Source organism: Macaca thibetana, chromosome 8, assembly GCF_024542745.1.
Source record: "Macaca thibetana thibetana isolate TM-01 chromosome 8, ASM2454274v1, whole genome shotgun sequence".
Classification (NCBI taxonomy): domain Eukaryota; kingdom Metazoa; phylum Chordata; class Mammalia; order Primates; family Cercopithecidae; genus Macaca; species Macaca thibetana.
In genome coordinates this window covers 71491374-71635552 of record NC_065585.1, presented here as the reverse complement: position 1 = coordinate 71635552, position 144179 = coordinate 71491374, and the positions used below count along the sequence as shown (strand labels likewise).

The 144179-nt window shown below is 41.6% G+C and overlaps 4 protein-coding genes and 2 pseudogenes across 5 annotated transcripts; 2 read left to right on the top strand and 4 right to left on the bottom strand.

Moving 5' to 3' along the window:
• Positions 1 to 8673: 8673 nt before the first annotated feature.
• On the bottom strand, positions 8674 to 9404 carry LOC126960675 (putative heat shock protein HSP 90-beta-3; annotated as a pseudogene).
• An 11203-nt stretch (positions 9405 to 20607) lies between these two features.
• On the top strand, positions 20608 to 21365 carry LOC126961702 (60S ribosomal protein L19-like). Its single transcript, XM_050802316.1, has one exon. It carries the CDS (start codon positions 20636 to 20638, stop codon positions 21224 to 21226), a length of 591 nt encoding a protein of 196 aa, XP_050658273.1. The 5' UTR covers positions 20608 to 20635; the 3' UTR covers positions 21227 to 21365.
• Positions 21366 to 34809: 13444 nt separating this feature from the next.
• C8H8orf89 (chromosome 8 C8orf89 homolog) lies at positions 34810 to 90404 on the bottom strand. Its single transcript, XM_050802321.1, has 5 exons — positions 90079 to 90404; positions 53666 to 53832; positions 51305 to 51458; positions 47446 to 47501; positions 34810 to 35079 (listed from the first exon to the last, which is right to left on the bottom strand). Exons 2-5 carry the CDS (start codon positions 53790 to 53792, stop codon positions 34931 to 34933), a joined length of 486 nt encoding a protein of 161 aa, XP_050658278.1. The 5' UTR covers positions 53793 to 53832; positions 90079 to 90404; the 3' UTR covers positions 34810 to 34930.
• On the bottom strand, positions 80950 to 83145 carry LOC126961700 (peroxiredoxin-like 2A; annotated as a pseudogene). The gene has a single exon (XR_007728393.1). The product of XR_007728393.1 is annotated as a peroxiredoxin-like 2A (transcript).
• A 4381-nt stretch (positions 90405 to 94785) lies between the features above and the next one.
• RPL7 (ribosomal protein L7) lies at positions 94786 to 97936 on the bottom strand. Its single transcript, XM_050802315.1, has 7 exons — positions 97822 to 97936; positions 96872 to 96973; positions 96433 to 96599; positions 95939 to 96076; positions 95718 to 95827; positions 95207 to 95416; positions 94786 to 94851 (listed from the first exon to the last, which is right to left on the bottom strand). Exons 2-6 carry the CDS (start codon positions 96872 to 96874, stop codon positions 95208 to 95210), a joined length of 627 nt encoding a protein of 208 aa, XP_050658272.1. The 5' UTR covers positions 96875 to 96973; positions 97822 to 97936; the 3' UTR covers positions 94786 to 94851; position 95207.
• Positions 97937 to 98805: 869 nt separating this feature from the next.
• RDH10 (retinol dehydrogenase 10) lies at positions 98806 to 129124 on the top strand. The gene is made up of 6 exons (XM_050802311.1): positions 98806 to 99810; positions 101743 to 101978; positions 122957 to 123055; positions 124758 to 124903; positions 126506 to 126637; positions 126739 to 129124. Exons 1-6 carry the CDS (start codon positions 99522 to 99524, stop codon positions 126860 to 126862), a joined length of 1026 nt encoding a protein of 341 aa, XP_050658268.1. The 5' UTR covers positions 98806 to 99521; the 3' UTR covers positions 126863 to 129124.
• The last annotated feature ends 15055 nt before the right edge of the window (positions 129125 to 144179 follow it).

Here is a 144179-nt window from a genome sequence, read left to right as displayed (position 1 = left end):
TTACAGAATAAGGATATAAAGAAAGAAAATATTTTTGTATAGCCATGCAATGTGTTTCAAGCTAACTGTTACAACAAAACAGTCAAAAAGTTTTTAAAAAGTACAGACTCATGCCTGTAATCCCAGCACTTGGGGAGGCCGAGGCAGGTGGATCACTTGAGGTCAGGAGTTTGAGCCAGCCTGGCCAACATGGTGAAACTCGTCTCTACTAAAAATACAAAAAAAGTTAGCTGGGCATGGTGGCAGGAGCCTGTAATCCCAGCTACTTGGGAAGCTGGTACAGGAGAATAGCTTCAACCTGGGAGGCAGAGATTGCAGTGAGCCGAGATCGCACCACTGCACTCTAGCCTGGGTGACAGAGACTCAGTCTCAAAAAAAAAAAAAAAAAATTTATAAAGTAAAAAAGTTACAGTAAGCTAAGGTTAATTTACTACTGAAGAAAAATATTTTAAATAAATTTTGTGTAGCCTAAGTGTACAGTGTCTATAAAGTCTCCAGTAGTTCACGGTAATGGCGTAGACCTTCACAGTCACTCGCCACTTTCTTATTGACACCCAGAGCAACTTCCAGACCTGCAAGCTCCATTCGTGGTAAGTGCCCTACAGGTGTGCCATTTTTTAAAGCCTTTTATACTGTATTTTTACTGGATCTATTCTATGTTTAGATACACACACACTCACTGTTGTGTTACAGTTGCCCACAGTATTCAGTACAGTAACATGCTGTGCAGGCTTGTGGCCTAGGAGCAACAGGCTAGACCATCTAGTCTTGGTGTGTAGTAGGCTCTGCCATCTTGGTTTGTGCAGATGCACCCTATGGTATTTGCACAATGATGAAATTGCCTAACGACACTTTTCCCAGAATGTGTGCCCAATGTTAAGTGATGCATGACTGGATTGAAATCTGTCTGCAACATCTCACAAACCAAATCATTCCCTCATGCCCAGCCTACCCCTGTCCCCAGGCCACCTCCCCTGGAGGTACTACATTAAGTATATTACTTGTGCTTACAGAATAAACTTGCAAGCTTCCACACCACTGACTTTGGTGGAAGTGAATCTAAAACACACTTTGGGAAGTAATTCTATCCATGTGGGTCTTTCCTCTGCGTGACAAAATCATACTGCATGCATTTTCTGTTGGAACAGATTATTGGTGAACAGAAAGTGAAAACAATTTAAGGTACAGCAGCACAATACTATTGCATACATTCTAGTTCATTCTAGACTATAAACAGCTTGAGAAAAAAAAAGCCTTCATTTTCTATAATCCCACAGAGAGTCCCACGTCCTGAAGGTCTACAGAGTTGTTACAAACACAGGCTTTCGGCCGGGGATGGTGGCTTAGGCCTGTAATCCCAGCACTTTGGGAGGCCAAGGTGGGCGTATCACAAAGTCAAAAGATTGAGACCATCCTAGCCAACATGATGAAACCCCGTCTCTATTAATAATACAAAAATTAGCTGGGCATAGTGGTGCGTGCCTATGGTCCCAGCTACTTGGAAGGCTGAGGCAGGAGAATTGCTTGAACCCGGGAGACAGGTTGCAGTAAGCCGAGATATGTCACTGCACTCCAGCCTGGCGACAGAGTGAGACTGCATCTCAAAACAGTACCTGGGCTTGTTGCAAGGAATAAATGAAATGTTTGCTAAATGCGGAGAAATAAGAATGTTTTTACACTGCTGATGAGAGTGTAAACTAGTTCAACCATTGTAGAAGACAGTGTGGTGATTCCTCAAGGATCTAGAACCAGAAATACCACTTGACCCAGCAACCCCTTTACTGGGTATATACCCAAAGCATTATAAATCATTCTACTGTGAAGACACATGCACATGTATGTTTATTGCAGCCCTATTTTCAATAGCAAAGACTTGGAACCAACCCAAAGGCCCATCAATGATAGACTGGATAAAAAAAATGTGGCAGGCCGGGCACGGTGGCTCACGCCTGTAATCCCAACACTTTGGGAGGCCGAGGCAGGAGGATCACAAGGTCAGGAGAATGAGACCATCCTGGCTAACACAGTGAAACCCCGTCTCTACTAAAAATACAAAAAAAAAAAAAAAAAAAAAAGCTGGGCGTGGTAGCGGGCACTTGTAGTCCCAGCTACTCTGGAGGTTGAGGCAGGAGAATGGCATGAATTCCGGAGGCGGAGCTTGCAGTGAGCCGAGATCACACCACTGCACTCCAGCCTGAGCAACAGTGCGAGACTCCATCTCAAAAAAAGAAAGAAAGAAAGAAAGAAAACATGGCATATATACACCATGGAATATTATGCAGCCATAAAAAAGAATGAGTTCATGTCCTTTGCAGGGACATGGTTGAAGCTGGAAGCCATCATTCTCAGCAAACACAGGAACAGAAAACCAAACACCACATGTTCTCACTCATAAGTGGGAATGGAACAACGAGAACACATGGACATAGGGAGGGGAACATCACATACCTGGGCCTGTTGGGGGGTTGGGGTAAAGGGAGGGAGAGCATTAGGACAAATACCTAATGCATGCTAGGCTTAAAACCTAGATGACAGGCAGGTTGATAGGTGCAGCAAACCACCCTGGCCCATGTATACGTATGTAACAAACCTGCACATTCTGCACATGTATCCCTGAACTTAAAGTGAAATTTAAAAACAAATAAATAAATAAAAAGAAATATTTGTTAAATACTTAGTACAGTACCTGACATAGATCAGACAAGTGACAATAGCAGTTACTAATCCGTACATCCTCTAGGTTTTAACTACATTGGACCTATGCTTCTCTCACAGGCCTCAGTGGAGATGTCACACTCCTCAGCTATCTAGCAGCTCTATGGTCTACTGTTCTCAGACTACTCCCTTGACAACTGGGAGGGCCAAGGGGGATGTCAGTGAAAGTTGCCATTTTCAAGATGGAGTCCGAATATAGTAAGTCACTCAAGGCTTGACAGTTTTGAACGCATTACATTTTTATATGTCTTTCCTGCATCATTGTTAACTACTGGGCAATAAGGTTGTGAATGAAGGAAAAAAAACATTGGAAGGAAGGAGAAAGCCATTCTAGAGCTGGCAGAAAGTGGGGTGTGGGAGGTAATCTTAGATTCTGTGTTGTTTTCTTGAACCAAAATAGTACAGAAGTTAGATATTGGTTTTGTTTACTTGCAACATAAAGGGAAAGAATGGGGCCAGTGTAAACACTTATTTAAGAGAATAATATATATGCACATTTTAATTAAACTCTAATATGAACATTTACTTGGTCTCTTTCAAAAACAGAGCTAGGAATATATGGTTTTTCCCTAAGTCAACTCTAAACTGTTACCAGGCAATTGAACAAACCAGAGCTGCCACCCTGGTGGAATAGAGCTCAGGAATGCTCACAGGAGTCTTTCTAAAACACATGTATACCACCACCCCCATTTAAACAGCAGCAATTATTGAAAGAGGACTCAAGTTGAGTTCCTTTTCCCCCTCCTCCATCCCCCCATAGGGAAAGCAAGGTCCTGTTGGCATGCACCAATGTCATCCCTTTACTGCACATTCATTAATCTGGATTCCTCAAGATGATCTGAGAAGCTGCAGACACACAAGGGTGGCCTGTGATAGTCTTTGTTATCAGGAGCCTGTAGGCTTCCTTTCATCTTATTAAAATTATACCCTTTCTGCTAAAGTTGAAAAAAACTAAGAAATTGTAATTGTATCCCCCCATTCAACCTCATCTGAAAGAGGGGAAAGTGGCCCATCAGACCATCTCAAGTTACAATACGATTAATGTGGTATTTCTATTTCCCACACCAGCCCAGGCACTCCAAGGGTTTTGCTCAATCCCTGGGTGGTGGAAACCCCCCTGAAGGGTTTATAAACCTAACATAATTAAGCACCATGTGACAGACACTGTGCTAATGGCTTTACATGCATTCTTTTACTTATGTGTCCCAACAACCCCAGCATTATTATTATTTTGGGTTTTTTACATCTCCATTTTGACACTTGGCAAGGCAAAGAAACCTGACAACAGTTAAACAGCTAGCAATTTCCAGAGTGGGAATCTGTCCCCAGGCAGCATGACATCACAGCCCACATGGTTAACCTCTATTCTTTTTTTTTTTTTTTTTTTTTTTTTTTTTGAGACGGAGTCTCGCTCTCACCCAGGCTGGAGTACAGGGCGGATCACGAGGTTAACCTCTATTCTAACATGAAGTTCAAAACTCCAGCCTGCTGTGCTAGGAACTGAATGTTTGTGAACCTCCAAAATTCATATGTTGATACCTTCTCTTTAATACGATGGTATCAGGAGGTGGGCTAAATTGATTAATTAGTGATTTTCTTAGTGGATTTCCTTATAACTCTATTTCATGAGGGTGGTGCCCTCATAAATTGGATCAGTGCCCTTTTAAAAAGAGGAGGAGACACGAGATTCTCTTTCTCTCAGTCATATGAAGACACAGTAAGAAGGCTGTCTCCAAACAAGGGAGCCAGCCCCCACTAGCTGCCAGGTCTGCTGGCACCTTGATCTCCCACCCTCCAGAACTGTGAGACAGAACTGTTTGCCATTAAAGCCTCCAGTCTATAGGATTGTTACAACAGCCTGAGCCAAGACATGCTTGGTGAAGATGCCCACCATGTTGCTAGAAGACCCATGATATTCCACTCTCCCCGGCTGCTCTGAAAGCAACAGATGTGGCACTCAGCAACCAGTCAGCCAGGTGAGGCTCTAGTCTGGTCCCTAAGGCTATCTCCCTGACCCCTTGGTTGGACTTCAGAGGGAATGGAAATCAACTTGAGCTGTAGCCATATCCTGTTGGCCTTCCCAGGGCATGGACAAGCTGTGATAATCCTGCAAATAAATAAGGTGGGGAAGATGAGTTCAACTGTAGGGTTGGCAAACATTCGCAGGCCACTTAGAAAAGCTGCAGTTTTAACCATGCTGTCTTAGAGAGGTTTCAACATGGCAGAGTGGGCACTGGTGGTGACAATGTTCAGACACTTGGAGAATTATCTTCCTTCCTGCCATTTTTTGCACTGCCCTTCCTTATCCTGTCTACCCAAGCACCATGGGGTTGTGCCTCTCCTTCAGTGATTTTATTAATCAGGAAGCTGCAGTGTCCAAGTGGTCCTGGAAATTCCACCCAAAAAAAGGTGTAAAGTCAAGGGGGGCTGATGCCTCTCCTTGTACTGCATTACTGATGGCTGTCAGTCTCCCCGTCCTGTATGGCAGCCTTGCAAGAACAGGGACCATGATTATTTTTCTTTAGATTTTCAACGACTTAGTCCCTGGTACATGGAAGACCAGTACATATTGAAATAAATTGATTAATTAGTGATTTTCTTAGTGGATTTCCTCATAACTCTATTTCATTTACTGACTTAATATGCCCTCCATACCAGAAATGAAGTCTTAAAGAAAGTCAGTGCTGTGCATTTACATTAGTTCACAACATTTATGCCATCCCATCACACAGGTATCCATGCACCTCTCCACACTATCCTGTAAAATGCCTGAAGGCAAGGACCATGTCTTACCCATCCTTGAATGTCCACTGCAGTTGCCTTCATATGGTAGGCTCAATGGTTTTTCAGCTGATTTGAATAAATCTCTCTGCAAGCTAAAACTGTATGCTGAGATGGAAATCTTCACCCAAGGTCATCTACAACTTCTGCTAAGGAATTCAGGAGTGGATTTCTCTCTAATCTTGCCAAATTATAAGAAAGATTTCTTGAGCTACTGAGACTTTCACAGGTTCACACTGCAGTGTAACAAGGCTGTCTACTCCCTTTTGCTCTCCTGCTTAGGGGCTTTCCATAAGGCAGAGGCTTGCCAAACCTCGACACTGTGTGTTGAGTTTTCATCTCAGTATATGACTAGGACTCCCTGCCTTCAGCCCCACTCTGTCTATGTAAGCAATACCAGAGAACCTCCATACTCTGGCAGCTGGCAAATTTCTCTCTAAGATCAATTTCCATCTATGTTGAAGTTATGATAACTCTATTCTTTCCTAAAACTGTGGGGTTGAGATAGATGGATCCTCTCTGATCTAGCCACTCCTCCTAGGCAGCAGCACAAGCATTTTGTCAATCTCAAGCATCTTAGGCCCTATGCCAACTATCAGACCTGTGTCATGTTGGTGTTCGAGCACCTGCGCCTCAGGATATAGAAACCCCCTTCTCTTTCTTCCAGTCCTTTTCAGATCAGAGTCCTTCAACACTAAACATCTTATTCCTCTCCTCCTCCTCCATAGAACCTGAGGGCCCATCGGTTAGAGTGTGGCAGTGGAAGAGTCCCAAGGCATAAAAAGGTCTATTTAGTCTCCACAGGGTTGAGGACGACCCTGCCATAGAAACAGAAAAGGCTTCCACCTCTTTCTGGGAAGTTGATGTCTTTCCTCCTCCCACTACTGCCCAGCCCTCCAGCCCCACTGCAGACCAGGAGAGGGTCCTTCTGCTACCACAGCAGAAGGCAGGGCACAAGTAAAGGCCCCAGCAACTCACTCCTCCAGTTCCTGAGGAGATAGCCTTCCACAAGTCCTATGGTTCTTTCTACCCTTTTGTACCAAGCTTCAGAATTTTCTGCCTATTTTTTGGAATGGTAAGAGTGAAGTCAAGGAAAAATAATAATAAACTAAGAGAGAAGAAAGGAAGTCAGTCCTAAACAAAACACCAAGAGAACTCGAGACTGTAGATGTGAACATATTTAATACCACTGAATTGTACACTTAAAAATGGTTAGAATGGTAATTTTTGGTTTTTGTTTTTTGAGACATAGTCTCATTCCATTGCCCAGGCTAAAGTGCAGTGGCACATAGCTCACTGCAGACTCAAACTCCTGAACTCAAGAGATCCTCCTGCCTCAGCCTTCTGAGTAGCTGGGATACAGGCATGCAACACCACACCTGGCTAAATTTTTTTATTTTTTGAAGAGATAGGATCTTGCTATGTTGCCCAGGCTGTTCTCAAACTTCTGACCTCAAGCAATCCTCCTGCCTCAGCCTCCCAAAGTGCTGGGATTATAGGCGTGAACCAAAGTGACTGTCAATTTTATGTTTTGTATATTTTATCACAATTAAAAAAAAAAAGATTGTAGAAGCACAACCTGTAGTCAGAAGGATAGGGGATAGTTGTCAGAAATTGTTCCAAGTATATATGCTAGATCTTCTAAAGTGTAAATCAATTTGTGAATATTTAATCTGCTAAAATACTTTTTTTTTTCTTTTTTTCTTTTTTTTTTTGAGACGGAGTTTCGCTTTTGTTGCCCAGGCTGGAGTGCAATGGCACGATCTCGGCTCACCGCAACCTCTGCCTCCCAGGTTCAAGCGATTCTCCTGCCTCAGCCTCCCTAGTAGCTGAGATTACAGGCACGTGCCAACACACCTGGCTTATTTTGTATTTTCAGTAGAGATGGGGTTTCTCCATGTTGGTCAGGCTGGTCTAGAACTCCTGACCTCAGGTGATCCACCTGCCTCAGCCTCCCAAAGTGCTGGGATTACAGGCGTGAGCCACCACGCCCTGCCTAAAATACCTCTATATTAAATGAAATTGTCTTGTTATGAGCCAAAGGCATCTTTTCTTCCATCATTTTTGTTGTCACCAAAACAACACCCTATAAGCTTAGACTCCAAGTCTGTCAGCTATCACAAAAATTATAGGTTCTAGGATAAGGTTCCTGATGGTATTATTGCACCAGGCCCAGTTTGTAGAAGATAGGTTTTTGGTCTCTTCGTGCACACATCACCTCAGATTATACTTAGGCTTGTAGAGCTATAGGAAAATTACAGACTGATGTCTCTTTAGTTTCAGATAAAAACACGGCACAAGCAAACCATTCTCAATAATCAAAAAGCATTCCTCTGTTTACACATCTATTTTGTGTAGATATCAACTTGTATTCCAAGAACTATAAATTGTGCCTGTGACCGTGAACACACACATTTTCTCTGTTTAGCTTAATATTCTGGTGGGATCAGCAGGTACTGATGGCAATTTCTATACTTCTTTAAACATAAGCATCAATCAGGGTACAGACTGTAAGCACTTTGAAAATGCCATACATTAAGAGACAAGAACTGCTTGAGGAATCACAAATATTTATTCTAAAGCAGGTCTTAAATTCAGCTTTCTTCTGACTTGGGCTGTCTGCTGAAATCTGCCCTGCACTCAACACTTTAAGCCCATTCAATTAGAAGCCAGCTTTTCATAATTCCAGGTAGCAGTCCCCCTCATTTTCAAATGCAGAAAACTTCAGACAGAAAAACCAGAGAAATGTTAAGCACTTGAAATTCTATGGCTGGTTATATGAGTCTACAACGGACATAATGGAGGTTTGGAAAGTGTTCCTGACGGCAGCGTGCTGTGGAGAGCTGCCATCTAGAAACCACGTGACACCAAGGGAGCCCCTGGACTTAGGAACACACTTTTGTCTTTATTCACAAAATCACTCATATGTTTTGAGTTTTTTAAAATAAAAACAGCATATTCTTTATTTTGCATACTTTAAATTCAGAACAAAATGAACAAACAATAAAACCACAATATGTAACATCCAATCCTGTTGTCAGAGAAGGGAGGGAATGGGGCTTGAGGCCCTTGTTTCCTGCCTTAGTCACAAGGACAGGAGAGGAAAAAACACTAGACATTAGCAGAGGGAGCCACGTAGGACAAGACACTTGAGGCTGCGTGAGAATCGTGGGGACACTATATGAAGACCCAAGGTATAAACTCTTCATCTTCTTCTATGCGAGACGCATTCTCATTGCCCTCAAAACTGGAGAATCTCATCAGGAACTGCAGCACTGGTTCCTCTGCTGCCACTTCATCCTCGATAGACCTAGCCTGATCCTGTGGTCGATCTAGTCGGAGTGAGTTTGGGGATCCTCAAGGAAGAAGCCAGAAGAGAGCAGCACGGTTTCAAACAGCAGCACCATCAGGTCCTTGACTGCCTTGCTGTTCCTGACAGCCTCAGCCTTCTGCTGCAGCATCTCCACAATGGGGTGGTTGGAGTTGATCTCCAGGTGCTTTTTGGCCATCATGTAGTCCATTGTAGAGTTGTCCCGAAGTGCCTGGGCTTTCATGATCTGCTCCATATTGGCTGTCCAGCCACAGGTGCTGGTCACAGTGCAACAGGGTGAAGACACAAGCCTATTGACGATGGTCACCTTCTCAACCTCTTTATCTAAGATTTTTTTCATGAGCTTGCAGAGGTTCTCAAACTTTGCCTTGTTCTCTTCCATTTTCTTCTCCTCCTTATCCTCAGGTAGCTCCAGACTCTCCTTGGTAATTGAGACCAGGCTCTTCCCATCAAATTCCTTGAGCTGCTGCACACAGTACTCATCAGTGGCCTCAGTCATAGAGACAACTTTGAAGTCCCGCTTCCACACTCAGTCCACAAAAGCAGAGTTGGCCACCTGCTCTTTGCTCTCACCAGAAAATTACCCATATGTTACATCCATGTGTAACTTCATTGTCCAAGGTTGAAATGAAATCATGTGATTTGAATGTTTCCCCTTCAAAATTCAGGTGCTGCCAGTGGGATAGTATTAAGAAGTGGAGCCTTTAAGAGGTGATGAGGCCATGGGGCTCCTCCCTCGTGAGTGAGATTAGGTGCCCTTACAAAAGAGATTGACAGAGGGAGTTCGTCCCTTTTACCCTTCCACCTTCAGCCATGTGGGGAAACAGCACTCCTCCCCTCTGGAGGAGACAAAAATGAGGTGCCATCTTGGAAGCAAAGACCAGGCCCTCAGCAGACACTGAAACTGCCAGCACTCTGATCTTGAACTTCTCAGCCTCCAGAACTGTGTGAAATAAATTCCTGTTTTTTATGAATTAGCCAGTCTCAGGTATTTTGATGTAGTAGCATAAAACAGACTAAGACCATGATGGAAAATGTTTATTAAGCCATAAATAATTGTACAGATGCCAGTAATCACTAATATTTTAAACTACTACTTAGGGTTCTACAATATTTTAACCTATTTTCTGAGATACGGAAGCTAGACTTTTCTTCCTTTAAAACTTGAGGCCCTCAATGGGGTGAGGAAAGGGAATTAGTGACAATCAATTTTGTATCCACAGCACTAATTGAATGCCCAACACAAATAACCCATTAATTATAGGCAAACCTCAGAGATATTGCAGGGTCAGTTCCAGAACACCATGACAAAGTGAGTCACACAATTTTTTTTGGTTTCCCAGTCATATAAAAGTTATGTTTACACTATACTATAGTATATTAAGTGTGTAAGAGCATGTCTTTAAAAGTGACCATACCTGTGATATTATTTGATATGGTTTGGCTCTGGTCCCCGCCCAAATCTCATGTTGAATTGTAATTCCCAGTATTGGGAAGGGACCTGGTGGGAGGTGACTGGATCATGGGGGCAGGTTTCCCCCATGCTGTTCTCGTGATAGTGAATGAGTTCTCATGAGAGCTGATGGTTTAAAAGTGCGTGGCACTTTCCCCCTCGTTCTCTCTCTCTCCTGCCACCATGTGAAGAGGTGCTTGTTTCCCCTTCACCTTCCACCACGATTGAAAGTTTCTGACACTATCTCGAGGTAGATAGTGTCAGAATTAAATTAGAGGACACTCAGTTCGTATCTGCAGCAGAATTGATTGCTTATGTTTTGGTAGGGAGAAATCCCCCACATTTGGTCACAGAAGTTTTTTGTGTTGATTGTTGTTGTGTTTTGAATGAGAAAAGAGGAAAAACATGGTTTGAATTTTTCCCTACCTTAATTTAAAAAATTTTTTTTTGCTAAAAAATGATAATAATCATCTGAGCCTTCAGTGTGTCATCATCTTTTTGCTGGTGGAAGGTCTTGCCTTGATGCTGACGGCTACTGACTGATCAAGGTGGTGTATAAGGTGAGAGTGACTCTGGCAATTTCTTAAAATAAAACCACAATAAAGTTTTCGCATTGATTGACTATTCCTTGACTGAGTTCTCTGTAGCATAAGAATGCTATTTCATAGCATTTTCCCACAGGAGAAATTTTCTTTTTTAAAAAAAAATTGTTTTCGTTTTTTTATGTTCCAAGGTACATGTGCAGAATGTAGGTTTGTTACACAGGTAAATGGGTGCCATGGTGGTTTGCTGCACCTATCAACCCATCACCTAGGTATTAAGCCCAACGTGCATTAGCTCTTTTCCCTAATGCTTTCCCCTTCCCCCACCCTCTCCCAATAGGCCCCAGTGTGTGTTGTTCCCCTCCCGGTGTCCATGTGTTCTCATTGTTCAGTTCCCACTTGTAAGTGAGAACATGCGGTGTTTGGTTTTCTATTTCTGCATTAGTTTGCTGAGGATAATGGCTTCCAGCTTCATCCACGTCTCTGCAAAGGACATGATCTGATTCCTTTTTATGGCTGCATAGTATTCCATGGTGTATCATTGAAGGGCATTTGGGTTGATTCCATGTCTTTACTATTGTGTATAGTGCTGCAATGAACATATGAATGCACGTATCTTTATAATAGAATGATTTATATTCCTTTGGGTATATACCCAGTAATGGGATTGCTGGGTCAAATGGTATTTCCAGTTCTAGATCTTTGAGGAATCACCACACTGTCTTCCACAATGGTTGAACTAATTTGCATTCCCACCAACAGTGTAAAAGCATTCCTGTTTCTCCACAACCTCACCAGCATCTGTTGTTTCTTGACTTTTTAATAATCACCATTCTAATATGAAATGGTATCTCATTGTGGTTTTGATTTGAATTTCTTTAATGATCAGTTATGTTGACCTTTTATTCACATGCTTGTTGGCCACATATATGTCTTTTTGTAAAGTGTGTCTGTTCATATCCTTTGCCCACTTTTTGATGGGGTTGTTAGTTTTTTTCTTATAAATTTGTTTAAGTTTCTTGTAGATTCTGGATATTAGACCTTTGTCAGATGAATAGACTGCAAAAATTTTCTTCTATTCTGTAGGTTGTCTGTTCACTCTGATGATAGTTTCTTTAGCTGTGTAGAAGCTCTTTAGTTTAATTAGATTCCATTTGTCAATTTTTGCTTTTGTTGCAGTTGCCTTTGGCAATTTCATTGTAAAATCTTTGGCCATGTCTATGTCCTGAATGGTATTGCCTAGATTTGCTACTAGGGTTTTTAATGGTTTTGTGTTTTACATTTAAGTGTTTAATCCATCTTGAGTTAATTTTTGTATAAGGTGTAAGGAAGGGATCCAGTTTCAGTTTTATGCATATGGCTAGCCAGTTCTCCCAGCACCATTTATTGAACAGGGAATCCTTTCCCCATTGCTTGTTTTTGTCAAATTCATCAAAGATCAGTTAACTGTAGGTGTGTAGCCTTATTTCTGGGTTCTCTATTCTTTTCCATTGGTCTATGTGTCTGTTTTTGTACCAGTACCATGTTGTTTTGGTTACTGTAGCCTTGTAGTATAGTTTGAAGTTAGATAGCATGATGCCTCCAGCTTTGTTCTTTTTGCTTAGGATTGTCCTGGCTATACGAGCTCTTTTTTGGTTCCATGTGAATTTTTAAATAGTTTTTTCTAGTTATGTGAATAATATAAATGGTAGTTTAATGGGAATAGTATTGAATCTATAAATTGCTTTGGACGGTATGGCCATTTTCACAATATTGATTCTTCCTATCCATAAGCATGGAATGTTTGTCCATCTGCTTGTGTCCTCTCTGATTTTATTGAGCAGTGGTTTGTAGTTCTTCTTGAAAAGGTCCTTAATTTCCCTTGTTAGCTGTATTTCTAGGTATTTTATTCTCTTTGTGGGAATTGTGAATGGGAGTTCATTCATGATTTGGCTCTCTGCTTGTCTGTTGTTGGTGTGTAGGAATGCTTGTGATTTCTGCACATTGATTTTATATCCTTAGACTTTGCTGAGTTGCTTATCAGCTTAAGAAGCTTTTGGGTTGAGTCGATGGGGTTTTCTAGATATAGAATCATGTCCTTTGCAAACAAAAACAATTTGACTTCCTCTCTTCCTATTTGAATATCCTTTATTTATTTCCCTTGCCTGATTGCCCTGACCAGAACTTCCAATACTAAGTTGAGCAAGAGTGGTGAGAGAGGGCATCCTTGTCTTGTGCCAGTTTTCAAAGGGAATGCTTCCAGCTTTTGCCCATTCAGTCTGATATCGGCAGAAGGTTTCTCCTAAATGGCTCTTATTATTTTGAGGTATGTTCCTTCAATATCTAGTTTATTGAGACTTTTTAACATAAAGGATGTTGAATTTTATAAAAGGCCTTTTCTGCATCTATTGAGATAATTATGTGGTTTTTGTCTTTAGATTTGTTTATGTGATGAATTATGTTTATTTATTTGGGTATGTTGAACCAGCCTTGCATCCTGGCGATGAAGCCAACTTGATCATAGTGGATAAGCTTTTTGATGTGCTGCTGGATTCAGTTTGCCAGTATTTTATTGAGGATTTTTGCATCTATGTTCATCAGGGATATTGGCCTGAATTTTTCTTTTTTTGTTGTATCTCTGCCAGGTTTTGGTATCAAGATGATGCTGGCCTCATAAAATGAGCTAGGGAGGAATGCATCCTTTTTAATTGTTTGGAATAGTTTCAGGAGAAATGGTACCAGCTTCTCTTTATACCTCTGGTAAAATTCAGCTATAAATCCATCTGGACCTGGGCTAGGCTATTGGTTGTTAGGCTATTTATTACTGTCTCAATTTCAGAACTTGTTATTGTTATTAGTCTATTCAGGGATTCAACTTCTTCCTGGTTCAGTCTTAGGAGGGTATATGTGTCCAGGAATTTATCCATTTCTTCTAGATTTTCCAGTTTATTTGCACAGAGGTGTTTATAGTATTTTTTGATAGTTGTTCATATTTCTGTGGGATCAGTGGTGGTATCCCTCTTATCATTTCTGATTGTAAGTAATTTGAATCTTCTCTCTTTTCTTCTTTATTAGTCTCATTAGCAGTCTATCTATTTTATTGTGTGTTTCAGAAAACCAGCTCCTGGATTCGTTGATTTTTTGAAGGATTTTTCATTTCTCTATGTCCTTCAGTTTTGCTCTGAGCTTTCTTATTTCTTGTCTTCTGATAGCTCTGGGGTTTGTTTGCTTTTGGTTCCCTAGTTCTTTTAGTTGTGACGTTAGGGTATCAATTTGAGATCTTTTTAGCTTTTTGATGTGGGCATTTAGTGCTACAAAATTTCCATCTTAGTAAGGCTTTAGCTATGTCCCAGAGATTTTGGTATGTTGTCTCTTTGTTAGGATAACTTTTTTCAAAATTTCAGTCAATTTTCTCAAATCTTGCTGCTGCTTTATCAACTAAGTTTATTTAACACTCTAAATTTTTGTCATTTCAACAATGTTCACAGCATTTTTGACAGGTGTAGATTCCATCTCAAGAAACCACTTTCTTTGGTTATCTATAAAAAGCAACTGCTCATCCATTCAAGTTTTGCCATGAGATTGCTGCAATCTCATGACAAGTACCACATCTGCAGTTACTTCCTCCACTGAAGTCTTGAACCCCTCCAAGTTACCCTTGAGAGTGAAAATCAACTTCTTCCAAACTCCTGTTAATGTTGATAGTACGACCTCCTCTTGTGAATCATGGCTGTTCTTAACAGTATCTAGAATGATGACTTTCTAGGAGCTTTCCAATGTACTCTGCCCAGATCCAACAAAGGAATCACAATCTATGGCAACCAAAGCTTTACTAAATATATTTTTTAAATAATAAGACATAACTCAAAATTACTCCTTAATCCATAGGCTGCAGAATGGATGTTGTGTTAGCAGGCATGAAAACAATGCTTATTTCCCCGTACACCTCCATCAGAATTCTTGGGTAACTAGGTGCATGGTCAATGAGCAGTAATATTTTGAAACAAATCTCTTTTTTTTTCTGAGGAGTAGGTCTCAATAGTGGACTTAAAAAATATTCACTAAACCATGCTATAAACACGTGCTGTCATCCAGACTTTGTTGTTCCATTTCTAGAGCACAGGTAGAACAGATTTAGTATAATTCTTAAGGACTGTATAATTTTTAGAATGGGAAGTGAACAATGGCTTCAGGTTAAAGTCACCACTATATCAGTGCCTAATAAGAGAATTAATCTGTGTGTTGAAGCTTTAAAGCCAGACATATTAGGCTGTTCTTGTGTTGCTACAAAAAAATACCTGAGGTGGCTGGGCACGGTGGCTTACACCTGTAATCACAGCACTTTGGGAGGCCAAGGTGGGCAGATCACTTGAGGTCAGGAGTTTGAGAAAAGCCTGGCCAACATGGCAAAACCCCATCTCTACTAAAAATACAAAAATTAGCTGGGTGTGGTGGTGCCCATCTGTAATTCCAGCTACTTGGGAGGCTGAGGCAGGAGAATCACTTGAATCTGGGAGGTGGAGGCTGCAGCAAGCCGAGGTTGCACCACTGCACTCCAGCCTGGGTGACAGAGCAAGACTCCATCTCAAAACAAAAACAAAAACAAAAACTGAGGCTGGGTAGTTTATAAAGAAAGGAGGCCTAATTGGCTTACAGTTCTGCAGGCTTTATAGGAAGCATGGTGCTGGCATCTGCTTGGCTTCTGGGGAGACCTCAGGAAAGTTACAATCATGGCAGAAGGCAAAGCAGGAGAAAGAGAAGGCAGGGGAGGTGCCACACATTTCTAAACAACCAGATCTCGTGAGAAATCCCTCACTATCACAGGGACAGTACCAAGGGTGCCATGCTAAGCCATTCATGAGAAATACACCCCTATGATCCAATCACCTTCCACCAGGCCCCACCTCCAACACTGGGGATTACATTTCAATATGAGATTTGGGTGGGGGCAAATATCTAAACTATTTCACCAGACATCAACTTCTCATTTGTAGCTATGAAAGTCCTAGATGGCATCTTCTCACAACATATGGTTGTTTCATCTACGTCGAAAAATTTGTTGCTTAGTGTAGCCACCTTCATCAATGATCTTAGCTAGATCTTCTGGATAACCTGCTGCCACTTCTCTGTCATCACTTGCTGCTTCACCCTGCACTTTCATGTTACAGGGATGGTTTCTTTTCTTAAATTTCATGAACCAACAACCTCTGCTAGCTTCACACTTTTCTTCTGCAGTTTCCTCACCTCTCTCAGCCCCCACAGCATTGAAGAGAGTTGGGCCTTGCTCTGGCTAGGTTTGGCTTAAGGGAAGGTTGCAGCTTGTTTGATCGTCTATCCAGAAGCTAAAACTTTCTCTATATTAGCAATAAGACTGTTTCACGTTCTTACTGTTTGTGTGTTCACTAGAATAGCACTTTTAATTTCCTTCAAGAACTTTTCCTTTGCATTTACAGCGGGGCTAACTGGTGCAAGACACCTAGCTTTCTACTTATCTTGAGTTCCAACATGCCTTCCTCACTAAGCTTAATCATTTCTAGCTTTTGATGTAAAGTGATAGACATGTGATGCTTCTTTTCAGTTGAACACTTAGAAACTATTGTGGGGTTATTAATTGGCCTAATTTCAATATTGCTGTGTCTCAGGGAATAGGGAGTTTGAGGAGAGGGAGAGAGATGAGGAATGACTGGTCAATGGAGCAGTTGGAACACACACAACTATCAATTAAGTTAACCCTCTTATGTGGGTGCAGTTGATGATGCCCCAAAACAATTACAATAGTAACATCAAAGATCACTGATCACAGATCACTGTAACAGAAATAATAATAAAGAGAAACTTTGAAATATTGCGAGAATCATCAAAATGTGACACAGAGACATGAAGTGAGCATGTGCTGTTGGAAAAATGATGCCAATAGACTTGCCCAATGAAGGGTTGCCACAAACCTTCAGTGTGTAAAAACTGCAGTATCTGCAGGATGCAATAAAGCAAAGTGCCATAAAATGAGGTGTGCCTGTAAATGTTGCTGAGTGAATGAGTATGACTGGGGCAAGCAGAGACGTGCCCATGAGTCAGGACTGCAGAAGAGCACTTTTTGCATGGAGTGTATGCAAGGACATCAGAAATGAAATATTCAAAGAGAACTGCATCATGAAGGAGAAACTTGGATTTGGGATTCAGGCAAGTCCAGGTTCAAATCCTGGCTCTGCAATTTACCAGCTGTGGAAACTTGGGTAAGTTACTAACTGGCAATTTATTTGCCTATAAAATGGGGGAAAAATTCCTTCATCTTACAGTCACTGTGAGGATTAGAAATAATGCATGTGAACATTAGTTTTAAATTCCTAGAGTCACCAAAACCTACAAACATAAACTGGATGGCTTAAAACAACAGGAATTTATTCTCTTGAAGTTCTGGAGGCCAGAAGTGTGAGATCAAGGGGACATGCTCCCTCTGAAGGCCATAGGAAAGAATCACTCCCCTCTTCCAGCTTCTGGTGGTTCAGGAGATCCCTGGCTGGTAGTTGCATTACTTCAGTCTCTTCTCCTGTCTCCACATGGTCTTCTCCTCTTCTCCTGGATCCCTTTATCTGTCTCTTATAAGGACACTATACTTGTCTTTGGATTTAGGGTCGACCCAGATAATCCAGGATGATCTCATTTTGAGATCCTTAACTTAATAACATTTGCTAAGGCCCTTTTTCCAGTAAGTTCACATTCATGGGTTCCAGGGATTAGGATATAAATGTATCTTTTGGGAGGGCCACGATTCAAAGCCACAATAGTACAGGTTGAGTATCCCTCATATTCAACCTGTGGAAATGAGTTGGGACCATACGTGTCTTGGATTTTGACTATTTTCAGATTTTGGAATATTTGCATTACCCTCTGGATATCATGCAGCCTTTTCTGACATTTTCAACAATATCTTTATACCACAGAGCATAAGCCAAAAAACAGTGAGCAATGCACATCAGCCTTAGCCCCACGTGGGGCATCGTGGGGAAGCTGCTGTTGGGGTGTCCGGCCTGCACACATACCATTTTATTACTTTTTGTGGCTGCACTTGCATGGGGAAATTTGAGTCTGCACAGATATATTGCAGCTGAAGCGGACTGGGTCTTTTTTTCCTTGGGGACACCGAATACACTGTGTCACACACCTGTGTGTTGACTCTGATCCATCACATGAGGTCAGGTCTGGGATTTTCCACTTGTGGGGTCACGTCAGTGCTCAAAAAGTTTTGGATTTTGTAGCACTTTCAGTTTTCCGATTAGGGACATTCAACATGCATTTAATATGTACCTGACATACAGTAGCCACAGAATAGATGAACCACTGCTCAATAATAGCCCACTAGAGTCATAATTATTATCACTATTTTTCATGTGGAAGGACAAGGCTTTTCTCCCTCACCACCCCCCGCTGCCCCCCGCCACCACCCTTTTTTGGCTCCTGCCCTCACCCTTGCTTGGAAGGGAGCTTCACTTGAATCATCAAAGAAGTGTGTGGGAGTGGCCTCATTTGCTAGGAGGAAAATGTGTTTGTCTTGTAGGTGTTCCACTGTGAAAAGTCTAAAAAGCCAGGATTACCTCTAAGGAGAAGGACCATTTACAAGCTGCTACCATCCCATCTCCTTGGGAAAAATAACCTCAAGAACTTTGATCTCCCCTGCCAAGGTGGGGGAGCAGGGAAGTTACAGAGGTTTAAAACAAAGGGAGGACACCAGGAAGACAGGATTCCTGGATGCCCAATTCACTCTGACTATATGAGTAAAGTCAAAAGCATTTTCCACTACCATTTGAGCTCCATAAGTGTTGAAGTGTTGATAACCAGATGCCCACAAGACTTTTTTACGGCAACGGGCAGTGACACATGGCCTTTCCATAAGAAGACGTTGCTTCCCATCCAGCCCAACTCCTTACTATAAAGGTTCCCTGCTCTCACCACTCCCTCTCCCTGCATTTCACAGGTTGTTCAGGCTGAAGGGTACATCCAAGTTCACTAGTTCAAGTGCCCCTGGAAGGAAGATCTGGTCCTCCATCTGATCTCTGTGTTAGAGATCTCAGCTAGAACCAAACAAAAACAACAGACTTGATGGGACTGGAGGCAACGTCAAATGGCCTCAGGGTTCTGAGTGGGTTTCATTGAGTTTTTGCTTCGTTGGACATCATATTCTCCTCCATGTCTCTTTTCCCCTCAGTCCCTCCCACCTTCCCACCTGGGAACACTTAGCACGCCTACCACTCAAAATTGCCCTCAATTTCGCATTCAATCCTCACATTAGGGAACCACCCCAGACTCAGTCGCGCCTAGACTCTACTTCAGCCTCAGTCGTAGTTAGTAGAAAAGCCTGGAAGGCAGAGCAGAGTAGCATCTCAGACGCACCCCTGGTCCCTGGTTCTAATCGCTGTATTGCTTTTACCTTGTGATCTCTGCTGATCATTCTCCATCTCCTTACCCACATCCATTCTCTGTTCACCCTGCTCTGTACCCCAAGAAGCTGACTCCTGTGGAATGCAGGACCCGCACTCCATTATCAACAGACTGTGAACTGGGGTTGGCCACAGGAGGCACAGAGGCAGGAGGTGGAAAGGGGGTAGAGAGAGTCAGGAACTTCCCTGCTCCCCATGCAGCACCATATCCGGCATCCCTCATAACCACAGCTCCTACCAGGCAGCGCTTCTTCCGCAGTGCCTGTTCCTACTGACTCACCCTTTGGCCCTTTAGCCCTAAGGATGACAACAGCTTTTCACTGTGTTAGTCTCCAGGTACATCACAATCGTGTCTGCTTCTTTAACCCTGTCCATAAAGAATCTGCATTTCAGCCATTTCCTAGCAGGAGCCCTACCAATACATGGTCAAGCCATCTTCTTCTACTCCTGGGTGCTTATCTTCATTCCTACCTAATACTGTACTTTGGTTTCTCTGGAGAGAGGTGTAGTGCATACCATAGTGTGCCATCCAGATTGCCCCCTGAGAGCTGCAGTACTTGCTCCTCCGTTGCTGAGAGTGTTCACAGGAGAGGCCCTCCTGAGAAATTTCCATCAGCAGAAGAGATCCACCTTGCCTAGGGTCTCAGCCCACGATCCATGATCCCATGATCTTGTGACTGACCAGTGCAGGGAGGAGTGGAGTTTATAAAGGTGAAATCTCCTTGTCTCAGAGCAGGAAAACCCTGAAGGTCTTTTCCAATTCCACAGATCCATGTGGGATTGGAGGAAGCCTTCACTGAAGCTGCACTGCTGTTCAAGTCCTCTGCCCAATCATTTTGCTGGCCCTCCCTCCTCGGAACTGTTACTGAAGGCACACCCAGTAAAATTCTTGCACAAGTATCTCCAACTTGGAGTTCCCTTCCCTGGGAACATGTCCGTAGACAATGAGTTCCTGACTAAAGGCCAGGAAGTGGTCTCTCAACTATATGCTGCTAGTCTTTGAAGACAGGGCCTGCCAGACTAGACTCAATTTCCTTCTTCCATCCGGTCCTACCCTATGTTTGCCACTTAGCTGTCCAGGTCTCCTACCTGTTCTCTACCCTTTGGAAATTCCATCCCATCTCCCTCACCTTACTCAGAGTCCAGCATCTCTGATCTGAACCATCTCATAACCAACTGACATCCTTTCTTGCAAAATAATAAAGACTCTTCTCAGTTCACACGAGGTGCTGGGGGCAGTGCTAGGTACTAGGGACACAGAAATGAATATGAAGTAGTTTCTGCCTTGGAGGAGCTTGAATCCCACATGTGTCAATTTACCAGCTGTACACTTTGTTAAGGAGAATGAGAAGAAGTGGCTTGAAAAGTAAAAGGAGCTTTCGCTGCTGCGGCCGCAGCCATGAGTATGCTCAGGCTTCAGAAGAGGCTCGCCTCTAGTGTCCTCCGCTGTGGCAAGAAGAAGGTCTGGTTAGACCCCAATGAGACCAATGAAATCGCCAATGCCAACTCCCGTCAGCAGATCCGAAAGCTGATCCAAGATGGGCTGATCATCCGCAAGCCTGTGACAGTCCATTCCCGGGCGCGATGCCGGAAAAATACCTTGGCCCGCCGGAAGGGCAGGCACATGGGCATAGGTAAGCGGAAGGGTACAGCCAACGCCCGAATGCCAGAGAAGGTCACGTGGATGAGGAGAATGAGGATTCTGCGCCGGCTGCTTAGAAGATACCGTGAGTCTAAGAAGATTGATCGCCACATGTATCACAGCCTGTACCTGAAGGTGAAGGGGAATGTGTTCAAAAACAAGCATATTCTCATGGAACACATCCACAAGCTGAAGGCAGACAAGGCCCGCAAGAAGCTCCTGGCTGACCAGGCTGAGGCCCGCAGGTCTAAGACCAAGGAAGCACGCAAGCGCCGTGAAGAGCGCCTCCAGGCCAAGAAGGAGGAGATCATCAAGACTTTGTCCAAGGAGGAAGAGACCAAGAAATAAAAGCTCCCCTCTTTGTCTGTACATACTGGCCTCCGTGACTACATAGATCAGCTATTAAAATAAAACAAGCCTTTATCTGCAAAAAAAAAAAAAAAAAAAAAAAAAAAAAAAAAGAAAAGTAAAAGGAGAAAGAAAATAATGCTCTGGAAGCCTCCTCAAGGAAGAGAGATCCATTGTGTCAAAAGGTGCTTGACAGGGCAAATAAGGACTGAGAATTATCACTGGCTTTGGTAACATGGAGGTTACCAGAAAACTTGACAAGAGCTGTTTTAGTGCAGTGGTGACACCAACTGCCTAATTGGAGTGGGCTCGAGAGAACCAGGAGGTTGAGGAAGGAAGACGGAGTACAGGGCACTCTGGAGTTTTGCTGTAAAGGGAAGCAAAGAAATGAAGTAGCGGGTGACAAGGGGGATGCTTGTTCATTTAAGACAGATTTTGTAGCAAGTTTCTATGCTGGTGGAAATGATCAAATTAAGAAGAAAACTGTGATGGTTTGGGGATACATTGCTGCAGCAAGAGGAGATCAAGATATATTTGGTGCACAAGTGAAGAGGTTGCTCTTGGGAACGTGGGTAGTGCATGTCCAAGAACAGAAGCAGGTAAGGTTATAGGTTAGCATTTGTGGTGCTGGAAGTTTTCTGACTCCGTCTATTTAATATTTTCTTAATGAAATAAAGAGATGGGTCATAAGCTCAGAATAGGAGGCTAAGGGAAGGCACTGGTAATTTGAAAAGAAAAAGAGGTGCCTAATAGTCACCCAGGGGAATGGAGTAAGGATGAATTGACGAGGAATTGTAAAGTTGGGTTGCTGGGAAGTTTCAACAAGATAGTAGATAAAAAGCCTTTAGTGCAATGGCCTGTACATAATTCGCCTGCAAAAAAACATTAGTTATTATTAAATCAACCTGGTGATGATCATGCTGCCTGTAAACAAAGTGTTCTGAGAACAGAGAAGAAGCATCCACTTTAGAAGAATTAGGAAACTATCCCCAGAGGCAGTGAATTAAGAGCTGGTCTTGAAAAGAGGGAGGAGGAAGATTACAATTACTTAAAGAACATGATGTGCTAAACATACTACTGCCACTGAGAATGAGCGAGCCAGCGGCTTGTTTTTGTAAATAACATGTTATTGGAACACAGTCATGCCCGTTAATTTACAGATTGTCTATAACCATTTTCATACTACATTGTCAGAGTTAAGTAGCTGCAATAGAGACTGTATGGTTGGCAAAGCCTAAAATATTTACCCTCTAGCCTTTTACCAAAAAAAAAGTTTGCCTATCCCTGGACATAGAATTAAATAAAGAGTGATTGTAGATCTAAGAAAATAAATTGGGGCCGGGCGCGGTGGCTCAAGCCTGTAATCCCAGCACTTTGGGAGGCCGAGGTGGGTGGATCACGAGGTCAGGAGATGGAGAGGCTAACACGTGAAACCCCGTCTCTACTAAAAAAATACAAAAATTAGCCGGGAGCGGTGGCGGGCGCCTGTAGTCCCAGCTAAGGCTGAGGCAGGAGAATGGCGTGAACCCGGGAGGTGGAGCTTGCAGTGAGCTGAGATCCGGCCACTGCACTCCAGCCTGGGGGACAGAGCGAGACTCCGTCTCAAAAAAAAAAAAAAAAAAAAAAAAAAAAAGAAAATAAATTGGACTCACAATATCATTACAGAATTAATAAATTAGAAACAGCAAGGAAGAAGAGTGACAACTAGAAACTGAACTGCTGACTTAGAAGAAATGCTAAGATAATCAACAGTGAATGCACCTGTGGGAGAAAAAAAAAACTCCACAGATTCGAGGAATCAGAAAGAAAATAGAAAATATTGACAAATTCTTATTCTCCAATTCTCTAGATATTTAGAACAGATGAAGATGATCCCAAATAAGGATATTTGGTGTTCCTGAAGTAGAGAACTCAAAAATATGGAACAGAAAGAGTAAGTATTCAAAGATTTAATAAAAGAAAAATTTCCAAAAATGCAGAAAGAATTAACTTCACAGCCTTGAAAGAACACACCATGTTCCAGGACATTTTGAACTGGTACAACCTACAGTGAATCATACTCTATAATTCAGTTTCAAGAATCAAGAAAATCTTCAGGCATCCCCACAGAAACAGCAAATAATATACAAGGGATAAAACATGGTGAAGAATCAGATTTCTCCATGGTAACAATTAATACCAGAAGACAACGGAAAACATCCATACAGCTCTGAAGGGAAGAAAACCGAGACGGAGTTTCATTCTTGTTGCGCAGGCTAGAGTGCAATGGCGCGATCTTGGCTCACTGCAAGCTCCACCTCCCAGGTTCAGGTGATTCTCATGTCTCAGCCTCCTGGGTAGCTGCGATTACAGGCGCCCTCCACTATGCCCAGCTAATTTTTGTATTTTTAGTAGAGGCAGAGTTTTGCCATGTTGGTCAGGCTGGTCGCGAGAAGAGCTTTTAAAAATAACTCCAGTTCAAATGGCCACCCCAATCCAATTAGATCAGAATCTGTGGGGGTAGAACCTGGACAATGGTAATTCGCAGATGTTTGCCAGGTGATTCTGAGTGCAGATAATTCTCAAGCAGGTCTACGGAAAGTGTGGTCTGTGGACAGGCAGCATCAGCATCACCTGGGAGTTTGTGAGAAATGCAAGTTCTCAGACCCCACTCCAGACCTACAAGCATTTGGATTTTAACAAGCTCTCCAGGAGATCTGGAGACATGCTTCAGTTTGAAAAGCCTTACAGAGGAATATTTAAGGAAAGAAGACCTAGCTCTAGGTTTGGAGATAAATCTAAAAATTGATCTAAATATGAATTTATAATATAAATTTTAAAAGTAATAATATTTGAATTTAAGCAAGGTCACATTTTTACTGAAGTTTTTCTTACAGCAGAGTAAAAATTAAGTTGAATAACTTTTAAGTATAGCATACATAGAATCATCCCATTTTAAATGACATCTGATGTTATTTATAAGTGATGAGATCTGAGGTGCTTTTTAGACTTCTTTTTTATACTATTCCACATTGCTGAAATTCCTAAAAACATCTATTATTTTTCAAAATTACTAAAGTGGTTTTTCTCATTAAAAAAAAAAAAAAACCCTCTATATGTTAATCTGATGAGGATGATCATGTTCTGTGTATCAATTCATGCCAACCAAATTCAGAGAGACTGTGAATCAGAATAGCAATTCATTAATTAACATACTCAATCCCAGATCTAAAACATGTCATGAAGAGAAAGCATCTGATTTTTAGTGGACATATGTACTCAAGAGTCTAAATTACACACTAGAAGGCTGCTTGGTAAGCAGAGAATTACAGAAAAGGAAGTGAGTTTTCTTAAGAAATTTCTTTGAAACTATCACTACTAATGATTTGTCTTTCACCAAAGTAATTATTCTTTGTAAAGAACTGTTTTTCAGTCTAAGATCAGGAGTCCATCTTCCCATCCTAAATATTTATCATAAGGTACAGTTTCCCAAGGTTATGATTGATATTGCTTACACTGGAGGAATTTCTAAACCACAAATGCAGAAGAGTCATTGTGTTCCATCCCAAGGATGAACATCCACAGCAACTGCAATATCAGAAGTTGGCATCTCATACTTATCTCTAAATCTTGAGTTTATCTTACTTGAGGGTGATTTGAGCTTTCTGTAAATAAAATATACACTGGTTTTTCGTAAAACTTCATGAGAAATGAAAAGAGTAAATATGAGGTAAGGAAGTAGAGCTTGTGGTTAAAAAAAAATTAATGAAAAACATAAATCCAATCCCAAGGCTAAAAAGGTGATTAATTATTAATGTCATCACATCCTGTTTATTAAAAAAGAAATAAACATTCCATAAACATTCCACTCCTTTCTTGAATTGGTTTCAGTTAACTCTTTCCTAGGGAAGATTAGGGCAGGGAGCAGACATAATTATTCATGTACACGATCCCTGCTTTCCATTCTACCAGTGTAAATGCTCCATGATGATGTGTTCGTGTCAGGAACTCAGCTCAATCTTCAGATTTTTTTTTTTAAAGATAATCTCTCTCTGTCGCCCAGGCTGGAGTGCAGTGGCACAATCTTGGCTCATTGCAACCTCCACCTCCCAGGCTCAAGCAATTCTTGTGCCTCAGCCTCCTGAGTAGTTGGGATTACAGGCATGTGCCTGCATGCCCAGCTAATTTTTATGTATTTTTAGTAGGGAGAGGGTTTCTCCATGTTGGCCAGGCTGGTATCAAACTCCTGGCCTCAAAATGCTGGGATTACAGGCATGAGCCACCACCACCACCACCACCACCACCACCAGTCCCCATGAGAGATATTTTTGTCTGTGGAAGTGAAACTGACCCAACGGTCCCATAGGTAATTTTATTTTGGAAAAACATGGAAATTGATCCTTCTAGTCTTAAAACTTGAAAGTTACATTTATTTTATCTGAATTCCTTTCTCAGGGAAGGACCTTCAGGCATCTCAAAACAGAAAGTATCAAAGAACTGAAACTCATCAGATCACCACATCCAGACAGTTGAGTCTGGATCACTCATTCATAGTGATTGGTTCCATGCTCCTCCCTAGTTCCTAGTTTCTGTTTTCTTACACATTGTTACATTTCTTCCCTGCTATATACACCTCTGGTTTTAGTAGGTCAAGGAGATGGATTTGAGACTGAACTCCCGTCTCCTTTGCTGTAGCACCCTATTAAAGCCTTCTTCCTTCATGATAATCCTTGTCTCAGTGATTGGCTTTCTGTGTGGCGAGTAGCAGGATCTAGACCAAACCCCTGGAGTTTGAGTAACAGAAGTACTATCTTGCCCTAAATTTTAAGTGATTAAACCATTATTACATGCATCAGCTAGGTTTAAGGTTTTAAGAATTATTATTCCATGGAGTTTATTATATGAGCTTTGAATCCTAGTAGATTGAAATCCTAGTTCTCCCACTTTCTGGTTAGAGACCTAGTATAAAACAGAGACTCCAAATTTACCTTATTTATGAAGCAGAAATAGTATCACCTACTTATTTTTAGGGTTTTCATAAGATTTATAAATAATATTAAGAGTACATAGTAGGAGTTCAACATTAAATCCATCTGATAATCAAAGGTGTTTAAGAGTGTTCATCCAAAAAATAGTTAAAATTTTCTTTGAAAATTTTCTCCTGCTTCCCATTTCTTAAATCATTGGCCACACTTGGAAGAGGTGATCAGAAGAGAGAAAAGTAAATCTAAATCATTCTTAACCAAAATTCAGATGTAAGCAGAAACATGTCCATTTAATTATTCTCCTAGGAGCTAATGTATCGTAATGTATACAAACATATATGTATTAATGCATTATGTATAAATTAATATAAAGCATGCAAGGACATAGAATACACTCATTCTCCTATATCTGTGATAGCTGCTGCTGCTTCTCCTTCTCCTTCCTTCTTCTTCTTCCCGTTCCCCCTCCCTCTTCTCCTCCTTTCTTTCTCTTCTGTCTTCTATGTCTTCTACCTTCTTCCTATTTCCTCTCATCCCTCATGAATTTGGACTCCTTCTCTTTCTACATTTTTATCAGGGAAAACTCAGTCTTTGCTGTGCAAATGTTTCTCAGAGTTCTAACTCTAGTCAGTGTCTTTTTTCCATAACTACAGAGCTGCTTTTCAAATACCTGCTTGGCATCTCTATGTGGACATCCTGACGGCACCTTAAACCAAATATGTCTGAAGTTGCATTTATGCTCTTATTCCCCGCCAAATTAGCATATCCTTCTGAGATTCTTATCTCTAAGATTGGAAACCTGAGCTACTTTTGATTCTTCCTGTCTTGATATTCTATGGCTAAACAATTAATCTTAAGTCCTCTCCCTTGATATCCTAATTATCCAGTCCCTCCTTCCCATTCCTGCTTCCCAGTGGTTTCCCAACCTTCAATGTCCCCCCATTACCATCTAGCCTACAAATGATGAACCTTCATCCTTAATCACAGAAGCAATAACTTACTTGCATTCTCAAAATCTCCCACTGGGAAAGATTAAGTATAAATTCATGCTTGGCATCTGAGGCTGTCTACCACAGATGATCAAGTTATCTTTTGGGACCCATTGCCTTCTATTCCTTTGTTCCTGAGGTTGTACATGAATGGCCCCACAAAGGCAGATCTAGCTTGCACATATAATTTGCTTTGGGAAACACAATGGCTTTATAAATTTTGAATTAGTTGCTTATTTCAAATTAGTGGCTAACATTTACACATTGGAAGGTTTCATGTAGAAATCCAGATTCTGGCTTCTGGATCCCAACATGAAAAGCTGGGATGTCTGGCAACTTTGAACCTGCATGGCACAAAGGCAACTAGAGCCCTTTGAAAGGCAGAAACAGGCCCCAGTTCACTACAGCCTTCACCTGACTGGTGTCACTCAATCTGGTGCTGCCTTGGTGCCCGCAGGCACATGGATTTATGACACTTGCTCTAGAATACATAGTGCTCCAGCCAAGTGCAACATTCCCGAATGCATAGCATCTTTACTTCTATTTCCCCCTCTTTCTGAAAATGCCCTCTTTCCTTCTTTCCTGTCTTTACGGCCCATTTCCAACACCATATCTTCCTTGGAGCTTTCTGTGAGCACCCTGCTGGATGTGACTTCCCATTTGTAAACCTCTGTAACACTCTGTGACTCTTATGGCCCAGAGCCCACCCTCCTTGGCATCACAGTCATATCCTTGCTTTCTCCCCGTGTCTCAGAAAGGGATAGAGATGTGCAATTTTCCCCACTCCTCAGGCTTTTTCAAAAAGGGGTTTTCATCTTGACCTAGACTTTCGTTCTCCTCCCCATGGAGATGAAGAGCATTTGTCCCCACCTCCTTTTTCCCCTCAGGGGCCTGCCTGTCTACACAGTGAAGAGGCCTTGTTATGCTTGGCAGTAAAGGAACTGATGTGCAGGTGAAACTGGGGGTGTTCGCACTACCTGTGCGTGTTCATCTGCCCGATTCTGAAGGCCAGTAATGGGAAGCCCCCTTATTGCTACATATCTAAGACAGGGCTTCCTATCCTGCGTTGATCAGCAAACCAAGCTAAATTTTCATCGTCATCTGCTTGAATACTTATCTAGCAACTGTTTCCAAACTCAAGCAGGGAAAAAGAAGAAAGTTTTCTGACCTCAACAGTAAGACCTCACTTTTTAAAAAATTATTATACTTTAAGTTCTAGGGTACATGTGCACAAGGTGCAGGTTTGATACACAGCTATACATGGGTCATGTTGGTTTGTTGCACCCATCAACTCGTCACTTACATTAGGTATTTCTCCTAATGCTATCCCTCTCCCAGCCCTCCATCCCCCAATAGGCTCTGGTGTGTGATGTTCCCTGCCCACTGTGTCCAAGTGTTCTCATTTTTCAATTCTCACCTATGTGTGAGAACACGCAGTGTTTGGTTTTCTGTCTTTGTGATAGTTTGCTGAGAATGATAGTTTCCAGCTTCATCGATGTCTCTGCAAAGGACATAAACTCATCCTTTTTTATGGCTGCATAGTATTCCATGGTGTATATGTGCCACATTTTCTTAATTCAGTCTATCACTGATGGACATTTGGGTTCGTTCCAAGTCTTTGCTACTGTGAATAGTGCCACAATAAACATACTTGTGCATGTGTCTTTATAGTAGCATGATTTATAATCCTTTGGGTATATATCCAGTAATGGGAGTGGTGGGTCAAATGGTATTTCTAGTTCTAGATCCTTGAGGAATTGCCACACTGTCTTCCACAACGGTTGAACTAGTTTACAGGCCCACCAACAGTGTAAAAGTGTTTCTATTTCTCCCTATCCTCTCTAGCATCTGTTGTTTCCTGACTTTTTAATGATCGCCATTCTAACTGGTGTGAGATGGTATCTCATTGTGGTTTTCATTTGCATTTCTCTCATGACCACTGATGATGAGCCTTTTTTCATGTGTCTGTTGGCTGCATAAATGTCTTCTTTTGAGAAGTATCTGTTCATATCCTTTACCCACTTTTTGATAGGATTGTTTGCTTTTTCTTGTAAATTTCTTTGAGTTCTTTGTAGATTCTGGATATTGGCCCTGTGTCAGATGGGTAGATTGCAAAAATTTTCTCCCATTCTGTAGGTTGCCTGTTCACTCTGATGGTAGTTTCTTTTGCTGTGCAGAAGCTCTGTAGTTTAGTTAGATCCTATTTGTCTATTTTGGCTTTTGTTGCCATTGCTTTTGGTGTTTTAGTCATGAAGTCCTTGCCCATGCCTATGTCCTGAATGGTATTGCCTAGGCTTTCTTCTAGGGTTTTTATGGTTTTAGGTCTAACATTTAAGTCTTTAATCCATCTTGAGTTAATTTTTGTATAAGGTGTAAGGAAGGGATCCAGTTTCAGCTTTCTACATATGGCTAGCCAGTTTTCCCAGCACCATTTATTAAATAGGGAATCCTTTCCCCATTGGTTGTTTCTGTCAGGTTTGTCAAAGATCATATGGTTGTAGATGTGTGGTGTTATTTCTGAGGCCTCTGTTCTGTTCTATTGGTCTATATCTCTGTTTTGGTACCAGTACCATACTGTTTTAGTTACTGTAGCCTTTTAGTATAGTTTGAAGTCAGGTAGCATGATGCCTCCAGCTTTGTTCTTTTTGCTTAGGATTGTCTTGGCAATGTGGGCTCTTTTTTGGTTCCATATGAACTTTAAAGTAGTTTTTTCCAATTCTGTGAAAAAAGCCATTGGTAGCTTGATGGTAGCTTGAATCTATAAATTACCTTAGGCAGTATGGCCATTTTCACGATATTGATTCTTCCTATCCATGAGCATGGAATGTTCTTCCATTTGTCTGTGTCTTCTTTAATTTTGTTGAGCAGTGGTTTGTAGTTCTCCTTGAAGAGGCCTTTCCCATCCCTTGTAAGCTGGATTCCTAGGTATTTTGTTATCTTTGTAGCAATTGTGAATGGGAGTTCACTCATGATTTGGCTGTTTGCCCCCTATAGGAATGCTTGTGATTTTTGCACATTGATTTTGTATCCTGAGACTTTGCTGAAGTTGCTTATCAGCTTAAGGAGATTTGGGGCTGACAATGGGGTTTTCTAAATATACAATCATGTAATCTGCAAACAGGGGCAATTTGACTTCTTCTTTTCCTAATTGAATACCATTTATTTCTTTCTCTTGCCTGATTTCCCTGGCCAGAACTTCCAACACTATGTTGAATAGGAGTGGTGAGAGAGGGCATCCTTGTTTTGTGGTGGTTTTCAAAGGGAATGCTTCCAGTTTTTGTCCATTCATTATGATATTCGCTATGGGTTTATAAAAAATAGCTCTTATAACTTTGAGATACGTTCCATCAATACCTAGTTTATTGAGAGTTTTTAGCATGAAAGGCTGTTGAATTTTGTCAAAGGCCTTTTCTGCATCTATTGAGATAATCGTGTGGTTTTTGTCATTGGTTCTGTTTATGTGATGGGTTACATTTATTGATTTGCATATGTTGAACCAGCCTTGCATCCCAGGGATGAAGCCAACTTGATCATGGTGGATAAGCTTTTTGATGTGCTGCTGGATTCGGTTTGCCAGTATTTTATTGAGGATTATCGCATCGATGTTCATCAGGGATATTGGTCTAAAAATTCCTTTTTTTGTTGTGTCTCTGCCAGCATTTGCTATAAGAATGATGCTGGCCTCATAAAATGAGTTAGGGAGGATTCCCTCTTTTTCTATTGATTGGAATAGTTTCAGAAGGAATTGTACCAGCTCCTCTCTATACCTCTGGTAGAATTCAGCTGTGAATCCATCTGGTCCTGGACTCTTTTTGGTTGGTAGCCTATTAATTATTGCCTCAATTTCAGAGCCTGTTATTGTTCTATTCAGAGATTCAACTTCTTCCTACTTTAGTCTTGGGAGAGTGTATGTGTCCAGAAATTTATCAATTTCTTCTAGATTTTCTAGTTTATTTGCATAGAGGTGTTTATAGTATTCTATGATGGTAGTCTGTATATCTGTGGTATCGGTGGTCTATCATTTTTTATTGCATCTATTTGATTCTTCCCTCTTTTCTTCTTCATTAGTCTTCCTAGTGGTCTATCAATTTTGTTGATCTTTTCAAAAAAACAGCTCCTGGATTCATTGATTTTTTGAAGGGTTTTTTGTGTCTCTATCTCTTTCAGTTATGCTCTGATTGTAGTTATTTCTTGACTTCTGCTAGCTTTTGGATTTGTTTGCTCTTGCTTCTCTAGTTCTTTTAATTGTGGTGTTAGGGTGTTGATTTTAGATCTTTCCTGCTTTTTTTGTGGACATTTAGTGCTATAAATTTCCCTCTACACACTGCTTTAAATGCATCCCAGAGATTCTGGTACGTTGTATCTTTGTTCTCATTGGTTTCAAATAACATCTTTATTTCTGCCTTCATTTTGTTCTTTACCCAGTAGTCATTCAGGAGCAGGTTGTTCAATTTCTAAGTAGTTGTGTGGTTTCTTAATCCTGAGTTCTAATTTGATTGCACTGTGGTCTCAGAGACAGTTTTTTTTATTTCTGTTCTTTTACATTTGCTGAGGAGTGCTTACTTCCAATTATGTGGTCAATTTTAGAATAAGTGTGATGTGGTATTGAAAATGTATATCCTGTTGACTGGGGTGGAGAGTTCTGTAGATGTCTATTAGGTCTGCTTGGTGCAGAGTTGAGTTCAAGTCCTGGATATCCTTGTTAACTTTCTGTCTCGTTGATCTGTCTAATATTGACAGTGGGGTGTTAAAGTCTCCCATTATTATTGTGTGGGAATCTAAGTCCCTTTGTAGGTCTCTAAGGACTCGCTTTATGAATCTAGGTGCTCCTGTATTGGGTGCATATATATTTAGGTTAGCTCTTCTTGTTGAATTGATCCCTTTACCATTATGTAATGGCCTTCTTTATCTCTTTTGATCTTTGTCGGTTTAAAGTCTGTTCTATCAGAGACTAGGATTGCAACCCCTGCTTTTTTTTGCTTTCCATTTGCTTGGTAGATCTTCCTCCATTCCCTTTATTTTGAGCCTATGTGTGTCTCTGCACATGAGATGGGTCTCCTGAATACAGCACACTGATGAGTCTTGACTCTTTATCCAATTTGCCAGTCTGTGTCTTTTAATTGGGGCATTTAGCCCATTTACATTTAAGGTTAATATTGTTATGTGTGAATTTGATCCTGTGATTTTGATGTTTGCTGGTTACTTTGCCCATTATTTGATGCAGTTTCTTCATAGCATCGATGGTCTTTACTATTCGGCATGTTTTTGCAGTGGCTGGTACTGGTTGTTTCTCTCCATGTTTAGCGCTTCCTTCAGGAGCTCTTGTAAGGCAGGCCTGGTGGTGACAGAATTTCTCAGCATTTGCTTGTCTGTAAAGGATTTTATTTATCCTTCACTTACGAAACTTAGTTTGGCTGGATATGAACTTCTGGGTTGAAAAAAATTCTTTTCTTTAAGAATGGTGAATATTGGCCCCCACTCTCTTCTGGCTTGTAAGGTTTCCGCCAAGAGATCCACTGTTAGTCTGATGGGCTTCCCTTTGTGGGTAACCCGACCTTTCTCTCTGGCTGCCCTTAACATTTTTTCCTCCATTTCAACCTTGCTGAATCTGACAATTATGTGTCTTGGGGTTGCTCTTCTTGAGGAGTATCTTTGTGGTGTTCTCTGTATTTCCTGAATGTGAATGTTGGCCTCCCTTGCTAGGTTGGGGAAGTTCTCCTGGATAATATCCTGAAGAGTGTTTTCCAACTTGGTTCCATTCTCCCCATCACTTTCAGATACACCAATCAAACCTAGATTTGGTCTTTTCACATAGTCCCATATTTCTTGGAGCTTTTGTTCATTTCTTTTTACTCTTTTTTCTCTAAACTTCTCTTCTCGCTTTATTTCATTAATTTGATCTTCAATCACTGATACCCTTTCTTCCACTTGATCGAATCGGCTATTGAAGCTTGGACATGTGTCATGAAGTTCTCGTGCCATGGTTTTCAGCTCCATCAGGTCATTTAAGGTCTTCTCTACAGTTTATTCTAGTTAGCCGTTTGTCTAACCTTTTTTCAAGGTTTTTAGCTTCCTTGCAATGGGTTTGAACATACTCCTTTAGCTCGGAGAAGTTTGTTATTACCGACCTTCTGAAGCCTACTTCTGTCAACTCATCAAAATCATTCTGCATCCAGCTTTGTCCCATTGCTGGCAAGGAGCTGTGATCCTTTGGAGGAGAAGAGGCACTCTGGTTTTTAGAATTTTCAGCTTTTCTACTCTGGTTTCTCCCCATCTTTGTGGTTTTGTCTACCTTTGGTCTCTGATGTTGGTGACCTACAGATGGGGTTTTGGTGTAGATGTCCTTTTTGTTGATGTTGGTGCTATTCCTTTCTGTTTGTTAGTTTTCCTTCAAATAGTCAGGTCTCTCAGCTGCAGGTCTGTTGGAGTTTGCTGGAGGTCCAATTCAGACCCTGTTTGCCTGGGAGGTCCACTCCAGACCCTGTTCATCAGCAGAGGCTGCAGAACAGCTGCAACAGCTGCAGGTCTGTTGGAGTTGGCTGGAGGTCCATTCCAGACCCTGTTCACCAGTGGAGGCTGCAGAACAGCAAATATTGCAGAACAGCAAATATTGCTGCCTGATCCTTCCTCTGAAAGCTTAGTCCCAGAGGGGCACCTGCCTATACGAGGTGTCTGTTGGCCCTTATTGGGAGATGTCTCCCAGTTAGGTTACACAGGGGTCAGCGACCCACTTGAGAAGGCAGTCTGTCCGTTCTCAGAGCTCAAATGCCATGGTGGGAGAACCACTGCTATCTCCAGAGCTGTCAGACAGGTACATTTAAGTCTGCAGAAACTGTCTGCTGCCTTTTGTTCAGCTATGCCCTGCCCAAGAGGTGGAGTCTCTAGAGGCCTTGCTGAGCTGCAGTGGGCTCCGCTCAGTTTGAGCTTCCAAGCTGCTTTGTTTATCTACTCAAGCCTCAGCAATGGCAGATGCCCCTCCCCTAGCCAGGCTGCCACCTTGCAGTTTCATCTCAGACTGCTAGCAGTAAGCAAGGCTCCATGGGCATAGGACCCACTGAGCCAGGCACAGGAGAGAATCTTCTTGTCTGTCAGTTGCTAAGACCTTGGGAAAGCATGGTATTTGGGCGGGAGTGTCCCGTTTTTCCAGGTACAGTCTGTCATGGCTTCCCTTGGCTAGGAAAGGGAAATCCCCCAACCCCTTGCACTTCCCGGGTGAGGCGATGCCCTGTCCTGCTTCGGTTCACCCTCCTTGGGCTGCATCCACCGTTCAACCAGTCCCAGTGAGATGAACCATGTACCTCAGTTGGAAATGCAGAAATCACTTATCTCCTGCGTTGATCATGCTGGTTGCTGCAGACCAGAGCTGTTCCTATTCAGCCATCTTGTGCTGCCCTCAAGACCTCACTTTATCTTAAATCTTCCCTAGCAGCTAGCCAAGGTCATTGCACAAAATAGACACTCAAGAGTATCAAATTGAATCAAAACACACAATCAATGTATGTAAAACTCATGGAATAAAATTTATCTTATGCTTATTTTCCCATAAACCATAATTTATAGTCCTTCAACATAAATAAGGAAAAAATATAATTTGTCTCTGTAATGTTAACAAAATACAATGACTCATCTATAACATATTTATTTCCTATTTACATTTTCATTTTTATATAAATCATTTTGCATCGTATCACATAAAAAAAGAAAATATAAAGCTTAAAAGTCACTGAAGAAAGCATCACACTGTACATTTCTCAGCAGTCTCGGAGCTCTCGTTTCTTGCCTTTTTTTGATTTTTTGGTTGTTTCCTGACGAATGGTATCATATTCCAATATGGCTATTTTGGAAAGTCTCTCTAAGTATTGAGATGGTGCTCCAGTGAGAGGATCACTGAAGCCAGAACCTGGAGGAGGAGGCGGGGAGTCAGCTATTAAAATGAATTAAGCACACACAAATAATATTCTATTAAATATAATGTGACTGAAATATTTCTTCCACAAATGACTATTACACACTACTAGTTCTTACACTACTGAGGTATATCAACCCAGAAAAAGCATGGTACTGCCATAAAAACAGACACATAGACCAATGGAACAGAATAAACAATGCAGAAACAAATCTATACATCTATAGTGGATTCATTTTCAACAAAAGAGCCAAGAATATACACTAGGGAAAAGACAGTCTCATCAATAAATGGTGCTGGGAAAACTGGATATTATGGATATTATAAAACTGAATATTATGCAGAAAAATGAAACCACACCCCATCCCTCACCGTATAAAAAAAATCAAATCAAAATGGATTAAAGACTTAAATCTAAGATCTCAAACTATGAATACTAGAAGAAAACATTGGGGAAACTCTCCAGGATATTGGAGTGGTCAAAGATTTCCTGAGTAATACCCCAGAAGCACAGGCAAACAAAGCAAAAATGGACAAATGGGATCACATCAAATTATTAATAAAAAGCTTCTGTACAGCAAAGGAAACAACAAAATGAAAAGAACCTACAGAATGGGAGAAAATATTTGCAAACTACCCATCTTACAAGGGATTAACAAACAGAATATATAAGGAGCTTAAACAACGCTATGGGAAAAGTCTAATAATCCCATTTTAAAATAGACAAAAGGGCTAAGCAGGATGGCTCACGTCTATAATCCCAGCACTTTGGGAGGCTGAGGTGAGCAGATCCCTTGAGCTCAGAAGTTCAAGACCAGCCCGGGCAACACAGCAAGACTCTGTCTCATTTAAACTCTCATGTTAATAAAAATTAATTAATTAATTAAGTGGGCAAAATACTTGAATAGACATTTCCAAAAAGAAGACATGCAAACAGCAAACAGGCATATGAAAAGGTGGTCAACATCACTGATTATCAGAGACATCAAAACTACAATGAGATATCATTTAACCCCAATTAAAATGGCTTTTATCTAACAGACAGGAAATAACACATGCTGGCGAGGATGTAGAGAAAAGGGGACCCTCATTCACTGTTAGTGGGAATGTACATTACTACAACCACTGTGAAGAACAGTTTGGAGGTTTCTCAGAAAACCAAAAATGGAGCTACCATATGGTCCAGCAATCCTATTGCTAGGCATATACCCAAAAGAAAGGAAATTGGTGTATCAAAGAGGTATCTGCATTCCTATGTTTACTGCAGCACTCTTCACAATAACCAAGATTTGGAAGCAACTGAAATGTCCATCAACAGATGAATGGATGAAGAAAATGTGGTACATATACACAATGGAGTACTATTCAGCCATAAAAAAGAATGAGATCCTGTCATTTGCAACATTATGGATGGAACCAGAGATCATTATGTTAGGTTAAATAAGCCAGGCACAGAAAGACAAATTTCACATATTCTCACTTATTTGTGGGTGCTAAAAACTAGAATGATTGAACTTATAGAGATAGAGAATAGAAGCATGGTTACCAGAGGCTGGGAAGGATAGTGGAGGAGAGATGGGGGGCGGGGGGAGTGGGGATGGTTAATAGGTACAAAAAATACAAAGAATGAATAAGAACATGTATTTGATAGCACAATAGGGCAATTATAGTCAATAATAATCTACTTGTACATTTAAAAATAACTAAAAGAGTATAATTGGATTGTTTGTAACACAAAGGAGAAATGCCTGAGGAGATAGATACTCCATTCACCTATATGTGATTATTACACATTGTATGCCTGTATCAAAATATCTCAAATACCCCATAAATATATACACCCACTATGTACCCAGAAAATAAAAAAAAACTACTAGTTTTTAATATAACACATATTTTGAATTAGAAATGCCATGTTTACTTTCCTTTTTTTTCTTTTTTTTGAAATGGAGGATGGAGTCTCGCTCTGTCGCCCAGGCTGGAGTGCAGTGGCCCAATCTCGGCTCACTGCAAGCTCCATCTCCCGGGTTCACACCATTCTCCTGGCTCAGCCCCCCAAGTAGCTGGGACTACAGGCGCCTGCCACCACGCCGGCTAATTTTTTGTATTTTTAGTAGAGATGGGGTTTCACAGTGTTAGCCAGCATGGTCTCAATCTCCTGACCTCCTGATCTGCCCGCCTCGGCCTCCCAAAGTGCTGGGATTACAGGCGTGAGCCATTGCGCTCGGCCTGTACAATACTTTTTAAAACATAGGACAACTGTGAGATTTATTTCAAAGCAAAATGCATCATCTCCACAAATAATTAACTCATTTCATATTTTACATGCCTATCAAGTTATTTTCTTCCAATAAAAACATTTATCATAAATGCTAAGTGAAGTAAAATTGTAAAGTAAAATAAACTTGTTCACTTAACTGAAATAGCATTAAGCTTCTATCATAGGGTGGCAGTAATAACAACAGATAGCATTTGTTGAATGATCTTTGTCAAGTATTTTACATCTATTTTATCCATACAACACTACTATGAAGGAGTCATCTGTACTATCTCAAGTTACAGATTTTAAAAAGACAATTTAGGGATGCTAAATAACTTGCCCAAGCACATACTTAGTAACTGTCAAAGTCAGGATTTGAACCCAGATTCATCAAAGTTCAAATCACTACATATTACCCCTAAATACATAAATATGTAGAAATACTTCTATTTAAAAACATATATGGAGCTTTGAAAATAATATACTGACCTATATTACTTTAAAATATTATTATTTAACTTCAGTTTCAAGTGTCAAAAAAAGCACTATCGTCAATTCTCCAATGTAGTTGTTATTTTTCTGTTTGTTTTGTTTGCAGGGGTAATATGAGTGAGGAGTTCAGAGAGAAATAGCTGAGAGTTAAGAATATGATCAGGACTTCTGTTCTTAGCAGTACAATGGACTTGACCCTTTAAAAGGCCCTCTGGCAGCAAAATAACTAGATTGCAGGCATTAGGCAAACCTGAAAAAACTTCAAAGAATCAGTATCATACACACAAATGCAATTAAGTTGGAAGTTGTTAATAATAAGATAAATTTAAAATTCTGAAATATTTAGAAATGTATACATATGTATTAGTCCATTTTTACACTGCTGATAAGGACATAACTGAGACTGGGTAATTTGTAAAGAAAAAGAGGTTTAATGAACTCACAGTTCCACCTGGCTGGGGAAGCCTCACAATCGCCAGAAGGCAAAAGACATGTCTTACATGGCGTTAGATAAGAGAGAATGAGAACCAAGCAAAAGGGGTTTCCTCTCATAAAACCAACGGGCGTGGTGGCTCACGCCTGTAATCCCAGCACTTTGGGAGGCCCAGGCAGGCAGATCATGAGGTCAGGAGATTGAGACCATCCTGGCTAACACAGTGAAACCGCGTCTCTACTAAAAATACAAAAAAACAGCCGGGCGTGGTGGTGGGTGCCTGTAGTCCCAGCTACTTGGGAGGCTGAGGCAGGAGAATGGCGTGAACCCGGGAGGTGGAGCTTACCGTGAGCAGAGATCGCGCCACTGCACTCCAGCCTGGGTGACAGAGCAAGACTCTGTCTCAAAAAAAAAAAAAAAAAAAAAATCGGATCTCCTGAGAATTATTCACTACCACGAGAACGGTATAGGGGAACCACCCCCATGATTCAATTATTTCCCTTTGAGTCCATCCCACAACACATGGGAACTATGGGAACTACAATTCAAGATGAGATTTCAGTGGGGACACAGTCAAACCATATCAACACACTTTCTAAAGTATCAGTAATAAAAAATCATAATAAATATAAAATATTTGTTGCTAAATGATAAATATCACAAAAGTTGTGTAATGGAGCAAAAGAGAGAGGCTTATATCCTAAAATGTCTATGTTAGAAAAGAAGGTTGAAAATTTAAAACATAGGTATTAGATACACATTAGGAAAAGAGTAAACCCAAAGAACATGAAGGAAAAAGATAATATAGGAAAGGGGAGAAATCAATGAAGTAGAAAACCAAGTTACAATAAAAGAGATTTTTTAAAAAGACAAAAGCTCTTCATTGAAAAAAACTAATAAAAAAGGAAAGCCTCTGGTGACATAACTCAAGACAATAAAAGAAGGCACAAATATATAATATTGGGAAAAGAGGAACAGAATTACAGATAAAGCAAAGACTAAACTTAATGCTAATAAATTTTTAAAACTTAGACAAAATACAAAAGTTTCTAGAAAATATAACTTACCAAAACTGATTGAAAAATTAGAATACCTTAAGAGCCCTAAATTTAAAATGATTGAGCCAATATTAAAAGATTCTCCCAAAGAAAACAAGTAACCCAAATGAATTTTACAAATGAATTTCCTCTAACTTTTGAGAGAAAAATCATTCCAATTTTAGGTCGCATCCTTCAGAGAGTAGAAAGAGAAGGAATAGTCCCGAATTCATTCCACAAGGCCATTATAATGTGGACACTGAATCCAGACAAGGACAGAACAAAAAAGAAAATTCATGGCAATCTCACTCTACTTACCAGTATAGGTAAAAAATCCCAAGTGCGATATTAGCAAATTAAATATGGCAGAACATAAACAAATAATAAATCACTTCTAAGTTTGGTGTATTTCAGGAATTCAAGAGAGACTTAACATTACAAAATCTGTAAATGTTATTCTTCACATTAAAATATTAAACAAAAAATATGATCACCTCAATCAGTTCAGGGAAATTATTTAGTAAAATTCAACTTCCATTTAAAAGAAAAAAAACTCTTAGCAAATTAAAGGGAGCTTCTTTAACTTCATTAAGCATATCTGTTCAAAACCCAAAGCAAGCATCATTCTTTTTTTTTTTTTTTTTTTTTTTTTGAGATGGAGTCTCGCTCTGTCACCCAGGCTGGAGTGCAGTGGCTCAATCTCAGCTCACGGCAAGCTCCGCCTCCCGGGTTCACGCCATTCTCCTGCTTCAGCCTCCCGAGTAGCTGGAACTGCAGGTGCCTGCCACCACATCCGGCTAATTTTTTGTATTTTTTAGTAGAGACGGGGTTTCACTGTGTTAGCCAGGATGGTCTCCTTCTCCTGACCTCGTGATCCACTCGCCTCAGCCTCCCAAAGTGCTGGGATTACAGGCGTGAGCCACTGCGCCTGGCGGCAAGCATCATTCTTGATGAACAAACATTAAAGGGATTTTCTTTAAAATTAGAAACAAGCCAAAGATGGCTACTATTCACTTCTACTCAGCGTTGTATTTGTGGTTCTAGCCAGCTTAGTAAAAGAAAGAAAGGCATAGAATTTGGAAAGGAGGAAACAAAATTGACATTATTTATAGATGATTATGATAATCTACATAGACAATTCAAAATAATCTATTTAATAATTATAAGAAATAATGTGTCTTTGGCAAGGTAGATGACTGTAAGACCAAATGGCAAAACTGCATATCAAAACACACATAATAGAAAGTTAGTCATTTTAATTTAAAAAGAATTGTGGCAAACTATTAATCAATCTCTTAAAACTTTTTACCTCTTCTTCCATAACAGAATGTTAACTGGGCACATGGTCATCCAGGTATAGATTACATTTCTCAGCTTGCTTTAGAGCTAATTATAGCCTTGTTACTAAAGATACTAAATTTGCATTGTTTATAAGCTACCCAGTTTACAGTATTTTGTTATAGCAGCACAGACTAAGACACTTGTATTATTTATGGGTCTGCTTCTGTTGTCTGTTTCTCCTCTTATTTTTTGTTATTCTTCTATGCCTGTTAAGTTTTGACTGGATGCTAGACACTGTGTATGAAAACTTATAAGGCTCTGGTTCGTCTTATAGTTCTCCAAGAGAGAATTTCATTTTTTTCTGTCAGGAAGATCAATTTAATCCAGTCAAGACTGGGTTTTAGGTTTTTTTAAAGCTAGTCTATTAAGTCAGGCATGGTGGCTCATGCCTGTAACCCCAGCACTATGGGAGGTCAAGGTGGGCAGATCACTTGAGGTCAGGAGTTTGAGACCAGCCTAGCCGACATGGTAAAACCCCATCTCTACTAAAAATATAAAAATTAGCCTGCACTCCAACCTGGGCAACAGAGTGGGACTCTGCAAAAAAAAAAAAAAAAAAAAGAAAGAAAGAAAAAGGAAAAAGAAAAAAACAAGCTAGTATATTCTTGATGGTATACTTTTATTTATGGTATATAGCCCTATAGGAGTTTTAACTGAGAGCCTGGGGTGTGTACTAAGGACCCTCCATCTTGGCAGGCCTTAAACTCTCACCTCTGTCCTCACAGCAAATGTTAAGTTACTGATATCTCTGTACTCAGTTCTTAAGCCTCCTAGAAGCTGTTTTCTGTTTGATTTCCTGAAATATTGACCCAGTACACAACTACTTGGGAATAGACAAACACTTGGAGGGGAAATTGCTCACAGAATTTGGGACTCACTTCTCTTTGGTTATTCCTCCACATGTTGGCCTCTCAAGTTCTATCTACTGGTAAAGACAGTCTTATAAAAGCTATTTCTTCATAGCCAGAGGAAATTCTCAGGTAATTTTTTTTTTTTTTTAATGACAACTGTTGAAAGAGATGACAGTTGCCATAGTAATCCTTTGAAAACTTCAATCACATTAAAAATCTTCCTTTTTTAAAATCAGTCAATGACTCTTCATTACAATCAGAGGTAAATTAAAAGTCCTCTCTATGACCCTGTACGATCAGATACACCATTATTTTTCTTACCTCATCTTCCACTACTTAGCCATGCTGCAGTCTTGATGTTCTTGCAACAGATCAGGCACCATCCTGCCTTGGGAGCCTTTGCTGGTACCAAAAGAATAACTTAACTCCTTCACTTCTTTCAAGTCTTTGTTCAAAGATTACTCTCTGTTAAACCTTCCCTGACCTCCCTATTTAAAATTGTAAATCACCCTTCTCTGCCCAGATCTCCTGGTTTCCTTTACCCTGCTCTATTTTGTTGTTGTCTCCACTGCACTTACCTTCTGGTATACTACACAATAGACTCCTTTGTTATATTTAGTGTTTGTTGGTTATATTCTTCCATTAGAATGTAAGCTCCACCAGGGCAGGGAACTTTGTTTCATTCAGAGATGTATCCTGAGCCCAGAGCAATGCCTGGCACATAATAGATAATCAATTCATACTTGTTATACTTGTTGAATGAAAATGAATACGTGAACTGCCTTCTTTTTTTTTTTTTTTTTTTTTTTTTTTTTTTTTTTTTTTGAGACAGTGTCTCCCTCTGTCATCCAGGCTGGAGTGCAGTGGTGCCATCTCAGCTCATTGCAACCTCTGCCTCCCAGGCTTAAGCAATCCTCTCACCTCAGCCTCCCAAGTAGTCAGGACTACAAGTGTGAGCCACCACACTTGGATTATTTTTGTACTTTTGTAGAGATGGGGTTTGCCATGTTGCCCAGGCTGGTCTTGAACTCCTGGGCTCAAGAAATCCACCTGCCTCAGCCTCCCAAAGTGCTGGGATTACAGGCATAAGCCACCATGCCTGGCCTATGACCTCCCTTCTTGTACAACTCTGAAGGAAAATAACTTTTAATAAGTATTTACTGAAGACTCACTTTGTTGCAGAAACTAGTGTAGACACTGCAGGGATACGAAGGTGAGTAAATAAGACACCGAAGCCATAATGTTGGAAAAAAGGCTGGCAAATGTTCATTTGGGCCGAGATTCAAAGCAATGTCTTTTGAGTTTTTTGTTGTTTGTTTGTTTTTTTGAGACAAAGTCTTGCTCTGTCGCCCAGGCTAGAGTGCAGTGGCACAATCTCAGCTCACGGCAACCTCCGCCTCCCAGGTTCAAGCGATTCTCCTGCCTCAGCTCCCTGAGTAGCTGAGATTACAGCTGCGTGCCACCATGCCCGGCTAATTTTTGTATTTTTAGGAGAGACGGGGTTTCACCATGTTGGCCAGGCTGGTCTCAAACTCCTGACCTCATGATCTTCCTGCCTCGGCCTCCCAAAGTGCTAGGATTACAAGCATGAGCCACCACGCCCAGCCAGCAATGTCTTTTGTTCTAATTAACATTTATTTATTTACTTTACACTGTCTGTTGATTACAGAAGTTGTTTTAGTATATGGAAATTAAGAGAAAGAAAACATCCAAGGAAAAGTTCATGAACATTTACCCTTATAAACTTCCATAGACTGAGCTTGCAGAGCTACCAATAAGTCAATTCTGATAGCTACCAATAATGTCAATTACTTAGTAATTTTAGTTTTGGTTGTTCATTTGGAGGTGTTCAGTTAACTCCATTATTCCATAAGCCAAAGTCATGGAAGTATGAGTGTATTAGAGGAAGATAGTATGATTATGATAAAAATCTAAAATAAGGTTTTAAAAATATTTAACTTTCTTTTTAACTTTTATTTTAAGTTCAGAGGTACATGTGTACGTTTGTTATATAGGTAAACTTGTGTTGCAGGGATTTGTTGTACAGATTATTTCTTTACCGAAGTACTGAGCCAAGTACCCATTAGTTATTTTTCCTGATCCTCTCCCACCTCCCACCCTCCACATTCAGGTAGGCCCCAGTGTCTGTTGTTCCTCTCTGTGTGTCCATGTGTTCTCATCACTTAGCTACCACTTGTAAGTGAGAACCTGTGGTATTTGGTTTTCTGTTCCTGCATTAGTTTGCTAAGGATAATGGCCTCCAGCTCCATCCATGTTCCTGCAAAGGACATGATCTTGTTCTTTTGTATGGCTGCATAATATTCCATGGTGTATGTGTACCACATTTTCCTTATCCAGTCTACCATTTATAGGCATTTAGGTTGATTCCATGTCTTTGCTATTGTGAATAGTGTTGCAATGAACATACGCATGCATGTGTCTTTATGACAGAAGGATTTATAGTCCTTTGGGTACGTACCCAATAATGGGAATTCTGGGTCGAATGGCATTTCTGTTTTTAGGTCTTTGAGGAATCACCACACTGTTTCCTACAATGGTTAAACTAATTTACATTTCCACCAATAGTGTATAAGTGTTCCTTTTTCTTTATAACCTCTCCAGCATCTGTTATTTTTTGACTTTTTGATAGTAGCCATTCTGACTCATGCAAGATGGTATCTCATTGAAGTTTCGATTTGCATTTCTCTAATGATCAGTGATGTTGAGTTTTTTCATATGCTTGTTTGGCTGCATGTATGCCTTCTTTTGAAAAGTGTCTGTTCATGTACTTTGTCCGCTTTTTAATGAGGTTTTTTTTTTTTTCTTGTAAATTGTTTGAAATTCCTCATAGATACTGGATATTAGACCTTTGTCAGATGCATAGTTTGCAAAATTTTTCTTCCATTCTGTAGGTTATCTGTTTACTCTGTTGATAGTTTATTTTGCTATGCAGAAGCACTTTAGTTTAATTAGATCCTATTTGTCAATTTTTGCTTTTGTTGCAATTGTTTCGGCATCTTCATCATGAAATCGTTGCCTGTTCCTATGTCTAGATTGGTATTCCCTAGGTTGTCTTCCAAGGGTTTTATAGTTTTGGGTTTTACATTTAAGTCTTTAATCTACCTTAAGTTGATTTTTGTATATGGTGTAAGAAAGGGGTCCAGTTTTAATCTTCTGCATATGGCTAGCCAGTTAGCCCAGCATCATTTATTGAATAGGGAGAAATTTCCCCATTGCTTGTTTTTGCCAGCTTTGTTGAAAATCAGATACTTGTAGGTATGTGGTCTTATTTCTGATCTCTCTATTGTGTTCCATTGATCTATGTGTCTGTTTTTGTACCAGTACCATGCTGTTTTTGGTTACCACAGCCCTGTACCATGGTTTGAGGTCGGGTTGTGTGATACCTCCAGCTTTGTTCTTTTTTTTTTCAGGTTTGCCTTGGCTATTTGGGCTCTTTTCTGGTTCCATATGAATTTTAAAATAGTTTTTTCTAGTTCTATGAAGAATGTCATTGGTAGTTTAATAGGAATCACATTGAATCTACAAACTGCTTTGGGTAGCATAGTTATTTTAACTATATTAAGTCTTCCTATCCATGAACATGGAATGTTTTTCCACTTGTTTGTGTCATCTCTGATTTCTTTGAGCAGTGTTTTGTAGTTTTCTTGTAGGGATCTTTCACCTCCCTGGTTAGCTGTATTCCTAGGTACACTATTCTTTTTGTGCCAATTGTGAATGGGATTGTGTTCATGATTTGACTCTTGGCTTGACTGTTGTTGGTGTATAGGAATGCTATCAATTTTTGCACATTGATTTCGTATCCTGAAATTTTGCTGAAGTTATCAGCTTAAGGAGCTTTTGGGCCAAGACTATGGGGTTTTCTGGATATAGGATCATGTCATCTACAAACAGGGATAGTTTGACTATTGAGGGAACCTGCCCCCAATATTTCAACGTAGGTTCTTTCTATTTTCCATAAGTGTCAGCCAACTGAGAAATAAGGAGAGACAGTACAAAGAGAGAGGAATTTTACAGCTGGGCCATCTCATATCAGTAGAACCATGATGCCCACCTGAGCCTCAAACCAGCAAGTTTTTATTAAGGGTTTTAAAAAGGGGAGGGGGCATAAGAACAGGGAGTAGGTACAAAGATCACATGCTTCAAAGGGCAAAAAGCAGAACTACTAATAAGGGTCTAACAAAGATCACATGCTTCTGAGGGAACAGGACAAATTGCAAAAGCAGAACTACTGATAAGGGTTTATGTTCAGCGGTGCACATATTGTCTTGATAAACATCTTAAACAACAGGAAACAGGGTTTGAGAGAACCAGTTTGATTGTTTTGTAATCAATTTGTACAGTTGACACAATTATCACAGTGGTCCTGAGGTGAAGTACATCCTCAGCTTACGAAGATAACAGGATTAAGAGATTAAAGAAAAGATAGGCATAAGAAATAATAAAAGTATTATTTGGGAACTGATAAATGTCCATGAAATCACAATTTATGTTCCTCTGCTGCAGCTCCAGCCAGTCCCTCCATTTGGGGTCCTTGACTTCCCGCAACATTTGACTTTCTCTGTTCTTATTGGAATGCACTTTATTTCTCTCTCTTGACTGATTGCTATGGTCAGAACTTCCAATAATATGTTGAATAAGAGTGGTGAGTGTCTTGTGCTGGTTTTCAGGGGGAATGCGTCTAGCTTTTGCCCATTCAGTATGATGTTGGCTGTGGGTTTGTCATAGATGGCTCTTATTATTTTATGGTATGTCCTTCAATACCTAGTTTATTGAGAATTTTTAACATGAAAGGGTATTGAATTTTATCAAAAGCCTTTCTGCATCTGTTGAGATAATCATGTGGTTTTGTCTTTAGTTCTGTTTATGTGATGAATCCCCTTATTGATTTGGATATGTTGAACCAACCTTGCATTGCAGGGGTCAAGCCTACTTAATTGTGGTGCATAAGCTTTTTGGTGTGCTGCTGGATTCAGCTTGCCAGTATTTTGTTGAGGATTTTTACATTAATGTTCATGAGGGATATTGATCAGAAGTTTTCTTTTTTTGTTGTATCTCTGCATGTTTTGGTATCAGGATGATACTGGTCTCCTAGAATGAGTTACAGAGGAATCCCTCCTCCTCAAATTTTTAGATAGTTTCAGTGTGAATGGTACCCACTCTTCTTTGTACATCTGGTAGAATTCAGCTGTGAATCTGTCTGGTCCTGGCCTTTTCTCTGATGTTAGGCTATTTGTACTGATTCAATAAAAAGCTTAAGCTTTTAAGAAAACATTCGTTGCACATAGGGAAAGGATGAATCATTTGATAGACTGAAGGACAAATGGCAAATAAAATATACCTTAGTACCATAAACTCTTTCAGTCACCATGAACTTAGGAGTAAGTTGACTTAAGAGTAGTTTTTTGGGACCAAAACTGTTGGTAAATAGATAAGTTTCTGTATGAGAAGTCGTAAGTACACAGGATTCACAAAAATAGCAATTAGAAGATAAAGCTAGAAAGGAAAGCTGAGGGAAGATGGCAAAGGGTTCAATGTCAAACTAAAGAGTTCATACTCAGTCTGTGGGTAATGAGGGAGTCACTGTTTTTGAAGAAGAGAGTAATGTGATTAGAAGTCAAAGTTTTAGACTTTTTTGTGGCATTGAAGGATTTCAAAGATCAGACATTCAAAACAAGAAGACCAGTTTGCAGGCACTAAATGGCCCAAGTGAGATATGATGAGGGCCTACCCTAGGGTCCTGAAATTATAAAAGTATGTTTATAATGAACCCAACATCCACTTAGTTTATAAAATAAACAAAGCTTAAAAGAAGTAGTAACAAAACAAAGAAAATTAAATCAATGAAAAGAAAGGAATTTTTTTTTTTAAAAGATAAGGTATATGACACCCAAGACAGGTGGTAGAAAAAAGGATGAGTCAGCTTACCTTTTGATTTCTCCCGAAGTGGTGCCACACTGCATGTCTCCTTAGTCTTCTTTAGCCTGAATATTATACATTATCATAAAATTACTTACATATAAATTCAGGGTACAGTAAAATGCACTTGTTGAATAACATCACATGGACATTAAATAAATGTTAAGGAAAGGAAAGTTTTTCCATTATAACTAATTCCATCAGAAGCAGATATGAGCCAACCCAACATCTTGCTAGCAAATTTTACCAGTGGCTGAGTGCTAGGTCTAACTTCTCCCAGAGACCTTTATCATACCTCTGACAGTCATGACTCAAGCAATGCTAAGTGGGAGGGAATCAAGATAAACAGGCCAGCTGGATATGTTGAATACCAACTATCACTTTTTTGTACTTTTTACCTATCAATCACCTCTATCTGAATTTTGTCGTAATTCTGTTCCCACTGAAATACATCTAGATAATAAGATTATTAGGGAAAATACATCATGATTGAATCTGCTGTGGGTGAAATAATTCATTATAAAAATCTCAAATTTCTTGTAACAATATTCTTTTTGAGATGAGGTCTCACTGTCTCCCAGGCTGGAGTGGCACAATCATATAATTTACTGTAACTCTGAACTCTTAGGCTCAAGCAATTTTCCTGCCTCAGCTTCTTGAGTAGCTGGGATGGTAGGTGCATGTCACCACACAAGCTAATTTAAAAAAAAAAAAAAAGTTTGTAAGGACGGGGTCTCACTATGTTGCCAAAGCTGGTCTCAAACTGCCGGCCTCAAGCAATCCTCCAGCCTCAGCCTCCCAAAGTGCTGGGTTTCCAAGCGTGAGCCACCGCGCCCAGCCTCTTGAAACTATTTTACACTCTAAAAGTCAGCAGCCACTTTTAAGTACTCCATCTCTAGGATTACTATTGTTATTTGTATTACTAGAGCGTGCTTTGAGAATCACTAAAAAATTTTGCTTACCAATAAGGAAATTTGAAAAACTATTACACTTTCAATCAAATATTCACACAAGGAGGGGAAAAAAGAGAGTAAGGGGTTGTACATAAAATGAACAAAAATGAGTATTTCTCTGCTTTGCCAAAACTGCTCCTTCACAGGGCGCTGTGCAATGTGCACAGGAGAATAAAACACTTGCAGGCAATTTGACATGTTCTCACTACAACAGCTAAAATGAAGACACTTGAGTTAAAGGCAGGGAAAAGAACTAACGTTTATGTTTGCCAAGCACTTCATATACATTATGTCACTTAGCCATTACTATTCCACTTTACATATGAAGAACACTTGTCATTACATGAATAAAATATATTCAATTATCTTTCATTGACTTAAGTAAATTCACACTCAAATCAATGTAAAACGTTTAGAAATAATTTCACAGTCAAATCACAAATGAAAAACAGAAACAAACAAACAAAAACCTGAAATAGGGTGGAAACAATAAGAAGCAAAATAAAGACTCCAAATTAAGAGTCAGAAAGGGCTAATTCATGGGTGTTTTCCAGGCTTCCAGTATCTTTAAGATGATCATGTGTATCGAAGGAAGGGTAACAAGACGGGTTCATACTGATACAAAGACCATTGGCACAGGCAGCCCTACACACTCCTGTCCCCTCCCCAAAGGGCGCTGTGACCCTTGATAAAAATGACATAAGTTGAGAGTCAGGGACACAAGTGTCTTGGTTACAATGTAACTGACTGCCCGTAGTAGCTTTATAGTCATGTTTCAAATAGTCCCTCCTCTTTCTGCATCCCCTCCATTTTCCACTTTGACTTAAGTTACCATCTAGTAGCGACTCTCTCTCTCTTCATTTCTAATCCTACCTTATTTTATTCTAACCTTACTTCAGAAAGAACAATTCTGCGTTTTATATTTTTATAGCTTGAAATCTTTCTTCAGATAATATTAAAAATGATGAGAAAAGCTATATGTATGATATTGTTTATTGTGGTGTTACTTACAAAACCAAAAAATCAGAGCATTTAAAAAATCCAACAATAGGAAGTGATTAAGTAAACTGTGGATCCGTCAGTGAAATATAATGTGGTTGGTAAGACTGTTTAAAGAACATATAGTGGCATGATGAAATGCATATACATAACATTTTTAAAAAGGCAGGATAAAAATTTTAAGTACACTAAAATCACCACGAAAATGAAATCCATGAAAAAGAATTTTTTCTTTCTTTTGAAAGAAGGGAATATCCAACAATAAAAATGGATGTTATGATGGATAGATTATCAAATAATTATTTTCCTTTTTTTCTGCAAAGTTCTTATTCTTATTTTCATAGTTTAAATAAAAAGTATCAACTTTTCATTTTAACCTGTTCCAGCTGTCTATCTATATTACCAGAATTTATTTCAAGAGTACTTAAAAAGAACAATAGTATTAGCTGGAAAACTCAATAAACATATTTTGAAACTTCAATCTTGTGTGCTAGGCATGACTGGATGACTTTAAAGTTCATTATAATAGGCAGATAATATAAAAATGTAAATCCTTCCCTAAAGACAGTTGCAACTTAGAATGCTATAAGTGCTTCACCTTCTTAAATACTACCAGAGTGAATAAGAACTAGACATTCGTCCGGGCGCGGTGGCTCACGCCTGTAATCCCAGCATTTTGGGAGGCTGAGGCGGGAGGATCACGAGGTCAGGAGATCGAGACCACCTTGGCTAACATGGTGAAACCCCGTCTCTACTAAAAAAAATACAAAAAATTAGCTGGGCGTGGTGGCGGGTGCCTGTAGTCCCAGCTACTTGGGAGGCTGAGGCGGGAGAATTGCTTGAACCCGGGAGGCGGAGCTTGCAGTGAGCCAAGATCGCACCACTGCACTCCAGCCTGGGCGACAGAGCGAGACTCCGTCTCGAAGAAAAAAAAAACATAACTAGACATTCAACAAATATCTGAAGAACAAATAAATGAACCAAAGCAGAAGCTGAGTGGAATGTGAGACTATCTTACTAACTTAGAGATCCCTTTGGAGAGTTTTAATGGTATGTCAGTCAGTCTGATTTCTAGCAGGAAAAGTATTTGTAATAATGTTTTCAAATGTCAGTGTTCAAAGTCAGGGAGACTTTTCTGGCTGAAAAATTCCTTTCTGATAGTCAATGCAGGATGTTAATTAGGCCAATATCTCATTCAGAATCTTCCTTCACATTACTTCAGTCAGACCAGAAATGAAGTACAAGGTTCTATATACAGGGTACAGAAACTTTTTAATATTGCAGAGAGCTAATTTTTTTTTTTTTTTCCCTAATACTAAAAATTCCAGTGTTCTCATGGGGATGATTTAGGCTAGGGCAATCAAGGTTTTTTAAAATGCCCTTAAATCGGGGCTGGGTGCCGTGGCTCACGCCTGTAATCCCAGCACTTTGGGAAGCCAAGGCGGGTGGATCACGAGGTCAAGAGATAGATACCATCCTGGCCAACTTGGTGATACCCCATCTCTACTAAAAATACAAAACTTAGCCGGGCTTGGCGGCGGGCGCCTGTAATCCCAGCTACTCAGCAGGCTGAGGCAGGAGAACACTGAAATCTGGGAGGCGGAGGTTGCAGTGAGCCAAGATCACACCACTGCACTCCAGCCTGGCTAGAGAGCCAGACTCTGTCCAAAAAGAAAAAGAAAAGAAAAAAGAAGTCTTAAATCTTTTCTGGTAACAACACCCGAAAACAGAAAAGCGCCGAGTTGTCAAACTGAATAAAATGGCTTCGATTTTAAAAATTAAATCCTTTATGTAAAAAAAAAAAAAAAAAACCCGGCAAAAATGAATTCAATTCACTGGCCAGAAAAACCTCTACATTCAGCAGTATTACTACAAATACACATTCAACAAATGATAATTAAATAGCAATGATCTACCTGATTGCAGACACCTCGGCATCAGCACGTGGCAGTCTTTTTGGAACCTCTAGCAGAGTTGAACTTATACTTCTTTGGTTACTTTGTAGTCCTGGTAAATATGGCATTTTGATATATTCTTTGAGCTCTCCTAGACCAAATGCTGTGGTATATTCTGGTTAAAAATATATAAGAATCATCTTGATTAAATGGATACTACTTGTTTTACTACATACTAAAATACATAATAAAATACATAAAATCAGTTATTAAGTAAAGAAAATTAAGTAACTGTAATTTATCTAGCTTCTTTCCCAGGAGAATGGCTTTCATTCTACATCCTGACTATAGGGACTACAGGAAGGAGTCGATTAAGAGGCTAAGAGTGGAATAAGGAAAAAGAACAGCTTCACAGATCTTCCACAGTGGTCATTATCCTCTGCCTTCATTATTTTATTTAGTTAGAATGCCCAGAATATTAGATACCTTCACACTGAAATAAAAGGCACTATCAAGAGTCTGATATTATCTAGCACTTAGAGTCTTTCCATTTTCCTGCTTTTATGTAAATAAGAGGTGTAAACACATGATCATCTGAGCTAGCAATGAGAGTCAAAGAATTCTACTTGAGGCACTGATTTTAATTTTATGTCCACAAAATTCCAGACCAATCTGTAAACCATAACATTGAAGCACCAAGATTGTTTCTTCTACTAGCCTCACATATCCATTGCATAGAGAGATGGTCAAATTATTTTTTTAAATTTTCAAGGCATCAAATGAAAAGAAAAAGGAGATTAAGAGGTTAAAGGTTTGGGTGTTCTTTGAAGTAAACATAGTGAATTTTTTTTTAAAGTATTCTCTACAAAGCAAATGTAGTACAGCAACAAAAATGGTATTCAATGGGACTAAAATTATTATATTGAATGTTCAAAATGTTATTTTGTAACTTTTGATTTTTTCCTCTTTTGGAAAAAATAGTTTCTCTTGGTCAAAAAGCATACAGACTCTCTTTTCGTCTATTAGATTTGGGGAGTAGAAGGGTGGATAAACTGTTGTCTGAGTACCTTTAATGGGAACCTGGTAAGAAAGTTGAAGAAAATATATAGCAACACATTCAAAGCCAAAAAGGGACAAATCATTGAGTAGTTTGCATTTTACTATTTTCAAGAATTACTGGCCGGGCGTGGTGGCCTATAATCCCTATACACCTATAATCCCAGCACTTTGGGAGGCCAAGGTGGGTGGAGCACAAGGTCAGGAGATCAAGACCACCCTGGCCAACATGGTGAAAACCCTTCTCTACTAAAAATACAAAAATGTGCTGGGCATGGCAGCACGTGCCTGTAATCCCTGCTGCTCAGGAGGCTGAGGCAGGAGAATCACCTGAACCGGGGAGGCAGAGGCTGCAGTGAGCCAAGATTGCACCACTGCACTCTAGCCTGGTGACAACGCTAGACTCCATCTCAAGAAAAAAAAAAAAAAAAAATTATTTCTCCATTAATAAAGGTGGAAGCAAATTCAGAATAAACAAGAAAATATGATTAACTTGAAAGTAAGGAGGAATAACTATTAATATATTCATCTACATGTCAAAAGTTCTCAAACTAGTCTTCATTGAGCAACTATAAGATTTAAGATACTCTCCACATAACTCACTCAAAAATACAGTTTTGGTTAGAATTTTTTTTTTTTTTTTTTGAGACAGGGTATCACTTTGTTGCCCAGACTGAAGTATAGTGGCATGATCATGGCTCACTGCAGCCTCACCCTCCGCAGGCTCAGGTGATCCTCCTACCCTCAGTCCTCTGAGTAGCTGGGACCACAGGCGCACACCAACATGCTCAGCTAATTTTTGGGTTTTTTGAAGAGATGGGGTATCACCATGTTGCCCAGGCTGTCCTCTAACTCCTGGGCTCAAGCGATCCACCTGCCTTGGCCTCCCAGAGTGCTCAGATTACAGGCTAAGCCACTGCGCCTGGCTTTGGTTAGAATTACTAATATATAAAAGCATTGTTAAAGATTTGGATGTCTTAAAATATAAAAATCACCTTGAGTTATTTTAAGGAAAATGCCATTTATAAAATGGAGTGCGATTCAACAGAGACAGTACTGCAATGGATATTAAGAAATGCAGTTCTTTCAGACAAATTTGAGTTTAAAAAGAAGAAATGCAGCTCTTTACAATTTGTTTCCATCATGAATCACAGAATTACATTAATTAAATCAATTTTAGTTTGCTTCCATTTTTTTTTTCATCAACTTAAGATATAATTCTTATATAAATGTGACAGAAAATGTCTCTTGCCTGATGAAAAAAATACATGTAAATTCAAGGCACTATTTCTATTTTCTTAAAGAAAATAGTAACAATAAAGTTACCTTTCTCAATCTTTTGTGTTTCTAAAACTGCTTTCTTCCAACTACTCTCAAAAATGAAACAACTGCCAAAGGAACTTCTGGTGACTTTAGAAGTCTCACATTTGATTTCAGGAGATGGCACTGACATGCTGTCTTCTTTCAACAGTGCTGACGAGAGGGAGATGCTGCTGCAGAGACAGGACACAAAATACAAAGAAAACAAGGCACGTCCGAGGCAAGGCAAACAAATGTGTCAGAAAGTTTCTCTTTCAAACTGTGAACATTTTAATGAATTCTTTCAAATTCCAGGTTACAGATATTGGGTAATATTTTAAAAAGTAAAGTCCAATAGCAAGTTATCACCTACAAGAAAACAGAATACTTGGATTCTCTCAAAAACATTATCATTATAAAATGCATTTGTGCCCGGAAAAAAAGAAAAAAAAAAGACAAATTTAATGCTCCATGGAAAATAAACATGTTCTCTAGATAATCATCACCTTTATTCTAAACATGGACACAGAAGGAAAATCATGTACCCTGCTTACTTAATATATTAAACACACATTCAATTCAGTCGTATACATTACCTATCACAAGCAAGGCATGACTACATCCAAAGAGTACAACCATGAGCAACTCTGAGGAGTCCCATGGGAATGATGAGGAGTGACACCACCAGGACAGCTACCATTTATGAAATGCCTATTTTTCCAGGATCCTTGCTGGGCATTTTGCATCCATTTTTTCCAGTGATCACAACAAAGAATTAGAGATAGCCAGAGTCAGCTATGCTTATTCATTCATGCAAAATAAATTATTTACTGAGTGCTGATTTTATGCCAAGAATTACACGAAACCTTAGAGAAATATGCTAATCAAAACAGTCCCTGCCCTTGAGGAGCTTGGAATCTAGTAAAAGAAGCACAGATAAGAAAATGGATAATACGGTTTTAGTAAGTGCTATGATGGGGGGCAAAAAATAAGGGTGCCATGGGAGCACACAGGAGGGATTCCCACCCCAGTCTTGGGCATTAGGGAAGCCTTTCTGGAGGAAGCCAACAAAGCAAGGATGTGGGAGAGCAGGAGGAAGAGATGGCTTCCAGCAGAGGAAGAGCATTGTGATGGTTAATATTGAGTGTCAACTTGATTGGATTGAAGGATGCAAAGTATTTTTCTTGGGTGTGTCTGTGAGGGTGTTGTCAAAGGAGATAAACATTTAAGACAGTGGACTGGGAGATGCAGATCCTCCCTTAATCTGGGTAGGCACCATCTAATCAGTTGCCAGCATAGTTAGAATAAAGCAGGCAGAACTTGGAAGGACTTGACCTGTTGAGTCTTCCGGCCTTCATCTTTCTCCCATGTTGGATGCTTCCTGCCCTTGAACATTAGACTCCAAGTTCTTCAGATTTTGGACTCTTTGACTTACACCCAGTGATTTGTCAGGGGTTCTCGGTACTGTCAGTTTCCCTACTTTTTGTCAGGCCTCTGAGCCCAAGCTAAGCCATCATATCCCCTGTGACCTACACTTATACATCCAGATGGCCAACTGAAGATCCATAAAAGAAGTGAAAATAGCCTTAGCTGATGATATTCCACCATTGTGATTCGTTTCTTCCCCACCCTAACTGATCGATGTACTTTATAATCTCCCCCACCCTTAAGAAGGTTCTTTGTAATTCTCCCCACCCTTGAAAATATACTTTGTGAGGTCCACCCGCTACCTGCAAAACATTGCTCCTAACTCCACTGCCTATCCCAAAACCTATAAGAACTAATGATAATCCCACCACCCTTTGCTGACTCTCTTTTCGGACTAAGCCTACTTACACCCAGGTGAAATAAACAGCCTTGTTACTCACACAAAGCCTGTTTGGTGGTCTCTTCACATGGACGCGTGTGACATTTGGTGCCGAAGACTCGGGTCAGAGGGACTCCTTCGGGAGACCAGCCCCCTGTCCTCACCCTCACTCTGTGAAGAGATCCACCTATGACCTCGGGTCCTTAGACCAACCAGCCCAAGGAACATCTCACCAATTTCAAATCGAGTAAGCGGTCTTTTCACTCTCTTCTCCAGCCTCTCTCGCTACCCTTCTTCTCCCTGTCCTTCCAATTCCCATTCTTTTTCCTCTCTAGTAGAGACAAAGAAGACACATTTTATCCGTGGACCCAAAACTCCGGTGCCGGTCACGGACTCGGGAAGACAGCCTTCCCTTGGTGTTTAATCATTGAGGGGATGCGGGGATGCCTGCCTGATTATTCACCCACACTTCATTGGTGTCTGATCTCCGGGGGGACGCCTGCCTTGGTCATTCACCCACATTCCCTTGGTAGCAAGTCAATTGTGGGGACTCCTGCTTTGGTTCCTCACCCACATTGCAGCTCAGGGCTGCTCCCCACCCACCTTCTTCGTGTCTCTACCCTTCTCTTTAAACTTGCCTCCTTCACTATGGGCAACCTTCCACCCTTCATTCTCCTCCTTCTACCTTAGCCTGTGTTCTCAAGAACTTAAAACCTCTTCAACTCTCGCCTGACCTAAAATCTAAGCATCTTATTTTCTTCTGCAACACCGCTTGGCAACAATACAAACATGACAATGGTTCTAAATGGCCAGAAAACAACACTTTTGATTTCTCCATCCTACAAGACCTAGACAATTTTTGTCGAAAAGTGGGCAGATGGTCTGAGGTGCCTTACGTCCAGACATTTTTCACACTTCGTTCCCTCCCTAGTCTCTGTTTCCAATGCAACTCGTCCCAAATCCTCCTTCTTTCCCTCCCGCCTGTCCCATCAGTCCCAACCCCAAGTGTTGCTGAGTCTTGTGAATCTTCCTTTTCTACTGAACCATCTGACCTCTCACCTCCTCCCCAGACTGCTCCTCCTCAGGTCACTCCCCGCTAGGCTGAATCAGGCTCCAACTCATCTTTAGCCTCTGCTCCCCCACCCTATAACCCTTCTATTACCTCCCCTCCCCACACCCCGTCCAGTTTACAGTTTTGTCCTGCGTCTAGCTCTCCCCAACCTGCCCAACAATTTCCTCTTAGAGAGGTGGCTGGAGCTGAAGGTATAGTCAGGGTTCATGTGTCTTTTTCTCTATCAGACCTTTCCCAAATCAGCCAGCATTTAGGCTCTTTCTCATCAGACCCCACTAAATATATACAGGAATTCCGATATCTAATTCTGTCCTACAATTTAACCTGGAGTGATTTAAATGTCATCCTAACTGCTACCCTCTCCCCAGATGAACAGGAAAGAGTTTTTTCTCTAGCCCAATCTCACACTGATAACCGCCGGCTTCATGAGCCAGACCTCCAGGAAGACATTAGAGCAGCTCCTGAGAAGATCCCCAATGGAACTATCAGGCAGACTCCCCAGGTATAGTTAGGCAAGATTACATGGCTTCCTGCCTAGTTGAAGGGCTTAAAAAGGCAGCTTACAAAGTTGTTAATTATGACAAACTTAAAGAAACTACCCAAGGTAAAGACGAAAACCCAGCCCAGTTCATGGCCCGCTTAGCAGCAACCCTTAGACGCTTTACTGCCCTAGACCCAGAGGTGCCAGAAGGCTGCCTTATTCTTAATATGCATTTTATCACCCAGTCAGCTCCTGACATTAGAAAAAAGCTTCAAAAATTGGAATCCGGCCCTCACACCCCACAACAGGAATTAATCAACCTCGCCTTCAAGGTGCACAATAATAGAGAGGAGGTTGCCAGACAGCAACATATTTCTGAATTACAGCTACTTGCTTCTGCTGTAAGACAACCCACAACCATGTCTCCAGCATACAAAAACTTCAGAACATCCAAGCCACAGCTCCCAGGGGCTCCTTCAAAACATCCTCATGGACCTTTCTTCAAATGCCAAAAGCCTGGCCACTGGGTCTCAGGATGCCCACAGCCCAGGATTCCTCCTAAGCCATGCCCTGTCTGTGTGGGCCTCCACTGGAGGTCGGACTGTCCGATCCACATCGCCGCTGCTCCTAAAGCCCCTGGAGCTCAAACCCAACATTCCTTGGCAGACTGCTTTCCAGATCTCCTCAGCTTAGCAGCTGAAGACTGATGCTGCCTGCTCGTCTCGGAAGCCCCCGGACCATCACTGATGCCAAGCTTCAGATAACTCTTACAGTGGAGGGTAAGTCCATCCCTATTTAATCGACATGGGGGTACCCACTCCACATTACCTTCTTTTCAAGGGCCAGTTTCCCTTGCCCCCATAACTATTGTGGGTATGGATGGCCAAGCTTCAAAACCCCTTAAAACTCCACCACTCTGGTGCCAACTTGGACATTATTTTATGCACTCCTTTTTAGTTATCCCCACCTGCCCAGTTCCCTTATTAGGCTGAGACATTTTAACCAAATTATCTGCTTCCCTGATTATTCCTGGATGACAGCCACATCTCATTACCACCCTTCTTCCCAACCCCAAGCCTCCTTCACGTCTTCCTCTCGTATCCCCCCACCTTAACCCACAAGTATGGGACACCTCCACTGCCTCCCTGGCAATGGATCACACGCTCATTACTATCCCATTAAAACCTAATCACCCTTACCCCGCTCAATGCCAGTATTCCATCCCACAACAGACTTTAAGGGGATTAAAGCCTGTTATCACTCACCTGCTACAGCATGGGCTTCTAAAACCTATAAACTCTCCTTACAATTCTCCCATTTTACCTGTTCAAAAACCGGACAAGTCTTACAGGTTAGTTCAGGATCTGCACCTTATCAACCAAATTGTTTTGTCTATCCACCCTGTGGTGCCCAACCCATAAACTCTTTTGTCCTCAATACCTTCCTCTACAACTCACTATTCCGTTCTTGATCTTAAAGATGCTTTTTTTCACTATTCCCCTACAACCCTCATCCCAGCCTCTCTTTGCTTTTACCTGGACTGACCCTGATACCCATCAGTCCCAGCAGCTGACCTGGGCTATGCTGCCTCAAGGCTTCAGGGACAGCCCTCATTACTTCAGCCAAGCTCTTTCTCATGATTTACTTTCTTTCTACCCCTCCACTTCTCACCTTATTCAATATATTGATGACTTTCTACTTTGTAGCCCCTCCTTTGAATCTTCTCAACAAGACACTCTCCTGCTCCTTCAACGTTTATTCTCCAAGCGATATCGGGTATGCCCCTCCAAAGTTCAAATTTCTTCTCCATCTGTTACCTCCTTGGCATAATTCTTCATAAAAACACACATGCTCTCCCTGCCAATCATGTCCGAATGATCTCTCAAACCCCAATCCCTTCTACAAAACAACAACTCCTTTCCTTCCTGGGCATGGTTGGATACTTTTGCCTTTGGATACCTGGTTTTGTCATCCCAACAAAACCGTTATATAAACTCACAAAAGGAAACCTAGCTGACCCCAAAGATCCTAAATCCTTTCCCCACTCCTCTTTCCATTCCTTGAAGATAGCTTTAGAGACTGCTCCCACACTAGCTCTCCCTGACTCATCCCAACCATTTTCATTACACACAGCTGAAGTGCAGGGCTGTGCAGTTGGAATTCTTACACAAGGACTGGGACCGTGCTCTGTAGCCTTTTTGTCCAAACAACTTGACCTTACTGTTTTAGGCTGGCCATCATGTCTCTGTGCAGTGGCCGCCCCCACCCTAATACTTTTAGAGGCCCTCAAAATCACAAACTATGCTCAACTCACTCTCTACAGTTCTCATAACTTCCAAAATCTATTTTCTTCCTCACACCTGACACATACACTTTCTGCCCCCCAGCTCCTTCAGCTATGCTCACTCTTTGTTGAGTCTCCCACAGTTACCATTGTTCCTAGCCTGGACTTCAATCCAGCCTCCCACATTATCCCTTATACCACACCTGACCCCCATGACTGTATCTCTCTGATACACCTGGCATTCACTCCATTTCCCTGTATTTCCTTCTTTCCTGTTCCTCTCCCTGACCACACCTAGTTTATTGATGGCAGTTCCACCAGACCTAATCGCCACTCACCAGCAAAGGCAGGCTATGCTATAGTATCTTCCACATCTATCATTGAGGCTACCACTGTGCCCCCTTCCACTACCTCTCAGCAAGCTGAACTCATTGCCTTAACTTGAGCCCTCACTCTTGCAAAGGAATTACACATCAATATTTACACTGACTCTAAATATGCCTTCCATATCCTACACCACCATGCTGTTATATGGGCTAAAAGAGGTTTCCTTACTAGGCAAGGGTCCTCCATCATTAATGCCTCTTTAATAAAAATTCTTCTCAAGGCTGCTTTATTTCCAAGGGAAGCTGGAGTCATATATTGCAAGGGCCACCAAAAGGCATCAGATCCCATCGCTCAGGGCAATGCTTATGCTGATAAGGCAGCTAAAGAAGCAGCTACCATTCCAACTTCCGTCCCTTACGGCCAGTTTTTCTCCTTCTCATTGGTCACTCCCACCTACTCTCCCACTGAAACTTCCACCTATCAATCTCTTCCCACACAAGGCAAATGGTTCTTGGACCAAGGAAAATATCTCCTTCCAGCCTCACAGGCCCATTCTATTCTATCGTCATTTCATAACCTCTTCCATGTAGGTTACAAGCCACTAGCCCGCCTCTTAGAACCTCTCATTTCCTTTACATCGTGGAAATCTATCCTCAAGGAAATCACTTCTCAGTGTTCCATGTGCTATTCTACTACTCCTCAGGGATTGTTCAGGCCCCCTCCCTTCCCTACACATCAAGCTCAGGGATTTGTCCCCGCCCAGGACTGTCAAATTGACTTGACTCACATGCCTCAAGTCAGGAAACTAAAATACCTCTTGGTCTGGGTAGACACGTTCACTGGATGGATAGAGGACTTTTACACAGGGTCTGAGAAGGCCACTGCAGTCATTTATTCCCTTCTGTCAGACATAATTCCTCAGTATAGCCTTCCCACCTCTATACAGTCCGATTAACAGACTGGCCTTTATTAGTCAAATCACCCAAGTGGTTTCTCAGGCTTCTTGGTATTCAGTGGAACCTTCATACCCCTTACCACCCTCAATCTTCAGGAAAGGTAGGGCAGACTAATGGTCTTTTAAAGACACACCTCACCAAGCTCAGCCTTCAACTTAAAAAGGACTGGACAGTACTTTTACCTCTTTCCCTTCTCAGAATTAGAGCCTGTCCTTGAGATGCTACATGGTACAGTCCATTTGAACTTTTATATGGATGCACTTTCTTACTCAGCCCCAACCTCATCCCAGACACCAGCCCTCTAGGTGACTATCTTCCAGTCCTCCAGCAGCCTAGACAGGAAATTCACTGGGCTGGTAATCTTCTCCTGCCTACTACAGACTCCTAGCCATATGAAGACACCCTAGCTGGACGATCAGTTCTTGTTAAGAATCTGACCCCTCAAACTACAACCTCAATGGACCAGACCCTACTTAGTCATCTACAGTACCTCAACCACCGTCTGCCTGCAGGACCCTCCCCATTGGGTTAACCATTCCAGAATAAAGTTGTGTCCGTCAGCCAGTCAGCCTGATATCTCCTCTTCCTCCTGGAAGTTGCAAGTACTCTCCCCTACTTCCCTTAAACTCACTGGCATTTCTGAAGAACAATAATAACCCTTATGAGCCTAATACATCCTTCATTCTATTAGGTCTATCCATCCTTAGCCTACTCTTTGCAACAGGGCTTTACACAGTCACCCCCACTACTTGGACTGTGCCCCAAAAATTTGTCATCCCTACTATCTTCTGTCTAGTCATACTCCTATTCACCATTCTCAACAACTCATAAATGACCTGCTCGTTTACACTGCCAGTTTACATTGTTTCTCCAAGACATCACCGCTGATATCTCCTGGGGCTATCCCCAAACCACCACTCTTGACTCCCTCTTGGAGTGGATAGATGATCTTTGCTGACAAGGCACCCTCCAATACTTCCACCCTGATGAAGTTCTATTCTTTACTTTTATACTCACTCTTATTCTCATTCCCATTCTTATGCCACTCTCCTACCTCTCCCTAGTTATCTCCAGCATACTATCAATCTCACCCACTCTCTCCTCACTGCCTCCAATCCTTCTCTAGCAAAGAATTGTTGGCTATGCATTTCCCTTTCTTCCTGCTCTTACACAGCCATCCCCACTCTATTGGCCGACTGGGCTACCTCTCCCGTCTCCCTGAACCTCAGAACCACCTTTAATAGCCCTCATCTTTACCTGCCTAAGGAACTTCTTTACATTCCAGACAGATTTGATGAGAACTCCCCAGACATTTCACACCAACAAGCTGCCACACTTCTCTGCATCTACTTACAGCACCTTTCTCCTTATGTCAGTTCCACCCCCCGCCATATTTGGACCCCTAACCACACAAACAACTATTCCTGTTGCCGTTCCTTTATGCATCTCCCAACAGCAGCCTACTGGAATCCCTTTAGGCAACCTTCCACTGTCCAAATGTTCCTTTACTCTTTATCTCCAGAACCCAGCCATACACATTACCAAACAGATGGGAGCATTCCAACTTTGCATTACTGATAAGACCTCTATCATTACTGACAAACTAAAAAACATTGGCAGTCACTATTGTTTAGGAAGACACCTACCCTGCATCTCACTCCATCCTTGGCTACCCTCCCCCTGCTCGTCTGAATCTCCTCCTAGCCCCTCCTCTTGCTTATTTATACCCAGACCCATGAATAGCAGTGAAAGATTACTTGTAGACACTATGCGCTTTCTCATACACCATGAAAACCAAACCCCTCCCTCTACACAGTTGCACCATCAATCCCCATTACAACCTCTAACGGCTGCTGCCCTTGCTGGATCTCTAGGATTTTGGGTGCAGGACTCCTCTCAGTACGCCCTCTCACCTTTTCACTTTACATTTCCAGTTCTGCCTGACACAAAGTTTCTTCTTTTTATATCGCTCTTCCACCTACATGTACCTTCCTGCCAACTGGACGGGCACATGTACTCTAGTCTTCCTTAACCCCAAAATCCAATTCACAGATGGGAATGAACAACTGCCTGTCCCCCTCATGACACCAACACGACAAAAGAGTCATCCCACTAATCCCTTTACTTGTGAGTCTAGGGCTTTCTGCCTCCACTATTGCACTTGGAACTGGAATAGCAGGCATCTCAACCTCTGTCACAACATTCCACAGCCTCTCTAATGACTTCTCTGCTAGCATTACAGACACATCACAAACTTTATCTGTTCTCCAAGTCCAGGTTGACTCTTTAGCTGCAGGTGTCCTCCAGAATCGCCGAGGCCTCGATTTACTCACTGCTGAAAAAGGAAGACTGTATATTTTTAAATGAAGGGTGTTGTTTTTACGTATATCAATCTGGCCTGGTATATGACAACATGAAAAAACTCAAGAATAGAGCCCAAAAACTTGCCAACCAAGCAAACAATAACGTTGAACCCCCTTGGACACTCTCTAATTGGATGTCCTGGGTACTCCCAATTCTTAGTCCTTTAATACCTATTTTTCTCCTTCTTTTATTCGGACCTTATGTCTTTTGTTTAGTTTCTCAATTCATACAAAACTGCATCCAGGCCATCACCAATAATGCTATATGACAAATGCTCCTTCTAACAACCCCACAATATCACCCCTTACCCCAAAATCTTTCTTCAGTTGAATCTCTCCCACTGTAGGTTCCCATACCACCCCTAATCCCGCTCAAAGCAGCCCTGAGAAACATCACCCATTATCTCTTCATACCACCCCCAAAATCTTCCCCGTTCTAACACTTTACCACTATTTTGTTTTGTTTTTCTTATTAATATAAGAAGACAAGAATGTCAGGCTTCTGAGCCCAAGCTAAGCCATCATATCCCCTGTGACCTGCACTTATACATCCAGATGGCCTGAAGCAACTGAAGATCCACAAAAGAAGTGAAAGCAGCATTAGCTGATGACAGTCCACCATCGTGATTTGTTTCTGCCCCACCCTAACTGATCAATGTACTTTGTAATCTCCCCAACCCTTAAGAAGGTTCTTGGTAATCTCCCCCACCCTTAAGAAAGTTCTTTGTAATTCTCCCCACCCTTGAGAATGTACTTTGTGAGATCCACCCACTGCCTGCAAAACATTACTCCTAACTCCACCGCCTATCCCAAAACCTATAAGAACTAATGTTAATCCCACTACCCTTTGCTGCCTCTTCAAACTCAGCCTGCCTGCACCCAGGTGAAATAAACAGCCTTGCTGCTCACACAAAGCCTGTTTGGTGGTCTCTTCACACAGATGTGTGTGACACATCTATCCGATTATTTCTGTCCCTCTAGAGAACCCTGACTAATACAAGCATATAAAAAGCATGCCTCTCTCAGGTGAGAGACAACAGGGCTCCAGAATGTAGTTTAACACAGCCACAGTGTGTGTGCTGCACACCAGCAGGCAGGGAAGGCAAAAAACAAGAATGTGGCCCAGAACGTGGGGAGAGAGGGCAAATGGTGAGGGCAAAGAGGAGAAGAGAAAGAGGGAAAAGGAGAAAGAGGGAGAAGGGGAGGAAAGAGAGGAGGGGGAGACACAAAGGTAGCCTCAGCAATGGAGGAGTAGGGAGGGGCGAGCCCTCTCCAAGAAGCTGCTCCTAAGGGCCCACTGACTCGGATCCTGGAAAGTTATTTATTACAAAGTGAGAAATTAGCTAAAAATAAATGAGGGAAAGTCTTTAGATTTTGTGATGAGATCTTGGACATGCTTTTTACACTGCTTGAAATGGCAGTGTTGGGAGTTAAAAGTGAGGATGGAGACCAGACAGTAAGGCGCTACAGAGCACAGGTGAAGAGCATTAGGAAATATAGTCAGGGACAGCAAAGGGAAGGGGAGAATCCAGCTCAGCACTGGTTCCAAAGGCCCGTTTTGGCAGCTGCGACCTGACCGGCCAGGTCCTCCGGGCCCAGCCCACGCTCCTTCCCTGCAGCAAGACTCCAGGCTTGTTCTCTAATGCTGCCACCACCCTCTCTATTCTTGGGGTTGATCCTCTTTCCAAGCAACAAAGAAAGAAGAGTGGCTCCTTCTTTCTTTGATGTTCTTACAGACAAGTTCTTTTGATTTCACAGGATTTGTTGCTAAAGACTTGAGAAAACAAGACAATTATAAGGGCAACAATAATAATGAAAATGACAACAAAACTAAACAAAAATATGGAGTAAATTATAATTTCCAGTCTTAAAGAACTCAGAATCACAATCCAGACTCTATTCTAAGAGCTTCTTTCTCATTTTATTTGTAAAGGTGAAGATCGGCCGGGCACGGTGGCTCAAGCCTGTAATCCCAGCACTTTGGGAGGCCGAGACGGGCGGATCACAAGGTCAGGAGATTGAGACCATCCTGGCTAACATGGTGAAACCCTGTCTCTACTAAAAATACAAAAAACTAGCCGGGCGAGGTGGCGGGCGCCTATAGTCCCAGCTACTCGGGAGGCTGAGGCAGGAGAATGGCGTAAACCCAGGAGGCGGAGCTTGCAGTGAGCTGAGATCCGGCCACTGCACTCCAGCCTGGGCAACAGAGCGAGACTCCGTCTCAAAAAAAAAAAAAACAAAAAAAAAAAAAAAAAAAAAAAAAAAAACAAAAGGTGAAGATGACCAGACAACTTTCTTTCAGCTTTAAGTCAGCCTCCTCTCCCTCTTCGAAGCCCCTCTTCTAGGACGGAAGAGGCCATCAGGAACTAACAATAAATGCCTCACACCCTCCAGTGGACTTCTGCATTTCTGAACCTTCCAGACCAAGGTTACACCAAAGAACAACCCTCTTAGGGGCATTTTATTCTATCAGACCAAGATAAAGCTTTCTTAAAACTGGCTTTTTAGTAAAAGTTCACATGATAAACACACATTCATTATACTATTGTTATCTTTACACTTTTGTGTGTATTTGAAACTTTCCAAAATAAAAAAATTATTTTAAGTCACAGCCGGCTGGGCATAATGGCTCACAAATGTAATCCCAGCACTTTGAGAGGCTGAGGCAGGAGGATCACTTGAGGCCAGAAATTTAAGACCAATCCAGGTGACATAGTGAGACCCCCTAATATACAAAAACTTTTAAAACAGCCAAGCATAGTGGCATACGTCTGTAGTCCTAGCTACTGAGAAGGATGAGGCAGTAGGACTGCTTGAGCCCAGGAGTTCTAAGCTGCAGTGAGCCATGGTCATGCCACTGCATTCTAGCTTGGGCAACAGAGTAAGATCCTGGCAAAAAAAAAAAAAAAAAAATTGAAAAAATCAAAATAAAAGAGCCACATCTGCAAGAATATATAACTTAAGGAATATGCTGAAATCATGAAAAACCAAATGTTTTTGATGTGATGTTTCATGTAAACACGGTCTCTACCTAATTCTAGTGGAAAGAGAAAAATTAAGGATACTTTACAGAACTAATAAAAAGGCTATTTAAAACACGCACACACACACATAGGAAGAGATAATAAAAAGAACAAAGTACTTATGTTCTAGGGCAAGCAATTAAAAACTCACTGAAAAAATGCTTTCTCAAATTACCAGTAAAGAGAATTAGTGTCGAGATAAACTAATTGTTTAAAACTAACAGCTGTGAAAAAATTACTGTATTTTAAGGCACCCCCAAATATGAGTGTATTTAAACATTTTTTAAAAATTTCGGCTGGGGATGGTGGCTAACACCTGTAATCCCAACAATTTGGGAGGCTGAGGTAGGTGGATCAGTTGAGGCCAGGAGTTCAAGACCAGTCTGGTCAATATGGCAAAACCTCATCTGTATTAAAAATACAAAAACATTAGCCATGTGTGGTGGTGCACACCTTGTAATCCCAGCTACTCAGAGGCTGAGGCATGAGAATTGCTTGAACCTAAGAGGTAGAGCTTGCAGTAAGCCGAGATCATACAGCTGCACTCCAGCCTGGGTGACAGAGAGAGGCTTCATCTCAAAAAATAAAAATAATAAATAAAATATGTCAGATATTTTTAAATTAAGATTTCCTTTTATCACCTAGCTTAGAACTCAAAGGAAATGGTAAATATTGGCTCACATTTTTATTATTCATCCACCCATTTTTTCACTCACTTAGCAAAATGTATTAAACATCTGTCATGTCAGGCATGGAAGATGTAATAGTGAACCCAAGGACATAAGGTCCCTGCTCTCCTGAAGCTTAGTTGGGGGACTCAGACAATAGGTAAGTAAATGAATGAACCAAGTTTATTTCAGATAAAGTACAATAAAAGTAGGGTTCTATATTGGTGATGATTAATTTCTATAAAATCACTGTGAACACTGAATTAGCAAATACTAAACCATTGTTCCTAGAGGGAATTATAAGGCTAGGTTCCTATGAGCCTCTGGTCCCAACATTTTTATCAACCAATCCATACATCACTTTGTTATATTTGTGTTTCTGTTTAAAGACACCTTATTTAATGTATACATTTTTTATTCATTAATATGAAACTCATGGTCAAAGAAGTTAATCTCACACACGTATTTTCTCCACAAGATACATCACAGTCTTCTTGTGCTGAGGAATACTGAACAGCACTTCAGTGTAACTACACTTGGGGGTTTTTGTAAATAGAAAAATCACCAACAAAAAGGACAGAAATGCAAAGAACATGGTACTAAATAGTGAAAAAGACACTTGTTTACAGTATGGGAGCTAAAACAAGAAGGCAGAGCATTGCCTTGTTCGACTTCAGCTGGGAAAATACACGTCTGGTGAATTTTTTACTGCTCTGCACATGTCCACAGGAGACCAGGAAAGCATCATAAGTATTGACTTCGGGGTTACAAACACATTTTAGTGAGCAGATGAATCTGTAAAGGCAGAATCTGTGAATAATAAGGGTTGACTTGGCAATGTGCTGAGGGGCAGGAAGGACTTCAGACTGGGTGGCTAAGGAAGGTCTCATTGACCAAGTGATCTTTTCTTTTTTTTTTTTTTTTTTTGAGAAGAAGTTTCACTCTTGTCGCCCAAGCTGGAGTGCAGTGGCGCGATCTCAGCTCACTGCAACCTCCGCCTCCCGGGTTCATGTGATTCTCCTGCCTCTGCCTCTTGAGGAGCTGGGATTACAGGTGCCCACTACCACACCTGGCTAATTTTTGTATTTTTAGTAAAGACAGTGTTTCGCCATGTTGACCAGGCTTGTCTCAAACTCCTGACCTCAAGTGATCCACTTACCTCAGCCTCCCAAAGAGCTGGGATTACAGGTACCCACCACCACACCCGGCTAATTTTTGTATTTTTAGTAGAGACAGTGTTTCACTATGTTGGCCAGGCTGGTCTCAAACTCCTGACCTCAAGTGATCCACCTGCCTCAGCCTCCCAAAGTGCTGGGACACAGGCATGAGCCAACGCACCTGGCAATGAGGTGATCTTGAGCTGAGATCTCAATGGATCAGAGTAGCCACAGATATCTGGGGGAGTGTCTAAAACTGAAGAGCACTCTTCACAAAGAGAACAGTGAGTGCAAAGGCTATAAAACCAGAATGAGGTTGGCATGTTCTATAAGCAGACAAGCTCTGTGTATCACAGCTATGGTATCCAATATGGTAGACCCTAGTCATAGGTGGCTACTGAGCACTTAAAGTGTGCTAGTCAGAACTGTGATGTGCTATATGTGTAAAATACACATCTGATTGCAAACACTTCTTGTGGGAAAAAAAAAGGGAATCTAAAATATCTCATTAATAATTTATATGCTGTATTGATTTTATATTGAAATGATACTAGTTTGGATACGTTGGATTAAATAAGTTTATTTACATTAATTTCACCTATCTCCTTTTATGTTTTTAATGTGGCTTTCAAAAATTTTAAAATTATATATGAAGCTAGCAAAGGGGAGAGGAGAATAAAACAAGGTTGGAAAGATAGCAGATATCAGGTATTTTAGGGCTTTATAAGTCATAACAGAGTTTGGATTTTATTCTAAGTGCATCAAAAATCCATCAGAAGGCTTTGAATAGGAAGAAACATCTTAGAGTTGGGTTAAAAGCAAATCTCTGGTTTAAAGGCACATAAAGGACGCTGTGGAACACAAAGAAGGGAGTTGTTAATTCTCAGGAAAGGCTTTAAGGAGTTGACCCGCTAAGCTAAGTCCAGGTTGGAGGAGTGGTCAGACCTCTTTATAGAGTCGTCGCTGGGCAATAACACAGAGATATCAAAAGAACTGCTCTGTTCAAGGAATGCAAGCAGTTAAATATGGCTAGTGTGGTGATCTCTCCCATGCCATTCTTCAAAGAATCCTAAATCTGTATCTTCAGGTGTCTCTTCTGGGCAATCAGCATATAAAAAGAACTGCTTATTAGAGAGCTTTACCTGGATATCTCAAGTGCATCTCAAATTCAAAATGCCCCCAAACTAGCCACGTTTTCCAACTGAAGTATGTTTCCTTCCATATTCCCTAACAGTACCTGAAATCATCATGCTCCAGTAACACAAGCTAGAAACCTGGATGCCAACACGGACACCTCTTTTTCCTCCTAAATCTAGTCATTCAGTAAAAGCTGTTGGTTTTATCTCTTACATATTTCTTAATCTGTCTACTTCTCTCCATCTCCACCCTACTCCAAGCTACCGTCATTTCATGCCTTTGTTGTTACATTAGGATTTAACTGATCTCCTCATATCCAATCACATTCCCACAGTCTAAAATTTGAATTTCAAAACACTAATGAAGGTATCTTAACTTTTAAAAAATGATTCTTACCTTTTCTTGTATCTCCATTTATCTGGAGAACAGAAAAGAAACTGATAGGAGGGAGACAGAAGAGTGAAAAACCTCCGGCCACCGTTGGCTGATTTAGGATGACTGTGGAGCTGGTAGGCAGCCTTCTGGGCTTTTACAGTGAGTGAATGGACCTGCTCATGGTCCCTCACAGAACTCTGAGATGAAGCAATCCATGAAGCCCTTCTATCTTGGGGTAGATTGCTCAAAGCTTCTATCCACTCATTTGAGGTGTCATCATGACATAGGAAATGATGGCTGGAATATGAACGGCTTACACAAGAATATTTCTCCCATATAAAAGCCTGGCCAGATCCCTCAGGGCTGGTGCCAGGGTGTCAGGGAGCCAGACTACTTCTATCTTACTGCTCTACCTCCCTGAACATACAGGATCTACCTTACGGTTTGAGGTGGCTTTTCAGTAAGTGAATGTTTATATGGTGCTGATGGCAACCAAGGTTTCCAGTGTTGCAGAAAAGATAAAGATTTAAGATCAATAAGATTAAGTGAAAACTCCCAAAGTCCTAAACATGAATTGGAAGTATCATTATACTGGCTTTTATTTAAAATAACCATGAAAAAATGTTTCCTAGCACTGTCCACTGAACAGCAGGGGCCCAGAAACAATCACCAAACCAGAAGCATTAAAAACCCCTAATAACCAGGCTGTGATCTCATTCCTGAAAACAAAAACAAACAAACAAACAAAAACAACAACAACAAAAAGAACTAGGGCCCCTGGAAGAAGTACCTGATTCCAGGTCTGTGGTAGGAAATATACAAAACGAACCTGTAATAACTTGTCATTCCAGAAGTCTAGGAATCTACCAAAGACAACTGCAATCATGGCAGTCACCAATTTAAAGCGGTGCCAACTGACCAAAGATAGGACTATAAACCTTAATAAGAATATTAACTTTAATGGATTAAAATATGTTAAGCATGTAGAATACATAAATGTGTAAATATACAGTAATCCCCGCTTATCCCCGGGGAATACAGCTCAAGACTTCCAGAGTGTGCCTGAAACTGTGGATAGTACTGAACCCTATATATACTATGTTTTTTCCTATATATACATACCTATGATAATTTATAAATTAGGCACAGTAAGAGATTAACCCCAATAGCTAATAATAAAATAGAACAATAACAATGTACTATAATAAAAGTTACGTGAATGTGCCCTTTCTCTTTCTCTCAAAATATTTTATTGTACATAATATTTTCTGACCTCAGTTGATGCTGGATAACTGAAATCACAAAAAGTGAAACTGAGGATGAGGGGGAACTGCTGTACAGCACTGAAAAACAAAACAACAACAAAAACAAACGAAAACCTTACTCATCTTTGGAGGATACTAAAGAATCAACTTAATTTGAAACCCAACACATATCAGGAAATAACCAAGCATTTATAGAAATAAATGATGATAGGAAAGTTTCTCACAGTATCTCAACTAATAAATGAAGGAATTAGAATATTATTATAAAATATTACCATTTTGCAAACCTTAATTAATAAATGGAGCTTGGCAATTATGAGGATTAATGTTTTGTTTCAGCTTGGTTAGGCTATATAGTACCTAGTTATCTAATTAAACAGTACGCTAGGTGTTGCTGGGACAGTATTTTGTAGATGTAGTTACCATCTACAGTCAGTTGACTTAAAGTACAGGAGATTTTCCTCAACAATCTGAGTAGGCTTTATCTAATTAGTTGAAAGTCCATGGAGAAAAACTGATGTTTCCTTGAGGAAGGAAATTCTACCTCAACACTGCAGTACTAACTCCTGCTGGAGATGTGTCTCCCGGCAGAACACCACCATCTATATAGTATTCTTGCCGGAAAAAAATCAAACCCAACTCTGATGAAGCCTTTAGATCTAACTCCTGATTTAGAGGAATAGAGAGACAAAACAACATATTAAACGGCATCGCAGGGATACAATCAGCAAAATCAGACTGCAGTTTTGACCTGAGACAAATAAACTGTTTCTTTCCACAAATAAATTACAATTAATCAGTCAATCAATCAGTAGAGGGGGAAGGGATAATCTATAGATTAAAAGAGATTTAAGGAACATAGCAGGCTGGGCGCGGTGCCTCATGCCTGTAATCCCAGCACTTTGGGAGGCCAAGGTAGGCAGATCACGAGGTCAGGAGTTTGAGACCAGCCTAGCCAAAATGGTAAAACCCCGTCTCTACTAAAGATAAAAAAAACTAGCCAGGTGTGGTGACATGTACCTGTAATCCCAGCTACTCAGAAGGCTGGGGCAGAACTGCTTGAACCTGGGAGGCAGAAGTTGCAGTGAGCTGAGATCGCGCCTTTGCACTCCAGCCTGGGTGACAAGGCGAGACTCTGTCTCAAAAAAAAACAAAAAAACAGAAACATAGCAAACAATTGCAGTGTATGAACTTTGCATGAATTGCTTTTTAAAAGATACTCTATGGGACCATCAGGGTAATCTGAGCATTGATAGGATATTTGATAACATTAAAGAATTATGATTTTTTTTTAAGATGTCATAATGGTTTGTGTTTTCAAAAGAACTCTCATCTTTCCAGGTACATATGGAAATATTTATGGATAAAATGATACAATGTTTGTGATTTGCTTCCACATAATGGGCATGGGAGGGAGAGGGTAGTGGTGAGAGTATGAGTTAAACCAGATCAGCCATGAGCTGCTAATTGTTGCAACTGAGTGACTGGTACATTGGGCCTTATTATATAATTCTTTCTACTTTGGGATGTTCTGAGCATATTCCACAATTGAAAATCGAAACAAAACAGTTTGAGCTCCTGCCTACAGGAAGAAGTAAGGGAGAGACATTCTCCTTCCCTTTAAGGTCACTTTCCAGAAGTCATACAGAGTTTTGATTATATCCTATTGATTAGAACTTAGCCATGTGGTCACACCAAGCTGCAAAAGAAGGTGGAAAATGCAAACTTTAATACGGGGATCAAGTATCCAGCAAAAATGTCAGGAATCTTTTTACTAAAAATAAAAAGAAGGAACAGGTACTGTGAGAAAACTTTAGCAATCCCTACTACACTGGCTAGGGCAAAATCTCTATTTAAAAATTAGTCTAAACATGTCATCCTCTCCCTTTATGTCTCGTAATATAATACAGGGAATATTTAATAATGGTCCTGTAGAATTTGAGGAAAAGTGATTTCGAGTATAAAAGATATTTTGTTGTTACGCCACAATCTCCCTAAAAAACTGACAATACGTTTTTGCTCTCTTAAAATGAAAAGATGAAAACCTCTCGGTTAACCACCACTGTCATAAATCACATTGAAACAATAGTCTCTGCTCTAATACAGAATTTTTCCAAACCTAATACAACAGAAAACTTTGAACATTCATTACAGTCTGATCTGCACTGGGTGAGAAGCAAAGGCAGATGCACAGTGTTCTTTTCCATTAGCAGAACCACCAACCCCTACAGGGACTCTGGGCTGCCTCAGGATAAATTCACCCACCCAGCAAACCTTCAAAGCACTTAATATATGCAGGTAGATTTAAGCAATCATCTATTCAGCATTCCTGCAGGCTGTGCACTAAGATACTACTGTCTGCCTCCTCCAATAATACAACACAAACCCCAGCTCCTTAGGGGCTCCCACGACATAATAACTCAATATAGTATGTGAAACAGAGTAAGCTTCGAAAAGCTGTAGCTTTCACTGTTATTGTAAAAATCAGCACTACTCAGCACTTGCCACATATTGTTTCAAAAGCAGAATTCTTAAACAAAAATTTTAAAATGTATTAAAAGGTGACCTCAACGTAGAGATCTGGTTATATTTATCTGTATTTTTGAAGATATTAAGAAGGTTAAGGGGTTCCTGTTTACAGAGATAAAACTCACTGAAGCAACACTAGTATGTTAATGGAAAGTTGTTCCTGTGAATAAAAGAACCTTCATTAAAAACTTATAGTAGCAAGAAAAATCTTTAATTACTTAGTGAAAGAGAATAGAATCATTGAGTGAAATGAAAAACAGCAGGTTTTTTTTTTTCAAATCTTCATTTTTAAAACCTCAGTCATTATAATAAAAATTTATTCTGTGCAAGATTTCTAGAATTAGAATTGCCCATGCACCCCATCCCAATACCAAACATCTAAAAATAAGCAAGGAGATAAGTGAAAGTCATTGAAAATTTAATAGAGTAATAACCAGTTTTTCAAAGTCAGGTCTACATATCTGTATAAAAAGAATATCTAACTCCTGTCTGAATTGAGATCCTTACTTGAAAATTAACAGAATGGTTCAACAGAAATCACTGATTAAGAGACCTGTAAGATATCTAATCCCCTAATTTTTGAGTTAAACAAACTGAGATTTGAGGAGGTTAAATGGTTTGCATCAAATGTTATACAACGGAAAACAAAACAAAACAAAAACTATTACTTTTATCAAATTACCCTTCAGGAAGGAGGGGAGATGGCCGAAGCAACACAACTAAAGAAGAAATGTTAAAATGAAGCTCTAACAAAATTTTAAAAATAGTCCAGATGTGGTGGCTTACACCTGTAATCCCAGCACTTTGGGAGGCCACGGCAAGTGGATCACTTGAGCCCAGGAGTTCGAGCCCAGCCTGAGAAACATAAGGAGACCTGGTCTCTAATCTTATAAATAAATAAATAAAAATTAACAAAATAAGCAGCATTCAGAAAAATTAGGAAAAACACTTGCAAAGTGCTTACCTGAACAAAAGTATTTCCCACTTCCAAAATCTGAAAGCAATTAATTTGCTTATTTGTGTCTAAATATTCAACTTACAGGAAAAGTTACATTTAAGCTTTCCCCAAATAAAGTTCTATGAAATAAAACTTCACAGCCTGTGAATTAAGAAGTGAAGAAATGAATGAATATAGATGCAATGGTGAGTGATATCTACATCCCCATCCATGCCACCTCAAAGCCCTTTGCCAATCCCCCGTTCCTGCCACCCATTCCTGGATAAGGAAGCCACTTATTTTCATGTCAACCTGTCTATGGCTCAGTCTCCCAGTCTTGGTAACTAGCACACTCTGCCTTAGTTTAAAGGTAACTTAAACTTAGTTTAAAGGTAACTTAAGGAAAACACCTGCTGTGGCTTGAATATGGTTTGTTCCCTTCCCAAATCTCATGTTGACTTTTACCCCCAGTGTGGTGGTGGCGGGAGGTGAGGCCTAGCGGGAGGTGTTTGGGTCATGGGAGTGGATCTCTCACGAATGGCTGGGTGCCTCTTCTTCTCCTGGCAGTGAGTGAGTTCTCACTCTCATGAGACTGGATTGATTCTGGGGAAATGGATTACGTCTCAGGAGAGGGAGTTGTGATAAAACCAGGATGCCCCTTGCGTTAGGTCCCTCTTTGCACGTGCCCACTTCCCCTTAGACTTTCTCTGCCATTTTTTGATGCAACACAAAAGCCCTTGCCAGAAGCCAACCAGATGCCAGAGCCACACTTCTTGTACAGCTTGCATAAACATGAATGAAATAAACCACTTTCCTTTATAAATTACCCAACCTCAGGTATTCTTTAATAGCAACACTAAACAAACTAAGACAGCACCTAACTAAATGCCTAGCGTATTAGTCCATTTTCATGCTGCTGATAAAGATATACCCGAAACTGTGCAATTTACAAAAGAAAGAGAATTATTGGGCTTACAATTCCACGTGGCTGGACAGGCCTCACAATCGTGGTGGAAGGTGAAAGGCACATCTCATATGGTGGCAGCAAGAGAGAGAATGAGAACCAAGTGAAACAGCTTTCCCCTTATCAAACCATGAGACCTTGTGAGACTTACTCACAACCATGAGAACAGTATGGGGGAAATCACCTCCATGATTCAATTATCTCCCACCAGGTGCCTCCCACAACATGTGGGAATTATGGGAGAATAATTCAAGATCAGATGTGGATGGGGACACAGAGCCAAACCATATAACCTAGTACACTGCTTTAATTCTCAAGCAAGAATCTTCATTTCAGACCACAGTAAGGGATCCTTCTTATGCACAGAAACAAATGATAGCTGCAATTATCATAATCATCATGACTATTATTAAAGGGCAAGAATCAACTAGTGGCTGGGGTAGGGGAGGTATAGCTTGACTCAATGCCTCTTCTTCTTTCCTTTCAGGGTGAAACTACAAACTTAGATCTCTACCTTTTCCCCCTTTGCCACTGGCAATTCAAATAATTCCTAATGAGAGAAGTATATCTTTCTTGCAGATTCAGAAACATTTTCTAAGTTCCTTTTTCATTTCTCCTCTCTCCCTCCTTTGACCAGTTAACTCAGGAAAATTGTCCATTTCTATGCCCATTTGTGAAAGGACCTAATAGGGCTTAATGTACTTATTATTGTAATCATAATAGAATTAAAACATCTAACATTCCTTGAATACTCACCATACCAAGCACTATGACATGTACAGCCCACTTAATTCTTGTGAAGTATTAATATTGAGCCTACCTTGGAGGCTGGCACTATTATTATTATCATCTCTATTTTACATTGAGAAACCTGGGGTTTAGATAACAAAATCCCATAGCCACTAATTGTTTGAGATGGAAATCTGTAACTCAGGCCATCTTCCCAACTGCAAAGATGAGGCTCTTAATCTCTCTCCTATACAATGCCAAGGAAAAGGGCAAGTAAAATCAGAGAAATTAGGAGCCTCAAAAGTTTTCAGAATTTTGTTCAAAACTTCTGATGGCAGTGGCAACCGGTCTGGAGTGGTCACTGCCATGATGCCAGCTGCAGTGGGGGAGGTGCAGCCAGGGCTGCATGCTCCACAGAGCCAGTGGGAGCCAGGAACAGGCAGAAGCCATGCCCCTTTTTGAGTTGGCGGGGCAGAAGCCCTGTGCTCCTGGGCACAGCTGCATTCGCCCAGCCATGGCTACAGACCTGGGCATCCCTGCACTCTCAGGGCCCTGGAAACCACTTGCCCCTTTAGGCTTGAAAGTGCTTGCTTCCCCTGCCTGGCCTCTCCCAGCTCCCAGTGCCCACTCTGATTTTAGAGCAAAGTTATGGCCGAGGCGGGGCACTGTCATAACCTGGCTGGGCGTGTGCTCGCTCAGGGCAGCACTAACATGCCAGCTGCCTGCCACCTTGGCCCTCTCCAGACTATGGTCACTGATGAGCACAGGAGGGAGGCCTAGGTGGGGCTGAGGGCAGCTCAGTTTGGCACTGCAGGAACCCCTCTGCATGAATAGCCTGGGCACCATAGGCACCATGGACGGCAGGCTGATGGCGGCAGGAGCCAGATAGGCTCCTGGGTGGAAAGGGGTGGTTCCCAGTGAAGCCTGAAGCCTGGGGCCCGGACTGTCAGTTCCATGTTAAGTTCGCACCCAGCGTGAGAACTTGCGGTGCTTTTTCTAGGCCCACCCATGGCCGCCCATGGACCAATCAGCATGCATTTCCACCCCTCTGAAGCCCATAAAAAACCCCTGACTCAGCCAGATTTGGGCAGACAATAGGACAACCTGCTTGCAGAGTGGAGCTATCCATGGTGGGTCTCCTGTCTGCTGAGTACGGTACACTCATCAGGACGATCTGCCTGCCAATAGAAGTTACTGACTCCAGGTCTCCTTCCCACTGAGGGCTGCACAGATATCGGGACAAGCTGCCTGAGAATAGGGGTCACCCACTCCAGGTCTCCTCTCCACTGAGGGCTGCATGGACATTGGGACGACCTGCCTGCAGATAGGAGCTACCCACTCTGGGTCTCCCCTCCATTGAGGTCTGCACAGATATTGGGATGACCCACCTGTGGGAGAAAGCTATCCACTTTGGTTGGGTCTCCTTTCTGCTGAGAGCTGGACACGCCTTGGGATGACCTGCCTGCAGAAAGGAGTGACCCACTTGGGTCTCCTGAGAACTATGCTGCCCCTCAGTGAAGCTCCTCTCCACCTTGCTCACCCTCCAGTTGTTTGCGTACCTCATTCTTCCTGGATACAGGACAAGAACTTGGAATCCGCGGAATGGCTGGACTAGAAGAGCTGTAATAAACAGGGCTGAAACACCCCTCACCCCCTCACCCCCACTTGCCACATTGCAGGCAATGTTGCAGGTGATGAGAAGGAGAGAAGAGTTGTGACCCTTTGGGGAGCCCAGAGCTAGGAGCTCCCCGAGCCAGGGCTGTGACACCCTATTTGGGTGTCTGCAGTTCCTGGCATTTCCAACCTTCCAGGTGCCACCACATTCCCCTTGTCCAGACACAGGTGCCTGCAGCAGAAGCTGCATGCAGTACATCTGGTTCAGCCACAGCCTTGCACAGAGCCAGTGCTGGCCACACTGCAGCAGCCAACATGGCAGCTAGATGCAGTGGCTGGACCCCATGCTCAATCACTCACACACCCCTGGCCACTCCACATCTGGCTCGCACTTGACAGGTGTGGGATCTGGGCTGGTAGCATGAGCCTAGTTGGCTACTTGGCTCATGCTGGGCCGAGTAGGCGGAATGAGCCCAGCAGGCACCAGCAATACTCAGGCAGAAGGTACTGCCAGCCAAAGAGGTTTCTGGCTGACAAAGTGAAATCCTAAGGATTCCATGACATTTTCACTACTGAAAATTTCTTGCTGCAGGGAAAGGACCATGGGTAAAGAAGTGAGTAACATGGGAGCTAAAAGGACTGTTTGAGTGCACTGAGATTCTAGTTGATGTTAGATGGTCTAAAACTTTAGTAAAATCAATGAATGATTATATGTTTAAAATGTCAAATAGTTCCACACGAGGAGTGGGGATTTATTCTGTATGTAGACTTTATTTTAACATGTTGTATTTCTAAATCTTGATAAGCAGAAAGTATGAAATTTCAGGAGCTAGGAGGAAATTGGCAGTTTTCTTGGTGATGTTAGTTTTTTTTTTTTCTGAAAGATACTTCAAACTTCAAAATTTAAATGGGAGATTGATACATAAGATGGTCTTCTTAATATCCAACTATTTATCTTGCTTAACCTTGGTAACTATGTGGAATATATTCTAATTATTTTCTTAGTTAAGTTTATTTTATGACTCTTAAAACTACTGAATAGAACTAAGAAATACCATTAAAAGGTTAAAATGTTATATTTTGTAATGACATGTCATCCAAATTATGCTTTTCTGAAACGTTCATCTAATTTTTTTTACCACCTTGAGATAACTGTTAACTATTTTCTCTTTTATATTATATTGCGTGTCAAGAGGACTTTTTTTCGGTGGGGGGAGAGAGAGGTGCTTGCCTGACACCATAATCTTATTTACTATACAGCAGACCATATTTCATCTTTTTTTTTTTTTTTTTTTTTTTTTTTTTTGAGATGGAATCTTGCTCTGTCGCCCAGGCTGGAGTGAAATGGCGCCATCTCGGCTCACTGTAAGCTCTGCCTCCTGAGTTCACGCCTTTCTCCTGACTCAGCCTCCCTAGTAGCTGGGACTACAGGCACCCACTACCACGCTTGGCTAATTTTTTTATATTTTTAGTAGAGTTGGGGTTTCACCGTGTTAGCCAGGCTGGTCTCAATCTCCTGACCTTTGATCTGCCCACCTCGGCCTCCCCAAGTGTTAGGATTACAGGCGTGAGCCACTGCACCTGGCCATTTCATCTTTTTTAGGTTATCTTTTGCTATGTTTTAAAAAATGCATTAGTACTCTGTAGAAATGTAGTTCTCTCTAGAAATGTAACATTTGTTTCCCTGCCACCCTAATATTATGCTAAATATATGCTAATATTTGCTTAAATATTAGCAAAATTTAAGAATTTGCACGTTTGCTTCCTATATTTTTAATGGAAAGACAGCAAATATTTTTCCATCCCCCTATCATACTCCTTTTCCAGGGACAACCACTCTCATAAATTTGGTGTGAATCCTTGAAGTCTGCTCTTTATACTTTAACTGCATGTAGGTATAGAAGAAAGGATACTGAGTTGTCTGATATTTTATTAGTTTTATGGAAGTAAGTTACACATATCTTCTGCACTTTTTTTCACTTGAGATTGAGTCATTGAGATTGAGTCACATGAGACTGAGATTGAGTGTACATATAGATTTAGTTTATTCATTTTAGCTGCTGTCTATATCATATCGATTATATGAATATGTAATTATCTTCTTACAAGTGGTCAGGTGAATTGTTTAGAATTTTCTAATATTACAAACAATATGACAGTTGATATATTTGTATATGACTCCTAATACACGTGTGTGTTTCTGCAGGGAAATATACCTAAAATTGGATTCACTGGTTTCTAAGATGCACAGATATTTAACTTTACTTACTATTAATAGATTATTCTCCATGTACTAATCTTAATTTATACTGAATAAGTGGTTATATCTACCTGTATTCCTGTAATTTTTGTTTACCCACATTCTTATGTACACTTGTAATTGTTTGTTTGTTTTTGAAACAGAGTTTTGCTCTCATCCAGGCTGGAATGCAGTGGCTTGATCTCAGCTCACTGCAACCTCTGGCTCCCAGGTTCAAGCAATTCTCCTGCCTCAGCCTCCTGAGTAGCTGGAATTACAGGCATGCCTCATCACACCTGGCTAATTTTTTGTATTTTTAGTACAGACGGGTTTTCACCATATTGCCCAGGCTGGTCTCAAACTCCTGACCTCAAGTGATCAACCCACCTCAGCTTCCCTAAGTGCTGGAATTATAGGCATGAGCCACTGTACCTTGCCAATTAAGCTATTTTAATTTTTGCTAATCTTTGGATGTTAAATGGTACCTTGTTAATTTTTACTTCCCCAAAAGTGTTTGCCACTTACGTTTCCTCTTCTGTGAAATGCCTATTTCTATGCTTTGCCCGTTTTTGTACAGGGTTTTGTTTTATTCTTACTTGTAGTGCTTTATATTTTGTGAGTACAAATGCTTTATATGTTATGTATGTTGCAAATATCTCTCCCACTATTAGTTTATTTTTAACCTGTTTATGTCTTTGAGTTTATCAGAAACTTTAAATTTTGATATAGTCAAATTTGTCTATTTCTTTTTCTATAATATCATATTGAAGAAATCCTCTTTCCTACTCTAAGACACAGAGATAAAGCCAAGATCCCCTAATACTTGAGTCTGATTTTGATACTGTTTCTCTGATCTTATTAATTACCTCTGAGCCAATATCACATTCCCTTAATTTCTAAAAATTATGTATGCATTTATGTGTGCATATAAGCTTATTTTTGTTTGGTTTTTGTTTGCTCCCTTGTTTTATGAAGCTTCCTGAGAAAGGGTTCATAGGAAGTAAAATTTTTTATGGTAAATATATTTTTATTATTAGTTTTATCAGAAAAGCTTGTATATACAGGTGACCTCTGATGCTTTTTTTTTTTTTTTTTTTTTTTGAGATGGAGTCTTGCTCTGTCACCCAGGCTGGAGTGCAGTGGTGCAATCTCGGCTTACTGCAACCTCTGCCTCCCAGGTTCAAGCGATTCTCCTGCCTCAGCCTCCCGAGTAGCTGGGATCACAGGTGCATGCCACCACACCCTGCTAATTTTTTGTATTTTTAGTGGAGACGGGGTTTCACCATGATGGCCAGCCTATTCTTGAACTCCTGACCTCAGGTGATCCACCCACCTTGGCCTCCCAAAGTGCTGAGATTACAGGAATGAGCCACCACACCCGGCCTTCTGATGCATACTTTTATTAAAGCCAGAGATGGTTATTTATTCTAGAGAAACAAATCTCTGAGGTTAGAATGGAAGACAGTGAAACAAGATATTTCACTTTATAATTTACCTTTGTCAAACTATCCCAGAGCATGTCAATTCTACTATGAAATTATTACTTTGACATTATATAACAAATTATTAGTAGAAAACACGCAAGCCAAAAAACTTTAAATTCTGTAATCTTCAAGTCAATCATCAATTTTCTTAGATTTCTGAAGACCTGAAAAGAAAAATAATTTCAAACAACAGCACTCAAACACCATATACATTTGTAATGAGGCACAGCAGTCAATTTTTTTTTTTTTTTTGAGATGGAGTCTCAGTCATCCAGGCTGGAGTGCAGTGGCATGATCTTGTCTCACTGCAACCTCCACCTCCCAGGTTCAAGTGATTCTCCTGCCTCAGCCTCCTGAATAGCTGGGACTACAGGTGCATGCCACCATGCTCGGCTGATTTTTGTATTTTTAGTAGAGACAGGGTTTTGCCATGATGCCCAGGCTGGTCTCGAAACTCCTGACCTCGAGTGACCTGCCCATCTCAGACTCCCAAAGTGCTGGGATTACAGGCATGAGCCACCACGCCCAGCCCGGCAGTCAATTTTAAGCCTCAAATCTTCCAAATTTTAGCTTAATAATCCTCATTAGTTTTTTAGATTTTTGTTAGCCTTGTTTTGGGGCTATTTTGCCTTACTAGGCCTAAACAGAATATTAAAATACATTAATAATCCATACTGAGAATAGAGTATAAATGGGTTTCTCACTCCTTAGGGACATAGTGGAAGCAACACATCCCATGAACACAGATGAATGCCCCTGGTTATCCCTGAGCTGGGCAGTTTCACACGATCATTTTTTCTCTGAGGCCAAAGTCTGTGGTTTGATCATCTCAGCAGCTTCCCGAACCAGACAAAGCAGATTTACTTTGTCTCCAAATTATTTTTCTCAGTGCTCGAGAAGAATCCCCTCGTTTCCTGATCCTACCATGAAAACGTCCCTGAGGATGAAGCCTTCTCCTTCCAGGTTTCCAGAGAAGCCTCCATTCCAGGCTCAGAAGAAGTACCACACTCCCAGATGGAGAAATCCCAAAAACATCATCTTCCGCCTTTGTGGACCATAGAACTTTTTCTTTTCATCCAGGAAGATTTCTCCTTTGAAATAAGGCTGGAAATCCTTCACTTCAGTCCTGATGTGCTCCTTTACCCCTGCAAAGAGGGGGACTCCCAGCTCGTCCAACATGGGTTTCAGGGAGGACAGATCCGCAGCTTCCTCTCAACAGAGGAAACAGCCCGGCCTCCGCCCAGCCATAATCATAGCTCTATTCCCCACCCCCACCCCCCCACCCCGCATAGCTCCTTTGCTTTCAAAGTCCTTGGTTCCTTCTCCAGAGTTTTCAGGTCTATATCCTCCAGGTACTCCAGTGTCACTTTCTGGGACTTAGACAGAAACAGGTCTGTGTTGGCCAGCAGCAATGCCAAGGCAGTGGCCCCCGGGGCTCCTGCACCAATGGACCACATGCCCACGGTGAAGAAACTTGGGTCCTGGAGGAAAGACATTTCTGCCTCAGTCTCCAACTCTCAGCTCTGCTCCTTGTGGTGTGTGTCTGCCTGGTTCTGGCCCAGCCCTACTCTCAAATGCCAGATTCAGAAACCTCTGAATACACGCTTACAAAAAGTGCCATAAATATGATGTATAATTCTTTCTCATTTCTAGAACAATGATTACCCTCAAAACGTTATTTGTACACAAAACGGAGAGTTTTCTGATGAATGAGTATGGTAAGGAGTCAGGGTTTGTAGTCAGAATCCCCATTCTTATTCTCCAAGGCTGGGCCCAAGCAGGAGCATTCAAGACTATTCAAGCTGACTCCTTCACAATGCTTTTCAAAATAAATCCTCATTATTTTATTTTTAAAAACCACCACAAGTGCCTCCTTTCTGCTGGCCTTCTCCTACCCTGACACCCGGGCACCGAGGGGCCAAACCACCTGGCCCCAAGGGTCCCAGGGGCAGGCCCCCCGAAGTAAAATTTTTTAAGAAACTGTGTGCCTGAAATTTTTCTACATTTCATTCCCATACTTATTGATAACTTGGGATGAGAACAGAATCTGATTATAAATTATTTTTCCAAAAATGTTGAAGGGACTATTCCATAGTCTACATGTTTTGATTCTTATCGTTGAGAAGCCCAATACTGTTCTGATTCCAACTTCCAAATTTTGTTGATACTATCTCTATTATTCTCTAAGACCTTATAAATCCATGCTATTAAAAAATTTTTTTAAACCATTTCCTATCATTTCAATAGAATTTTAAAAGGAAGTGAGTTAATGAGTATGTTCAGTGACTATCTTTAACTATAGTCATTTTAGTGATACATAACTCCCACTACTTTCTATACTGAGAGTCTCAACCCAAGTATCTTAGGTAGGACAATTCTTTTATTCATTCTTTTTTTCCTCCTTTTTTATTCTCATTTTAGCTACCCTGTTAACTAAAAGGACAATTCTTTGTTGTCCCAAACTGTCCTAAGTATTATAGGACATTTTCCCAGTCCTTCTGCTCTTCTTCATCTGGTCCTATTCTTGTCTTATGGTTTCCATTCCTCCACCTTCTTGAATATGAAAAATTTAATTTTTCTATGCCATTCTATTTAGTTTTAGGGTACAAATCTCCTGTTTGCAGCATCTGCCAAGTCTGCTTCCTTGCAGTTAATTTCCTTACATATTCTGTAATCTTTGCAAACTCATCTATAGAGAAATCAATATCTACAGAAGTCAAGGATTCCTTGAATTATGGAAACTTTGCTATACAGAGAGGTTTTCCATTGATCTTTGCCTGGCCCTGGGTTTTGGAGGTACCAGACCAGCGAAAACATCATTTCTTGGACTGCGGTCCTGACCATGTAGTAATATGAATTCAGACCCCAGACTTGAGCTAGTATGGACCATTAATCTCTAATCTCTAGCAGCTGACCCTTTTCTTACCATAGTCCAAGTGGATGGCAAGCTTCCTTCTAGCCTCCTCAGGTCAATGAGGGGATGTTTTTCTAGTTATCATCTTAAGGTCAAAGGGTTCTTGTGGTAGATTTTATTTTTCAAAGGTAGGTGTACTAATGAATATCCAGTCCCACATGCTCTTCCTTCACTGTGATGTTCCTCCTTTCCTCCATCAAGAGGTGAGATCTGTGTTTCTTTTCCTGAAACCAACTTCCTCAGCCAAAAAAACAAACAGAAAAAAAAAAAAAAAAAAAAAAAAAACAGTAGAAACCACACTATGTGATTTCCAAAGCTAGGTCATAAAAGTGATATGACTTCCACTTGGCTCTCAGGACACTCACCTTTGAAATCCAGCCACCATTTTGTGAGGAAGCCAGGTGACACGGAGAGGCCACATATAAAGATTACAACTGACATCTACAGCTAAGGTCTCAGTCAAGAGCCAGTATCAACCCCCAGACATGTGAGTGAATAAACCTTCAGGAGATTCCAGTCCTGAGCCTTCAAATCTTCCAGCTGAGGCTCCAGACATCCTGAAGCAGAGCCAAGCTGTCCCTGCTGTGCACTGTCCGAATTCCTGACCCACAGAATCCATGAGCACAATAAATGGTTGTTTTATACCACTAAGTTTTGAGAGAAATTTGTTATGAAGTCATAGTAACTGGAACAGTACTTCTTTGTGACTCCCAGCTTTCAGCAGATGGCTCAACGGTGGCTTTCTCTGTGAACATTCCTTCATTTCAGGCACCTGGGGATTTCCTTTTCTTTGTTCCTAGCTTAGCCACATTTCTATAAATTATACGTTACTCAGCATTTGAAATATACTGAAGCAGAATGGGGACCCTTCCATGCCGGCTCAGTCTGCCACATTGCCCAGAATTTCCCAGAATAGTTTTTAAAATAATGACATAAAGAACTGAATAATTTATTTTTTGGTTTTTTTTTTTTTTTTTTTGAAACAGAGTCTCACTCTGTTGCCCAGGCTAGAGTGCAGTGGCACGATCTCGGCTCACTGCAACCTCCGCCTCCCAGGTTCAAGCAGTACTCCTGCCTCAGCCTCCTGAGTAGCTGGGATTACAGGCACATGGCCCCAGGCCCAGCTAAATTTGTTTTGCATGTTTAGTAGAGATGGGGTTTCACCATGTTGGCCAGGCTGGTCTCGAACGCCTGACCTCAGGTAATCCACCCACCTCGGCCTCCCAAAGTGCTGGGGTTACAGGCGTGAGCCACACACCTGGCCAGTAATTTATTTTATATATATACACCTTAAAAAAGAAAAGAAAAATAATCCTATCGAGAGTGCATTTATTAAAGATCAGGTAACTTGTTGCAGAGAAAATACACTCAATAAAAAATTCATTCTCTCTAGTACTCAAATAAAAGGCAGATAATATAATGAACTACTACTTTCACCAATCAAAATGGCAGGGAGTTTTTTCTTTACTATTAATAGAGTAAGATGAAGTGCAAGGAAATAGGCACTCTCATAAGGTTTCAGTGGGAGTATATATTGGTGTAATATTTCCAGCGAATAATCTAGTAATATATATGTCCTTATAATTATATATATTTTTGACCCAGCAATTCTACTTCTGGGAATTTATCCTAAGAAATAATCACTGGCCAGGTATGGTGGCTCACGCCTGTCATCCTAGCAGTTTAGAAGGCAGAGGCAGAAGGATCTCGTGAGCCCAGGAGTTTGAGACCAGCCTGGGCAACATAGTGAGACCCTGTCTCCACAAAAAGAAAAAAAAAAAAAGAAATAATCATTGATACATGAATATCAATTCCTGTATTTCTTATAATAGAAAAGAGAATGAAAATAACTCAAATGTCCAACAGCAGGTGGCAAAATCATCTTTAATTTTATGGTTGTTTGTACCAAAATAATTACCAAGTGAACATAAAGAAAGATGAGTTATAGATTCATTGAGAAAAATATTTATTTATTAATAATGTCATGCATTGTGCTAGGAGTCGTAATACAACGAGGATTAAAGATAAAGCATACTGTCTATGGGAGGGGGTGGGGAGGAGTGATAAGTTCATTATGGTAAAGCTACGGTCAAATTCTATGGCACGACAGAACTTTTGCTGACCTTAACCAGACTGGAGAAGTAGGAGGGTTTTTATTTGTTTGTTTGTTTGCTTGCTTTTTGACAAGTGATGTTCAAGCTAAGTACCAGAGGTTTTCACAAGTAGAAATTAACTATGGGAGAGAAGCTTGGATGTCCACTAAAATCCTGGCTCCTCCTCCAGAGAACAGTGTTTGTTCTAGGAAGTGGCTGCCTCCCTGTGATTGGAATGTGAGTGAATATAATGTGTAACACTGCAAGAAGCTTCTAGGAAGCTAAGCAAGTATGCTTTCTCCATACTTTCTCCTTGCCTTTCTGCTGACTGGATTTAGACAAGAGTGAAATGCTGACGAATGGCAGAGTCTGGGTCCTTCTACCAAGTGAAAGCAAGCCACTTGCTGACCAGGGACGCCTACCTTGAAATTGTTACGTGAGCAAGAAATAACTTTTCTACGTTAAATCAAGAAAATGTTGGGATCTGTTTGTCACTACAGCTAGCAATAGGCTAATACATGTGACTTTTTATTCTCAAATAATGTAGTAACTCACTTAAATATATTCACTAAGCATGTACGATATACACATCAATGTGTCAAGTGCACAAAAAAACACAAAAATACTAAAGAGATTCTGCCTGCACAGAATTTCCAGTCCAGAAGAAAAAACAGTAGCCACTTCTACAACTCTAATACAAAGCAGTGTGTATAAATTAAATCCTTAGGAGATATATATAGTAGTAGAGGATTTAAAAGGAGGGAGATATTACTTTCAGGGGGAGGTTCAAAAAAGACTTTGAAGAAATTAGAAAATGGCATTTAAACAGGATTTAGATGGCAGAAATGTAGGTAGAGGCATTCCAGAAAAAGATATAGATGGGAAAGATGTCACAGAGAATGTAATGTAAGTACTCTGGATTGCCTGGAGGGAGGGGTTCAGATAAAGGCAGTGTGAGAAATAATTAAATGATAAATTGGATGAGATTACAGACAAATCTGAATGCTGGACAAAGTGGTCTGTATTTCCTTGAGTAATGTGGTACCACAGAACAGACGTATGGTATATATTCTGAACAGAGGTATGATTTCTATTCACAGTTATGCTTTAGAAAAATTAATATGGCAGAGACTGGAACCCAAAAGAGAAATTACAAGGCAATCATAATAGTCCAGAGTACTTAAGAGTGGTCATAGTGAGAATGCAAGATTGATTATTGAATTTGGGAGATTCGGCAGCAAAAAAGGAGTCAAAGCTGACTGAGGCTGGGAATTGAGGTAACTGAGAGGATTATGGAACCATGAATTAAATTCAAAGAGGACATGCTAGTCTGGAGGTGGAGGGCAACAAGGAGTTCTGTCTTAGAAAAAAGTGAGTACAGGACATCCAATGGAGATATATAATCTGGATCTATGCAGTAGGAATTGAGGTGCACAGGTCTGAAGATGAAAATGTTAAGAGTTATCTATTTACACGTGAGAAATAAGGCCAGAGACTGTAATAAAGTTGGCAAAGGAGATTTGAGAGAAAGAAGAAAAGCCAGAGATTTCTTTAAAATATATGCAAGGCAGGTAGAACAAAAGGCAGAGAAGGAATGGAGAGGCAGGAAGTTCAGGGGAACTAGCATCATAGGAAGCATTGGATCATGTCCAATTCTACAAGTTATTGGAGAAGGGAATTATTAATAACATTACTGTAACAGCAAATGCACAATCCAATTTAATCCTCAGGTCACCCAATGAAACACAGATTCCAGTCAATGACCAAGCAGGGATTCAGACCCTGCAAAGAACCCAGGCACTCAAGTAAAATGAACTTGGATTCTAATCTTAAATGTGCCCCTCAAAAGCTGCAGAACCACAGGGTCAAGAAAAAAATAATCCTGCCTCTGCCTCTCATAAGGTGAGGATTAAATTTTAAAATGCATGTGAAGTGTTCAGCACAGTACCTGACATTATAAACACTAAGTGGAAGCTATTCTCCTCTTTTGAAGAATAAATACAGATTTTTCTCAATACAGTCTGTTGAAAAAAAGATAAATCATTCAAGATTCTTAAAGGCAAGATTCTATCAACATTTTTAAATGTGCGTACATCTGACTTAGCACTTCTGCTTCAAGGAATTTATCCTGTAGAACTGTTCCCATGTGTAAGAATGTCTACTGTGGCTGGGCGTGATGGCTCATACCTGTAATCCCAGCACTTTGGGAGCCTGAGGCAGGCGGATCACCTGACGTCAGGAGTGAGACTACCCTGTCCAACAGGGTGAAACCCCATCTCTATTAAAAATACAAAAAAAAATTAATTACCCGGGCGTGGTGGCATACGCCTATAATCCCAGCTACTCAGGAGGCTGAGGCAGGAGAACTGCTTGAACCCAGGAGGCGGAGGTTGCAGTGAGCCGGGACTGCACCATTGCACTCCAGCCTGGGCAACAAGAATGAAACTCTGTCTTAAAAAAATAAAAGAAAAAAAAAAAGATTGTCTATTGTTTCATTGTTTGTAACAGGGAAAAACTGAAACCAATCTCAATGAGGAATGGTCACATAAACTGATACATCTGTACTATGAAATACTCAGTGTGGACCTAAGTAAATTGATATGAATGGTATTCTCCATCTTTTTTTTTTTTTTTTTTTTTGAGACAGTGTCTCACTGTCACTCAGGCTGGAGTGCAGTGGCACGGTCTTGGCTCACTGCAATCTCCGCCTCCTGGTTTCAAGCGATTCTTCTGCCTCAGCTTCCTGAGTAGCTTGGATTACAGGTGCACACCACCACGCCCAGCTAATTTTTGTATTTTTAGTGGAGACGGGGTTTCGCCATGTTTGTCAGGCTGGTCTCAAAACTCTGACCTCGTGATCCGCCCGCCTTGGCCTCTCAAAGTGCTGGGATTACAGGCGTGTGCCACCACGCCTGGCCCTCTCCATAAGTGAAAAAAGACATTTCTCGAAATAATTCATATATGATTCCATTATGACCAAAAAAAAAAAAGGAAAAAAGTGGAAGAATGAACACCAAATTAATTCTAACAAGGCTTAAAAAGTAAAGAAAGGCATAGACCTCTCCTTTCCAACTCCATATACTTCTGTACTGTTTCAATAAGTACTAATACATTATAATGTAATTTGAAAAATCTACGGAAGAACTTAAAAAAGGAAATGTCAGAGTATTGCTGAAGAAACACCATTGTAACAAGAGATTAACTCATTAACAATGTACATAACAAGTTAATAAACAGGAGCAAGAATTCTTCTGCTTCAGGGATTATAATACCCTAAAAGTGCTCACAAAATTGTTTGCATTTGTCTGGAGAGAAGTTCCAGTTTTTATGATGTCTATGACCCCAGAAAGGTTGTATGGGAGGGAAAATGACCAGTACAACAGAAAAGACTATCTATGTTACACAAATAATTTCTAGTATTTTTAACTCCTGGTGAGAAAAGTAACGCACACACAAACTATACGTAAATCAGAAATGGTTCAAAGTGAAGCTGGCAACAGAAACAGGGTTGTAACAATCTAACTGGGTTGGTTTCCCATGTCCCACTGCATGGCTGGGTGCAAGTGTGGGAGAAGGGAGACACAGGGGTAGGCAAGGGAAGAAAAGTAAACACATTCCCCCCGCACTCCAGTTTAAGCCTGGGAGGGTCAATCTGTAAGGGTGTGTCCACTTAAGGGATAGATATAGGTACTTACTTACCAGAGTAAGGGGTGCAGAAAGAATACACAGATCCGGCAGGCAGACCCGCTTCCCTCAATCTCATCCCCCGACCCCAGCCTGGTAGCCTTCCTCAGGTCCTCATGCCCAGGCCTTTCTGCCAGCTCCCATCATAAAGTGCATCTAGAGCATCCTCAGAGTGACACACGTGCCTCTCTGAGCCTCAGTGTCCCCTTTGTGGGAGGGAGTGGGACTAGATGACCTGCGGACCCGACCTCCCATTCAGCCCTGACCTGGCAAGTCCCCTGGCCCTCCCGCTCCTTGGCCAGGGCTCGTCCTGAGACGGGCCAGCCGTCCGCACTCACTGTGCCCGCAGCTGCACCGAGGGGAGGGACTTCTTTGCGATCCTGGCCCTTGGGGCCCAGGTCGGAGGCTCCGGCAGCAGGGGTGGCTGGGGAAGCGGGCACAGCGGGCAGTGTGGGAGCCAGCGGCAGGCTGGAGCCCACCCAAGCCCCCGGCCCAGTCCAGCCTTGTCGCGGGGCTGGCCACGGAGGCGGGGCTGGACAGGCGGTGCAGGTGGCCGCGAGCTCCCACGTTCACCGCTCCTGGGGTGAGCATGCCCCGCGGCCAGCAGCCCGGCGACGCTGGGCCCGGCCCGGCCAGCGTCTCCCGAGGCTGCAGCCCTGCCTGCCCGACGCGCACCAGTTGCTAGGCGCCCGGGGACTCAGGCCTCAGTTCCATAGGGCAAGGGGCCTGTTAGGGTTCAGGGCCATGATGGGTGCTTGGACAACTTGGGCAGCGGAAGCCACTGGGACCCCTCGACCAGCACTAGTGCCTCTGCCTTCAGGTCACTGCTGCCGGAGATGGGGGTGAGGTGGGGGAGCGAGCTGAATCAAGACTGGGTGAACACTGGTCAGTGGTGACACAAGGTGAGGCGCCCAATGGCAAACAGCACCAGGCAGCATGTATAGGGCGCGGAGGGGGCAGTTGGGCCAGTTTGGTGTAATTCAATTTTCTGGGTTGTTTGCACATCAGCTTGTGTCAAAGACTTATTTTTCAGGTTCAAAATAACCACGCTTTCCAGAGTACTGATGAGCTGTACCTTTCAAATGTTAGCCAGTTAATAATACCTGACTAGCCCAAATTAGGTAAATGACAATGACGAGTTCCCTCACCAGTCCGCCCAAATTCCATGTTCTGACTCCTTTGTTTTGGTTCCTTTGTAAAAGGCTAGGTGTGTGTGCCCTCTGGCTTGGACATCTAGCACCTTTTGCACAGTGGGTCTTAGCATCTCTACTCTTGCCAGATAAAGTTATCATATAAAGCCTCTACCTTCATGACTTGACTCCCCACTAGAGCTGCAAGCTTATCCCTGGTTAATATGGTTTCAGATCCCACAAAAACTCCTGCAACTGCTCTCAACACACTTTTCTCCATTCTTATTAAGCTCTACACTAACCTTTCGTAGGTCACTTGGTTACTTTTTTAACACTCAAATTAGGCCTGGAATTGTTAACACTGGCCCCACTACTTAGTTATGTGATCCTGGGTGAGGGAAAGTTAACCCACCTAACAAGGTGGGTTATTAAAATCACATGGAGTATGCATATTAAAAATCACATGGAGTACTTAATTAGAAAAAAGTCTAGGGCTCATCCCAAAACCAATTACGAATTCAGTTCTGGGGTTGCAATCAAAGTGGAGAAACACTAACCTAGGATTATGTGGATCAAGTGATACACTGGCACTCAGCAAGTGATCAAATGTTTATTAAACAGTCTCCTCTTTAGTTTTGCTATCACATCTCTACCTGACACTTCAGGTGACCAAATTCTACCTCTTCTGTGAAACTTTCCAATCTTCACAGCATGAAATATCTACTGTACTCTCCTAACATGCTTTTCTAGTATTACAAATTGTTATTCATACAAAATGTAATTTGAGTCCTCCAAAGTAAATTATATATACAGATATATATCCATAAATCCACACTCTACCCCATTCCTCCTTTTGCCATCCCCCATCACCAAATACTCAAGGACTACAATATGCCAGTAATTGAAGTCTCAAGATTTTAAATGGCTATTTTGCTGATGAGGTTAGATTCCCTTAAAAAAGTGAAGTGCCTACAATGCACCAGGTATTGTTCTAAGTGCCAGAAAAGAGAAAGCTAAGACTCAAACCTTACATTGGAGAACGGCTGGCAAAAGCAAGTCAACAGTTTCAGATAGCAATTAATGCTATGAAAAACAGTGATATAGGAAGACGTGTGTCAGAAAAGACCTTTTTCCAGAATGAGAAAGCCAAGTACCCAGACCTGGAGGCTGAAGTCACTTTTGAACAAACAATATAACTGGGGAGCCAGAAATAAAATATCAAATGGGCCTCCCAGTTTCCATGCCCTAATTACAGGGACCTGTAAATATGTTACCTTATGTAGCAACAAAAGGGACTTTGTAGATGTGCTTAAGTTAAGGATTTTGAAAAGGAGAGATTATCCTAAATTATTCAAGTAGCCCAATGTAATCACAAAAGTTTTTATATTAAGAGGGAGGCAGGAGGAAGATCAAAGACGATGTAAGCAGAGATGCCACCAGCCAAGAAATGCAAGGGGCTCCTAGAACTGGAAAAGGCAAACAAGTTTCTCTAGTCTTCAGAAGGAACACAGGCCTGCTGACCCCTTGATTGGGCTGTGAAACCTGTTTTAGATTTCTGACCTCCAGAAAAGTTAAAACAAATTAAGTCAATTAAGTTTATGGTGATTTGTTACAGCAGCAAAAGAAAACTAATACATTCATTTAACAGTGAGTACCTACTACATGTCAGCAAATGGGCAGAAATTAAAAGGCCTGGCCTTAAAGTATACTACCTAACAGAAAGGACGTACACCTATGGAAGGAATGTGTTAGCTCGTTGACACCAGATCTGTAAGGAAAAACAGTGGGAGCAGAAAGCTGTCATTTCACATGGAGGTGGGCCCAAAGATACCAGACACCCGCAGGAGGCTCTATCACATCCTATACATCCCCAAGGCACTCATTTCACTGTATCTGTTGCCTGTCTTCCCACTAGACCCACAACTGAAAGCAGAGGCTATTTTCCGTAATTCACTGTTGTATGCCCACATTAAGTGCTGAAGCTATACTGCACAGCAGCATTGAGCACTTTCGAGCTAGGCACTGCTCTAAGCATTTTACATGACCTGTAACATTTAATCTTCATTAAAATCCTATGAAATTAGGCACAATTATCTCCATTTTGCTGATATGGAAACCGAGACAGAGATTATTTATTGGCCCAAGCTAATAAACAAGTGGAGACTGAATATGAACCCAAGCAGTCTGGCTCCAAAGACAACACTCCTAATCCAGCCAACCACAAATGAACCTTCAAAGAAGTTACTAGGGTAACACTGGTTAAAGGACACTGAGTCCAAGACAACTTTATAAAAAATGAGATAGCTAGGGGACGATCCACTAGAGAAAGCCAGACCTTAGAAGGATAAACAGGAAACAAACATATATGAGGTGAAATCTTGTAGAACCTACTGGGTGCCAAAACCCCTGAGGTTGGTTAGGCCTTCCAGAGGATCCCTTGAAAGTAATGACATTTATAAGAGGTGAGTTTCCCAATCAGGTGAATCTGCTTTTGAATAGGTTCCACCAGCTCATGAACATTTTCATACCTATTACTGTTCCTAACAATCCTCTTATAAAAGCAGATTGGTTATCCCACTTTACTCTCAAGAGTTCTCTATGGGAATCCCGGTTCTCTGCAACCCCTCCCACATTTCCCCATCCTCTCTGGCCCCAGGCCACACAGGCTATACAGTCAATACTTTGCCCACTTCATTTTAGGTATTCTTACACAATCTTAGCCCTCCCTGACCAGCTGAAACAGTTTTAAATACTTTGGGTGATAATGTATCAACGTAGGTTAATTGACTGTAACAAATGTACCACTATGGTGGTGAGGAGTCAACAGGAGGTTGGGCACATGACAACTGGACATGCAGGTTGGGCGACACTGGGCATATGGGAACCTTCTCTACTTTCCAGTTTTACTGTGAAATGAAAACTGCTTTAAAAAATAAAGACCATGAATTTAAAAGAAAAAAAAAAGCTTTGCTAAGTATCACTCTGTATATGAAGTGCTTATTCCTATCCCAAGACTTGCCACATTTCATGCACCCACCCATCTGCACCTAGATTAAGCAATATGCCATCTGTACAACTTCATCCCATCATTAGTCTTAATTCTGACCCTGCAGAGGCCACTGATGAAGAACTCAAAGAAATTCTATTTGTCTAGCAACTTTCGAATATTAAAAAGCAATAAATGACTATGGTGCAGTAGTACCAAAATATTTACTAAGGGAGCTGTTTCACAGTGCATCAGACCTTTGACACAACTAAATGAGGACCACAAAAATTTTTACTTTCATTCTATATACTTCATATTACACTCTACATTGTTCACTAATCTAGGTGAGACAATACATGAAATATAAAGGAGTTATTTATAAAATACCAAAACCCTGAAGTTTTTGCCCATTAATTTCACCAGATGCTCTGAAATAATTTGCATCCCTGGGCACAAATTTCATTTTTTCCTTCATAATACCCACAGTATGTAACAATTATTAGTAACTCACATAAGTATAGCAAAAGATGCAAAACAAGAACACAAAAATGGAAGGCAAAAGAAAAACAACACATTTATATGGTAGTTTATAAACAAGCGAAGGCCCAAGAAATAAATTTTAGAAACTGAATTCAATTTTTTCCATAAACCAAGGTTGGATTACTGTACCTACAAATTATGTACAAATGCTTGTGAAACAGGCTTAGAATAAACCCATTTTGAATCACTCAGCACAGTTAAAAACAAAATCTTTTGTAGAGAAAAGTCTTTTAAAAACCTAAGAGATGTTTTTCACAGACTCGACGCTGATTTTGCACAAAACGGGCAGATGATTTGGCTTAATTTTATCACACACCAGACTTACCACAATAGTTAAGGGAACACAGAGGCAGGCTAACCACCAAAAAAATCACAAATACAACAATGTATTTCATTTTGAGAGCAGGCACTGTTTATTAAACTGACGAGACTCGAAAAATAATCATGGTAGACACCTGAAAGGAAAAAATAAAACCATTAGAAAACACTTTAGCCAGCTAACAATTAACATAACCTAGACAGTTAAAAAGTAACGATTGAGTTTACATTTTTAAGATCTCCCAATTTCCATCTTTAAAGACTCCTCCAAACAGGCTTTTCCTTTCCTCCAGAAAGGTCCTCAAAAGCTAACCAACTGTAATCATTAAGTAAACAAACCAACTGTAATCATTAAGACAGTTGATCCCGCTCCCCACAAAAGCACTGATTAAAATTCAGAACCCCCTCAATATTTAATGGGAAAAGTATTCAAGATTACCAGCACTTGCACTCTAGCGTTAACTCAACCTTTCTCAGGATGAGGTCTCTCACCTTAGTTCATTCTTCTAATAAGCCTGTTGATCTGGTCCTCCCTGTTGCCAGCATCTCCACCTTCTACAAAATGGGTGGTCTTTTTCTTCATTCCACCTCGTGGAGAAGATAACTTGAAAGGCCACAGGAAGTTATTTGCCTCTTTGAAGCGTTTTCCAACAGTATAGATCTCATGAATCAGATCCTCCATGCAGATGATGCCATATTTACCTAAATATTTTAAGGTTAAGATTATTAAAGTTGCAAAAAGTTTTGAATTAATTGATAGACTTTAGGACACCCAACAAGAGCAACTGTAGGCTGTGACATAAAAACACACCAGGAATAAACAAGGTAAATACATGGCTTTATGAAGATAAGGTTCAAGCTAATGAAACCATGCCTTACGTTTTCTTTAAGCTTAACCAAGAATCACAGGGAATATATGAAGATTCACAATAGTGAGAAATGTACAGCCACAAGAGGATAGGAAGTTATCGCATGGTCAAATTTTCCCCCAAACAGAACCTACCAAGAGATCGAGCAATCAAAGCGTTATCTGTCAAAGCAATTCGCTTCTTATTGATTTTGCCATAACCACGCTTGTAGATTAGCTCATTTACTGACTTCAGATTGGGGTACCTGAAGTGAAAAAGCAAACATAAATAAGGTGACCACTGTTAAAACATCTAAAATTCATGTTGACACACAGCCAATTTACCAAACAGAAATCAAAGGAGAAAAGAGACTTACCCCCATGCAATATATGGCTCTACAATCCTCAGCATGTTAATCGAAGCCTTGTTGAGCTTCACAAAGGTTCCATTGAAGATTTGACGAAGGCGCAAAAGCTGCAATACCTTTCGGACCTTTGGGCTCACGCCATTGATACTATGGTGAAAAGGGACCAGAAATGCATTTGCCTTTCATCGAAATTTTTATTAATACTAACCATTATAGTTTGGAATATCGAGTCCTACACCTAAACAGACAGGAATCCTCTCACGTTACACACTGAACTTCTGTATTCGATTAAGAGAAGGGATAGGAGCGTGAGGAACATGGCTTGCAACTAAACCATTAGTGATCACCACCCTCCTTGTTCTAGCTTCCCCTAAAATATTGTTACTCCAGTGTTTCAGAATCAGGGCTCCCAGAAGTAATGTGAAGTTTTTTTGTTTGTTTGTTTGTTTTTTACCGGTGCTAACTCTCCCTTTCAAACCTGAATACAGCAAAACTGAATTTACCCTCTGATCCTGATGACAAACGCCAATTTGGGTTCAGCAGGTACATAGAAGTTGCCAGCTTTTCTTGCCATCCTCGCCATTCGAATTTCAGTTCTGTACATCTGCCTATATTCCTTGTGATAGTGCTTCGCTTTTTCATAGATAAGCTTCCTCCTTGCCTTTCGAAGCTGAAAACCAATCATCAGTTATTCATGATTTTTAGCTCTCAATCACAATTAGCAATGCTAGTTATTAAAAAGAATACGAAAACGCGTTTCCTTTAAATATTTTCTTGCCACAGTATGCAATCACATCCCCCACCACCTTCAGATTGTAACATTAGGAAGCTAAGCAATTACTCGGTACAGTTACGAAGTAAATCTTGCCAAGAACATTCACCTCATTCTCAATCCCAACAAGGCGTCTCCTTATGTGCTAGTGCCTCAAAAAGTTTACTTACCATCTTTTGGGCAAACTTCTTTCTCAGGCGCTTTATCTTCAGCTCTGCGAAATTCCTTCGCTTTTTCTTAAGGGTTTCTGGCACAGCAGGAACCTTCTTCTTCTTCTCTCTAACGTTAACAAGCAAAAACCTTATCAATAGCTCAAAAAGCTCACAGTCCTGTATTACTCCCGTACTGAGCAGTGTTGTTTAACAGAAATGCTGTCACTGACTTTAGTCACTCGTATAACTTTACTTGCTCTGGCATGCTACAGTGTAGGATGCACATTTTAGCTCCATGTCAATAACTTTTAACACCAACCACGTTACCTAAAACCCAATCACAAATATGACACAATAGCAATACGCTTTTACCTATTTCAACCAAGAGGCCCGGCCTCCGACGACTAAATTAAAAAAAACAAAAAACACACCAACAGCCGTATAACAAAATGTTCCTCCCCATAATGTTCCCAGGACGCGCCTCACGGGGACGAACTACAAATCCCAGCTTAAAGACTGCTGCAAGGCACTGATCCCCGGACTTTAAGCGCAAAACTAAAAATAAAAATAAAAGGCAAGCCACCACCACCCTGGTTCAATCAGGATCCACATGTTGAAAGCAAAGGCCTAGCGGCAGGGAGGCCTGAGCCAAGCACCAGCCAAGGACGAACCCAATTCTGAGGTTCTGCGCCTACCCCCAAAAACCCTCTACCGAGGACTGGGCCGTTAGCCAACCAACGGGTTCCACACACATTCCAACTCGACATCTCGTTCCCGAGATCTCCAAAACCTCTGTCCTATAGCCGCCTGCATCCCCATCCTAGCCTCGGGTCCCCACTGGTGTCACAAAGCGTCACAAACAAGCAGGAAGGTGGGCAAAGGTGCAAGCTACAGCCAGAGAGAGAAAAAGTGACTCAAAAAGTATCTGGCTCTGGAGATGGAGAAGGATTCTCGAGAGGACGTCAAACTTACTCCGCACCCTCCATGGTTCCAGCCGGAAAAAGAGGAAGTTGGCGCATGCGCACTGTCCACTTAAAGACTTCAAAAGAGAAGCCCCACGACTCATAGGTGTCTTAGAATAAGCCGGAAAAGAGTCCAGAACTAAAAAGCCTCCTTGCAGACGCAAAATTAACAACTCCCTGATTTAGCCTCTTTCAGCCAACTTTCGGGTAAAACTTGTTTGAAGAAAATATATGCATTTGATTACACTTTTTAATCAATTCAAGAGCAAAGGATGCTGACACCTCGGCAACTCCGGGTCCTAATCTCCAGGCTGCGCTGACAAAATTAGGCTCGGGTTCCTCCCCACAATGTTCCCAGGACGAGCCTCATGGGGATGAACTACAAATCCCAGCATGCACCACTCCTCGCCCGCCCGGCGGGAGGGCAACGCCTGACCCGGACCGCAGGCAAGCACCGCGGCGGCGGTTCCAGCCAGGAAAATGCGAGCCTTTTGGGCCACGTTCCAAACGGCTAGCTGCAATTCGAAGTCACTTTTGGCCGCCCTCCCAGCTCCCTGCCGCGGTAGTAGCAGACTACACCCCTTTCGCCGCGCCGCGAGGTCCTTGTCGTCTCGCCAGCCCACAGGGCTGTCTTCCGCAGCGCCTGATCGCAGGCGGGGCGGTCCGGAGTGCCCTGGTTAACGAAAAGTGGCGAGCCAGGGAGCAGCGGGGACTGGACGGCCGGAGGAAGATGGCCCGGGCTCTGCTGACTGCCGAGATCGGCAGGCGGAGGCCGGGACACCCCACGGGAGGGGGCGTGAGCTGCGAAGGGAGGTGCGAGGAGGGCTGAGGTTGCGGCCACCGCCGTGTGAGAGGGGCTACCCCGCTCGGCTCTGCGGACGCTAGCGGGCGGGGGGCTGGGCCGGGGGCGGGGTGCGCCCGGGGGCGGGGAGGCCGGGCGGAGGGAGGGCCGATGCCGAGGCTGGCGCGGGCTCTTCCCGGTCGCGGGGTTATATAGCGCGGAGCGTGGAGCCCGCTCAGAGCCGGCCCGGAGCGCTCCGACTTGCAAGCGGGCTGTGCTGCGGAGCCCGGTGCCCGAGTGACAGCCGCGGGGAGTTCAGGGCCGGAGGACGCGAGCCCTCAGGGGCAGCTGCAAGGCGTTGGGCAGCGCTCGCCTGCGCCGAGCGAGTCTCCTCTTCCTGGCGCTCCGCCGCCCCGCACCCCACTCTCCCACCCTCTCGCAACTTGGGTCGAGTTGACAACTCCCGCGGCGACCCGCTGGCCCGTGCCGCCTCCGCTGCGCACCCCTCCCCGGGGGTGAGAGAGAGCAGGCTCGCCAGCTCCGAGGACGCTCGGGCGGCAGCTGCTTGGCCATGAGGGCAGCGCGAGTCGTCTAACTCGCGGCTGTCACCGCCACTGCAGCGGAGCCGGCCGGCTGGGCGCTGCGGGACGGGCGGGCGGCTGCCGGCAGGAGGCGCCGAGCCGGGTGACTGCCGCGGCGGGCACAGTCCGGGGCCACAGCGCCGAGCCCGGGCGGGAGTGGCCCCGCGCAGGCGGGGAGCCGCGCCGCGCACTCCAACCCTGCGGGCACATCGGGGGCGGGCGCGGGGCGCAGCCTTCTCGTCCCGGCCTCTGTGACAAGTGCGCCGGGGCCGGGAGCCCGACTGCCGGGCTCAGGGTGGGCGCGGACGCAGGCACTGGGCTCGTGCGGGGCCCCGGGCGTCGCGATGAACATCGTGGTGGAGTTCTTCGTGGTCACTTTCAAAGTGCTCTGGGCGTTCGTGCTGGCCGCGGCGCGCTGGCTGGTGCGGCCCAAGGAGAAGAGCGTGGCGGGCCAGGTGTGCCTCATCACCGGCGCCGGCAGCGGCCTGGGCCGCCTCTTCGCGCTGGAGTTCGCCCGGCGCCGGGCGCTGCTGGTGCTGTGGGACATCAATACGCAGAGCAACGAGGAGACGGCTGGCATGGTGCGCCACATCTACCGCGACCTGGAGGCGGCCGACGCCGCCGCGCTGCAAGGTAACCCGGACCCGCGCGGGAGCATTGTTGGGTCAAGCCTCTTTCCACCCCGCGCCCTACCACGGCAGGCCCCAAACCCCGCTGTGGGGTCAGCCCGGCTGCGGAGGAAAGCAGCACCCCACCGGTCTTTCGGGAGACGAGTGGAATTTGCTCCCTGATAAAGGAACGCGATCACCTCTGTATTACCAGGGAGAAGGTGCCCAGTCCTCGCGGAGGTTCGGTCTCTTTGGGGACCACGGAGGCAGGGGCGGGTTCCTAAGCCCTTTGGGGTAGGGAAGGCGGAGGGAACTTGTTACCACAGGTTTGGATCCCAAAGAAATGTCTCGCTCCGACTTAGAACCGGCGCGATGGGAAACTGAAGTGTCTTTGGGAAGTTCTGACTCGACTGAAGAAGTGTCTGTGTTACTGTGGTCTGAACCCCTTAAACGAGAGCAGTATTGACGATTTACTATAAGTTTAGCCTGAGGAACATAATTACATTGTTTCGCCAGCGATAAGTGCTTTAGTTACATTCCCTGAGCGTGATTGAAAGACGCGTTGCTTCCTAAGAGAAAGCTCTTGGAGAATTTAGGCTTCGTTGTAAATTTCTTGCATGTTTTTGGTCACCCCAGGAAATCTGCATTTCTGGATACTTATTAACTAACCTGAATCTGAGTTTTTTTTTTTTTTTTTTTTTTTAGCCAAAGCAAAGTCCATAACCAACCATAAATATTGGTCCAGGAAATTTGATAATGGCTCTTGCTTTTTAACAAAATTTTTCATTTTTAGGGAAAACATTTACCTGTACGGAGAAAATTGACTTGGGCACTTCTCCCCTGTATTGATAATTTATCACCAAACTTATTGATACCTGCGTTTTTAATTTAAGGGTGAAAAGGTACCATTTTCATTGGTGGTATGGAGGGGTAGCAAATACAGATTTTTGTGCTCCCTGCCAAAACCTAAAAGATAAGGGTATTCATTTTCCAGGATACCGATTTTGGTTTTTAAATTGTCAAGTTCTTATGTGGTAAAATTGCATATTTACCTGTAACTTGATTTGTGAGAGTACTTCTTAGAGGAGTCAGCTAGCCCAGTTAGAACAAGTCAGTGACCCCTACTTCTTCATTAAAAATTGTGGATTCATTTCTTGGCTTTGGATGAATTTAGATTATTAATTGCAGTTTTGATTTGTGAGTCTTGAAGTGAGTTTCTATTTTGAGGGTTCTCTTTTTTTTTTTTTTTTTTTTTGACGGAGTCTTGCTCTGTCACCCAGGCTGGAGTGCAGTGGCCGGATCTCAGCTCACTGCAAGCTCCTCCTCTCGGGTTCACGCCATTCTCCTGCCTCAGCCTCCCGAGTAGCTGGGACTACAGGCACCCGCCACTTCACCCGGCTAGTTTTTTGTATTTTTTAGTAGAGACGGGGTTTCACCGTATTAGCCAGGATGGTCTCGATCTCCTGACCTCATGATCCGCCCGTCTCGGCCCTCCCAAAGTGCTGGGATTACAGGCTTGAGCCACCGCGCCCAGCCTGAGGGTTCTCATACTAAAGACTAAGAGCTGTTTTTCTTGGGCCACTGTTTCCCCAAAAAAGAGGAGTGTGTAGTGTGTGTGTGTTGTTCTCTGAGCTCTGGGCTGAGATCAGTTCTTTGCAGGTGTCTTTAGCTCCAGCAAGCTGATCCCATGTGGTCTACTTGTATTGGGCTTGTCACAATTACATGGCTTTCCCCTAAGCAAAGTTATCCAGTAAATTGCTGTAATTCCCAAAGACTTCATGGGAGGAAGGCAGCTGTAAAGCTCAGTCGTTGGCAAGCCTTGCAGCGTTAGAAATTTGAAGCTCACTGTAGTATTTTTGTTTTGTGTGATCTTTGTCCTACTGATCGCCATGTGACTCACTTTCTGCACTCCCTTCTCTTTTGCATGTTTTCTCCTCATCTGGACTTCTGAGGACAGCTGGGAATGGTGAGGAAGAAATTCTGCCCCACTGTAACTTGCAGGTTTTTACGTACACCTGTGATGTGGGGAAGAGGGAGAATGTCTACCTGACGGCTGAAAGAGTCCGCAAGGAGGTTGGCGAAGTCTCAGTCCTGGTCAATAATGCTGGTGTGGTCTCTGGGCATCACCTTCTGGAATGTCCTGATGAGCTCATTGAGAGAACCATGATGGTCAATTGCCATGCACATTTCTGGGTAAATATAAACATCCTTGTTTTCTTTGCTGGGCCCTCCTCAATGAGAAGGTTGGGAAGGAGAGAGACTTCAGTGCCAGCCTGAAAGGAACCTGTACTCTTTCACCGCGAGATCTCCTTAGCTCTTACCTATGGTAAACTGCAGTGTATGCTGGTTACTATTAGTCGTTTTGTCCCCCCTCCCCCCACCAGCCTCACCCCCCAACTCAGTATTTTTGAGAGGGCAGAGGATTGAACATTTTGAACTAGTTTGAAAGATTGCCATAAAAATAACAAGAGGGAGCGTAAAACCCTGGGTTTGTTTATTTTACTTTCTGTTGAGTTTATAAAACATTGGTTGTTCTTATGAATTCCTAAAGTCAGGATTTAGGCTTCCAAATTACTGCTCAGCCACATTTTGGAAAGTGCCAAAGATTCTGAAATCAACATTTGTGCTCTGTTGGGAGTGGCCAGGCCACCCTGGCAGTCACTTCGCATCCCCTGACCATCCACAGGGTCCAGGGCATCTTCCTGTTGGAGGACACCTCAGGACTCTCTTGGGTTAGACAGTGCCTCGCAAATATCACCCTGATAGGACCCTAGAGAGGGAAGTGAGGTGGTGAAACCTGGTAAGCTGGGGATTTAAACGATGTCCACTTCTCACCATTAAACAATGTCAGGATCTACGGAGCGGGGCAGGGCCTTCTGCTGCTCTAGGGGCAAAGGTAATCCCAGTTTTTCAGTTCAACTTGTCTTCAGTAAAAGTAGGTGTGACTCTCTCCCCTATAACTGCACACTGCTGATCCACTTTGTGCTCTTTTTCCTCACAGTATTTTCCCTTTACTTTTGTAGACAAATAAGATTCAATAAAGAAGGAGTAAAGAAATAGGATTCAATTTTTTTTTTCCATAGGCGGATTAGCCTTCTAATAGAACACAACAAAGAACTGTTTCTCCTAAATAGGTCACGTTAAACCTCATTAATTTTTTAGCAACTGCTTAAAAACTTAATCTGGCTTTAGAGGTACTTATTCAAATGTTGCACCTCAAACATCAAACCTTTTCTCTGCTCTTGGAGAAGCTTATTTTGATGTTTTATTTTTAAACATGAACTTTATTTATTTATTTATTTATTTATTGAGATGGAGTCTCTCTCTGTTGCCCAGGTTAGAGTGCAGTGGCGCGATCTTGGCTCACTGCAACCTCTGCCTCCCAAGTTCAAGCAATTCTCCTGCCTCAGCCTCTCAAGTAGCTGGGACTACAGGCACATGCCGCCACACCTGGCTAATTTTTTGTATTTTAGTAGAGATGGGGTTTCATAGTGTTGCCCAGGCTGGTCGCGAACTCCTGAGCTCAGGCAATCCACCCACCTCAGCCTCCCAAAGTGCTGGGATTACAGGCGTGAGCCACTGCACCCGGCCTATTTATTTATTTTGAGATGGAATTTTGCTCTTGTTGCCCAGGCTGGAGTCCAATGGCGTGATCTCAACTCACTGCAACCTCCACCTCCCGGGTTCAAGCAGTTCTCCTGTCTCAGTCTCCCGAGGAGCTGGGATTGCAGGCATGCGCCACCACGCCTGGCTAATTTTGTATTTTTAGTAGAGATGGGGTTTCACCACATTGATCAGGCTGGTCGTGAACTCCTGAACTCAGGTGATCCACCTCAGCCTTCCAAAGTGCTGGGATTACAGGTGTAAGCCACTGCACCCGGCCAACATGAACTTGATTTAATTCATTTACAAACCTCTAGAAATGAATATATAAATGACCTGAGCTTATATATGTTTTGAACAAGTAAGGAGATCACCAAATACAGTTGGGGGAACTTCAGCTTGCCTGTAGGTGTGTGTTGTGTTCAGTGGGGGTGGGGAACTGAATTAAAGTCCTGGCTGTGGCTGGGTCCCCAGGAACAGGCAACAGGTGTCAAAGGGATGGGTTAGATGAATAAAAGACAGTCCAACCAAATAAACTTGACATAGAATTTATCAAGAATCTTGTGTGTTTATGACTACTCCTGAGTAAAACAACTACCATTTGAAATAAAAGACATACCTAAGTGGGAGGCGGAGTGTCATTTTCCTATTTGAAGAATGATAAAGATGAAGCTGCCATAAAAACTGCAGTTGATTTAAGTCAGCCCTAAACAAGTTATAGCACTATCAGTAGGTTCATTATGAACCACAGACACTGACTGGGATTGTTTTCTCCAATCATCTTTGACTAAGATGATACAAGATTACATAACTGTAAACTTTTACCTACACAAGGTATTCTAAAGTTTAGTCATCTTGCCTACTTTCTCTGCATGATTATTTTGCTTAATTGTAAAATATCAAATGTAATCAGGTTTTTAAGAAACCCCATGCAATCTGCAGTTAAATATTTAAAACAAGAAACCAGCTCCAGGAATACATCCAATAAAGTGAGTGCTAATTTAATGTGTGTAAAGCACGGAAAATTTCATAGCCTTAGCTTTGAAAATGCACACAAATTGATATACCGTCTTTCTAATATTAGGCTACTTTTTAACATAAGGAGGAAGTCAAATCAAATCTCTAAATAGGAAAATTATTCTGGACCTGAATCTGTATACCAAGGAGGAGCATAGCACCTTCCTAGAGTCATCACTGTGCTTTGAGATGTTGCTTAACCACACAATTTAGGGAGTTCTTGGAAGCCTTGATGGTAATGACATCATTTTGTATTAAAGTATGGGAGGCTCCTGAATTCTCCAGCTGTTTTTCCCCTAAGCATCTAAACTTAAGAATTTATTTTCAATATTGAGTCAGAAAATTCATTTTAGAGTTGGAATTTCTGACTTCTTGCTGAAATTTACAAATCTTTTGAGAAGTTCTGATTCAGCAACTAAAATTTAAAGGAAAACTCAGTATAATTTTTACAGTGAATTTTTTAACAGGGGTTAAAGAACGTCGCAAGAGCCACCTGAATTCAGCTTCCCTTCCAGTAGTCCCCTTAGGCGAAGCATTGGTGGCAACTTTTCAAACATGTTGACATTGGCATGTGCTGTCTTCTTTCCAGAAAAAATAATGAGTGTGTCTTTTTACTGTATCTGGGTGCGGAAGTTACCCCATACATTTTTAAAAGTCCATCAGCTTAGAAAAGAACTGTTCAGTCATTTGAACAGACCATCCTGAGCCAGACGTTTAAGTAACAGTTAATATCTGTTTTCATAAATAACAAATAGTATTTTGATCCTGACTCAGAGCAAAAGTGAGTGAAATAGAAAACCATGTGGACTTTCACTGAAAAGCTGTGGGCACTCCCAAACCAGTCCACATACTATTCCCCCTACCTGAAACACCCTCTTCCTCCATTCCACGTGTCTTAAGGTGTAGCTCAAGTCTCAATATAACCTTTCCTCCCCACTGCAGCACTTCTGGCCTTTTCAGATATTAGAGTTGCAAGAATCCAGAGACCTTCTTGTTCAACCCTTTGTTTTCCAGTGAAGCAGGGGTTAAATGACTCATCTAAGGTTTTTCTTTCCTTTCCATTAATCTCTCACAGCATTTGTTATCATTCTCTCAAAGTAGATGGCAAGCTGTCTGAAGGCAGTTTGTTATATACATCTTTCATCTTCCTCTGCCTGGAACAAAACTCTATTCTTAAGTCACTCAATAAATATTTGATAATAATAGGCTTAAATATTTAGAAGATAACCTATTCAGAGAATACTCACATGGATCTATGTTCTGAAGTTTTAAAAGGTAAGCATTATGGGACGGGCACAGTGGCTCACACCTGTAATCCCAGCACTTTAGGAGGCCAAGACAGGCGGATCACTTGATGTCAGGAGTTCGAGACCAGCCTGGTCAACATGGAGAAACCCTGTCTCTACTAAAAATACAAAAAAATTAGCTGGGCGTGGTGGTGTTAGCCTGTAATCCCGGCTACTCAGGAGGCTGAGGCAGGAGAATTGTTTGAACCTGGGAGGCCAAGGTTGCAGTGAGCAGACATGGCGCCACTGCACTCCAGCCTGGGTGACCGAACAATACTCCATCTCAAAAAAAGAAAGGAAAAGGTGAGCACTGTGTTGGACTAAAGCTGTGTGAGACCATTATTGCAAAACAGGGCTGTCTCACCCTTGTTATCACTTACATTTTCTTTTGCTTTCCTACATAACTTTCCATTCTTCCTGTCCCACATGTGTTCTGATTTTTACTATTTTGTGTTAGAACTCTGCTCATTGGTGTGAGGATAGTGACTTGAGAAGGCTGGTGTTGGTATGCCTATTTGAATCAAGCTCACATTGAATGTGTAACAGCCAATGATCAGTCCTCAAAAAGAAGACCCCCATAGCAATTCTTTCCTTCCCTCTTAACCATGTACCATTTCTATACCCTTTGGAAGCCTTTCCTCAGCCTGGCATAATTCTGTACAGCCATCCAGTCTGCTGTGACACTTCATCTTCCAATGTTGTTCCATTACCAGTAGCTCTCCTAGGAACCTTCTCCTGGTCACCAGTCAAGACTTAGTGATAGATTTGGGGTAGGTTCAAGTCAGTATAATCTACTGTGAAACACCCGGTACAAGACCATGGAAAATGAATGCACTATCATGCACTTTAACACTAGCAAAGAAATTATTCATGTGGGCTGTCTGTATCTGGGTGAGATGCAAAAACTTGAAAGATACCTCTCTTGGTCAGGGTGCAGTGACTCAAGCCTGTAATCCCAACACTTTGAAAGGCCAAGGAGGGTGGATTGCTTGAACCCAGGAGTTCAAGACCAGGGTTGGCAACATGGTGAAACCCTGTCTCTACCAAAATACAAAAATTAGCTGGGCGTGGTGGCACGTACCTGTAGTCCCAGCTCCTCAGGAGGCTGAGGTAGGAGGATGGCTTGAGCCCAGGGGTCGTAGACTGCAGTGAGCTGAGATCGCAACACTGCACTCCATCTTGGGTGACGAGAACCAGACTCTGTCTCAAGAAAAGGAAAAGAAAAATACCTCTCTGTACTCTACTTTGAAATATGGAAAGTTGGTCTCCATGCAAACCCGTGTTTCCCTCAAAATACTAACATTGCTTTACTTGTTATTTTTTAAGAGGAACAGAATCTTACCTTGCTATTTCTAAAAGCCAAAGTTTATCTGTAGATCCTTTTTGACCAAAGAGCTGCATTTGGCCTTTATACGTGAGCAGCAAATTGATCCCTGATTAACCAAAAGGGGGAAGCAAAAGCATTTAACTCCAGGCCTTTTATATTCTGAAGAATTTTTGCATGGTAAAGGACTAAATCTGTCAAATAGCTAGTAGGTAATTTACTTCTATTGATATGGTAGTCAGACAAGATAATTGGTAGTTAATTAATAGACCACTTAACTTAAAAGGTTTCACAGTTTTAAAATACTAATTACTGAATTAAGCATTTATCTATATCCAAATGTCTAAAGTCTATTTAGTTAAAATCTATCCAGGAAAAGTAAAAGCCCACCAGCTAGATCTGAGTAATGTAGCACTTAAAGACATTAGTGCTGCGGTTGTACCTAATATCTCATGAATGGTCCCTAATCATTAATGTTTAGGTTCTTATGTGATTTACTGGTTTTTAATCTCACATAGTGCATTCCTCTGTTCTCTAGTTACAGAAACCTAGTTTTGTTTAAGGCTTCCTACATTCATTTCTAAAGTATTCATAAAAATATTTGGCCAGTATTTCTTCTTCCTTACCATAATAGGTGTAAGACTAAATAGTTTATAGAGAGTATTGATTTCCTAACTTAAGATAGCTACTAAACACTTGGAATTCATGGCCTATTTTTAAAAGTCTCCACTAGAACTGGTTTCTGTTATTAAATATATGTCATGTATAAAAATGTTTGAACTTTAGAAGTACTTTCAATGTCTTAAACAGAGTTGTAAATTGACCTGGGGTCAATTTTATCTTATTCTTGTAGTCACAGTTGAAAACCGAATAAAACATCTCTTTTGATAGGAACTGCTTGGTACCTGGGACTGTATACGTGTATACACAAAATAGGATCACATGCTCATTGACCTGGGGTCAATTTTATCTTATTCTTGTAGTCACAGTTGAAAACCGAATAAAACATCTCTTTTGATAGGAACTGCTTGGTACCTGGGACTGTATACGTGTATACACAAAATAGGATCACATGCTCATTGAACTTTGAGTTTTTCTGTATTTGATACATTACATGCTGGGCCCAAATCTGTTGCTACTAGAAATCAGAATCTATGACATGATAAAATATCACTTTATGTAGCTGGTGTGAATAGGGAACCAGACGTTACATCAGATAAAAAGTTCTCCAACATCTTCAATGTGTTCTAATCTGTGTCTGTTTTTCTGTTGTTTAAAAAATACTCCTAAATAACCAATGTCATCATTTCTAACCTAAATGAAAAAAAACAGCAGTGCTCCCCTCATTGCCAAATCCAGTGTGGAGCTTCGTCTTTCTACAGAATGTGACCCTCTTGACCGTCTCCTTGAAACTCAAGTGCTTTAGCTTCCATGATAAGCCCACTTTGTCATGCTTCTCTGTGTGCCTTCTGAATCCTTTTAGCCTCCCCACCTCCAACTTGTAATGACTGTTTAGTATTGTATGCTCAGGCCTCTTCTCAGAACCTCCATCTAGCTGGGTAATCTATTTCAGTGGCTTCAACTGTGATCTCTAGGATAGTTCCCAAGTTCACACAACTACCTTGACTGCACCACAGATTCTCTTAAAGCAGCATGTCCAAAACTGAACAAACTCCTCTTTGCTCTTTCTTGCATTCTCTGGTCACCAGACTTAGAAACATCAGCATTATCTTCACCTCTCCAGCCTGCACACATTCATGGGTCCCTAAATCCTGACCATTCTCTTGGGCCCTTGTGCTTTGATTGATCCCCCCTTTCCTTTCCTACTTCCTCCTGTGTGCCTCCATCACCTCTTGCGTGGACTCTTGAAAGTGCCTCTGATCTTCTTTTCCTGTGTTCGCTTTTGGGTTTCCAACCTAGGGTCATCTAAGCAGCCTTGAGTTTGTTATCTGCCTGCTTAAAACCCTTGTATGACCATATTGCTCACAGTGTGAAGTCCAGGCTCATTAGCATGGCATCCTGGGCCTTCCAAAGCTGATTTCCACCTGCTTTTCCAGGTCAGCACCTATTTTATCCCCTCATCTACTGTAAACTTCAGATGGGCTGGACTCCTCACTGTGCCTGGAGAGAGCCTTGCACACACTTCTGCCGTTTGAGTCCTGTTTTACTTGAAAACGACAGAAGTTAAATAGTTCAGAAAAAAAAAACCTGTCACTATTCCTGAGAAAAACAAATTCAAAATATTTTCATGTTCACTTAATATTTTTATATATTAAGGTGGCAGTCCCTGTAAAATAGTCATGGAATTCTCGGCTCAGGGAATGGCCCTTTCTTGTTTGATCATGGAGTGAGTTGTGCTATTTATCTCAATTCCTGGAAGGAAGCAAAGTTGGTATTTGTTGTTTTCTGCTTCATTATTTCTACATCCCAGGCTTTATCTATTATCTGCCCAAATAAAAGTTAATCTATAGGATATGTCAAAGTGGAAGCATTGTGTAGCCTGTGCTAATGCTAACACTAACACTGACTGAATAGCTTTCTCAAAAAGACTGAATTCAGAATGCCCCGGCAGAGTCCTTAGCCATTCGTTGCAGGATTGGGTCACTACAAACCCTATAGTTTAATACTTAACTGCTCTTACTCTGCTTATTCTCTTCTCTTACATTTGTTTTTACTCTGATCATGCTTCAGATTTTCGAGATCTTTGGCAAATTCTAGTGAATCGATTTTAGTAACTTGAATATATCTAAGCCATGACAATCTGAGAAAATTTAATAGCCTCACTTGAGAGTTAGAAGAATTTTAAGTAGGAAACCCCTTTACATTTAAGTTTTGTCTTGAGTTGAGAAATATTAATAGCAAATTCATCTAAACTTTCTGCTTTAGTTCTTTCAGAAACTAAAATTAAGCCTGTTTCAATTATAATAAGTAGTCTATTTGCATGTGTCTAATTCAGATATCTGCCTATTTGGATGAATGTGCAGATGACATGCTATGTTTGCTTGCTGGCTTGTTTTCGTATGCTCAGTAATAAGTAGAAGACATTATTATGGCGGAGTTACAGCCACTGGACCTGGGAAAGTCCTAAATACCTGGGATGTTTTTGGACCCCCAAAATGTACTATGCTGAAGTTCCACTAGGGGGTGTACTGGCAGGGTGGATTTGTATCTTATTTCCTGCACATGGAACCAGTATTTTCCTGAGAGAAAGGGTCTTTTGTAACTAATCTTTGGAGTATGACAAAATCTAATAGTCCTTAAGAAATAGAGAACTATTTCCTGCCTCAGCTGAATGGGTTAAGTTCAATGTTTTGAGCCTGTAACTCCAGAGATCAGATTAAAATGTGTTAATCTTTCTTATCAGAAGTCAGTATAGTAGTTAGGTATTCAAAGAACTAACACTTCTAGATTCTATCAACTGACCTAGAAGCTCCTTTAGGCTGAGACCCCATATAGACATAATTGGAAAATAACTCAGAAGATGGGGGTTTCTGATTCTTTCTGAAGCATACAGCTGGTCCCCATAATAGGTAGCCTTCGGAAGCTTCCCTGTATTGTGGATTATCGTTCTGTTAAGATACCACTGTTCAGAGCCTAGGCTGGCAGAGCATGGCCTTGGGATTCAGTCACATTTGCCTCGACATACCTGGCTGGCTAGTTTCAGTCACCTGCATCCCTGGGTTTATACAGGTCTATGCCATCCCCACACCGGAGGGGATATGAGGGGAGGCACGCCTTTTCATGTGGTCTGAAGGAATGCTAACATTTTTCACTTGAAGAGCTTCCCCAGTGTATTTCATTCTTGAATTTTTTTTTTTTTTGTCTTTTTTACTTTATTTGTCAATTTTCTTAAAACTGAAGTTCACACCTGTCAGGGACCATTTTCCTAAATGCTCTGAAACTAAAATGAAGTGAGCCACAGGGGGAAAAAAATGAATATCCTCTTATAATCATCGTAAAACTTTCAACACTGCAGCAAATGCTGCTAGAATATTTAACAAGTAAGGGCAATTACTGCCACAACCTTGAGTGCTGTCAAATTAGCCCCTTACAATGACAAGCCATTTACAATGAATTCACATTTGGAAACAAAACATTACTTGGTCTGTGAAACTTTCAAAGATCACACAAAAATGTGTGAAAGTGGCAGTGGTGTTAACATTGTATTTTTTGGTTTGGAAAAAACCACAAGTGTTTCTTATATGCTGCTTGCATAAAATGTGAATTTCTTGCCTTTCCTTCAAATAGGTTAGTACTGGAATTTTTGAATATTAACATGCTGCAGCTTCTTAGTGTTATCCTAAACAATAGGGCTCAAAATAACATAAGTGTTACTTACGTAAACACAGGGGTATTTTGAGGACAAATGAAACTTAAAATTCAAAGCCTGAGTTTTCCCACCTGTAAGTTGTAATTAACATACTGCCCCCTACTGATTTCTTAAGGCTTTTTTACATGGGCTAGTCCTACAGTCTCTTGGGAAAGAGAAGCATAAGGTGTAATGAATTATTTTTAAATGATTTCGTATTGTATCTTTATTATGTTTGCTGGACTGTTAAAGTGTTGCAATTTTTATTTATAACAGTCATTTTTTGCCTATAGTAAAATGGGACTGAATAAGAAGAATTAGAAAGGAGGTGGTGTTGGAAAGTTTTGTTGTTTTCCAGCGTCATCTAGGACTCAGGATGAAAGGGACTAGGCAGCTGAAGCAACTGCTTAGCAATGTTTTTGAGACTTCTTTTCTTAGGTCAGATACTGTGTTTTAACCGAAAGTATGGTCTGGCACTGCGTGGAGGGCAGGGAGGACTGGGAGCCATACATAGTAAGAACCAGGACTTGCAGGAACTTGAGGAAACAGCCTAACCAAAAATAGATAGCACTTATAACAAAAATAATCTGTAAATATATGCTTAATGAGCCTTGTGTACATTTACTGAACTTTTTTTATAGCACTTAAATTTACAAAGCCTTTTCATAAACACTTCTCTCATCTGAGCCTCACAGCAACTCTGAATTAAGTAGAGCCACTATCCTCATGTTTATGGATGAGGAAACAAACCCAGAGAGGTGAAGGGACTTCCCTAAGGTCACTGCCAGGGAAGGAAGAAGCTAGGACCCAAACCCTCAGCCTAGGCTTCCAGGTTAAAGCCTGTACAAATACTTAGCTGTGGGCTACAAGTTCAAAGCTCCTGGTACAGTAGGTAGATTTTCCTATGAGTCACTTATGGGTTTTGCCCTGTGGTATAAGAATTAGTCTTCAAATGTTGATTTTTTATTAGCATGGTTAGTTTAGCAATAACTGATTAACCCTAGCTTAATATCCCCAGAAAGCTTGCTCTGTAGATTAGACAAGCATGTAAAATTCAAGCCTGAAGAACCAATACTGTACTAGAATTTTATTACCAAAGCCCAACTTGCATGTTTTTGGGCCTTTTCTGTACTTTTCCATAGCTTGTATTGGAGAGAGTTATTTCCTTGAGAATAGTGTAGTACATCCTTGGTCACCCAGCTTCCTTCTTTCTCTTCCTAGTTTGCATATCAGTATTGACAAACTGGACACAAAAAAGTCATGAATGGAAAGGGCTCTTCTACAAGGACTGGCTGAACAAAGTTCTATTAATAATTGGTACCAAAATATCAGTTAAGCGTGGTTTTAGTTTAGTTCATTTTGTTAGCTTATCTCCTAACAAAATGTAAAACCTTTATTCTGTTATATAATATTCTTATGGGATCAGAATTCCAGATAGCTTCATAAGCTTTGCCTTTGAAATGTTAATCATGAATTTTCAAAATTGTGCACTTTGGGCCACTGGTAGTGTCCAAACTTATGGTCCAAGCATGTGATCTATAAAGGGGTAATTTTTCCCTAAATGAGGCTTACCAGAGTATAAAAGCCTCTATGGTTCACTTGTCCAAGGTAAAGTTGGAAAGCCAGTGAGGGAAGTGCTGAGGATGATGGAGTCTACAGTCCCTGTCTTGAATGATAAGACTTCAAAGCCTCTGTGGATGTGGTGGGGAAGACTTGAAGTCTTTTAGGTTTCTTCTTTATGAACTTTGTTCTGATGGGATTGGGTGGCTTGCTCATGCTAAAAATGGATCCAAGGCAAACAGACATAGAGTCAGTCCACAAAGTCCCATGGTCATTCATACCAGGGGCTCTTGGAGTTGATATGAACCAGCCTTTACCTGATAAATGCTCAGGCTCACTCTAGAATCTTGTGCTTGGCTTGTGGTCCCAAGCAGCCGCAGCAGCACAACCTAACTACTGAGTCCGAGTCTGCATTTGCTTCAGAGCCCAGGTGATTCCTACGCGCATATGTGTCAAAGTTTGAAGAGGAACTGCTCTTCCCACCTTTTCAATATTTCATCTCCCCCATACCCACACACACACACTATTTTTTTTTTTCCTGAGCTAACCAGCCCTTTAGGAATCTTGTAATTAGCAAGATGTCAGACTGCGTACTCTGGGGCCCACTCTGATCTAGGTTTATTTTTAAAATTTTGATTCAGGTCCAGTGTCTGAAAGGAAGAGTCCAGGTGCCCTTTAGCTCATGCTTCCTCTTGGTTGCTCTGCCCAGGGTGAAGTTTTCACAGCTGCCCTAAGCACCACAGCAGAAAGTCAGGGCCAGCCAGTGAAGAACTGTATGGTGTTGCTGGATAATGGAAGGAATGGTGTCTCGTGTATATTTGTTGTCCTTAAAAGGAAGTTTTCTTTTTTCAGTTCTCATAATTTAGTAATAATATTTTAGGTGGTTTAACCAGAGTTGTGATTGGTAAGTGATTGGTGTGATCTTCTATTACATTTCAATATTGTTCCTCTGTGAGGTAGCTAGAATATATCAGACTTGTTGGATCAGTATTATTGTCCTTAATTTCATGGTGGAGTGGTGGTTTGAAGTACAGAAACTGCAAGTGATTAAGTTTTGAGTCCATATTTAAGTTGTTGGCTTTTTTTTTTTTTTTTCAATTTCCAGCCCCAAATATATTCCCAACCTAGGAAAATGTCATTACAATATGAGAATGAAAACTTAAGGGAAAATCATCACTGGAGTATATGGGACTTCCTTTCCTAATGTACATGTTCTTTCTAGTGAGCAGTTCTCATGTGGGTGATTTTGCCCGCAGGGGACATTGGTAACATCTGGAGACATTTTTCTTGTCAGACTGGTGGAGCTGCTACTGGCATCTAGTGGAGAGAAGTCAGGGATGCTGCTTAAACATCCTTCCATGCATAGGGCAATCCTATGGCTTAAAATTACCCAGGCCCAAATGTAATGGTGCTGAGATTAAGAAACGCTGTTCTAGAGCACTGGTTCCCGAACTCAGCTACAAATGGGAACCACCTGAGGGACGTTGCCTTCTGATGCCTGATTCTCCCATTGGAGATTCTGGTATAATTGGTCTGAGATGTGTCCTGAACACCAGGAGGAAAAGCTGCCTAGGTGATTCTAATGTAGCAAACCACTAATTTATAGGAAAGTTGCCATCTGCAATCTTTAAAATCCTTGAAGAGGTTCACAAATATTTATTTTTGTTTTTTAACAATGCCTATCCCAATGTAGGTACCTCATAGACCCTAATATATGTTGAGTGAATTCTAAGTTCTAGCAGTGCATGTTTAAAAACAGAATAAGTTTTCAGCTGTAATCTCTTGAATATATTTACCCTTCATTTAGGTAAAGATTTTAATTTTTTTAAAGATTTCACAGTAAGCAAACTAGAAAGCAGGGAAGAATTTAAACTATTTACAATTAGAATTACAGGGGTTGATGATCATGGGCACATTGAGAGCCATGCTGCTGGAACAGGGGCTAGGAAGTCTGCCATTGCAGATGGCCTGAGCAGTGGCTAAGCTCACATGCATGTGTTTATGCGTCATGGAAGTAGTTAACTGGTCACTAGAGCAGAACCGAAGCCTCTGCCCTTTGGAAGATCTGTCTTTATTACAATTTCTAAGATGCAATTTGAGTTTGGGGCAAAGCAAAGAGATTAATGACAGCCTGTTGTTTGGCAAGCTATTTGGCTGCAATTTTGTGGGTTATTTTCATTATTCCATAAAGAGTTATTAAATAGGGGGAGGGGCCTGAGGCTTAAGGAGATCATTGAACACTCATTTGATCATCTAGGGCCCGGCAGGGAAAAGATCAGGGAAAACAGCATTTCAGAAACAGTGCTGAGCATTCATTGTTTAACACATTGAGCCTCCATGGACTCAAATAAAACACAGAAAAAGGATGATTGTTTCAAACAAATAATTTGTAATTTTTTTAATAGATAAGAGGCATACATTCAAGTTATGTTAAAAGGCACAGCCGTGACATCATAGAAATACTCAATGAGATTTTTGCTGATCACTCAATGCTGGCCACTGCACTAATAGAGTTGATCCCTTATTGAGTCATTTATGAGAGTCTTAGGCAAATAATACCTCAGCGTGACCTCAGTATTTTGGGTGTGTGGTAGGAGCTGGAAAAATAATTGTTGAATATAAATCATAACATATTTGAGATGAAAAAACTTTGGAGATCTCCTCTTTTGTCTCACAAATGAGTTCAGTCAAGATCCAGAGAGGTCAAGTAACAAAAGGAAGGTTAAGTAATGGGCAGTCAGGACCAAGTGGGTTTCTGGATTCCAAAGGCCAGTGTATTTTACAGACAAATTGAGTTTCAAGTCACCTTATTTCTGGTATTTCTGCATAGTGAGCTCTAAAATGTAAGGGAATGTTGATATCTGAGTTGCTGCCTTGAGGTAAATTCATCCTATCCTTTAACAGTGTGAAGACAAGTTAATGAAGCATTTATTTTTGCTGAATAATTAATGGTGTCATCATCGAGGTGTTCATTTGAAAAGCCTGGCTCTTTTATTAGCTTCTTGGTTGCAGGGCAACTGTAGGAGTATTCTTGTGCATGTGCGTTGAGTACTAACTGCTGATTCTGTTCAAATGTTACGCTAATCCCTGTGGCCTCACAATAATACATGTTTTTAAAAGGATAGATTTAACATTGGCGCAAATTTGACTATTATGACATGTTCTTTAGTCTCTCCTGTATTATCTAAAGAGTGAATGTTTTGTCTCAATGTGATAGAAATTAAGATGAACATTTTGTTAAGTCTGAGACAGTAGTTCCAAGCTTAATATCTTGGGGCTCTGTTGCACAATTGGTCAGGAGACCTTTCTGTCTCTACAAACATACCCAAGTAGGAAAAAGAGGCTGTTACGCAACAACATATGCATGTTAGAATTTCTGTTGTCAGCTGCAGCTAGAATATTTAAAGTTGGTACTGCTAGCAAATACAGATGTAGGTTTTACTTCCTAATTAAAGATATAATTTTGGAATGAAGATTGTTTTTTTCAAATAATACTTTCTACGGTCAAAGTAAAATGTCTAAAGTTTGGTCAGTATATTTAATAAATAGATACCTTTAGAGGTACTTTAGACATATTTTCCCTACCCAGGTGAGCTGGTAGTATGTCACCATTTTACATTTTTGAACACACTAATGATGTATCCTGTTAACTTTAACACAGTTCACTGTATTTTAAGCACCTTCAGGCATGATAGGATGTATGGTCCCCTTTGGAAGTGAATGCCTATTCTTTCTTGGATGTTCAAATAAAAGATAAACACTTCAAAACGATTCTTTTAAAAGATGGCTTTTTTGAATTGATCACAGGACAATGAATAAAACATTGTGAGGCTACAGGGACTAGTGGAACATTTCAGCAACATCAGCAGTTAGTACTTACCACATGCACAAGAATACTCCTACACTTGCCCCGCAAAAGTTTGTGTTTTTGAATCATTTTCCAGGCACAGTGACTGAGTTCTCAGAGAAGAGTGCCACCAGATGTCATTTTAGCCTTGTAAATAAGCGGGAGAGTGTTCCTTTGTGATTCTGATAAAGATAAGTTAACTCTGGCAGCTGCACAGGCAGAAGGGGTGGAACAGTAGAGGAAAGTTGCCCAGCCATGTGATGGGTGCCGTAAGCATTTCCAGTCAGACGTTCTTTGTTCAGTGGAGTCTTGATGGTGTTCTTTTTTATTCAAAGTTTATATCATGCTAACATTTGGAAATTCTGAAAAACCTTAAGCATACGTGAGAAAACTATACTGTGCTGGTGGTGGTGACCTTTCTCCCAGCGTTATATGATTTATGGTCCTCTCTGGAAATGAATGTCTACTCTCTTTCTTAGATTTCAAATAAGAGATAAACATTTCAAAACCATTCTTTTAAAAGATACCTTCTCTTGAATTGATCACAGGACAGTCGTGTATGTGCACAAAAATAATGAGGCCTTCTCCTATGGTGAGAAATTAACTTTGCTTTTCTCTTAGTGCTCAGGAACCTAGAATTGCTTACAAATATGGAAAACACATTCTGTTGTACCTACACCTTTAAAATGTCATCAATCTCAGAATTTCAAAAGTCAGACTTTGCCGGATACCACATTTCTTCACATTGACTTTTGTTCCACTTTAGGCTAATTTGTCCTGACACTGCAGCTGCAGGCTCTGGGCTGCAGTCTGTCATTAAGAGTACCAGTAATGGTCTGGAGAGTCGGAGCTGTTGGAAGTTAATTTGGCGTAAACTTTACTTTAAAAGATTTCTCGAGCTATGACATGTCATGTCTATGTGCAGTTACTTACACGTCTGTTTAAGAAGTTCTTGCTTATATCACAAATGTGACCTTTACAGTTATCTTTCAACGTGCCCAGTGCTTTGAAGAGGAGCCCTGAGGAGCTAAGGAGATATTAGACTTGTTAAGCATGTTTCGTAGGAATGTCAGTGTCCATTTGAATGTCCTTCCTTTTTTTTTTTTTTTTTATTTTAAATCACACAGCAACCCCGTCAGCTGGTAGCAGATTATGATATTGGAATCTTGTGATCAAATTAATCATGGTAATCAAAGTTCTAGCTCCACACTTAATAGACAAAGTCAGTTATTAAAAGTTTTCTCTTTTGCAGATAAGAAAATCCCTAGGCCCCTTCCAACTCCAAATTCTGTAAACTTCTTGGTTCACATATTGGTTACTGACTTCGAGACCCCCCCCTAGATCAAGAGTCAACCATATTTTCCTGCGGAAGAACTTGATGTCTTCTTCTGTTTTTTAGACAGGCAAGAGGACACTGCAATAGAGTGCAATTCTCTGACTTACAGTTAGCATCTAGCAAACCTTGCCAACCAGCATGGGCACCAGCTCACTCTGGAGACTGATCACATGTACTGCATTTGGAGACCCCTTTACTGGATGATAACTCCTGATCTATCCATCCTTATAGTTGGTATAACTCAGCAGTCCTATTGGTCAGCAAATTATCTGTGCTGCCCTCTCAGATCCGCCCATGCCTCACAGGCATTAATTTATACTGAAGCCGTTTGGCTGTGTGTTTCAGATTTGCCCTTTATGTTCTTCTGACGACTCTTTGAGACAAAGTTAAAGATTATGAACCTTAGCTTGAACTGACTGGTGTCATGGCAACTAGCACTTCACCTTTTGCTGGTCTCTACCTCATACATGCTACAATATTTGTGCACATTAATAATTCATTGCAAAGTGCCAGATTTCTTTGTGCTGTCAAGCAGTGTCAAGGACAGAATATGCTGTGCTATCTCAAATGTCATCTACCAGACTGTTGAGGGCAAGAGTAATTAGAAAAGAAAACTAGTCAGGTTACTTGGGAAAATTCCTGAAAATGTGATGCTTTCTAGTCACCCAACTATAGCATTTTTCTTGCAAAATATGGAATAGAATTCATGTTGATCAAAGTTTGTTTAATAATGCGCCCCAGACATAAGGCAGGAGTTTGGAGTAATTGCTCGCCTCTATTCAGGCAGCAAAGGAAATGATTAACAGCCTTCGTGCTCAGTCACGTGTACTGGGCTCCAGCGGGAACCTGAGCACAGGCTTAAAAGAAACCCGAGTGGTCCTCATGTGGGTGCTCCTACCCCAAGCCTGCCTTTGCCCGACACAGAGCAGAGCTGAGTAAATGTTTGACACCAGCTTTAGAAAGCTGTCTGGGATCTCAGGCTGATTAGCGGCCCTAGATAGCTTTCTTCACCTCTCAGTTCCCACCGCGCAGCTCTTTGGTGGTTGTTGACGCTGTGAGTGGTTGTTATAGTAATTGCAGTGTTGCCTGTAATTAATGAGCCTTTCAAATAAAGAATATGGATCTTTGTCTTAAAATGTAGAAAATGCAAAGATACGTTGGATTTAATTTATACAGAAGGCCAAATTTGTCCTTGATTAGGCAAAGAAATCAAGTTTTAAACTGAACATTGACCCACCTGTGCTTTACAAAACAAAACAATCTCCCTCTCAGAAGAAACCTTCATATTACAACAAGCCAATCTGTGTCATACTTTACTCTTTAAAATTGGAATGTATTTCCCCAAATGTTTATAGCCCACAATTGGAAAAGATTTTTTTCACATAGCCATATCTGGATTGTTTGGTTTCTCTTTCTCTCTCCCTTCTTCTCTCTTCCCGCCTCCTCTCTCTCTCTCTCTCTCTCTCTCTCTCTCTCTCTCTCTCTGTCCCCCTCGCCCTTTTTTGTTTCCTTTTCCTTTAAACCAGTAGCTTAACTCTTCTTCAAACAATTTGGGGGTGGGGGGAGGGTCCCACAGTGGGAAATGTGTCCCCAAATCACATTTTTTAGAATATGCAGCCATAGTACCCTCCTTATGGAGAAACTGGAACTATTTTATATAACTTAATACCACCAGATTCATTTCAGGGCAAGAAGGGGAGGGGACATTAATCAGTTTCAGAACCTTGCAACAAATTACACTTAAAGAACAGTTAGGAACTTGTTAATCTTCTGTCACCTACCTTGATGTGGTGCTGGGGATCTGGATTAGTCATTTAACACCTGCAGGCAAGACCAGAGCACGTGAATACAGGGAAGTCATTAGAGCCAACCTGCTATGATATCCGAGTTTCTAGTCAGAGCCAGCTGCTGGCTTGAGTTAGAGTGGACATGTGAGTGAGTGATTCAGATTTGTCAGGTAACCAAGTACACGCCTGGCTAACTTTTTGTATTTTTTTGTAGAGTCCGGGTTTCACAGTGTTTCCTAGGGTGGTCTTGAACTCCTGGGCTCAAGTGATCCTCCTGCCTTAGCCTCCCCCAAAGCTTGGGGATTACAAGTGTGAGCCACTGTGCCCAGCTGTTTTCTAGTTTAGATTGGAATACATAAACTCCATTGCGATGTTACTTTTTTTCAATTCTGTGATATAATAACCATGTATAAATTATAGAGCCTAAAGTTGAACCCATAATAACCTGAAGTACCAGTTTTTGACTTTTTTTAGTAACAGATCAAAATAATAATTACTGTCATAATTACTCTTTCTGTTTTTACTACAAAGAAATACAATCAAGCTGAAACATGTGTCTTTCTTCCTCAGCATTGTACTTGGGCAATGCAGTAATAAGGAGTGGGTTCACTTGCTGTATTAGTCTGTTCTCATACTGCCATACAGAAATTCGTGAGACTGGGTAATTTACAAAAACAAGAAGTCTAATTGGCTCATGGTTCTGCAGGCTGTACAGCAAGCATAGAGGCTTCTGCTCCATTTCTGGGGAAGCCTCAGGGAGCTTTCAATCATAGTAGAAGGCAAAGGGGGTACAGCAGTAAACACTGTGGAAGCAGGAGGAAGTGAGGGGGTGGGTGGGGGTGGGGGCTGCACACATTTTAACAACCCGATCTTGCAAGAACTCACTCATTATCACTAGAGCAGCACCAGGAAATGGTCCTGAACCATACATGAAAGATCACTCCCATGGTCCAGTTACCTCCCACCAGGCCATACCTCTGACATTGGGGATTATAGTTGACATGAGATTTGGGTAGGGGCACAGATCCAAACCGTATCACTAGTTCTCCTCCACAGTGCCTGTCTCTGTGTAGCAAAGTAATTTTCCCTTAATATTTGGAAGATTGATCTGGGTCTTCCAGCTTAGTCTGGAACAGTCAGACAAATAAGTATAAGACAATCAAAATCAAAACACTATTAAACATATAATCATGTTAAGGTGAATGGTACTGACTATACGTCTTACAGAAATATAGACAAAGTCAGGCTGACCTAGAATAATATTAGATAAAAGTTTAACACCCTAACTACCTTCAATAAAGAATTATTAGGAGACTCCAGTGACATAAAGCACTTTGAAAAGTATGAGAGACTATATAAATATGTGATGAATATTACACTTTGATTTACATAGGAAGGGTCAGGAATAGATTATCAGAAGAGTTCCTGGGTCAAATGACACAGGTGAGAATAAGCATTTCATGGGTACTGATGAGGAAACTCAAACGGTGTGAGTTGGGACTGGGGTGATGCATGATGACTGGGGAAGACCTTGGGATACTTCACAAAAATTCATGTGGCATCTGTATGAATAATTGATGGGAGCATAGAAAAACATCAGAATTAATGGAATTGCTGTTTTCAATCTTTACACATAAAAATTATAACAAATTAGATAGGGTCAAGGGCATTGGCTCATGCCTGTAATCCCAGCACTTTAGGAGGCCGAGATGGGAGGATCACTTGAGCCCAGGAGTTCAAGACTGGCCTGGGCAACATAGTGAGACCCCTTCTCTACAAAAAATTAAAAATTAGCTGGGCATGGTGACGTGCATCTGTAGTCCCAGCTACTCGGGAGGCTGAGGCAGAAGGATCACTTGAGCCCAGGAGTTCGAGGCTATGATTATGCCATTGCACTCCAACCTGGGCAACACTGCAAAACCCTGTCCCCCACCCCCCCAGAAAAAACCCACAAACCCAAATTAGGTTTCATGCAAAAACTCAGTGATACCTTAGCCAGTAAATCCTCTGAGAAGGAATGCAGCTCTTCCTTAAGTCTGCTCTGTAGTGTTTGGTTGTGTGGGTTTTTTTAACTTCATAAATCATGGGAAGCTGTGCTGGCAGTAGGAGATAACTCAGCAGTAGACAGATTGCTCTTCACTGCTTTCTTTTAAGAAGCAGGTTATAAAACTGTTGGGAGCCTGGTAGAGTAGTTAATAGATCATTGTAAGCAATTTGAAGTAATTTTTTTTTTTTTTGGTCTGATACAGCCTTGCATTTTGAAGACAAGCGAGCTAGAGAGAAAAGAGTTTAGTGAGTAAGAAATCAGCGCCGCCTCTGATTTTGTGCCACCTCTAGCACAAGTTCCAGGGCCTCTGGGTCCCCCACCCTGGAACGTGTGCCACACTCTGCCTCACTGTGTGGCCAGTCACCTGCATCTGTGGCAGAGTCCTTGCAGTGAAACCCACGTTGGAATGTGACTGTTCAGAATGATACACGTTCTTGTCAGTGTACAGTTGGCATTATAATATGTTTTTCACAAAAATAGTTCTATAATTTACCCTGGTTTTTACATCCTAAAATACTTTGTCTCCTGCTAGTTCACTTTGGTGGTAAGCCTTGGGATTCCAGAGCACACTGCTGGAGTATCTCTTCATTGATGGGTCTGTTACTATGTAGACATCGCCATAAGGCACACATTAATACAAGGCAATGTTTGTAGTAGGCTGTGGTCCCTCCCAAACCATGAGATAGCTGCATTGAAGTGTCATGAGCAGAAACAAATCTCTGGCTTGGGAGTACTTTAAATTAGCAGATAACTGCCACTTGAAAGGTGATTAAGAACCTTCTGCCAATGGCTCTCTTTTCATCTCTAGACACTGTCCACAAAAGCTCTTACATTACAGTCTTGTCGGTCATGACTTACAATAGGCCTGCCATGCTGATGATACAGTGCTAAGCTAACCAGACAATTAAAAGATCTTCTTGATAAACATAAAATATTTTTAAAGGAATTGGGAAATGTAACATCATGTGAATAAAAATTTGTTTTGTGATCTTGGATTGGGTTTTAGATGAAATTCATGACGTCAGTTCTAAAACTTGAATCTAACTTTGTTTCAGACCACTAAGGCTTTTCTTCCTACGATGCTGGAGATTAATCATGGTCATATTGTGACAGTTGCAAGTTCCTTGGGATTGTTCAGTACTGCCGGAGTTGAGGTTTGTCAGATATATAGCATTTCTTTCATTCCATCTGTTTATCCTGTGATAAGTACATCAGAACCTCCAGGAGGGCACCTGCTGCGCCTCCATTCATGAAAGCTGCACAAAGGCACTCTGCATGTGTGCTGCGTATAGGATGTTCCACAGGAACCCAGGGCCAGCCACCGGAAGGGAATTCTAAGTCAGGTGTGGTGGCGTGCACCTGTAGTCCTAGCTACTTGGGAGGCTGAGGTGGGAGAATCGCTTGAGCCCAGGTGTTCAAGACTGCAGTGAGCTATGATGGCACCACTGCACTTCAGCCTGGGAGACAGAGCAAGACCCTGTCTCTAAAACAAAATGAAAAAAGGGAATGGTCTTCTGCCATAAAATCTCTTACACTAGTTTGACAAAGCAGCAGCAACAAGAAAAGTATATGGGCCAGCCCTCAGTGTGTCCATTTTTATTAGCAGCTTCGCTTGACGATGGCAGGAGGCACAGGGCCAAGAATAGAACCATGGAAGGCTGCGGGAAACAGAAGAATGAGGCCAGAGGTTCACATTCGGTTGTGGTCACCTTGCCAAAACTGAGCTATCTTGTATTAATTAGCCCATCAGATGAGGTGGTCAGGTATCCTGCATTGTAAGTTTGTAGAATTGTAGAACTGGATTTCATCAAACCCTGTTCTTCACAACATTCAGATGATAAAGCATGAGTACATATATTGTTCTGTCCTGTTTGTCCTCTGCATGCCTGTAAAACTGAAAACATCACTCCATGCAAATATGCAAAAGGACACATTATTTAAATAGCACCCATATCAAGGGATTCCATTTCTAAAGTTGGGCCATGGATAATAACTTTTTTCCTATATTGTGTGCCCTTAGGTTAAGTTCTAGTTTAAGATTACAAGGCATGGTTATCATTTTCATTTTAACTTCACCATACAAAGAAAGTCAAATCATAACAATTTATAGCCTAAGCTAGATTTGCCTTTATTCTTCTTGCATTAAACAAACTGGTTTTTCTTTCTCCTTTACTGAACAAGAGACCATTTGTAAATTTTCCAGACACTTCAAAGTGAACCTCTCTCCATTTTAACTTCAGCTTGTTAGCTTTCATAGAATCCTTTATGGTGCTTCCCCAAAGTAATATGATACTTAGTTGATGTGACAAAAAGCATTCATCTGTTTCTGCTGTTGCTTTGAAAATATTATTTCTGCACTGAACCACATCAGGTATCTGTCTTTGTTTTTGTTTTGTTTTGTTTTGTTTTTTTGAGATGGAGTCTCACTCTTATCACACAGGCTGGAGTGCAGTGGCATGATCTCGGCTAATTGCAACCTCCACTTCCCAGGTTCAAGCAATTCTCCTGCCTCAGCCTCCTGAGTAGCTGGGACTACAGGCACATGCCCACCATGCCCAGCTAATTTTTGTATTTTTAGTAGAGGCGGGGTTTCACCATTTTGGCCAGGCTGGTCTCGAACTCCTGACCTCAAGTGATCCAGCCACCTTGGCCTCCCAAAGTGCTGGGATTACAGACGTGAGCCACCGCGCCCAGCCAGGTATCTCTTTTTTAAAATGATTTCCTTTTCTTCATGTAGTCACCTGTAACCCTATGTATTAGACATCCAACCATAGTAATAGGACCAGGGAGGCTTCAGTTTGGTTGGGGATAGGGGCATATGCTTAGTATTTCTGCTTTCTCCCCTCTTTAACTCAGGATTACTGTGCCAGTAAATTTGGAGTTGTGGGTTTTCATGAATCCCTGAGCCATGAACTAAAGGCTGCTGAAAAGGATGGAATTAAAACAACTTTGGTTTGCCCTTATCTTGTAGACACTGGCATGTTCAGAGGCTGCCGAATCAGGTCAGTGAGAACCTATATTATTACTGATAAAAAGAATAATATTGGGAGAATATGTGGAATTGGACTTTCAAACATAGCCTTGTATTTTAACTATCATTTGACAATCTGTGGCTTTCATTGGTCAAGATTAAGTTTGTAAAATTGGTGTATAAGATGGCAAGGGCGAGACTGGTGCCACACTGATACTAATTTGCAGAAATTAATCCAGAATCATCAGATAGGAAATGGCTTCTCTGTAAAGAGAAAACATAGATATCCAGTCTTTTCCTTAGAAGCTCACCTTTTGGAGTTACTTGTTTCTTTAATATTGGTATTGGTAAATAGGGATTCCAGAAGAAAATTCCTTCATGTGACTTGGGTCTGGATGTGAAACAATGTCACTGTCACAGAGATTAACGTGCCTTTCTTCTGAAAAGACCATTGAATATTACACTCCAGATTTGGAAACGTCCTTTTTGCAGCAAGCGTATGTAACTAGATTCACTCTGGCAGAATGAGAAGAACCATTTAGATGTACTGAAAAATGAAATAAAATACCCACACACACAGAAAGGAGGCATGTGGGAATATAAATGTCAAGTTACATCTGACTTGAGCTCAGCAGAATAAACAAAACCGTGAATCATTAAGAGGATGCTTGTGAAGACATGCTTACTTTGAAATCTTTGCTTGGGTGAATTTGAAAGGCAAAGGAAGATAACCAAACCAGTTCCCTGTTGGTTGGGGGCCATTCTTAACGTGTACTGAACTGAACAAGCAGCAAAATAGGTGAAAGGTGATCTGAATCACTCCAAAGTCAGGGTGACTCCAAGTCTGAACTGGAAAATGGACTCCAGCTCTGCCTCTTATCCCACACACGTGTGTGTTTGTGTGAACATGTGTGTGTGTGTTGGTGGTTTTTGTTTTGTTTTGTTTTGTTTTCCTCTTATGTACTTGGGAGGCAGTTGCTGAGGGTCTTGCAGAGCTCTGTTTCCTCCAGTGTAGCATAGCAGCAGGTGCAGGGGTCCAAAGCTATGGTGGCAAAATGAAGAATGAAAGGAATAAATTGCACACCATCATTTCAACATGTAACCTAGTGAATTAAACTGAAGGTAGGATGTCTATATGCCCTTCATTTCAGGGGCCCCTAGAGAATATACCTTAGCTTTCCCTCTTCCAGCATCCTGGAAAGTAGATACCTGGCCCTCCTTTCACTTTGAAAGCTTACCCCCTCATTTTGACTACACCTAATACTAAAAGCTTGGCATCTTGCTTGGGATTAGTGTTTGCTATGCCAAACACCCTCTCCTCTTTCTATTGAAAGCAAAACATAGGAAAATAATTTGAAATACATTTTAAGGCATCTTAAAAACATGACTTTTTCATCTTATGGAAAAGCAGACCAATTTTACTTTTTTTCCCCCAACTTGTTTTCTAGACTGTGCCAGTAAAATGTGTTCATAGTAGGAAAATTTGGAAAATACAGAAAAGCACTATGAAGAAAACAAAATGTACCCAAAATCCCATCACTCAGATAACGTCACTGTTAATGTTTTGATATGTATTTCCAGTCTTTTCTATTGTGTTAATTCTTCATTTTGTTTTTGAATAAATAACTTTCAGGAAAGAAATTGAGCCTTTTCTGCCACCTCTGAAGCCTGATTACTGTGTGAAGCAGGCCATGAAGGCCATCCTCACTGACCAGCCCATGATCTGCACCCCTCGCCTCATGTACATCGTGACCTTCATGAAGAGGTAACTGGGAGGGTTCCCTCACTGACCAGGTCTCTCCATGCCTGCCCGATGTCTTAGTTGAAACTTCAAGTTTGCTAACAGCTGTGACTTTCCTTTTTCAGCATCCTCCCATTTGAAGCAGTTGTGTGCATGTATCGGTTCCTAGGAGCGGACAAGTGTATGTACCCCTTTATTGCTCAAAGAAAGCAAGCCACAAACAATAATGAAGCAAAAAATGGAATCTAAGAATCTTTTTGTATGGAATATTACTTCTATCAGAAGATGATCCAGATGTTTCAGTCCAATGCACATCAGCATTGCTGACATTTTATGGATTCTAAACTTGTGTTGTTTCTTTTTTTAATCAACTTTTTAAAAAAATAAAGTGTAAATTAACCGACTAGAGTACTTGGAAAATGTGATCAGTAAAAGTGAACTTAGGTTGTTGCCAACAGGGTCCTTTTAGGCAGAACCCAAAAACCAGTCAAATCTTTAGAGAAGCACTGTGTGACATCTTCAGGTTACCATTATTTTTTTAATGAGCAGGAAGTCTAGAAATGATAACTAGACTGTATATTTCATGTGTGTGATTTTTCAGAATTCCCATAGAGTTTACTCATTCTTGTTATTAAACTCCAGCCAGTTGACATCTTCGCAATTTCAAGGACTGATAGTGCTATATTTTCTCATGTTTTCTAAGTTTCCGTTTTGCAAGGCCTAGGTGGCTTTTTCATGGTGTTTGTATGTTTAGCTCTTTTGAAAAGGAATTTTGAAATCTGCATCAACTGAAGTAAATGATATCTGAGTATTACAGTAAAGGTGACCAAGTCTCTTTCTTAAAGTCACAATGACTAAAGTATTAGCTGAATTTTTTTTTTTTTTTTTTTTTGAGACAGAGTCTCGCTCTGTACCAGGCTGGAGTCCAGTAGCACAAACTCGGCTCACTGCAGTCTCTGCCTCACAGGTTCAAGTGATTCTCCTGCCTCAGCCTCCTGAGTAGCTGGGGCTACAAGCACGCGCCACCATGCCCAGCTAATTTTTATATTTTTAGTAGAGATGGGGTTTCACCATGTTGGTCACGATTGTCTCCATCTCTTGACATCGTGATCCGCCCGCCTCAGCCCCCCAAAGTGCTGGGATTACAGGCATGAGCCACAGCGCCCAGCCTTGAATTTTTAATTTTATCTCTGAAATACTTCATTAAGTGTCTGGAGACCTAATTATCCTAAAAGATCATCCATTTTCTACCTATGAATTTTGCTGCATACAGAAAGTGCCCTTCCCTCAGGAAGTTGCTGTGTTTCGTTTCTTTGGATGGACTCTTACCTAGAATACATAGCAGCTCTGCAAAGAAACAGTTTTTAAAAATGGGAACTTCTACATTGAAAAGTCCCCATTTTTGTGCCAACTATAATGAGTGAGAGGGAGAAATCTTATTCTATGGCATATGTATGGAAAGGTGTAAAGATTCTTTTGAAAGTTTTATTCACGTTGTAGAACAGCAAATGACATTTTTACAGTATTTTTTTGTAAAGCAAACTATTTTGTGCCTTGAATTTGGTATATGTGTATTAGTGAAACATTGTAAAAGTGAACTTCTACCTCTGTATCTAAATGTATACCATCCACTTGTAAATTACTATAAACTATTATGTGATTGCCTTTTTTTTTTTTTTTTTTTAGAATGTCTTGTTTAAATAGCAGCCAATGTTTAAGGCTATTAAAATAAGCCAACTTTTACTAATTGGGGAGTTTTATAAATGACTGATTAAATTTAAAGAATTAACTTACATGCAACTGTGTGATTATTAGTTATCAGCAGTGTTGTAAGGAAAATTATTGTGTTCTTTTTTAATGATCATTATCCCACTTTAGGTAAAGAAAAATGTTGGAATGGTATAGTGTTGGGAAACAGACATTAACAACCTAGGGTGCCTGCACTCAAATAGCCAATGTTACCGTCCCTAGATTAGATATTGATTAAGGGCTTGTTCGTACCAAAAGTGGGGAAACAATCCATGACCTGTGTTTTAGTTTGGCTGCACCACAGATCAAATCTGTACTGTGTCTACATAGGAAAGGTCCTGCTGTGTGCTAATGTTCCCAGTGCAGGACTTGAGGAAGAGCTCTGTTGTATGTTTCCATTTCTCTTTATAAAAGATAACCAAATCTTGTGGCCTTTATAACAATGGAGGCACTGGCTGCCTCTTAATTTTCAATCATGGACCTAAATAAGTACTCTGAAGTAGTCTCAGCAGTGCCAGGTGGGGACAGATATACTCAGAGGTTATCCAGGTCTGCCTCCCAGCGAGCCTGGAGTACAACAGACCCTCCTAGAGAAATCTGTTGTAATTTAACAACCCACTTATCCACCTTAAAACTGAGGAAAGTCTTCTTTACATCTAATTTTATTCTTGTGTGTTGTAACTTAAACCTTTTTCTATTTTTGTTTATTATTGCCCTTACAAGGGTGTCTATCTCCAAGTTCAATAAACCTAATTCATTTAACTTTTTTGTAGAAGTCTTTCATTCTCATGTCCCAGCCCAGTTCAATCACTTCTGTGGCTCTTCCTTGAATGTTGTCCAAATTCTCCCTCCCATCTTTAGCTGTGGAGTTTGAAAAGGGATACAGTTAATGCAGGTTTAGAAGTATGGAATTCCTACAAGTTGCATTTCTTCATCCCAATATCATGGTCTTACTAATGCTACATTGCTGATTGTGTGTGTGATTGTTTCTAAACATGAAACCTCTTCTAGACAAGTCTGCCTGTTTGTGTTGATCACTTATGTAATTGCCAAGGTTGCTTTTCTGGCTGGTTATTTATCTACACCTACTCCCACCCCTTAACATGAATGCTGACTCTGAATATATTCTCTTTTTTGTCATCTGGCCCATTCATATGGGCATTCAGGGCCACTGGACTCAAGGCTGATCCCCTAAGGAGCACCACCCCCACCTCATACTGGCACTCTCCCTTTCTCTAACCTTTCAACCAATTTAATGATAATTACATTGAGTGGGACCCAGGACTCCAAAGTTTTGAAGCCAGCAAAGATAAATTCCAACTATTGTTTCCCCCTTGATCTACCAGGTCTGCTGCTCTGTCACGAAAGATTAGCCTGACAGGATTGAGCTACGTAAAGCCAGGCTGGGTTTGTGTGTGTGTGTGTGGGTGTGGGTGTGGGTGTGGTGCATGTATGTGTTTGGTATCCTGTTTCCTTAGAAGGCTATAGCTTTCAAATTTTCCCAAAATGTTTTCCAACTGGCAGAAACAATTCTAAATTGACGTTGACCTGAATCTTGGAAATTTGCTTTTGCCTCCAACAAAGTATAAAATCAGTAGGGGTTGGGGGAACAGGGTCATTCTTTCTATGCCAAATGTATTGCCTGTGCCTGAATCAGAAGAGTAGGGAAAGCAAGGATGTAATGGTTCAGAAGTGGTGAGATGTGGGCCCTGGGCGTGCGTAGTCAGCATTTGCACACCAGGCATCTGCTAGGCCGAAGCGCCCATCCCAGGGACTCAAGGAGCCTGCAGGTAACTCAAAAGTATACACATATGTATCTGTGTGCACATGCCACAAATGAAGCCTCAGAGTATGATGACATCTCATCTCAGTACAGAGAGAAAGGTGGCCTGGAAGGTTGGTGATGCAGTGGATGAATTTGGAAATGGGAGTTTGGGGATTCCAGGGAACAGAGTCTCCGGAAAGGCCCAAAGATAAAAAAAATTAGATTATACTCATTATGACTGAAGCATAGAACATGGGAAGAGAATGACGTGCATTCCCTAAGGAGATCCCATCTTGAGAATGGCCTTCATTCCAGGCTGAGGAATGGACCCTTCATTTGATAGGGAAGAGAGAAGCCCTAGAAAGTGTTTTTTAGCAGGAAAGTAACCGGAGCAGAGCTGTGAATTAATAGGATCAATGAAGCCGCTGTGAAGAATTTCAAGGCACAAGAAGCAGGGAGCAGTGAGGAGGGCAGCTATTGCAGTAGTCCACGGGGAGGTGGTAGGAATGGGCCCACAAGAGAGGGGGACAGGGAATGGAGGGAGAAACCCAGGCTGAGCAACTCTTCCCACAGGAGGTTGAACTTGCAAGGCCAGGTGACTGAAGATAGCTTATCACTCGAGATGAGCCAAGTGGTTTTAAGTGGGAAGAACAGAATTCACCAACAGTGAATCTGATTTAGAAATGTTGCATTTGAGATGCTGGGTGACAATAGCTGGCGGACAGGCGGATATTAACTCTGGTCCTCAGGAAACAGGTTGGTACTGGGATCCAGAAGTCATCTACATAGAGGCTGTGAAGTGAACAAATCTGGGAGGGGAAAGCACAGAATGAGTGGAGATCCAAGGACCCAGCTTGGGGAGTGTGGGGGAGCAGCAGCAGAAGGTGTAAAAGGTGACGGAGTAAAGTTAAGAAGGGAACTTCCTCCTCCCAAGGAGAAACCAGACTAGAAACAATTATCTTCTCTGCTTGGACCTAATCCCCAGGCTGAGTCACACTTGAGAAACCTCAGTCTGGCCCAAGAAAAAGAGTCTGTGTGGCCAGCCCTGGGGCAGAGGTCCAAAAGGTGAAGGGCAGTGTTAACAGATAGCACATGGAGGCTTCGACCGTGCACTCAGGTTTCTAGTAACTGAATCCATTGTTAAAAGAACCAAAGGAAAATTTCTTCCTAAGTGAACCCTGGAAACTGTTGTTCTTTGGCGATTTTCTTTGCTTGGCCTCAGAAGCATGACTCGCTTAAATGCGCAGGCAATGTTTCATCAGAACCCTGGGGAAAAACAAAATGCATTTCCAGTATCACCAGATGGATACATGTTAGTGCAAATGAACTATTTTTATGTGCCAAAAAGATGAGACAGGACCAGCTTCTATCAGGGTGCTGAAAAAGACGGGTTCCTATCTGGTCCTTGAAGCACTAAACTCACGGCGGGCCAAGAACCTTTCAGGCAGGTCCTGGATCAAGGTGAACATGCAGTGACTCCCAGCTTTCCCAGGAAACGTCACGGCAGAGCAGTGTGGAACCACAGTCTTGCTACTGTTTATTATGACGTTTTCTGGGGATTGTAGTTCCTACATTACAATAGCTATACCAAAGAATTTACACATTTCACAACTCATCTATTATTCGGGGGAACACATTGACAACACATAGCCACACAGGCCAGAGAATCCTGCTCACTGAGTAATTATTTCTCATTTAACTTGCTCCATTGCTGTAGAGAACTTATACAATGTCTTCCAGGAGCTGCTCACAGGCTTTTGAGCTGTGACTCTTGAAACCTTTCTTACCACTAGCAAAATGCAAGAGAATAGATTAGCAAGAAAAACAAAGCATCTTCAGCCCAGATTCTAAGTTTGAGGTTTTCCTGTCAAGGTGATTGAAACCATGCTGCAGGGAGAAATGTGTGTGCATAGCAGCTATGAAGAATGCCCCTCTCCTTGTCCATACCTCATGGGTGGTCCACCTGAATGCCACTCAGCAGGCATCCCCTCCCCCTAGGGAGGAACCCGAGCCTGGCTCCTCCACCCTAGCCCTCTGCTAGCAGGTGGCCATCTCCTGGCCAGCCCAGCTCATCGAGGGCCTGAGTGGTCCAGGAGGCTAATGAGCAGATGGGAGTCCTGCCTGGACACAGGCATACTTACGTATGTTGACAGCACACTATCCGGCAACCACAGAGTTCCTTCTTAAGAGCTCAGTGTTGTGGATTGGATCATGTCCCCTCAAAAGATATGTTGAAATCCTAACCCCTAGTCCCTGCAAATGTGTCCTTATTTGGAAATAGGGTATTTGCAGATATAATCAAGATGAGATCATTTTGGCTAGGCTCAGTGGCTCATGCCTGTAATCTCAGCACTTTGGGAGGCTAATGTGGGAGGATCACTTGAGTCCAGGAGTTCGAGACCAGCCTGGATGACATAGTGAGACCCCATGTCTACAACAAATGAGAAAATCAGCTGGGTGTGATGGTGCACACCTGTCGTCCGAAGAATTGCTTAAGCTCAGGAGTCTGAGGTTGCAGTGAGCCGTGATCATGCCACTGCACTCCAGCATGGGCGACAGAGGGAGGCCCTGTCTCAACAATGAAAAAAGATGAGGTCATTTTGGATTAGAATAAGCCATAAATCCCATCACTGGTGTGTTCTTATACAAAGAGACACAGACACACACACAGAGAACATGCCATGTAACAATAGGCAGAGATCGGACTGATGCAGCTGCAAGCCATGGAATGCCAAGGAATTGTATCAAGGACCAGCAGCTAGAAAAGAGGCATGCAGCAGACCCTTCCTCAGTGCCTCCAAAAAGGAACCAACCCTGCTGATACCTTGATTTCAGAATAGCCTCTAGAAGTGTGAGAGCATAGATTTCTGTTATTTTAAGTATCACCCAGTTTGTGATGCTTTGGTACAGCAGCCCTAGCAAACGAATACACTCAAGGTCTGTTGTCAAACAGACTGAGTGCAAGTCTAGCTCTGCATCTCCCTAGCCATGGATCCCAGGTCTTTGTCTTAACCCTCATAAGTCTCAGTCTCCTCATGGGTATACTGGGAATAACAGCAGTACCTATAACAAGAGCATCGTGAGGAATGTGGGAGGACACAGGTAAAGCACTTAGGACTGTGCCTACTACACCTTGGAGGTGTGCAATAGATTGCATTAGGTTGAATCATATGAAATTGCTGTGACTGAACTCTTTTGACCTACAGAAAAGGCACTTTTATCTCGTTCACCTAACAGTGATGATGGGGGATAGATAGTGACAGTACTTAGATCAGAGTCTCTATTTATAGTACTGTTTTGTGTTTCCAACAATTCTCACTTCCTGACACCCACTGGATGTCCTACAGTTCAGTCCAATTCTGACACTCCCCAGAGTTAGTGCAGGTCCCACAGGTTAAGGTCTTGATCCCACAAGACTGCCTCCACTTCAGACACCAGCCAGAGAATCGCAAATGGGGTCCCCAGGCTACCCATGCTTCTGCCCAGCTGACTACAAATTCAGGGGTTCCCAAGACCTCTGCTCAGGTTTGATAATTCACTAGAATGATCCAGAACTCAGGAAAACACTATGCAGTCCTTAATTACAGTTTATGAGAAAGGGTGGCACAGGCACAGCCAGACGGAAGTGATGCACAGAGCAAGCCATGTGGGAAGGGCGCAGGCTTCCCATGCCTTCCCCAGGAGCCACCCTCCCAGCACCTCCATGTGTTCACCAACCCCGAAGTTCTCCAAACCTCCTTGGTAAAGAGTTTTTACTGAAGTTTTATTATGTAGAGGTGATTGATCAAACCATTGGCCACTGGTGAATCAATTCAGTCTCTACCCCTTTTTCTCTCCCCAGAAGTGACGGGGTTTGAAACTTCAACTCTTCCCTTGAAACTCTTAAGGGCCCACCCTGCCCACCTCATTAGCATAGACTCAGGTAGGATGGAAAGAGGCTGGTTATGAATAACAAAAGACACTCGTGTCACTCTGGAAATTCCAAGGGTTTTAAGAACTCTGTGCCAGAAACTAGGGACAAAGACCATAGTCTTTACTCTACCGCAAGTACCTAGCGTGTTGCAATTAGTTATTGGTACATCTGAAGACAATGTCCTGTTCTATCGATCTCAGTAGTCTTAGTTCCAACACCTCACATAGACCCAAGCACACAGTAGATGCTCAATAAATGTTGATCTTCATGGCTCTTTGTGCTCTTCAAATACTTGGTGGTCTGTGAAATAGGAATACCCAAGAAAGTGGCTTTCCCAAGTCTGTGCACTAAAGAATTTTTTTTTTCCTGCCCTGTTACTTCTAAACGAGCTATGAGGACATAGGAATTCACTACTTACATGCTCTTTGAGGCTTTGCTTTGAGCAACCTCACCTGTATGCCAGAGGTTACCGAAAGCCAGAGAAGTCTGTAAGGCAACCGCACAGATGCTGCTTCTACCAAAATTACACAAGCCCTCAGAATATCTGGCCAGTCTTGGAAAGTTCAGAAAGTAAAACAAGTTAGCCGGTTGTGAATAGGACAAACATTGAGGCAGATGCAAACAGAGAGAACTTCCATCTGACCCCTATAAACACCATTTTCTTCTGGCTTGCAGTGACAATGGAAAGCTTATCCTTTCGGGGGGAAGAAAAAAAAAGAATAAATAGTGGTCTGTATTCTCCAGAAGCCACCTTTATTTTCTGCCCTTTTCTCTGACTTTGGCGATGGCTTGGCATTGTCAGATTTCCTCAGACTCACTGCAGTACGCTGAGGGGGTCTTTGAATCACCCCCAGAAGTGGACCTGAGATGCTTTTCTCACCACCACTCTGGGAGCCCAATCCACTGCCCTGCACTCTCCTGAAGCGGAGGCCCTTGAGGACTGAGAGCCGGGAAATGCAGAATCTGGCCAGGGAGTGAAGAAATGAATAGGCTGTCAGGGAAGGAAGTAGATGGAGCAAAAGCTGCAGCCCCGGGGGAGATTCCCTAACCACAGTTCCTCCAGCTGCTCCAACTTCCTGCTTCACCGCCGCCTGGAGTCTGTCCCTGAAGACCTTCCCACAGCCAGCTGAAAGCCCAGGAACCATTTCTCCTTACCTGCTACAGAGGCCATAGGGAACTGAGCACATTCTGGAGAAGAGGGATCCGCCAGATTTCCCTCTCTGGGACTGGGCTTTTGGGAATGAGTTCACTTGTACCTCAAGGTTTTAGCTCAGTGAGCCACGCATAAGAAATGTGTGCAATGTGGGTGCTTCTGGCTGATTCTTCATGAGGAAATGTCAGTTTGAAATGATTTATCTTAGAAGGGAAGAAGTATTTTATGTATGAGAAAAAGAATTTAAGTAACTTCAGAGATCAGTTAAATGTCAGCTTAAAAGGAAAAGGAGAAGTTCTGGTGGACTAGAGAGAAAAATGCACAAAATTGCAGGGTTCACCAGGCCAGTTTGCTTTGCTTTCCCTGGCAGTGAAGGCTTGCAGGCTGCAGTTGATTTCTTTATCAGCCTTGGGGTTTCTAGTGTTTTTTCATTGTATCAGGCCCCTAAAATTAGATCCATTTGCAATCAAAATTATTGACATACTGGAAATTTTGGGAAGCAGAAAGTTGTAAGAGACGCAGAGAAGAAAACGGTCTATATTTCCAACTTTAAGTGAAACCTATTTAGAGAACACACTCCACTCTTACAAGAGCTATTTAAAAGACTAGAACCCCTGGGTACTTTTGGAGGGAATATAAGATGGTGCCGCCGCTATAAAAAATAGTATGGCAGTTCCTCAAAAAATTAAACCTTGGAAGTGCCATATGATTTAGCAATTCTACTTCTGTGTATATATCCAAGGGATTGCAAGCAGAGTCTTGAAGAGATCATTCATACACCCATCTTTATAGCAACACTATTCACAGTAACTAAAAGGTGGAACCACCACATAGATCCACTGGTGCATGAACGGCTTAAACAAGATATGTCATACACTTACTGTGAAATATTATTCATCCTTAAAAAAGAAGGACATTCTTACACATACCACAACAAGGATGAACCTTGAGGAGATTATACTAAGTGAAATAAACCAGTCATAAAAGGGTATCGTGAGATTCCACTTATATGAAGTACTTAGAGTAGTCAAAATCACAGACACAGAAAGTAGAATGGTTGTTGCCAAGAACGGGTGGGAAAGGGGGAATGGGGAGCTATTGTTTAACAGGTACAAAGTTTCAGCTTTGCAAGATGAAAAAATTCTGGAGATTGGTTGCACAACAGTGTAAATATACTTAACTCTGCAGAACTATACACTTTAAAATGATCCAGATGGTATATTTTATGTTATGTGTATTTTACCGCAGTTTTTCTTTTTTTAAGAAAAGACTAGAATGACCTGGCCTTTGGAGCCACTATTGAGAAGACAGCTTTCCATCTATAAGTAGCTGCAGCAGATGGATAGATTACAGAACAAACACTATTAGCTGATGCCACTTGCTGGGGACTGAAAACCCAAAGGGGGCCAGGACACAGAAGTCCCCTGTTCTCAGGGCACCAAAGGCCAAAATATTTAGATGAAATAATTTCTCTATGAACAGTACAAAGACTTTTGCTATTTGTACATTCTAAGTCATCTAGCAATGTCTTCCCTGGCTTCCATGGTTTCTCCAGCTCCCCTGACCACTCCTAGGCTGCACCTGTTACAGGCAGTTAGACAGGCCTGAGCAGACCAGGAGAGGGCCCTCCCCTGCCCCTAGGAATGCCAAGTGACGGTTTCAGAATTATTGCTTTGCCTCTGTAAAAGTGATAAACTGGCACTGGGGCTAGGGAGAGGCCATTTCCTGATGGTCCACACTTACTGCACTAAAGTGTTAACTGAATGCAGCTGCCAGGGAGAAGCAACTTCCTGGGCATGTGCATTAAGGGACAAAATGGCAGCGTATGACCTTCTAGGGCATTCCACTGGAAAAGGAAAGAACGCCTCAGATGGGCATGCGTACAACTTCCTAAACACACTGCGCATGCTCACTTTCCAAGGGTAAGGAGGGCACTGCGCATGTGGGCAGCCCACTCTAAGGGAAGAAGTATGGGAAAGGGGCCAGCCTATCAAGTCCTAGGATCAAAGTTAAATATTGCACTTGACCTCTGTGTCCCGCTTGGGTCTCTTCCAAGTCTATTTTCCTTTCTTTCTTGTTCTAAAGCCATTTTAAATAAACTTCCACTCCTGCTCTGAAACTTGCCTCAGTCTCCTTTTCTGCCTTATCCCCTCAGTCAAATTATTTTTTCTGAGGAGGTAAGAGTTGAGGTTACTGCAGACCTGTGTGGATTCACTGCTGGTAACTCAGATACCTTCCACTGGTTACACACCCAGACATAAGGTAAAGCATGTACAAGGGGCTATAAGGCACAATTTCCCAAGTGTGTCACTTGGAGCATTGGTCTCATGAGATACTACTAGAAAAGCACTCCATGGGCCAGGCACCATGGCTCACGCCTGTAATCCCAGCACTTTGGGAGGCTCAGGTGGGTGGATCACCTGAGGTCAGGAGTTCGAGACCAACCTGGTCAACATGGTGAAACCCGGTCTCTACTAAAAATACAAAAATTAGCCAGGCGTGTTGGTGCACACCTGTAATCCCAGCTACTCAGGAGGCTGAGGTAGGAGAATCACTTGAACCCGGGAGGCGGAGGTCGCAAAGAGCCGAGATCACACCATTGCATTCCAGCCTGGACGACAGAGCGAGACTCTGTATCAAAAAAAGAGAAGACAAGCACTCCATGGCCAAAGACTGTTCCCAGTCGCACCGTGAACAACCCTCAGTGCTGAGGGGCACTCGTGCAGAGGCTAAAGTAACTGCATCTTGGATGCTGATCCGCCATGTTGACTTCTAATTAACCCCTGTTCCAGGAATACCTCTAAGGTTTCTATTGTGTCTAGAGTTCCTTGTGTAAGAGCATGTACTTACTGTAAATCCTGCCCTTAGGTCAAAACAACCTTAACCATAAATCCTGCCCTTGGGCAGATTCACATGGCATTCTTGCTTTTCCCTGAGGTGTCAGCTTCAGCTTCTTTTTCTATGGTATATATAGGTTTTGAGTTTGAGAGGTAATGCCAAGCAGATCCACCATCTTGTCACAGACATGGTTTCTGTTTCTAAGTCTTTATTAAATGTTTCCTTCTGAGAAATGGATATGTCAGCCTCATACTTGGGCCTCTCAGTTTCCTCAGACTTTGAGGTAGGTTTGCTTAGACCTGCGCACTGGAACAACTCCGCGCTGAGCAACCCTGGGAATGCAGCTTTTATACTTCCTGGGAATGCAGCTTTTATACTTCCTGGTGTGTTTGATCCTGGCTGGATTGGGTAGCCTTTTGGAGTCAGGGTGAAATCTTGCTTTCCTTCCTCCCCTTGGAGTGCTTGGTACCCAGTAGGTATCCAGGGCACATGAGCTATTGTCCTCCACACCTGTCTTCCTGCCAAGATAAGGAAGGAGTTTACCCAGCTGGAAATTAGCTCTCTGACTGGCCTGGGGTGGAAAGTAATGAAGCCGGGCTGGCTTTTTCCACAAGTTTTCTGGTCCTTCACTTCTGTGGGTGAAGATGTGTAGATGACCTGAGGTTTGACAAAGAGCCGTGAGGCTGAAGCACTGCTGGGGAACCGACAGTGCAAAGGCAGCTAGCAGAGCCAGCTGTGGCTCCAGAGAAGCTGAGCAGAGATCCCGGGGACAGGGAGTGATGCCACACCAACCATTCTAGGCCTTGCAAACCAGCCCGGCTATTAATGCAGACACTACCTAGTAAGAAACAGGACACCTCTGGGCTCCAAGGTTGCTGGGCCACCTTTTCTTGGGCATACTCATATACTTGAGTATAACAGCCCAATCACAGTTCAGCACAACCCACTTGTTGCTACATTTACAGGCAATTCTTGGCACCTTGCTACTCACGATCCAGGCACTTATGGTCATCAGGCAAAACTTCCCATTCATTTTTTTTCTTTTTGGTAGTTTTACCTTGTCTTTTATTTACTTTTTTTTTTTACAAACAGGGTCTTGCTTTGTTGCCCAGGCTGGAGGGCAGTGGTCATTCATAGGCACCACCACAGTGCACACTGCAGCCTCAAACTCCTGTTCTCAAGCAATCCGCTCACCTCAGCCTCCTGAGTAGCTGGAGCTACAGGGTATAGCCTCACCCGTCTCCCTGTCAATTTATTTATTTATTTATTTTTTAGACAGAGTCTTGCTCTGTCACCCAGGATGGAGTGCAGTGACATGACCTCAGCTCACTGCAGCCTCCACCTCCAAGATTCAAGCGATCATTCTGCCTCAGCCTCCGGAGTAACTGGGATTACAGGAGTGCATCACCACAGCCAGCTAATTTTTGTATTTTTTTTTTTTTTTTTTTAGTAGAGACAGGGTTTTACCATGTTGGCCAGGCTGGTCTCGAACTCCTGACCTCAGGTGATCCACCCACCTCGCCCTCCCAAAGTGCTGGGATTACAGGTGTGAGCCATGGCGTCCGGCCTCCCTGTCAATTTTTAACTGTGTATCATCTCATTTATGCATTTTCCTCTATCCATGTGCCTTCCTCCACCTCCACACTTGACATCCTCTTGGATTCACTGTCCCCCTGGGGATCCCTGGGCTCTGACCAGGCATTCCTACTGCTTTCCCACCTCCAACATGGGCTCCCAAGTTCACTCAGCTCCCATTTCCCTGGGCCCAGCTCAGGCCTTACTCCTTCCACAGAGCCCCAGAATTGGCCAGGTGGAAGTGCCATCTCTTTCCCTCCACTGACCTCTCAGCATGTAGGGTCCCTTACTAGAGTCACTCACTGTGCACATGACAGCTGAAGGCAGCTGCGAGACACGGGCTGTACCTTACTTATCTTTGCATTCCTCCTCCCAAGTGCTACAGCCCCATGTCCGGCACACAATTTGTGCTCAGAAAATGTTAACTGAAGGATGCATGCCACCCAACAACAAAAATTCAAATGGCCCGATTAGAAGGTTGGCAGAAGACTCGAATATATATTTCTCCAAAGGAGATATATAAATGGCTAAAAAGCATGTGAAAAGATGCTCAACATCATTAGTCATTAGAAAAATACAAATCAAAACCACAATGAGATACCACTTCACACCCACTAAGGTGGTTATAATAATATTTTTTGAAAAACAGAAAATAAGTGTTGGCAAGGATGTGGAGAAATTGGAACACTAGTTCATTGGTGATGGGAATGTAAAATGGTGCATCTGCTATGGAAATCTGTTTGGTAGTGCCTCAAAAAGTTAAACACAGAATTATCAAATGATCCAGCAATTCCACTCCTAGCTATATACCCAAAAGAATTAAAAATACATATTCGAACAAAAGCCTGTACACAAATGTTTGTAGCAGCACTATTCACAATAGTTAAAAGGTAGAAACAATCCAAATGTCTGTCAGTGGATGAATAGATAAAGAAAATGTGGTACATCCATACAATGGGATATTATTTAGCCATAAAAAGGAATGAAGTACTATACCTGCTACAGCATGAATGAGCCTTGAAAACATTATGCTTAATGAAAGAAGTCAGACACAAAAGACCTTATATTATATACAATTCCATTTATATGAAATGTTCAGAATAGGCAAAACCTATAGAGACAGAAAGAAGATCAGTGGTTATGCAGGACCGGACGTGGGAAGATGGGAGTGTGATAGCTGAAGGGTATGGGGTTCCTCTTTGGGGCGATAAAATTGTTGTGAAATTGACTGTGGTGATGGTTGCACATATCTGTGACTATACTAAAAATAATTGACTCACACTCCTTAAATGGGTAAATTGTATGGTATGTAAATTATATTCTGATAGAGTATTTTCTTAAAGACAGAATGAATGAACATGTTTAATAAACATTCAAGTTTTAGCATTCATGTCTAAGAATACGCATGTAATACCCCAGAGTTATATGATATGCCATCATTTAAAATTGCTGAGGTCCAATTTGAATTCCATAAGCCAAGAGGCTGCCACACTCTAGGGAGTCCCTGGGCCAAGTGGGGAGACTGGATGCCAGCTACATTCCTTCACCCGTGCAACATCAGTGTGCTTTATAAATTAAGATGAAAGAGCAGAGATACAAACTCTAATACTACTTTTTTTTCCGATTTTTGTTTTGTTTTGTTTTTTTGAGATGGAGTCTCACTATGTCGCCCAAGCTGGAGTGCAGTGGTACCATCTTGGCTCACTGCAACCTCTGCCTCCCAGGTTTAAGTGATCCTCCTGCCTCAGCCTTCCAAGTAGCTAGGATTACAAGAATGCACCACCATGCCTGGCTGATTTTTGTATTTTTAGTAGAGATGGGGTTTCACCATGTTGGCCAGGATGGTCCAAAACTCCTGACCTCAGGTGATCCACCTGTCTCGGCCTCCCAAAGTGCTGGGATTACAGGCATGAGCCACCGGGCCCGACCTCTAATACCACTTTCTTTTCGGGGAAAACATGGCCCTGATTGGGGTGAGAGGAAGACAGCCATAAAGTCAGTAAGTATAAATGGATGATGCTGTTCACTATTTTAGAGTTTCATGAAAGTCTTTGAGTTTTCATGTGAAATATTGAGATTCTAATATTTAGAACCCTGGCTTTTAGAGAAGGGAGGAAGACATCATGAATCTAGAGGCAGAATGTCAAGATTTGCAGTGCTCATTCCAGGAGAGTAACTCCAAGTTAGTATTAGAACACCAACAAAGCACACTGGCTGAAGATAAAGACTTTTCCAGGTAGGTAGCAAGCCTTTGGGGCCAAGGATAGCCAATCCTAGGCAACTGAACCTCACCTTTGGCACTGGATTTGCTTTGGGAGAAATAGGGGAATGAGACTTTGCTGGTGAAGGCAGTGCAGAATTGATAAAGCAAGATTGGTAGCAAGGAAATATGACAGCAATGGCACTTGGATTCTCTTGCACTTATAGCCAACCACTGCACGTTTACAGAATAACAAAACGAATTATTCTTTCTTGGTATGGTTGCTGAAACTATTAGTTCTTTCCCAAACCTGTTTCACATCCCCCACCTCTTTAAAACAGCTGGGCGAGAGGCCACAGACTAGAAAACTGCAGTAAAAGATCAATAAACAAATGTTCACCCTCATTAGAAACTGAAGTAATCAGGGGGATGCAATTTAAAACCACAAAAGAGGCTGGGTGCAGGGGCTCATGCCTGTAATCCCAAAAGTTTGGGAGGCCGAGGCAAGAGGATCACTTGAGGCTGGAGTTCAAGACCAGCCTAGGCAATATAGTGAGACTTTGTCTCTACAAAGAAAAAAACATTGCTTTAAGAAAAAATAAATTTAAAAAATTAAAAACAAACACAAAGAGATACCATTTCATGGCTATCAGATTGCAAAAGTGAACCCCAGCAGTACAAATCGTCGTCTGGGCTAGAGAGCAACAAGACTCTCATAATTGCTGGAGAGAGCATATAACCTCTGACACCCAACAAAACTGAAGACAGCACATGCTGAATTATCCAACAGCCCACCCCTATACAGAAAGCCTAGAGAAATCCTCACATGTGGGCGCAGGGGATGTCAACAAGAATGCCATTGTAGCATGTTTACATAAATAAACTGGAAACAACCTAAATGTCTATTAACAGGAGAATGAATACATTGTGATATGTTCATTCAATTAATTGTTACAAAACAATGAAAAAAAGATTGAACTATTGGTATACGCACCAACATGGATACACCTCAAAAGGTACTGTTGTTGTTTTACAAAACCTATTATTGGATAAAAAAGTAAACTGCAGAAGGACACATTATACAATGTCATGTATTTACAGTTTAAAAGATGCAAAACTGGCCAGGTACAGTGGCTCACGCCTGTAATCCCAGCACTTTGGGAGGCAGATCACCTGAGGTTGGGAATTCGAGACCAGCCTTACCAACATGGAGAAACCCTGTCTCTACTAAAAATACAAAATTAGCTGGGTATGGTGGCGCATGCTTGTAATCCCAGCTACTCAGGAGGCTGAGGCAGGAGAATCACTTGAACCCGGGAGGCAGAGGTTGCGATGAGCCGAGATCACATCATTGCACTCCAGCCTGGGCAACAAGAGTGAAACTCCATCTCAAAAAAATAAAATAAAAATAAATAAATAAAAATTAGTAGGGCATGGTGGCATGTGCCTGTAATTCCAGCTACTTGGGAGGCTGAGTCACGAGAATTGCTTGAACCCAGGAAGCAGAGGTTGCAGTGAGCCAAGATTGCACCACTGCACTCCAGCCTGGGCGACAGAGCAAGACTGTCTCAAAAAAAAAAAAAAAAAAGATGCAAAACTATTTTATATTGATTTATGGATGCACATATTAAATAAGAGTAGAAAAGCATACTCAAAATTCTAAGCACCAAATGTCAGGTAGTGCTTATCTCCTTAGAGGAAAAAGAATAAGATCAGATGAGAGACGAGTATACAGGGGCTTCCACTGTATAATGCTTTGTGTTTCCTTTTTAAAGTATGTGTAGCTGAAGCAAGTATGGCAAAATGCTAAGCTTGAACAGACTGGGTGATGAATAGCTGGGTTTTCTTTATATTATCTTTTATTCGCTCTTGCATGCTTGAAATACTTCATAGTTTTCTAAAAGTGAAAAGGTAAAAAGAAGGGAAAAGAAAGGGAGAGGAAGAAGAGAGAGAGAGGAGGAAGAGAGAGAGGAAGAAAGAGAATAGGAAGGAAAGAAGGAAGGAAGAAAGGGAGAAAGAAAGAAGAAAGGAAAGAAAAAGAGAAAGAAAGAAAGAATGAAGGAAAGCAAGAAAGAGAGGAAGGAAGGAAGGAAGGAAGGAAGGAAGGAAGGAAGGAAGGAAGGAAGGAAAGAAAGAAGGAAGGAAAGAAAGAAAGAAAGAAAGAAAGAAAGAAAGAAAGAAAGAAAGAAAGGAAGGAAGGAAGGAAGAAAGAAGGAAAGAAGGAAAGAAAGAAAGAAAGAAAGAAAGAAAGAAAGAAAAAGAAAGAAAGAAAGAAAGAAAGAAAGAAAAGAAAGAAAGAAAGAAAGAGAAAGAAAGAAAGAAGGAAAGAAAGAAAGAAAAGGAAGGAAGGAGAGAGGAAAGAAAGAAAAAGAA

Excerpts from the sequence above, each read along its gene's own strand:
- LOC126961702 (XM_050802316.1), top strand. The coding sequence starts at position 20,636 with ATGAGTATGCTCAGGCTTCAGAAGAGGCTCGCCTCTAGTGTCCTCCGC.
- C8H8orf89 (XM_050802321.1), bottom strand. The coding sequence starts at position 53,792 with ATGTCAGTGCCATCTCCTGAAATCAAATGTGAGACTTCTAAAGTCACC. Across the intron at positions 47,502-51,304 it reads GCCGAGGTGTCTGCAATCAG|GCTAAAGAAGACTAAGGAGA; the intron begins GTAGATCATTGC and ends TATAATATTCAG. Across the intron at positions 35,080-47,445 it reads ACTTCGGGAGAAATCAAAAG|GTTCTGGCTTCAGTGATCCT; the intron begins GTAAGCTGACTC and ends CTCCTCCTCCAG.
- RPL7 (XM_050802315.1), bottom strand. Across the intron at positions 96,077-96,432 it reads TTTGTCATCAGGATCAGAGG|TATCAATGGCGTGAGCCCAA; the intron begins GTAAATTCAGTT and ends TTTTCACCATAG. Across the intron at positions 95,828-95,938 it reads GAGCCATATATTGCATGGGG|GTACCCCAATCTGAAGTCAG; the intron begins GTAAGTCTCTTT and ends TTTTCACTTCAG.
- RDH10 (XM_050802311.1), top strand. The coding sequence starts at position 99,522 with ATGAACATCGTGGTGGAGTTCTTCGTGGTCACTTTCAAAGTGCTCTGG. Across the intron at positions 123,056-124,757 it reads TCAGTACTGCCGGAGTTGAG|GATTACTGTGCCAGTAAATT; the intron begins GTTTGTCAGATA and ends TCTTTAACTCAG. Across the intron at positions 124,904-126,505 it reads TTCAGAGGCTGCCGAATCAG|GAAAGAAATTGAGCCTTTTC; the intron begins GTCAGTGAGAAC and ends AATAACTTTCAG.